Source organism: Xenopus laevis, chromosome 4L (genome assembly GCF_017654675.1).
Source record: "Xenopus laevis strain J_2021 chromosome 4L, Xenopus_laevis_v10.1, whole genome shotgun sequence".
NCBI classification, from domain to species: domain Eukaryota; kingdom Metazoa; phylum Chordata; class Amphibia; order Anura; family Pipidae; genus Xenopus; species Xenopus laevis.
Window position 1 is genome coordinate 13,329,515 of NC_054377.1, and position 108,808 is coordinate 13,438,322.

The 108,808-nt window shown below is 40.5% G+C and overlaps 2 protein-coding genes across 4 annotated transcripts; both read right to left on the minus strand.

Moving 5' to 3' along the window:
• Positions 1-12,377: 12,377 nt before the first annotated feature.
• On the minus strand, positions 12,378-60,540 carry qser1.L (glutamine and serine rich 1 L homeolog). Of its 3 annotated transcripts, none has more exons than XM_018257445.2 (14): positions 60,183-60,540; positions 36,288-36,400; positions 33,511-33,672; positions 32,524-32,613; positions 28,126-31,698; positions 25,253-25,503; positions 23,488-23,604; positions 22,503-22,636; positions 20,630-20,838; positions 18,893-19,033; positions 17,738-17,835; positions 16,732-16,884; positions 15,672-15,767; positions 12,378-13,635 (listed from the first exon to the last, which is right to left on the minus strand). In XM_018257445.2, exons 1-14 carry the CDS (start codon positions 60,281-60,283, stop codon positions 13,495-13,497), a joined length of 5,379 nt encoding a protein of 1,792 aa, XP_018112934.1. In that variant the 5' UTR covers positions 60,284-60,540; the 3' UTR covers positions 12,378-13,494. The 3 variants fall into 3 exon arrangements, with proteins under 3 accessions (XP_018112934.1, XP_018112932.1, XP_018112935.1); XM_018257443.2 differs by having other exon boundaries at positions 25,253-25,506; positions 60,183-60,539; XM_018257446.2 differs by lacking the exon at positions 32,524-32,613 and having other exon boundaries at positions 25,253-25,506; positions 60,183-60,538.
• Positions 60,541-74,559: 14,019 nt separating this feature from the next.
• On the minus strand, positions 74,560-96,277 carry prrg4.L (proline rich and Gla domain 4 L homeolog). The gene is made up of 6 exons (XM_041589911.1): positions 95,971-96,277; positions 90,015-90,121; positions 89,001-89,164; positions 80,372-80,414; positions 78,395-78,521; positions 74,560-75,220 (listed from the first exon to the last, which is right to left on the minus strand). Exons 1-6 carry the CDS (start codon positions 95,985-95,987, stop codon positions 74,998-75,000), a joined length of 681 nt encoding a protein of 226 aa, XP_041445845.1. The 5' UTR covers positions 95,988-96,277; the 3' UTR covers positions 74,560-74,997.
• Between the last annotated feature and the right edge of the window lie 12,531 nt (positions 96,278-108,808).

The following is a 108,808-nucleotide window of genomic DNA, read 5'->3' on the forward strand; positions in this document are numbered from 1 at the left end:
GTGGGCCGTGGCCCTCTTGGGCCCACGCCGGCTCAGTCCGGGTCTTAAATTGGCCCCTGAACGGAAATAAAAGTTGATCGGTGCTGTTTAATCGCCATTGGCACATGCGCTCGTTGGGCCTGACGTTCCCGCAGGCGCACTAGTTTTTGCGCATGCGCATGGTGGCCCCGAGATTCACAACCCGGTGGGCCCCGACTGCACCAGTCCGACCCTGAGCACTAACAATGGCCGATGTTTGGGTTCCTTCAAAGGCACCCGATCAAAATTTTCCATCCAGCCCATTCGACGAGCCGACCGATATCCAAGTCTTCTGCCGATATCAGTCGGCTCATTTCCCACCATACACGCACCAAATATTCGTACAATATTATCTGTGCGTCTGTGGGCACCTTTAATCACCAACTCCTTGGATGTTGCTCCCAGTGGCCTCAAAGCAGGCGCTTATTTTTGAATTCCTGGCTTGGAGGCAAGTTTTGGCTGCATAAAAATCAGGTGTACTGCCAAACAGAGTCTCCTGTAGGCTACCAGTCCACATAGGGTCCTTCAATCATGGCCCACAGGTAAAAAGGTTGGTGACCCCTGCACTAAGTATTAATGTGTATGCAGACTCGTCTTGTTTAGACCATCTTCTTCTGGCTACTGACTCACAGGCCAGGGCTACTTGAAGCACACTTCCATAACTTTATGCAGGCCCAACGTCTTTACCTCTTCTCTACGCATTGTGTTTCATTATTTGCAGTCTACCTTAGTGTAGGAACTCTCAATGTATAATGGGAAGGGACAGTCAGTGATACTATAACTACATAAGAACTCCACTTAGGCCCTGGACACACATGAAAATTTGTGCATCGTTTTCCTCGCAATCCGTGCCGCGTTTTTTTAAGAAAAGCCGACCGCTGCTAGTGGTTTCAACCTTTGGCATTGGCACGATATGCTAGCGTATTTACGCAGTGGTCGGCTGAAAACGATGCACATATTCGCATGTGTGTCCAGGGCCGTAGTAGCTGTAAAGCTGCCAACACGGGGAGGCCCATTTATCAAAGTACAAATTTATTGAATTATTTTATGAAAACTACTCAGACCAAATCCGTACGGGTTTTTTCCCTTTATTTATCAATACATTTTCCTGAAAAATTCCAATTTGGAGAATAAACTCCAATATTTAGGGATTTTTGCCCAAAAACGATGAAATCTTCGGATTTTTTGAATGAATATCTTCAGGACTTCTCCCACTGACTTATTTACAACCTGGACCGGTCTAAAATGATGGATTTTCGAATTAAGACTTTTTCCATCCTCGGGGTTTTTTTTTTCACTAAAAGTTCGGATTTTATTGTAAAAACAAAAATACTCTAATTTTTGGAGTTTTTGCCATCTGTACTTTAATAAATAACCCCCTTGGAGTTGAAGTTTGCCCTATTGGTTCACTCAAAGGTGTCTACCAGTTGGGATATCATCTGATCAGCAGCTTCTCAGGTTTGTCCAAACTGCACCTTATCCAACAAGTTAACGTATACAGTTTATTATTTGAGTCAAACTGTACAAACACAATCACTGACAGTGACAATTATACATTCCACATACATTCCTCAGTGCTAGAGAATGTTCGACACACCCCGTCAGATCTGTATGTGCCCTGGGCAATTATTTTAAACCAATACAAGAATTTTTACTCCACCTACTTTTTTATTTTTGAGCTTTTCACAGCACCAGTGAATTCCTATCCTGTAATAAGGCCTTGACTGTTTAATCCTAATTCCATGTATCTGAACCTGGTGATTTATGGGAAAGGTAAGAAGGTGATGATAAACTATGTGGATTCCGGTGTTCCGTCTAATGTCTCATACAGCTGGTTGTTAGCCAATTATTTCTTTATTTATAGGCATTTGTATCTTTGGGGGAGCAGGGTGATAAATGTTCATGTATGTACAATGCATAGACTCAGTATACACCTTGTAGGGCAATATTGGGCAGATATACAAAGACTTTAGAGATGTGATTTGTACTTTGTGCCAAGAAGACCTCATGGTCTAACCCCTTTCTCTCTCTCTCCAAGGGATACACTGTCCTGGAGAGACTTATATCTCCAGCCATTCTGAGTTGAAAATAGTGTTGCTCAGTAATGGGCTGTTGTGCTCCAGCTCAAGGTCTACTGGTAGGCAAGACTCTACCCTTTGGTCAACCTTGATATAGTGAGGCCTTAGGTCACGTTTGGTCCACTTGTTGCCCTCCATTTGTTTTAAAGCCACAACGCTTACCTGAGGGCTACAGGTTACCCCTGTAGTAAGTTATAAATCATACACAGACTTCAGTGAGAAGAAGGAGAGATGCAGAGTGTAAAATGCCTAGATCCATATTTTGTAGGTGTGGCAGGTTAAGCTGGACCTAATAAACACAGAGGAAGGCATTAAGTCCTTTGAGTTCAACCTCTTCTTTAGCCATTCGTTCATCAAGAGAAAGGCAAAGGAGCCATCCTATAGTAAACCAAACCCCCATGAAAATATTTCCTTTATTGTGTCACATGGTTTACTGAATCCCCAGGCATTATAAGAAATAAGGTACGACTAGGACTCTCCTTGGAGTTCCATGACCATTATATTCTTCTAAACAATGCTTAGGGATGTCATCAAACTCAAGGTGGGCATATCAGGGAGAGATCCGCTCGTTCGGCGCCGAACGAGTAGATCTCTCTGTGTATGGCCACCTTAAAGTGGACCTGTCACCCAGACACAAAAAGCTGTATAATAAAAGTCCTTTTCAAATTAAACATGAAATCCAATTTCTATTTTTTATCAAAGCCTTCGTAGCTGTTGTAAGGTCATTTAAACATCTCAGCTGTCAATCAAATATTGTCTGCCCCTTCCATTCAGCACTTCCTAGATGTCACTCCTCTCCCTACATTCCCCCAGTTCTCTTTACCATTTAATTGTGTAGCCAGGGCATGGGGATGGACATCAGGTCCCCCATTCTGGTGCACAAACAAGATTCTGAGATGATACAAGGCTTGTCTTAATAACAGTGTCCACAAAATGGCTCCTGCCTGCTTGTTATAATTATGAATTCCCAGACTGAAGGAAACAAGATTCAAATAATTTATATAGTGTAATTAAAGGTCATTTTGCTTGACTGATGTGATAAAATAGGATTTTGAATAATTTTTTTGGGTGACGGGTCCCCTTTAAAGGGCATGTAAAGGCAAAAAAAATAAAATCCCATTTTTACTTTCTTTAATGAAAAATAAACCTATCTCCAAAAAATGTGCAGTTTTTATAAGAAACCTGATTGTATGCAGTGAAATTCTTCCTTCATTTAATGCTGTGAATAGGAATTGTCAGACAGTCCCTAACTGCTCTGCAGGGAAACAATCATACCTTTGAACAGCAGGGGGAGCCCCCGCCTTACTTCCCAGCCACGTAGAACTCAAGCAGCTTTGTTTGTTTCCCTGTTTTGATAATATATAACAATCCCTAAGCAGACCACACTGAGCATGTGTACAGTCTTGGTCTTGCAAAGATGTTTCACAAAGTTACAAGATGGTGACCCCCTGCGGCCAACTTTGAAAGCATAAACCATTTATTTGATAAGGCTTGTGGTGCAGTAAGTTCATGTTTATGTTTAGTATACAAAATACAGCATTTCTAGCCTTATTCTATTTTAGACTTTACTTTCCCTTTAAGTCTACTAGAAATCCTTATTGGAATGCTTCCAATAAAGATTAATTATATCTCAGTTGGGATCAAGTACGAGCTACTGTTCAATTATTACAGAGAAAAATGAAATCATTTCTAAAATTTGGATTATTTGATTACAATGGAGTCTATGGGAGATGGCCTTTCCGTAATTCAGAGCTTTCTGGATAACGGGTTTCCAGATAACAGATCCCATACGGGTTTAGCATTTATTTTGGATTTTTATGACCTGTAGAACTATATAAAACCAATTGGTCTTCAACCACATACCTGTTTGTCTCGGAAATCCTTACCTTTGGAACCTCTAATCTTCTAACATCCTTCTATGTTACAATAATGGGCACATTATCTACTATAACATTTTTATATTACCCTTTCAGTTCATGTGGGCCCCTTAGTCTGATGGAACATGGGCACATTCTTCATCAGTGTGTTTGACTGGAATAGGAAGCGCAAAACATCCATGGTACCAATGAGAGGCCAACCCATGTTTCTCCATGCAGGGTTTCAATGATACTGGTGGATAGAATGGTTGTGGTTGAAGAACTAATTGGTAGTGGGTATTGGTGGTGTTTGAGGGCAACATAGAGTGGGCACTCAAGTTTTGTACTGGGGTTTATTGGCACCTAGTTATGCCATTGATTCTTAGCAGCAGGTTAAACAAAGGTCGAGATGGGGAAATATAATTTTAATTAAAAAAAAAATGAGCTTGTCTCATAACAATCAAGATTTTGGGTATTTCTCAAGCTTTTCCAATGCTTGAGAAAAAATAAATTTGAGCTGAAACTTTCATTTAAACCAATGGATATACCGGCCCATTTCAATAGATGTCTTTCCTTCTTCTCACGTACTCGATAATGTAAGCTTTATGGAGTATTTTCAAGTTTCTTAAAATCTACGGGAACCTCCAACAATTCAGCAAAATTTCAGATTTTTTATAAATGACGATACATTTGATGGGGCAAAACACAAATTCATTGATCGAGAATCCCTCTTTTATGTCTCATGAGTGATATTCAGAGAGGAAAAATAAAAAGAAGAATTTAAATAAATTTACCGATTAAGAGAATGGAACCGACTCAGACACAAGGCGGCATGTAGAGAGACAGATTGTAAAGAAGAGCAGTAGAGCAGAGTAGCTTGTTTATTTCAGCAGCAGGACCTAATTCGCAATTGATGGTATTTAGAAAGTCTCTTCTTCTTTCTGTGGGATAAAGCTTAAGGTATCTGTTATCCGGAAACCCGTTAACCAGAAAGCTCCGAATTACGGAAAGGGTGTCTCCCATAGACTACATTTTATCCAAATTTTTAAAAATGATTTACCTTTTCTCTGTATAATCCAAATTTTTAAAAAGTATTTCCTTTTTCTCTGTTATAATAAAACAGTAGCTGGTACTTGATCCCAACTAAGATATAATTAATCCTTATTGGAGGCAAAACCAGCCTATTGGGTTTATTTAATGTTTACATGATTTTTTAGTAGACAAATCACGGGAAAATCTGTTATCAGTTTTATGATAGTTCTGCCTAATAAATGAACAGTGCTTTCCATGTATTTGTTTACGAATGAATCCAAGATCTACTGGCACCATAAAGGGTAGATAGTGGTATTTTCTGTATATTTAAAAACGGGCAACCTTCTTACCCGCAATTATGCGAATCACCGGTGGAATAACAAACATGTCTCTTTTGCTTTCCGATGTAGCCTCACGAGACAACCTCACATTACAGTGGATGAGAAGGAATCTGGGAATGTTTGCGGGCCATTGCCCGTATAGTATCTTCTATGGAGCCGCAGCAAGCAACATGGAAGCTCCTACCTATAAAGACAGATATGCAGAGCAGTAATGTTCTTTTAGAAAACATATGTTTCTGTCTCCTTTGAATGTTTCCCTTTTACAAACTGAAACTTTAAGGACATTGTTCATATAACGTTTCCATTCAATAACGATTTCCAGCCAGAAATAGCCATAGATATACGTAGCAGGGTAACTGAGTCACAAACAGAGGCCCCTGGGCTGAAATATTTATTTTGCGTAATCCAGCTTCTTCAGAGTTGTTTTCTCGTCGCTGCTTTTTCCAGTTCACCCTGGGACTTGGTAACCATTTCTAACAAGACTATTTTTAGCATCTGTTTTTTTCCAGAAACGGCTGCCGCCTGTACCGCGTGTCGGAAGCCAAGCTGTGACTTCAAACAGACATTCATCAATTTTCCAGAGTCTCCGGGAACAATGGAGTTAAAGAAGAAATCTGAACATGTTCTGCTTAGAAATGGTTAAGGAAAAAGTTTTAGAAAATTTTTGTTTTTGGCAATAATTCACATTTTTTTTCCAGTCAAAAGTGTTTCCATTTTAATGTGTTTAGTAACCGCAAATTATGATACAAAACCGCCTTATTTACATTTGCATACATTTTGATGGGGGCAGAGAATGGAAAAGAAATGAAATAAAGGGGCAGCTGCAACTTCTGATACGAGAAGGCAAACGCCTGGGAACATGAACAATAGCCATGGATAAATACGAAGGATGCACTGAATCCACTATTTTGGATTCGGACGAACCCCCAAATTCTTAGCGAAATATTTGGCCGAATACTGAACTGAATCCGAATTTGCATATGCAAATTAGGGATGGGAAGTGGAAACATTTTTTACTTCCTTGTTTTGTGACAAAAAGCCACGTGATTTCCCTCCCCAATCCCCATCCCTAATTTGCATATGAAAATTAGGATTCGGTTCAGCCGGCAGAAGGATTCGGCCACATCCTGCTGAAAAAGGCTGAATCCTGGGCAAATCCTGAACTGGATTCGGTGCATCCCAAATAAATACATTCTATTATGGATTTCGGGGGAAAAAAACAAATATTGGAGAGGAGCCTTTAACATAGATATTGACACTGAACACACTCCAAACCCCCAATTGCTCACATCATTGTTAATAAGAAAAAAAAAATAATTGTTAAACTTTTAGGGGTACCACCCCCAAATTTCGGGGTACAAACTTATCAAATTAGGGGCTTTTGACATGGTGTAGCCCACCTGTAACTGTAGAGTTGAGTCCTTTCGCTCCCTTTCATCTCTACCTATCCTTTCAAGATAACCGACGACGACACAAAGTGGCATGTAGAGAGACATATTGTCACGAAGGCGGATAGGGCAGAGTAACTTGATTATGTCAGCAACGTGAACATATTTTTAATTGTTTCTTCTCTCCATGAGACAAAGCTTTTAACTAAATTTAAATTGTTTAGCGATTGTTCCTCCTAATAAATGAACAATGCTTTCCTCGTCCATTTGGGAATGATGCCATACAAGGTCTACTGGTGATATAAAGTGTATATATAGTGATACTTTCTGTATATTGCAGTCATGCTGCTAAATATTGGCAACCTGGACAGTAGTTGTAGTTAATGGTTTGGCCGCACCGTCACTGCATTAAGGAATAGTACATTAAAAAGCCAAGGGGGTATCTGTATTATAATACACACTTATAATATTCTGCTATATTAAAGTGGGGAGGCTGTGTGATTGGCTAGGAGCTGCCTCAGACCCCAAAAGCTTGCTGTAGATGCTTATAAACTCAGTAAGGAGCAATAAGACCCCATTTTAATCAGCCTCCAGCCAATAGGGGGTAGTAAGCTAGGAGACAGGCAGTCACGTCTCCTAGGTATATTTAAAGGGGAAAATTTAAATTTAATAATCTTCATCCTAAATACAATCAGTTCAAAATTCTGTAATGTTTCTGAAATAAGTTTATATTCCCTCTCTCATGATCGGTTTCTCTTTATTCTCTCTTTATATGCAGCAGTTGGATGTCATTGACAGTTAGATCCAATTTATCTTATAGGGGGGGGGCCCTTTTGTCTAGAAAATGTATTAGAGCTCACTCTATTAAAGGAGAAGGAAACCCTTTCGGGCGCTAAACCCCCTCCCACCGTAGGCCCCCCTCCATCCTCCCCCATGGCCTACCTCCCCCCCCGGCAAATGCCCCTAAGTTTGCAGTGCAATGTCGCAAAGTTTTCAGATTTCTTTTTTCAGCAACTTCGTGACTTTCTGCACATGCGCAGTAGATTCCAACCGGTAAATGCTCCGCCAAACGCCGGGGAATCCAAGAAGACCGCATGGGAGAAGATGGCCCCATGGGAGAGGCCCTGCGCCGAGGGGTAAGTAGCAACTTAGAGGCATTTGCCCGGGGCGGGAGGGGTTTTGTGCGCCGAAAGGGTTTCCTTCTTTAAAAATCACCAGAAATCCTGTCCCTCTACATGCAGAATTTGTGCAAAAGTCAGTTATTTTTAGATTTTGTTTGTACTGGAATCAGTTATTTGAATGAGCTCTAATACATCTGCTAGGAAAGGAAGCCCCACTATAAGATATATTGGATCATTGATCTGACACCCAACTGCTGCATGAAGACAGAATGAAGAGAAACAGATGCTGAGAGAGGAATAGTGAAGATAAATTTGATTATTTCAGAAACAATGCAGAATATTTAATTGACTGTATATACAAAGTTTCTAATATCAGTATGCTGAAGCTTATATTAAATTTTCATTTTCGCAATAGTTCCCCTTTAAATATATATAAGTCTCTTGAATACACCTAGGTTCGGTTCTAGAAAAAGAATCCCAGGGTGAACCAGCTCAGTTACAATCACTGGCTGCATAATAGCCCTTGCACGTGCTAAAGAGCAACATGATGCCCCTCGGACAGAGGCCCGACTCAATGGTCGCCATTGTTTTCTAACGAGGAGCCGCTTTGCAGTAAATTTGGCAGCTCTTTATGTGGCGGGAGTAAATGGCTTTGGATAAACACATCATTGTGTTGGAGCATATTATAAAGAAAGGCATTGTCGTCTTTACCCTTCACCAGGGACCGTGGCACTGAGTGGGCTAGAGGAGGCTGGCATCTGTATAACAAGGGAGGGCAGTCAAGACGGAGCACAAAGACTGTATTGATGTCTACCTACACTAAAACCAGCATAAAAACAGGTTATTTTCCCCCTACTAAAGGAAAAACATGTAAGGGTCAGCATAAATAGACTGAAAATGGGCCAAAAGCATAGAATATATTGGGCCTAATGCAGATGGCAGCTTTAAAGGTAAACTATACCCTATAACTAGTGTTCATCTTCCTTTGATATATGCATAGAACAACTCTGCAAATTGGAATTGATACAGGTGGGAGGTGCCAGCACTAATATCTTATCAGCAGCTTAACCGTACCACTCTGTATTGGAGACGAGCAATATGGCAGCCCTCAGTCATATGTATAGATGCAGATATCTAAAGGAAGAACATTCTATACTGTTTAAAGGAGACCTATAGACACCCACAAAACCAAAAGTTACTCCAGGTTCCCTACTGAGCACTTTTGTCATTTTATTTTATTTTTTAAAGTACTTCCAAATGAACGAATGTGTAGCCTGAGCGCCCCCTGCTGTTCTATCCTGACAAAGTGCACAAACATGAAATTATTGATGCAGAGAACAGAGTAGAAAAGTGGCAGGGGATGCTTTCTACATCAGCAATATCATTTTTTTTTTTTTTGCAGTGCTGTCCGACCCCGAGCAGAGCAGCATTCATGCAACACGATCATTCATCCATGATGGCCAATACCAGGGAAATAAGAATAAAACATGGAAATGGCAAGACTATGGGTCTAACGCCATCTGCTTTAAAAGAAGTCACATTATTCCTTGAAGAAAAGGTGAATTTACACAATGTATGTATATATTTAAATATATTTATGGATTTTCTATAGCATTATTTAACAGGCTTGCCATTGTGATGCTGCCGACTGATACCCTGGCCCGTCAGCACATACTCTGTATTTTGCAGGGATAATTAAATAATAATATTATACAGGAAATACCATTTGATTTCTCTATAGGTATCCCTAAAGGCATGTTACAGCCTATGCCTTGCTGGTTGGTTTAATAGAGTGGCTATATTGCTAACCTGGGCAGAGGCTTTGCCCAATTACTACAAAACACACAGCACAGAGATGATACCGGTTGTTGCCAATGACATGGTGATACCCACGAATATCTGTAAATCTAAAAATGCTTAAATGTACTATGCAAACAATCCCCATATTTAGAGATAAATAATATTTACAATTAAAGTTACCAGCAAGTGTATTTAGTTGTAATATTGGTGTGTAGGTGCATCTCAGCTCATTTTGCCTGGTCATGTGCTTTCAGAAAGAGCCAGCACTTTAGGATGGAACTGCTTTCTGGCAGGCTGTTGTATCTCTTACTCAATGTAACTGAATGGCTTTCAGTGGGACTTGGATTTTTACTATTGAGTGCTGTTCTTATATCGACCAGGCTGCTGTTATCTTGTGTGGCTGCTGGGGGAAGGGGTGATATCACCAACTTGCAGTGCAGCAGTGAAGAGTGACTGAAGTTTATCAGAGCACAAGTCACATGACTGGGGGCAGCTGTGAAACTGACAACATGTCTAGCCCCATGTCAGATTTCAAAATTAAATACAAAAATAAATCAATCTGTTTGCTCTTTTAAGAAACGTATTTTAGTGCAGAATTCTGCTGGAGCAGCATTATTAACTGATGACAGTATCCCTTTAAGGAGGAACCTCCAGATTAGAGATGGGCATTTGGCATCAGAGGTTGAGCTTCTGTGCATACTGCGAGCGTCCAGGCCTGGGCATGGCAGATGGTGCGAACTGGGATACTAACTGGCACAGAAAATATGGGTTACCTGATGAGCCATGGATGATACCAGAGAAGCCAGCCAGGGGCCAAAATTCTCAACCTTTCAAGCTTAAAGTCACCTTAAAATGGTCTACATGGGCACAGATAGCAGTCTGGATGTTACAGGCCTTGCAGGGCTCCCCCAAGATATAAAGATGATGCCGAATATATATGTATATATGTCAAGCATTGTATGTAAATTATTTCACATAGTAAAACATTCCAAAACAACGCAGAACATTCCAAAAAGAGACAGCATCCACACTACGGAAGGAACATAGGGACAATTCTCTTCTGGCTGTCTGCTTGCAGAAAAACAATGAAAATAAAAAACAAAAACACACAAAAACCAAATGGGTCGGATACAATGGCTTCTTTCAGAACCTCCTCAATTAGGCTTTTCTGAACTTTTGAATCTCTCTAGATCACAGAAAAAAGATAACTAGCTAAAGTGAACAGGGATTGTGGAGCAAGTCAAGATTATAGTGGCACAGCTTTGGTTACTTTGTGAATATATAGTGGGGCCACAATTCAAATCTCGGGAACCAAGTCAAGAGAGACAGTGGAGCCACAACAGACTCACAAAGTATCTACAGAGCTGAGCAAGTCAAGAAAGGTGGAGGAAGCACAATATACACACTAAGTATCACCATAGAGGTGTGATGGCACAATACAATCACAAAGGAGTTTTGAAGCTACGCCAACCTCTTGCTTAGTGCCAGGGATACTTCGCTAATGTGTTGTGCTTCCAGTGTCTCAAGTATGTCCAGAAATGTGGTAGCACAACACACTCGCCAAATATCTTTACAGCTAAGCCAGGCATGAGACATTGTGGCAGCCCAAGTATTTCCAGAACTCGGCAAGTGAAGTAAGATTGTAGTGGAAGAACACACGTCAAGTATTTGTGGAGCTGTCAGCAAGTGGCTTGTGCCTCTATTACAGGGGTGTCCAAACTTTTTTCAACGAGGGCCAGATTTGGTGAGGTGAAATTGACCATTCAGCCTGATATTCTTTGAACCATTAACATCATTTAACTCATTTAAACAAGGAATCGCTTAGCGGTAGCAGTAATATTTGGGCACATTAGTGAAATGATCTGCCCCTTGGTCTATACTGCTGCCTGTGTTACTGCTATGTCTACGCGATTCCTGATCCCACTGTGCTGGAGGGCCGCATTATTATTAACTTTATGGCGGAGGCTGCGGGTCGGTGTAAATTTGAAAACGGGCCGCAATTGGCCCGGGGCTGGACTTTGGACATGCCTGCACTATTAGGTATCGCTGGAGCTCAGAAAGTCCAGAGAGATTGTGATATCCACAACACACTCACTGAGTATCAATAGGGCTGAGCAAGTGGACAGAGATGGTGGTGGCACAAACAGATCAAGTATCTCTGGAGCTAAGCAAGCCCAGTGTATTGTGCCTCTAACATCGCTCTGTCCTTGATGCCACAGCAACTTTGTGAATGTGTTGTACCACCACAACCTCTCGGACGTGCTAAGTGTGTTGTGGTGCCATCATCTCTGTACACTTGCTCAACTCTGGAGATACTTAGTAAGTGTGTTGGGTCTCCTCAATTTCTCAAGTATCTCTGGAGCGAAGTATACTCAAGAAATAGTGCAGCACCACAACACACTCACTAAATATCTCTGCATTTTAGCAAATTAGAGAGATTGTGGTATCTACAGAGCTTAGCAAGTGTGGTGCCACAGTCTCTGTTCACTTGTTCAGCTCTGGAGATACTAAGCACGGTGTTGTGCCTCTTCTATCTATCAAGTATCCCTGGAGCCAAGCAAGTGCCATTGTAGTGGCACAACACACTTACTAAGCAGATCCAGAGTTGAGCACCACACCATGAAGTATCTCTACAGCTTAACAAGATTGTGGTAGCAGAAGTTGCACATACCTGCCATGCAGCGGAGGAGCCGAGAGACGGTGGAGCGATTCTTTGGCTAAACAACACTTCATTGATCAAGTGCAAGTTTAGTAAGGAATTTATTTTTCAAGGATCAGAAAATGGTTGCAGTGTCTATGATCTACATGTAAATGTAAATTAACCCGCTATACAGTTGCTGGTTAACACTGTATCTAACATCTAGGGGTGGAGGGGAGGAAGCCTAGCTAGAGATTTATTGCATAAATGCAAAATCAACATAGAAATGAATAGGGATTGGCTGAAAACAATGGGAAGTGTATTACAAAGATCCATGAAACATAATTTTAACCACAATATTTTCTCTTGTGAAAAATACAACTATTAGTGAGATAAAATGTACAATTGATTTTTTAAAGGAAAAACACAGTATAAAGGAAAATAGTTTTCTTCAAAACAAGGAAAATAGTTAAGGTATTTTTTTTTTTGTTTGTTTTTTTTCTTTTATCCATTATAATATAATTTGACACCAAAAAAAAAAAAAAGCATAGAATTGCACCAACTCCGCGTTCAGTCTCCTGAACAATAATCATTCGTAAAAGGAGTCCGTAAAGCGTAATGATTTATACGATTCTTTAATCATGGTGGTTATGTCAGGGGAGGGGGAGGTCGCGCAGAACTCTTTGTTTTACAAAATGTACAGTATTTCTTAGTAGGCTAAATGCAGTGATCCGGGAATTATAAAGGCAAATATTGTTCTTGTACCTCGGTCTTACTCTTTCATGGGGAGGGGGATACAGAGATTCTCTTTTTACAGAGGCAGGAAAAAACCCAAAAGAATGTAGTAAAGCATTTAAGTGTTATCGCTATAGGTAATAAAGAAAGTAACTCTATATTTAGTGCATGCTGTATCATTTTGCAGAAAAAAAAAATTTCCTTTAAAATAAAAATAAAGCATTACCCAATAGTTTACAAAATGGAAAAAAAAAAAAAATTGAGGAAAAAAACAAAAACAAAATGGCCAGGATAAAACGTGCTGTCTTCCCAGTCTTTCCTGGGGGATTAGGCTCTCGCCAGAGCAGATTCCTCCGACGCACGGAGCGCATTAGCAGCGTCTCGTTTGGAGTCTGTAGCCGTCTCTTTCAGTATGTTAGTGCTGTTGGGGGGGAGGGGAGGGGTATACTGTAAGAAGAGCGGAGGGCTGGGGACATAAAGCTTGGGCCTAAGAACATGTTTGCTGCACACGACTCAAAAGTTCACCAAACTTCTCAAAGAGCTCCTCCACCCACTTTATCTTTTTCAGACAGTGGTTGACCAGCTCCTCTTGCTTCAGGTCTCGATTTGCCTTCTGAACGGAGGAAACCTGCAACACAGAACGAAAAGCATAAGGCAAGAGCAACGGGATTAACTTCCATTCAACGGAGAGAAATGAAAAGATTGAATCAATCGGTGAATGGTTTGGAACCCAACAAATAAGTAAATGAAAGTATGTGATAATGACATCATGCTGCCATCTAGTGTGCGGTTACCAATTATTGCACATGGCTCTACCCAACTGATTTTAAAGGGATACTGTCGTGGGAAAACATGTTTTTCTCAAAACGCATCAGTTAATAGTGCTGCTCCAGCAGACTTCTGCACTGAAATCTGTTGTTCAAATAAGCAACTGATTTTTTTATATTTTAATTTGAAATCTGACATGGGGCTAGACATATTGTCAATTTCCAATCTGCCCCCAGTCATGTGACCTGTGCTCTGATAAACTTAAGCCAATCTTTAGGGCAGGGTCACACAGACAGATTCGGAGAGATTTAGTCGACCTCTTCTGCGGGGCGACAATCTCCCCGAACTGCCTTCCCTCTGCTATAATGAGAAAACACCAGCGCAATGGCACTCGCGGGGCTTCAATTTCCGAAATGGCCACACAAGGAAACTTCGGGTGACTTCGTAAATCGAAGCGCCGCAAGTGCATTGGGGCAGGCAATTTTTAATTTTACCGGGCAGAATGCAGGGGGAAGGCAGTTCAGGGAGATGTCGTCCCGAAGAAGAGGCGATTAGTCGGCAGATGACTACATCTCCCCGAATCTGCCCGTGTGCCCCTGCCCTTACTGCCTGTTTAAGTGATATCACCCCCTCCCTCCCCCCAGCAGTCTAACAACAGAACAATGGGAAAGTAACCAGATAGCAGCTCCCTAATACACAATAACAGCTGCCTGGTAGATCTAAGAACAGCACTCAATAGTAAAAATCTAGGTCCCGCTGCAACTCCTTCAGTTACATTGAGTAGGAGAAACAACAGCCTGCCAGAAAGCAGTTCCATCTCCAGTTCCAAAAAAGCACAAGACCAGGCAAAATGACCTGAGATGCACCTACACACCAATTGTTACAGCTAATAAAAATACACTTGCTGGTTCAGAAATTACATTTTGTATTGTAGAGTGAATTATTTGCAGTGTAAACGGTGTAATTTAAAAATAAAAACTACACCATAAAAATCATGAACAATCATGAACCCTTTAACACCTCGAACTAGAGATTTAAACTAAAGGTGACCATACACAGGTCAATCTGTTTGCCGATCCCTGGGCCAGTGCATGGATCATCCACTGGGGTCTATGGAGACCCATTAACGCTCTTCATCCAATAGGATGGTCAAACTTGCCCAATTGATATATTGCAGAATTATAGTCAGTCAGATACTGGTTGGACAGGTCCATCGGTGGGTAGACAAACTGCTGACACTGTCTGGTGCCAAAATTAGCATCTTAAATCTTCCCTTGTTCCCCCTGCCTTTAAATTAACTTTTAGTATGATGTAGGTAGTGATATTCTGAGACAATTTGCATTTGGTTTTCATTTTTTATTATTTGTGGTTGTTTAGTTATTTAGAGCTTTATTCAGCAGCTTTCCAGTTTGAGAAATCTGGTTGTTAAGGTCTAAATTACCCTAGCAACCATACATTGATTTAAATAAGAGACTGGAATATGACTAGGAGATGACCTGAATAGAAAAATGTATAATAAAAAGTAGTAATAAATAGAAGCTACAAACGTGGTATAAGGATGTCATGGCTATGGTAAACTGATTACAACGCTGTAATAATGTCTGTGTTACATGAATACACTGAGTAAACTTGTATCTCATCCATGTTAATGTACTGTATTGAACTAAATAAAGAAACTTTTGTTAAAAAAAAGTAGCCTTATAGGGATTTTTTTTGGAAGGAAGGAGTTAGAAGAAGGTGGTAAATAATCCAAAAACTATTAAAAAAGGCCAAATGAAAATTGGCTTAGAATTAGACATTCTATAACAAAAAGTTAACTGAAAAGTGAACCAGTCCTTGAAGACGTTAAAAAAGGGAGGGGGGGGGGGAACAGCCAGATCAAGAAATGATGCATACCTCTTCTTTGCATATGAGATATATATGGTACTTGTAATGGTGGAGTGCATGATACAGTGAGCACAGCTGTGATTTTTCTGGTTGTACAGGGAACTCCTATAATAAAAAAGGATAAATAGTTATTAGTGCACATATATAATAGCAGGTATGAAAAAATATTTTAAATTAACAGTAAGTAGAAAAAAATATTGGATGGCAACTCTGTGCTCCGCTAAGAAATATTTTTTTTAATGAAAACCCAGCGGTGCTTATACAGAAAAAGGAAGCAAATGTCCCCTCTAGTGACATTGCAAAACCACAACAAATATGGAACACTATGGAATGATTGTAAAATACTGGCAAGTTCAGGGAGAGTTAAAATAAAAAATACATAATTTTTGATAGTACTGCAGAACTCAAGCAGTTTGTTTGTTGCCCTGTAGAGCAGTCGGCGACTGTGTAGAGATTTGTATCGGATTTTATGTTGCCTTTACATCCCCTTTACTGTTTCCAGCTGCAGGGACAAAGATCATGGAGCCAGATTTAAACAGATAAACTGGGATTCTATTTGAAGGATTATTTTGCTGCAGCCACTGGTTCTGCAGAGTTGGAGACAGTCTGTATTAAACAATACAAAAACTATAAAATCCACATTAGATTACATGACAACACAGGACCCAGTGCAGTCTGTATATTCTGATTATTAATCAGTCTTGCTGTATCGGCTTCTGGCAGATATTATTTGCTTTGTGCTGTTTTGATAATTTATGATGATCCCTAAGCAGCCGAGACCACACTGAGCATGTGCACAGTCTTGCAAAGATGTATAACAAAGTTACAAGATGGTGACCCCCTGTGGCCAACTTTGAAAGCATAAATCATTTATTTGATTAGGCTTGTGGTGCAGTAAACTCATGTTTATATTTAGTATACAAAATACAGCATTTCTAGCCTTATTCTATTTTAGACTTTACTTCCCCTTTAAACATGGCCTGCAACAAGCATAACTTCAACATCTTTATTTGGGGGATGAGTGTTTCCTGTCCATTTACCCATATAAAATATATATGTGAGGACGCACCTGTGATTGCTTTGATGGGTTCTTGGCAGGCCGCAGGGTTTTCTTGTTATACCACTTGCCATTGACTTTTATTTTGCAAGCCGCGGCTCCTCCAGATTTGCCTTTTGTCTCTCGGGAAATGATTGCAAAATCCGGGTAATTTTCCAGAGCATTCTTGGAAGAATGGGGAAGAGTGGAACAAAAAAGGTGTTAAAATACCTTTTTATACATATACATTTATACATGAAATAAAAATATCATGTATAAATGAGAAACAACACTCCCAGAGTATCCAGACAATAATTCATTCATTGTTGCTACACTGAACTATGGGAGGTGCATGAATTATTTAAAAAAAAAAAAGCCACAATACTGCATCAGATCTAGTAGTTTATAGCAACAAATGAGATGCTTGCTTTTAAACACATGACTAGTAATTATTTTCTGTTATGGCTTAATAGACCTGCCCCAAATATCTATTGTATAACCCCTATTTAATGGAGAAAAGCCATATTCACTCAATAAACATTTCCTTGATATGAAAAATCCCACGTTATGGCATGAACACGTTGGGGCTCATTTATAAACACTGGGCAAATTTGCACCTGGGCATTAACCTATGGCAACCAATCAAATGTTTGCTTTCATCGTTTAATCTGCAGTTGGCTGCAAAAAGCAAGTAACTGATTGGTTGCTATTAGGGATGCACCGAATCGACTTTTTTGGATTCGGCCGAACCCCCGAATCCTTCGCGAAAGACCAAAGGTTGCTATAGGTTATAAAGTTACTCAGTGTTTATAAATGAGCTCCAGAGTCCCATAGAGACACCTACGACTAAGTGCCAGAGGGTACGAAACGCGTAAGGTGGGGTCAGTATGTATAAAAAACTTTTTAAATTGTTTATACTAATAAATAAATTTATTTTTTACTGAAAACAAGCCTTGGGGCATATATCTTTTGATATAAAATTGTTGTGTCCCATAGAAATACGCCCTCAGTTATGGAAACGCCCCAAACTGATGTGTACCTTGAGTGGCTGTTCTAGCTGCAATTTTGTAAGCAGCCTTCGCCTGTTCTCGTTTAACATGCCTTCGATTTTTCTCATGTGTGGCAGGAGAACGTCATCTGGAAAATAGGAGAGTCAAGCATTAATACCAGAGTGGTACGATATAAGCCAGATCCAAAATATAAAACATACAATTGTATTTGACCAATGGACCACTAAGTCAAGGAAAATAGATGATGGAGGGAGGGAGGGTGCTCGTTACAAGATGGGAGACACTTCACACAAATTCAGGGTTAGAAGACTTCCATAATTTGTAACTGCTCAGAAAATGCAAAGCAAAACGTGGCATTTTGATTGTGTCATCTTAGATCAGCCATTGAAAATGGGTCAGTGTATCAGGTGACCACTAATTGCAGCTCATGGCTGACCACAGGTACTTCCCTTACAAGTGATGGGACCTTTCCTCGGCTAATATACAAAATGCATCAGTTAATAGTGCTGCTCCAGCAGACTTCTGCACTGAAATCCGTTTTTCAAAAGAAAAATTTGAAATCTGACATAGGGCTAGAAATGTTGTCAGTTTCCCATCTGCCCCCAGTCATGTGACTTATGCTCTGATAAACTTCAGTCACTCTTTTCCCTCCCAGCAGCCTAACAACAGAACATTGGGAAGGTAACCAGATAGCAGCTCCCTAACACAAGATAACAGCTGTCTGGTAGATCTAAGAACAACACTCAATAGTAAAATCCAGGTCTCACTGAGACACATTCAGTTACACTGGGTAGGAGAAACAACAGCCTGCCAGAAAGCAGTTCCATCCTAAAGTGCTGGCTCTTTCTGAAAGCACATGACCAGGCAAAATCACCTGAGATGCATATACACACTAATATTATAAATAAAAAAATTATACAGTTGCTGGATCAGGAATTCAATTTTATATTGTAGAGTGAATTATTTGCAGTGTAAACAGTGTAATTTAGAAATAAAAACGACAATCATGACAGAATCCCTTTAAAGCCAACACAAGTAGTAATGATCAATGTTTGGATGAGAACAAATCTGTCAGACAGAAAGACAAAGGACTCAGTAAAACCAAACTGAACATAAGTCCAGGTTGGAATAAGGAATAATACACAGAAATTACAATGTGAATTGAGAGAGAAGCAGAAAGATACCATTTTCTTTTTCCAGATTTTGCATCATATTCCCATCCAATGTGAGGCCCACAAGAAGCTCAATATATCCTTTAAAGGTCTCTTTCATCGCTCTCGTGTTTAGAAATCGTGTGACAATGGGTGGAGGCGGAGGCTCAAATTCTAAAAATAAGCAAAATATATATATTTGTACTTTCATAAACAAAAAACATTGGTTGTCTTAATTGCCTACAGCAGTGCTGTCCCAACTGTGGAGCAGAGGGCTGGAATTTGTCTGGCCTATATGGTGCCGATAATGGAAGTCAGTGTTGGCCGCTCCCTGTTTTTAAACTACAAGCATTTTAAATCACACCCACGTTACCATCAGAACTTTTAAGACCATGTCCACATTAATGGTGGTAACACACCAATAAACCAAATGGTTGGTGCTCACTGCAGGGATATCGCTCATATGTGAAAAATGCAAGTCATATTAAAACATACCCTTTAAAGAAATTATTCAGAGTAAAAATAAAAATTGGGTTCTAATATAGTTAGTAGCCAAAAATGTAATGTATAAAGACTGGAGTGATGGATGTGTAACATAAAAGCCAGAACACTACTTACTGATTTGCAGCTCTCTTGGTTTCCACTGATTGGTTACCGGGCAGTAACCAGTCAGTGACTTGAAGGGGGGGGTCACATGGGTCATAACTGTTTGCTTTTGAATCTGAGCTGAATGCGGAGAATCAATTGCAAACTCATTGACCAGTTTTGTCCCATGTGTCCCCCCACTGACTAACTCAGAGTTAGAGAGCTGAAATGATAAGCAGGAAGTAGTGTTCTGGCTATTATGTTACACATCCAGTCACTCCAGCCTTTATACAATACATTTTTAACTAACTAACTAACTACATTAGATAGATTTTTTATTTACCCAGTTTTTATTTTTACACTGAACTGTTCCTTTAAGTCCATATGCCTCCTTCTCCCCTGTGGATAACACAACACTCCCCCCCTCCCAGCATATGATCAAACACCTTAGGGGCCCCTACTAATAAATTCCAAATGCTATCAAACCCCCAGAACACACAGGTGGTATACAGTATACACAATACACTGTCTCTGACTCACAGGGACCATTCCCAATTCACCCTTAGACATTTATTACCCAATTTACTCAAGCAAACAGGCAGGGTTGTTTATGATAAGGATAATAGAAAAAGAAGAAATAAAAAGTAATAACATTGTAGCTTCACAGAGCAATAGTTTTTTGGCTGCCAGAGTGACCCATATTTATTATTTGGTAAAGGGCAGAAAAGGTAAGAAAATAATCCAAAAACCGAAGACCAGTTGAAAAGATGCTAAACACTGGACAATTTGCTACTAAGTAGGGATGCACCGAATCCAGGATTCGGTTCGGGATTCGACCTTTTTCAGCAGGATTCGGCCGAATCCTTCTGCCCGGGCTAACCGAATCCAAATTTGCATATGCAAATATTGGGGCAGAAGAGAAAAAGTAAAAAATATTTTCCCCTTCCCACCCCTAATTTGCATATGCAAATTTGGATTTTGTTGGGTATTTGGTCAAATCTTTCGCGAAGGATTCAGGTGTTCAGTTGAATCCAAAATAGAGGATTCGGTGCATCCCTACTACTAAGTCTCTACTAATGTGATCTCCCCCGTTAAAGGTGAAAGACTGAAGATTGTCACTCACAAAAAAAATCAAATTGAGTAATTTTACAATAGGATTGTAAAAAACAGAACCATGAAGCGTACCTTCCTCATCACTTTGCATGTCTGGCGAGGAGTCAGACTGGGAAGACGAAAACTCTTCTTTCCACTGCTTCCTTTTCTTTGGTGGGGGCTCAGCCTTGGTCTTCTGCTGTTTGGCTTTGGGTTTCGCAGACACTACTTTTGGTGGTGCGCTCTTAGGGGGAGGAGTCTCAGACACTTTGCTGCCCCCACTCGCCTTCGTGTGAGTAGTTCTGTAGACAAAAGAATATAGATTAGTTGACGGATAGCTTTTTTTTGGGGGGGGGGGGGCTACCAGTCACCACCCAGTTTCACTATGACCATAAGAAAATAAGACTGAACTCGGGTCTCTTGGAGATAGCAAGTAACAACTTGCATCACACCTTTCAATAACGTTTTGACAAAAAGCCAACCACACTTCAAACGATTAGCTTTTTAAAGCCAACTGCAAGTAGAACAATGAATGCAACAATCTGATTGGTTGTCATGGGTTACTGCCCAAATTTGCCCAGTGTTGGTAGAGGGAAAAGGCTGCTAGGGTGGGAAAATGAGCAGATCTGCTCACTGCCGACTGGTTTTGCTGCCGTAAACAATGCATCATGGCAAAGCCCCCATACTCTTAGTGCAATAAAAGGGGGTCTGAACCGATGCTTAACCAAGTAAGGGTGGGATGCTAGAAGTTGCATCCAAAAACCAAAATTATCAGATTCCAGCACATGCACTTAAATATAGATGTATCAGGAATGGCGCTATTGGACAAGTCCTCTATATGGCTTACACCATATTACGAATACTCCTTGTATTCTGAAATAAAACAGGAAGGAAGTTTTATTTAAGAATACAGGAAGAAGCAGAGGACAACATCACTCTGAGTGACAAGTACCAAGTAGTTAGGATTTATTTGGCTACCGAAGCAATTTATTGCCAATAGATTAGCCACAATAGTGTAAGATAGAACACTATATTTATTCTGCAGTATGCTTTACCATACCTGAGTAAACAGCTCTAGTTTAGTGTGACATTACTTCCTGCTTGAGTCTCTCCCTGCTCACTCCTAAGCTCTGAGCTCAGATTACAGCAGGGAGGGGGAGAGGGAGAGAGAAGCAAACTGAGCATGCTCAAGCCCTAGCCCTGGAGGTTTAAGCTGAAAACAGGAAGTCTGATACAGAAGCCCATGTGTAAACAATAAAAGGAAAGAAATGCTGTGTTTCATTTGACAAAGGACTTCAGAGCAGCATTATTTTCTGATAAAGCTTAGCCTTTCCTTCTCCTTTAATGCTTAAATATTTTACGGCCATATGAAGGTGGGAGAGAAAGAGAAAATATAAAAAATGACATTTGCTTCTCATGAGAAACACCCGCAATCATTGTCAAGAGTACCGGGAACTACCGTAATGGTGCCAATAAAGGGGATCCATAACCCAATAAAAATATTCCAAATCCTATTTTATCACATTAGTCAAGCAATAACTTTAATTTGTGGACACTGTTATTAAGGCAAGCCTTGCATCATCTCAGAATCTTGTTTGTGCACCAGAATGGGGGACCTGATGTCCATTCCCATGCAATGGCTGCACAATTAAATGGTTTAGAGAATGGGGGGGGGGGGGATGTGGGGAGTGCAGTGACATCTAGGAATCTGAATAGAAAGTGAAAGTAACTACCTGCCCTGCCTCTATGCCTAAGGCATAGAGGCGGGGCAGACAATATTTGATTGACAGTTGAGATTTTTAAATGTGTTTATGCTTTAATAAAAAATAGAATTTGGATTTCATGTTTAATTTGAAAAGGACTTTTATTATACAGTTTTTTATGGCTGGGTGAGAGGTCCACTAATGTGCGAGTAAATCATACCTGTGTGTAGAGTGACAATGCTTAATTATATATAGAAAAGTACCTTGCGGGTGGTAATACTTTGCTCTTGGGTTTCCGAGAGCAAACACGCACGTATTCCTTCTTGTTCGCATTTTCAACAAACTTCACATACACTCTCTTGTACTTTGTTTTCGCATCTCCAAAGTAACCCAGGTACTGCAAAAGAATTAAAAAAAATGTTTTTTAAATGATCACCCTGTCCAAGAGCAGTTGCATCGAGAATGTCAGCTGTAATCAATTTAGTCTGAAAGGAAAAAAAAATTTAAAATACAAGATACAAGCAACCAATTTTTATTTTAATGTAACTTAGGAGCTGTCACGTGATTGAAACACAGGCCTACTTAGTGACTTAAAGGAAAACTATACCCCCAAAATGAATACTTAAGCAACAGATAGTTTATATCAAAGTGAATGACATTAAAGAATCTTACCAAACTGGAATATATATTTACATAAATATTGCCCTTTTACATCTCTTGCCTTGAACCACCATTTCGTGACTCTATCTGTGCTGCCTCAGAGATCACCTGACCAGAAATACTACAACACTAACTGTAACAGGAAGAAGTGAGGAAGCAAAAGACAGAACTCTGTCTGTTAATTGGCTCATGTGACCTTACATGTGGTTTGTATGTGTGCACAGTGAATCGTATAATCTCAGGGGGCGGCCCTTATTTTTTAAAATGGCAATTTTCTATTTATGATTACCCAATGGCACATACTACTAAAAAAGTATATTATTATGATAATGGTTCATTTACATGAAGCAGGGTTTTACACATGAGCGGTTTTGCTCAGTATCTTTTAATAGAGACCTACATTGTTTGGGGGGTATAGTTTTCCTTTAATATTGAGTCATTCTGACTTACTCATAATGAATAATAAAGAATGACAGTTAAACAGCTGCAGAAATGTTTATAAAATGAAATAAAACACACACCATAGGTGGCAGATGTTAAAAAACACAATTCTGCGTTGCGCTACAAGCCTCTCTGGGAACAACTTACACTGTTTGTAGCAGCGAACGATCTTTGTCCATCTCTTATTTCAGGGATGAATTTCTGCAGCAAGGCCTTTTGGACTTTCCAAATAGCCGGAGGCTCCTTTCCGGTACGTAATGCTTCCTGCAATAAGCAAAATTAGAGGCAGATGTATTAGTTCAACATTCTCAAACTGCAACCTGCGTTTTTAGGTTATAGAAAGTTTAGTACTTGTAAACGCACGAGGAATATGCACGAATGTTACACATGGGTTCAATAATTCTTGTGTTCCGCAGTGAGAAACTTTATAAACAAAAATATTAGTCCTAGTCCTTCCTGTGAAGAATCAAATGAATTTAGTGATTTCTACCAGTGGGATGTCTATTTAGGGATGCCCTCACTTAATAGAGAACTAAATCCTAAAAACCAATATGGTTAAAAATACCATATTTTATATAATGAATTTATTGCACGAGGCTAAAGTTTCAGCTTGTCAATAGCAGCAATGATCCAGGACTTCAAACTTGTCACAGGGGTCACCATCTTGGAAAGTGTCTGTGACACTCACATGCTCAGTGAGCTCTGAGCAGCTGTTGAGAAGCTAAGCTTAGGGCTCGGCACTAATTATCCAGCAGAAAATGAGCTTCCCCTGTAATATAAGATGATGCTACAGGGCTGATTAATTAAATTCTGATGCTAATTGCACTGGTTTCTGTGCTGCCATGTAGTAATTATCTGTATTAATTATTAATCAGCCTTATATTGTGACATTTCTATTCTATGTGTACTGTATATTGTGAGTGGGTCCCTAAGCTCAGTAAGTGACAGCAGCACAGAGCATGTGCAGTGAATCAGCAGAAAAGAAGGAAGAATGAGCTACTGGGGCATCTTTGGAGACACAGATCTTTACTGCTAAAGGGCTGTGGTTGCCTTGGGCTGGCACAAAAACACAAACCATAATGTACAACATTTCTAGCTACTTCTTTAGTTACTCCTGACAGGCATGGCAGGAGTAAGAGAGCTGAGGGAGTGCAGGTAAATATGCTCCAGGTAGCAGAATGTCTTGGATGGCCACTTGTTAAGACAGGTACCTAAAAAGCTGCTCTAAAGAGTAGCCTGTTCATGGGCAAACGGTAAAAAAAAAGTGGCTTGCTCACTTTCCCCCAGCAACATGGAGTGGAATACACTCAGAAAATGGCTAGGAGAAGTAAGTCAATTTTCTGAGGAATTTCCTCTTGGACCTTGGCATTTGCTTGGAAGTTTGATTTGCGTTTAGAAAGAGCTGGGGAGCCAAGGTCAAAGACATAAGGGAAAAGGCACTGGGTTTAAAACTAGTTTTTTGCCCATTTAATGTCACATTGACATCCTGGGAGTTCTGCAGCAGACGTCTGTTTAACTGAAAAGAACCAGAAGAACTTGTATACTGTGATTATTTAATAGAAAATGCAAAGAGAGTAGCCAATTTTTTATTAAATACATACAGTAAAAAAAAAAACCATACTGGTTCAGCTCCTCCTTAAAGGGATACTGTCATGGGAAAACATGTTTTCAAAACACATCAGTTAATAGTGCTGCTCCAGCAGACTTCTGCACTGAAATCTGTTATTAGAAAGAGCAAACATTTTTTTTTATATTTAATTTTATTATATATATACATATATATTTTATATTGTAGAGTGAATTATTTGCAGTGTAATTTAGAAATAAAAACTACACCATAAAAATCATGACAGAATCCCTTTAAAAAAAAAAAAAAAAAGGTATGGGTGATTTATGCAAATGAAACCATTACCGTGAGCATTTCTATGTCTTCAATTTTCACCACAAATTCGTCTCGTTCCCGGTACATCCCCTCGCCTCCGCTTTCTGTGTTTTCCTCATCGGTGAAACCCTCAATTGCAATGGTCTCCTGTAACTTGGCGAGCTGTTCTGGCTGGGTAGGCTCAGGCTGGCTGGGTTTGACAGATTCTTGAGCTTTAGTCTTGTCTTGGCCATTTCTTGGGGTAGAAGGTTCTTGCTTGGTGGAAAGGGTTGCCTTGTCTCCTTCTTGGAGGAAAAAGAGGGAAGAGAAATCTTGTTACCACAGGTTTTAAGTGTTACATTGTTGATTAATATCATGCAAGTTTTTACCTATACCCTGAGCTAAATGGGGCTGATTGTTTGGCCCCAGAGCTAACGGCCTGTTCATAACAGGAGGCACTGCAAGCCCATTGGGTGGGGACCGCAACATGGTCCCTGTCCAGCAGGATTTTCAAACATGCCTGATGGATTTCTGGCCAATTTTTGCCAGGTGATCCGACAGCTCATCCCGATAGATCACTTTTGCCAGGTGAGTTAATAGGTCACCTGTCAAAAGTACAGAGTCAAATCGTCACCCAGATCAGGTCCAACTGTTTAAAGGGATACGGTCATGGGAAAAAAACGTTGAATGTTTTTCAATAGTGCTGCTCAAGCAGAATTCTGCACCGAAATCCATTTCTCAAAAGAGCAAAGAGATTTTATTTATATTTAATTTTGAAATCTGACGTAGGGCTTGACATATTGTCAATTTCCCAGCTGCCCCAAGTCATGTGACTTGTGCTCTGATAAGCTTCAGTCCCTCTTTACTGCTGTACTGCAATTTGAAGTGATATCACCCCACTCCCTTTCCCCCTCAGCAGCCTAACAACAGAACACTGGGAAGGTAACCAGATAGCAGCTCCCAGAGACACACGTGGAGATTCGGGGAGATTAGTCGCCCTGTGACAAATCGCATCGCATATATATATAAATAAACAAATATATATATATATATATATATATATATATATATATATATATATATATATATATATATATATATATATATATATATATATATATATATATATATATATATATATATATATATATATATATAATATATATATATATATATATATATATATATATATATATATATATATATATATATATATATATATATATATATATATATATATATATATATATATATATATATATATATATATTATATATATATTATATATATATATATATTATATATATTATATATATTATATATATATATATATATATATATATATATATATATATATATATATATATTATATATATTATATATATATATATATATATATATATATTATATATATTATATATATTATATATATATATATATATATATATATATATATATATATATATATATATATATATATATATATATATATATAAATAAAAAAGAGGTTGACTTGGTCTGGATGAACCAACAGCTTTTGCATGACCACCTTTACACTAAGCTTGGAAACTGGGTTTTCTACTTGTCTATTTCTAACCGGCTCAATTTTGTCCCAATGAAATTCACCCTATTCTATACACTTGCCACTGGAACCCATGATCAGATCGGCCTGATTTGGCCCAGAACATGGGCAGCGAAATTGGGGTCAGATTCGCTTGTTTCATGACTTCCCCAAAGTACAAAACTACCCGTGGGTGGCCACCTTATGTCTTGGACCAGTTTTGGAGCCAATGTATGACAGTTGGGTAACCTAAAACATATGTGCAGTGGGTATAACATTTGAATGAAGATGTACAAATTTGGATAAATATTGCCCAAACGGTCAATAACAACCGTTTAATTCCAGTTCTCAAAGGAGAAATAAATACAAATATAAAAATTTGCAGAATGAAAGCAAATTCGATTACAAGCATCATACATCAGTTAAAAGTCTTTTTAAGATTTTAAAGTTATTTATACAGTATATGCAATCACTACTGAAAGCAGTAATTCTCTCCACTATTGTTGGTTCTGACTACAACATTGCCTGAATCAACGAAGCAGAAGCCAGTTATCCTTAAACCAAGAATTCAGTACCCACATTACTGTGATTCTTTTTTCAGGGCTGTTAATCGCTGAGCATTTTGGGAACTGGAATCTTGGCTGAAGGAGAGTTGACTTTTGCTAAACTTTTTAAACGGTGCCTGCAGTCAGAACCAACAGTTCAAGGAACAGGAAGAAACTTACGGCTTTCAATAGCAATAACATTTACAGGTAAATTTAGTTGGTTTTGATGTATTTGGGAATGCAGCTTAGAATTTGACTTTCACTGGGCAAAATTAGATTTTTGGGGTCACATCCCACTAAAATCATTTAGCAACTTAAATCAGATCCTTAATGTACTGCTTTGGCAATGTGCAAAACAACATTATGGGGCACAGTTATCAAGGGTCAAATTTTGAATTCATGTGAGTTTTTGTTAACTAACCATGAATTCGATTATACAATTTACTAATAAAATCGAATATGTAAAACTCGGAAGAATTTTACAGAATCAAATTCGGCTCGATTAGAATTTTTTCTCTGGAAAAAACAAAAAAAAAACTAAACTAAATGTGAGGAAGGCTACAAACAAGCCCAAATTGATCACTGCACCTCTACCATTGACTTGTACAGTAATTCGGCAGGTTTTAGTTGTCGAATTCATTTTTTTTTAAAAAAACATTTGAATCCAGTTTGGATAATTCCCTAGTTGAATTTGACAGTTTTGACCATAAAAAAAATGTGAAAATTCCAATTTTAAATTCGACCCATAATAAATCTGCCCCTTAATGGTCAAATCCTAAATCCCACTTACACAACAAAACAAAGTATGTAACTTTTACCAGTTTTGAGCCTTTTTTCAGAGTTCTCATCCAAAGCAGAGAGTGCCGTGGATATGCTCTTCTGGAGGTCATTATTGCCCACATTGGCATCATCTTCATCAGAAGAAAAGGAAGGCAGTGTCTCCAGGTTCTTCTTCAAATCCTCCTCTGCCTTTTTAGGAGAGCTTGTGTTGCCACTGTCGGGCACCGGAGCACCTGCTGCAGATTGCTGAGGAAGAGGGCCAGGGCATGGTGGCCTTATTACTGGGGTGCATGGCCTTCGAACGCGACCGGGCACACGAACTGCAGGAGCAGAAAACTGCTGCTTTGGTCCAGTTTTTAAAAAGTCTAAGAACGACGCAATAAATCCAGACTTTACTTCAGGCTGTTTCTCCTCGACTTCCTTAATTTTTTGCCTCATCCTCTCCTGGTGCTGGTATGAATCGTAATAACCCTCGGAAACGTGAGAGGAATATTGCACACCTGGCACATCTGGGCCCTTGCTGACGGGCCTCTTTAAGGGCATGTTTCGCTTTATTTGCTTGAGATTTGCATTTTCATCTTCCGTGAATTGTTTTATTGGCATTTTGTCTTTTCCCTTTTGAAGGCCATCTTGGGAGAGATCTGGGCAGTCTTCTTCCATTTGGCTAGTGGAACTGCCCCCTGCCTGAGGATCTATTTTGGATAAATGCTGACTTGGAACTTGGCCAAGAGCCGTGTTTTCATCACCGCCCATAATGAAATCCCCTTCAGGTGTCGTATTCTCCTCACTAAGGGTTTTGTTATTGGAAAGAAACTGTGCATCCCTGACCTCCTCTGGTATATTCCCCCCTTCCTTTGGTTCCTGATTAACGCTTGACTGCGTCTTGATTTTCTCTGAATTCTTTTCATGATCTTCCTGGTTCGCCCCGGGTACCGGTGAAACCATTCCGCTCTGCAGGTCTTGTTCCATTGGCTGAATACGTGTTTGATCAAGACTTACATTTTTGGTCTGAGCGGTAGAAACGGTTGAGAGGTTTATTGCGGTTTGGCTACCATTTAAGGAAAGGCTATTCATGTTTTGTGGCTTTGGGGGTGCAAAGGTCGGGGACATGTGTCTAACATTTAGAGACTGAAATCGAGATTTAGCGTCTTGGTTTTTGACTGACAGATTTTCTTCATTAGAAGACTTGGCAAATTCTTGAGCAGCCGTAGCTGCTAATATATCATCAACGTGAGACAAAAAGTTCCTTTCATCGCTGAGCAGCATGGACTCGGAGAAACACATTGGATTTAGAGAGTCAAACTGATTCTTGGAGTCCAGTCGGCCTCTCTGACTGAAATGATCTTTTGTGTGCAAGTGCTGCTGCAAATGTTTGCCATCAGATGTGTCCATTTTTATTACTTCTGAACCTTGGGCGTGAAGAGACTGCTGAGCCTGGGCTCCATTGCTCTGAATTATTTGCCCGTCCATTTGAAGAAACGCATGTGCTACTTGGGGTGGGCTCTGAATTTGCTGCATTTGCGTAGAGGGCTTTGTTTGCCCCATGTTTGACTGCAAAATAGACTGTTGAAACATCTGCAAATCGCATCCTGAATCCAGAAGCTGAAGATGCTGAGAATGCCTCATGGCAGCCTGTAGTTGTGGGGACGTGCTTGGCTGCTCCTGCATCTTTGTGTCTAGAACTTTTTGCAGCATATTATGCTGACTCAGGTCTTTAGCACTTACTTGTGTGGATTGTATTAAGTCTGTATTCTTTTTCCCATCATGACTAACAGAATTATTTAGATGGCTAACATGCTGGGACATATGGCCAACAGGACTTATCAAGCATTCCTCTTTTTTAGTTCCTTGCAGGCTGAGAACCTGCTCCTCCATCCTAGAATTGCTTTTGATAACACTCTGAGAATATCGGTCATCAGCCTTTGAAACACTGTAGGCCGTTTCATGGGTATTTAGCTCACCTTCGCCAAGACCAGGGGTAGCAGTTTCTAAAGTAGTCTGCTGTAAAGCCTGCAAGTCCTGTATTTGGAATTTCTCTTCTTGTTTTGCAGAAGCATACAGGTTGGTGTCGGATTTCCGTTTTACATAGGATTTGGAGTCAGCTGTAGTTCTACTATTCTGCATGGCTTGCGAGTGTGGAGGAGATGCAAAGGATGAGGGCTGAACGCTTGGCAAAAACTTTTGAGACTGCGGAGAGGTTGGATCTTGCGTATTTGGCGTTGGATGCATAGAAATGAAATTTTGGGTTGGACTTGAAGCGGACAAGTTCTGTCCACGTGAGGAAGCAGAAAATGGAAGGGAAGGTGATGCCAGTGTTAGGTTTTGTCCTGAAGTATAGCTGTTGGAGGGGCTTACTGGGGACATCACCTGTGACTGAGATGAATAGATAACTTGCGACTGACTAACTGAAGTTAAACCCTGAGAGTTATTGGAAGAATAACTTTGTGACTGATTAGCTGAAGACAAATCTCTTGTTTGATCAGAATATGTCTCACTTGACACTGAAGAAATGGAAAGTGACTGATCGGATGGGTAACTTAGTGTCTGGCTGCCAGAGGTTATGGTTTGCGATTGGCTAGAAAATGCAATCAGTGGTTTATACAATGGAGGCAGCTTTTCCGTTTTGATTGTAGAAAAGACTTGTGATTGACTGGCAGATGGCAAATTTGGTGACTGTGTTGAAACATAAATGGGAGATTGGCTTACAGAAAGAAGACTGGGTAGCTGTGCTGTGGAGAAAGCTTGTGCTTGGCTTGAATTGACAGAACTCTGGTTCTGTGAAGACTTGGTGTAGCTTTGCGTCTGCTCAGGAGACACTACACTCTGGGATTTAGGAGGTTTTGAGGACCTTGGGGGTGCCTTTGTAGGGCAGTTTTTTGATTTTGTAGAAGATGGAGGGTAGCCAGGAGATGGTATGACTGATGGATATGACTGGGATAATTCCAATGAAACTTGAGAGGTCTTCTGTACCGGCCCACCATTGCTCACCTGAGTAAGACCTAGTGGAGTGCACAAAAGTGATGCCTGTCTGGATGCGTCCTGCAATGACACTCCACTTAGGCTCGTTAAATAATTAGGTAAGGAATGCTGAGCACCAGATAGCTGTGCCTGAACTGACTGTGTACTGGAAGGCCTCTGATGGTGTTTAATAACACTACATTCCCTCTGAAGTGCTCTTTCAATGGAGGCGGTAGAACCTGTAAAGACTGATGTGCTGTATGGCTGTGCAGGCTGCTGAGTCCCTCCAAGAGCTGTAGGCAACAAGCTAAACTGAGGCTGCAAGAGATGGGGAGCAGACTCCTGGGCTGAGCGATATGTTGAAGATTGCGGAATGCTGGTACTTAAAACAGCACCGCCAATACGTTCAAAAGTCAAAGCAGTTGGTGTTTGTGATGTTTTAATCTGCAGCAGGGGATCATGGGGGGAAAGCAGGCCGTTTGTAGCAGCACTGAAAGTTCCATCTTGAAGGGCAAGGGATGGGGTGGTAGCAAAGTTTCTCGAGCTAAATGTGTTCGGGTGCTGATACGCTGTAAGGGCAGATGTAGGAAATGTTCCAGACGTTTGCAAAGCTCCAGTGACAAACAGTTCGGTTGCTGTCGAGGAATGCATGCCTGGAAAGAGTAAGAGCAAAGTCAGAATCTTTTTATGGTCAAATAAGATGCATCATTGTGAAGAAAATAGTACAAGAATACATAACACATATACTGCATCACATATGTCTATATATGCAATCCAAAGAAAAACTTTCCAGGTGCTCCAGTACAAAATCCAACATATGTATAAGTAAAGCAGGTAGCTTATTGCTTGTATTGTATATAGAAATAGTGAGTATATGTGAGGCGAAATGTTAAAATGTGATATAATTAATGAGTGGATGTGAGGGGGAAATGTTTAATGTGATATACCTTCACTAGAAGAATAATAAAAGGGGTGGTTCACCATTAAGTAAACTTTTAGTATGGTCTATTCTAAGCAACTTTTTAATTGGTCCTTCCTTCTTTCAAATGGGGGTCACTGACCCCATCTAATAAACAAATGCTTTGTAAGTATACAAATGTATTGTTATTGCTACGTTTTAATACTTGTCTTTCTATTCAGGCCTCTCCAATTCACATTCCAGTCCCTTATTCAAATAAATGCATGGTTGCTAGGGGAATTTGCAATTTCAGCCATCTGGTTGCTAAGGTGCTGAATAAAAAGCTTAAAATCTCAAAACCACAAATAAAAAATGAAAACCATCACTCTCTACATCATACTAAACCCCTTTAAAAAAAAACTGTGATTATTTGAATTAATAATAAAAGTAGTGGCATGCATGATATGAAATACTGGTCTTTTCTCAGACGGTGGTTTTATAGCAGTTGTGGAAATGCTGTGTTGCACCCATAGCAACGAAAAGAAAGAATAGGGCCTAGTAAAAGGAAAGAATGCTTTACCCTGATAATCAGCAGTGGCTGCAACCTGATCATAGAATGTATAGCTCTGAAATGCTGGCACCTCCTTGTCGCTGTTGTTCAGTCTAAAACCTATGGCATTTCAGGGATTAAAGGGATTTAAAATTACGGAACTACAAGGGCTGTCCACATAATACAATTTAAAGGAGAATTAAAGCTTAACTAAAGAAGTAGCTAGAAATGTTGTACATTATGTTTTGTGCTTCTGTATCAGCCCAAGTCAACCACAGCCCTTTAGCAGTAAAGATTTATATCTCCAAAGATGCCCCAGTAGCTCCCCATCTTCTTTTCTGCTGATTCACTGCACATGCTCTGTGCTGCTGTCACTTACTGATCTTAGGGACCCACTCAATATACAGTAAAAAAAGAATATAAATGCTACAATATAAGGCGGATTATTAAATTCTGATGCTAGTTGCACTGGTTTCTGTGCTGCCATGTAGTAATTATCATTATTATTTATTATTATCAGCCCTGTAGCATCAGCTTATATTACAGGGGAAGCTCATTTTCTGCTGGATAATTAGTGACGAGCCCTAAGCTTAGCTTCTCAACAGCTGCTCAGAGCCCACTGAGCATGTGAGTGTCACAGACCCTTTCCAAGATGGTGACCCCCTGTGACAAGTTTGAAGTCCTGGATCATTGCTGCTATTGACAAGCTGAAACTTTAGGCTGGTGCAATAAGTTCACTATATAAAATATGCCATTTTTAGCCACTTTCACTTGCAGGGTTTAGTTTAAGGAGCTCTGAACACTTTTAATTACCCTAAGGCAGATAAGCTGCCGATTCTGTCTAAAGGACCCGAATTGTCAGCTTAATTAAATCTGCCCGTGTAAGACCATCTTTAGAATGATGGGTTTTTAGGTTTAAAAGGACTACTATATTGTGTTTTTTTGGGAAAGTCAATTGCTCTGACATTATTTATATGAAAGAGCACAAACACAGTGATCACGTCATACGTTTCATACCAGTTTGCCAAGATGGAGCCCTAAACTGTGGCAGGAGGGTTGTCCCTGATGAAGCTGCCTGGGCTGTCCGGGACTCGATTGCCGAGAGGAAATTCATCACCGATGTTTCTGTAGTGTTACTGCCAGCCATGTGGAGGCTCGTGTCAAAGATCCCAGACAGACCTAAAGCCAAACAAAAAATATTTATTCTTGCAAAAAAACAAAAAAAAACAAATTGGAATGCACACAATACAAAACTGAAGCATAGCAATATGAAAAAGGCTTACACTGAGGGACTGATTTATCAAGGGTCGAATTTTCACGTTTTGTTATGGTCAAAACGGTCAAATTTGACTAGGGAGTTTTTTTTTGTTTAAAAATTGCAATTGATTTTCGATATTTATCATACTCTGGCCCTTTAAGAACTCAAATTCAACTATTCACCACCTAAAACCTGCCAAATTTGCTGTCCGAGTCAATGGGAGAGGTCCAGGTATCAATTTGGAGTGGTTTGCAGCCTGACATTCAAGTTTTTTTTCAGAGAAAAACTCGAGTTTTTTAAATTTGAATCAAATTCGATTTGAGTTTCGGGTTGATTCCATTCATCAGAGTTTTGAAAATTCCTTTTTTTAAAAATGACTACTCACCGTTTTAACTGAGGACATCTCTAGTCACTGTTTATAAGGATATTATTTACAGGATACTTATGGCTTTTGTGTATTATATTATTAAAATATACCCACTGTTCTGATGTATACAGTGAATGTAGCGATATATTGCATCTGAAGTTCTTAAAGGGATACTGTCATGGGAAAAATTTTTTTCCAAAATGAATCAGTTAATAGCGCTGCTCCAGCAGAATTCTGCACTGAAATCCATTTCTCAAAAGAGCAAACAGATTTTTTTATATTCAATTTTGAAATCTGACATGGGGCTAGACATATTGTCAATTTCCCAGCTACCCCAAGTCATGTGACTTGTGCTCTGATAAACTTCAATCACTCTTTACTGCTGTACTGCAAGTTGGAGTGATATCACCCCCCTCCCTTCACCCCCCCAGCTCCCTAACACAAGATAACAGCTGCCTGGTAGATCTAAGAACAACACTCAATAGTAAAAAACCCATGTCTCACTGAGACACATTCAGTTACATTGAGAAGGAAAAACAGCAGCCTGCCAGAAAGCATCTCTCTCCTAAAGTGCAGGCACAAGTCACATGACCAGGGGCAGCTGGGAAATTGACAAAATGTCTAGCCCCATGTCAGATTTCAAAATTGAATATAAAAAAATCTGTTTGCTCTTTTGAGAAATGGATTTCAGTGCAGAGTTCTGCTGGAGTAGCACTATTAACGGATGCGTTTTGAAAAAAACATGTTTTACAATGACAGGATCCCTTTAATGCTATATTTTCGTGAATAACTATCAAGTGAAAGAGTAAAACCCACGCATTTCCTTAACATGCCACTCACCTGCTCCACATGCAAACAGATATTTATCACTTCAAAGGGGTTGAAAACAAAATGAATAAAGCAGCGCCACAGATTTTTTATTATAAAGCAAGTGCCTAGTTTTTCTGCTTCCGCAATAGAGCTACAATATTCTGCATCTGAAGATGCAAAACAGCCGTTTATGAAAAAGTGTTTGCATGGCTAATGCCTATGAATTATTCATATACACAAATTTGAAAAAAAATAAATAGGTCTAGTACTGAATTAGTGTTCTTTTAAAGGGGTTGTTCACCTACCAACACTTTTTTCAGTTCAGTTGATTTCAGATAGTTCACCAGACTTTTCCCAATTACTTGCTATTTTCTATGTGTGATTGATTTTCTAATATTGAAGCGTAAACTGCTACAGCCCTGCAAAATATGTTGGTGCTATATAAATACATGTTAATAATAATTAAAAAAAAAGTGTAATTTGTCACCTTCTAAAAGCAGCTCTGGGGGGGGGGGGTCGCTGCACATGTGATTTCAATAAGGAACAGAATATCAGAGTGCAATGCATTGTGGGTTATGTAGTTCCTGCATGCGTGGAACCAATTTCTAAGACCTGGACCCAACTCGAACCTGCAGCCTAAACCGCAACCCACATATTTTCCCACTTAGATCCGCTACCCGACCTGGACTCACAACTGCCTTATCCGCAACCAGGCCCGCAACCCGCAATATTACATGAAATTAGAAAATGGAATTTAGACGAGACCCACAACCTGACCCGCGGCTAAACCTGCACCTGAAAATCCTCCCCTCATTCTGCAGGGTGCCCGCTTTTTTTTGCGGGTAACCCGCGGGTACCTGACCCGTTGCAGGACTCTAACCAGAATTATTGAGCTGCCAGACTCAAACACCAGAGGCACCAAATACACCTTTAATGAAAAAAAAAAAAAAAAGGAACAGCAGCTTTATTTTCTTATTACAAAAGTACCGATGGATTGCTTGGTTTTTATCCAAACAAATCTTTCCGTAATTTGGATCTTCATACCTTAACTACTAGAAAATGATGTAAACAATAAACCCAATAGGCTGGTTTTGCTTCCAATAAGGATTAATTAGTTGGGATCAAGTACAAGCTGCTGCTGTATTATAATACAGAAAAAAGGGAATCAATTGGAAACATTTGGATTATTTGATTATAATGGAGTCTATGGGAGACAGCCTTTCCGTAATTCGGAGCTTTCTGGATAACGGGTTTCCGGATATTGAATCCCATACCTGTACATCCACCAGGCATACCAAGAAGAAACACTGCTTAAAACAAAAGTTTCTGGAATAAACACCTTTAATCACATAGACGTACCTGTGGGATGGTGTGTGGTTGCGTATCCAGGGAGCTGATGGGCGGCTGCGTAGGTCTGTCTGTGCAGAAGCTCCGTTTCTGAATGGGTAGGATGTCCCGCTCCATAACTCAAGCTAAAGAAACAAAAATAAAGTAAATATTTGTTAAACGTACTACTTAACATTTTAAAGCCTCAGAGGACTTCTGCAGTCCCATATTTGATCATTATCGTCATTCTGCTATTGCCTTCAAACTTAAAGAAAACTTGTGTACAGAACACAGTGCTATACCTACTGGGTTCTACCATTGGCAGTTTTGTGGGTGGCAGTTCAGTTTACGAATGCTTTTGCTCCCCACCAGAGATCTTTGTTTTAGATCAAGAACAGGCAAGTTGCCTTTTTTATGAAACGGATGTCAAGGGAATTTAAGAGTCAGGGCACACGGGCAGATTCGGGGAGATTAGTCGCCCGGCGACAAATCTCCTCTTCTTAGGGGCGACTAATCTCCCCGAACTGCCTCCCGCCAGTTAGAATGTAAATCGCCAGCAGGATGAGCGATTCATTTTCCGAAGTCGTCCGAAGTGTCCTTTTGAGGCAACTTCGGAAAACAAAGCACTCCAAGTGCCATTCCTGCCGGCGAATTAGATTGTAGCCGGCGGGGAGGCAGTTTTGGGAGATTAGTCGCCCTGAAGAAGGAGATTTGTTGCTGGGCGACCAATCTCCTCGAATCTGGCCGTGTGCCCTGACCCTAAACTGTAAGGTCTGCTAAGCCAGGGGCGACGTGAAAGGAAAACAATTGTGTGGTGCTACAGAAATAAAGGGTAAGCAAACAACGCACATAACAAACTATTACGAAAGACAGGCAAGGTAAACAAACAGGTAATTTAGCCTGCAGCTGTAATCGTATAAGTAGCTTCTAAGGGAGGCCAATCCATTTCCAGCCCTACATGTGAAGTCGGAAGGTTCTCATTATCGTTATTTAGAGCTGGTGTCACCCCATAAATAACTGCAACTTGCCCCTCTCTCCATATGGAGAGTGAGATTAAAGGGGTGGTTCATCTTAAAGTAAACTTTAACGCAATTTATCAAGGGTCGAATTTCGAATTTTCTAGGTTTTTATTTATGGCCAAAACAGTCATTCAACTAGGTAATTGTTAAAATTTGATCAGTGTTCTTTTAAAAATTCGAATTCAATTTTGAGATTTATCATACTATAGCCTTTTAAGAACTTGAAACTGACTATTCGCCACGAAAACGGGACTCGTCCTGGGATCAATTTGGAGTTGTTTGTAGCCTTCTTGAAAGTTTTTTTTCGGAGAAAAACATGAATCGAGTTTTATATAGTTACAGAAAAGCTCTCTGGAAAGGATTGTGGAGGGCCATAAAGTCATGAGAGAGTCATGAATAAAAGGAATGAACGTCACTGCTTTGCTATGGAAATATCATTAGGCCAAGATGCTTCACAGGTAAATAAGGTGGGACCTATTACGCCTCAAGGGAACATTCAAACAAACGTAACCAGCTTGTCATTTATATATTAGTGGTGGCTTATAATGACACCTTTAGTAAATATACATCTATAAGCAGAGCAAGGAAAATGCTGGCTGCTCTAGCTATCGGCTTTCTCTTCCAGCATTTCACATTTTGAGGTTTCTTTCTATTCTCAATGTACGCACACGTATGGGATCCCTTATCCGGAAACCATTTATCTAAAAAGCTCCAAATTACATAACGGTCATCTCCCATAGACTACATTTTATTGAAATAATTTTGAAATGTTTAAACAATTTCCCTTTTCTCTGTAATAATAAAACAGTAACTTGTACTTGATCCCAACTAAGATCTAATTAATCCTTATTGGAGGCAAAACCAGCCTATTGGGTTTATTTCATGTTTAAATGAATTTCTAGTAGACTTAAAGGGGTGGTTCTTACTTTTAGTATGTTGTAGAATTGCCAATTCTAAGCAAATTTTCAATTGGTCTTCATTATTTTTTTTATAATTTTTTGATTATCTGCCATTTTCTTCCGATTCTTTCCAGTTTTCAAATGGGGGTCACTGACCCCATCTAAAAACAAATGCTCTGTAAAGCTACAAATGTTCTATTATTGATCTTTTTTTATTACTCCTTTCTATTCAGGTATTCCCATATTCATATTGCAGTCTCTTATTAAAATCAGTGAATGGTTACTAGGATACCTAGCAACCAGATGGCTGAAACTGCAAACTGGAGAACTGCTGAATAAAAAGCTAAATAATTCAAAAACCACAAATAATGAAAACCACAGCATATTATCTCAGAATAGCACTCTCTACATCATACTAAATGTTAACTCAAAGGTGAACAAATCCTTTAAGTTATGAAGATCCAAATTATGGAAAGATCAGTTAATCAGCAAACGCCAGGTCCCAAGCATTCTGGATAACAGGTCCCATCATGTATGTGTGTATATATGTGTGTATATATGTGTGTATATATGTGTGTATATATGTGTGTATGTATGTGTGTGTGTATGTGTGTATGTATGTGTGTGTGTGTGTGTGTGTGTGTGTGTGTGTGTGTGTGTGTGTGTGTGTGTGTGTGTGTGTGTGTGTGTGTGTGTGTGTGTGTGTGTGTGTGTGTGTGTGTGTGTGTGTGTAGCACACAGTTTGCACGCAAATGTAAACCATTTCTCATTCAGAGAGACAAATCCAGTTAAATTACATTTTAATTGGGGCAACAGTTCTTCCAAATCCAACCACAGATGATCATAAAGGTTACTGAGAATCTGCTTCTTATATCCCGGCCTAGAAGTAGAGAAGTTCAAGGTTTCCATTGGCACTGGCAGGCCTCGCTAGCTGCTCATTCTAATTATATTGCCACGTTCTGAGACGAGAATAGAATTAATGAGATGTTTCTGAAAATGCAAATGAATTGCAGTGGTGGCGAGACGGAGCTTCCGGTGCAGTCTGATAGCACATGCCAGAGATGAATACATGTACACACCTCCAACCTGATGCAGTCCACATTTTGCTGAACTACAAATCCCAGAGGAAGGGGGAGGGACTTAATACACAGCAGAGATACTGAAAAAAATAAACGGTTGCGGTTGGTTGCAAAAAAACTTAGAGATATTGTCATGGGAAAAAACGTTTTTTTCAAAACGCATCAGTTAATAGTGCTATTCCAGAAGAATTCTGCAATGAAATAAAGGAGGCCATACACGGAGAGATCCGCTCGTTTGACGATGTTGCCAAACGAGTGGATCTCTCCCCGATATGCCCACCTTGAGGTGGGCAATATCGGGCTGATCCGATCATGGGCCCTAGGGCCCAACAATCGGATCCTAACGGTGGCTTTACGGGAGGTCGGATCACGGGACCGCATCAACGAACAGATGCGTCCGCGATCCGAGGGGATTTTTAGTCCAATCCGATCGAGATCTGTCCGACTTTCGGCCAGATCTCGATCGGGGAAGCCCGTCGGGGGCCCCATACACAGACTGTCTGTCGGCAGCTTTTATCGGCCCATGTATGGCCACCTTTAGTTTCTCAAAATGGCAAATCAATTTCTTTATATTTTGAAATCTGACATGGGGCTAGACATATTGTAAGTTTCCTAGCTGCCCCCAGTCATGTGACTTAGCACTTAAAAGGACCAGTAACAATGTTTTTAAAAAAAATTCATAAGTATAGAACGAAAGAAAAAAAAACACAAAGACAAATGAAGCTTTTAAATCACTAAGTGCTTTTAAAAAGAGCCAGCACTTTAGGATGGAACTCCTTTCTGGCAGTTTATTGTTTTTCCTACTCAATGTAAATGAAGAAGCCACAGTGGGACCTGGATTTTACTATTAAAGGAACAGTAACATCAAATTTATTTTTTTTTAATTCGTTGGTATAGAACGAAAAAAAACAAAAAACACAAAGACAAATTAAACTTTTAGATCGAAAAGTCTTTATTAAGAAATAACTTACCGAAACTCTGCTTGCGCTCTTCTTCAGAAAATGCGACACAGCAATGATCCATCATGCAGTGCTCGATTTCTCCTCCCTGGCTATCTCCTATAAGGAAGGCTGGGAGGAGAAATCGAGCGTTGCAAAATGGATCACCGGTAAATTATTTCTTAATAAAGACTTAGCGATTAAAAAGTAAATTTTTTAAAAATTGATGTTACTGGTCCTTTAATAGTAAAATCCAGGTCCCACTGCGACACATTCAGTTACATTGAGTAGGAGAAACAACAGGCTGCCAGAAAGCAGTTCCATCCTAAAGTGCTGGCTCTTTCTGAAAGCACATGACCAGGCAAAATGACCTGAGATGCACCTACACACCAATATTACAACTAAATACACTTGTTGGTTCAGGAATTAAATTTAATATGGTAGAGTGAATTATTTGCAGTGTTAACAGTGTCATTTAGAAATAAAAACGTCATCATAAAAATCATGACAGAATATTCTCTTGAGATGAGGGAGAGACTAGCTTGAATTTCTCAATTATCTCACCCAAATCAATGTGCGGAATTTGCAAGCCTTGGGCAGTTCTCACAGTGCAGTTGCTCTGCCAGTATTGAGTTGTGATTCAGCAGTGAAATCACCCAAATTACAATGGAAAACTGTGCAGTTCTTTACAAATATAATACAGGGGAATATTAGCTGGTATAAGAATAAAATCGATTATATGGTCTCATAATACCATTGTCTGGAACACATTAAAAGTCAATTGAACTTTAGAGTTTAAATGCAAGTACTAATGTTTTATCAATACCAGTGTGTCTGGGGCCTGCAACAAAGAAAATGTACAATCCATAAGCAAAATGCACCCACTGCGGTTGGGGGAATGACTTTTAAAGTTTTAACGATTTTAAAATCAACTTTAAGTATGACTGATTGCAATTTGTCTTCATTTTTTTTTATAGTCTAGGAATTATTTAGCTTTTTTTCAGCAGCTCTCTAGTTTGGAGGTTCAGGAACTATATGGTTGCTATGATATAACATACCCTAGCGACCAGTCAGTGGCGTAAGTGACTTTTTGAACACTGCCTCCTTTTTACAGGACAAGTCAACCCCCAAAAAAAAAAAAAAAAAAAAACAGAATTCTAAGCAACTTTGCAATATACATTCAACCAGGAGTTAAACAAATGCTGCTTTAAAGGAAAACAATACCCCCCAAACAATGTAGGTTTCGATAAAAAGATATTGCATACAACAGCTTGTATGTTTTATTGAGATCTTCACATAATGTTTCGGAGGTACAACCTCCTTCTACTTGAACACTTGAGAAAGGAGGTTGTACCTCTAAAACGTTGTGTGAAGATCTCAATAAATGATAAGGATTTAGCACAATTGCTACAGTCTATGCCATCGGATTTGGTTCTATAATACATGGATTGCTGAAACTTTTTTGTGCAGCAGTTTCCAGATTGAGTATCACAATATATTGCGCACTCACAATCTCGGACTTTTATTGCGTTTCTCTGCAGGCTGTGAATCTGCTGCCCGATTGTGCTTCTGCTCCCAATTTTCCTGCACCAAGAAGCATTGTTTCACTCGGGTGCAGGCAGATGCAGCAGATTTCGGCACGAAACCAAACATTTTGCATTTCGCACCGAAACCCGCCCACAGTTAGAAAACCATGGGGAGCAGCAGGACAGCGGATTCTCTACCTGTGGAGAACCCCCTTAGGGTGGTGGCACACGGGGAAAAGAGTAGTCAAATGATAAATCTTCGCTACTGCGAGTGACTAATCTCCCCGAAATGTGTTGCTTCGGTTTTCTGAAGTTGCATCAAGAGAAAACTTCAGGCGATTTCGGAAAACCAAAGCAACATGCATGCCATCCGGCAATTCGCTTTTTTCAGGGAGATTAGTCGCCCGCAGTAGCAAAGATTTATCGACTAATCTGCCCGTGTGCCACCAGCCTTGGGTGAGGATCCTCTGACTCTAGTCTAAAGGTGGCCATAGACGCACAGATAATATCGTACGAAACAAATTCGCATACGTTATTCGAGGTGTGTATGGTGGGAAAAGAGCTGACCGATATCAGCAGAAGACTTGGATATCGGTCGGCTCGTCGATCGGGCTGGATGGAAAATTTTGATCGGTGTGTTTGAAGGGACCCAAACATCAGCCACTGTTAGTGCTAAATCGCCAGATACAGGTAGAATTCTATTGATTCTCTCTATATATCTGACGATTCAGCTCTACACGTGTGTATTGAAACGAGCAATCTTTCTTGGAAAAATTGTTTCCAAGGAAGATCATAATGGTTATGTCTATGCCCACCTTAAAATATTTTATATAACACACAGCGCTAAAAGTTAACTTGACTGATGGTGGTTCACCTTTAGGGTCAGGGCACACGCTCAGTTCGGGGAGATTAGTCGCCCAGCGGGATGGCAGCCGGAGTGCTTTGTTTTCCAAAGACACCCGAAGTTGCCTCACGAGGAAACCTCGGGCGACTTTGGAAAACTATGCGCCATCTCGCTGGGGATTTACGGAGATTAGTCACCCCGAAGAAGAGATTTGTCACCAGGCGACTAATCTCTCAGAATCGGAGCGTGTGCCATGACACTTTTAGTATGTTATAGAATGGCCAGTTCCAAGCAACTTTCCAATTGGGTTTCATTATTTATTTTCTATAGTTTTTTTATTTATTTGCCTTCTTCTTCTGACTCTTTTCAGCTTTCAAATAGGGGGTCACTGACCCCATATAAAAACTAATGGACCATAAGGCTACACATTTATTGTTATTGCTACTTTTTATTAGTCATCTTTCTTTTCAGTATTCATAGGGGATTGCCTATGACTAAGTGCTGGGTAAGCATGAAATGCATTAAGCTCATGTGGGGTTTTTGTGATTTTAATATGATGTAAAAAAAATTTAACTAAAAATCATGGATATTGAGAATGTTTGAATTTGCATCTTTCTATTCAGGCCCTTTCCAATTCATATTCAAATCAATGTATGGTTGCTAGGTCAATTCCGACTCTAGCAACCAGCTTGCAGAAACTGCAGAGCTGCTGGATAAAATGCTAAATAACTCAAAAACCACAAATAATAAAAATAAAAAAAAAAAAACAATGTACTAAAGGTGAACAAACTCCTTTAAAGATTAGGCTTGCTCTTTGTCCTTTCCCATAGCTGGAACGTGGCCGGGGAAAAAGATAATAAAGACTTCAAAAGCTACTGTTGTAAATAAGAGAAGTGATCGCATACAGTGGTGTGAAAAACTATTTGCCCCTTCCTGATTTCTTATTCTTTTGCATGTTTGTCACACTTAAATGTTTCTGCTCATCAAAAACCGTTAACTATTAGTCAAAGATAACATAATTGAACACAAAATGCAGTTTTTAAATGAAGGTTTACGTTATTAAGGGAGAAAAAAAACTCCAAATCTACATGGGCCTGTGTGAAAAAGTGATTGTCCCCCTTGTTAAAAAATAACTTAACTGTGGTTTATCACACCTGAGTTCAATTTCAAAGGTTATAAAGCCATTTCTAAAGCTTTGGGACTCCAGCTAACCACAGTGAGAGCCATTATCCACAAATGGCAAAAACATGGAACAGTGGTGAACCTTCCCAGGAGTGGCCGGCCGACCAAAATGACCCCAAGAGCGCAGAGACAACTCATCCGAGAGGCCACAAAAGACCCCAGGACAACATCTAAAGAACTGCAGGCCTCACTTGCCTCAATTAAGGTCAGTGTTCACGACTCCACCATAAGAAAGAGACTGGGCAAAAACGGCCTGCATGGCACATTTCCAAGGCGCAAACCACTTTTAAGCAAAAAGAACATTAAGGCTCGTCTCAATTTTGCTAAAAAACATCTCAATGATTGCCAAGACTTTTGGGAAAATACCTTGTGGACCGACGAGACAAAAGTTGAACTTTTTGGAAGGTGCGCGTCCCGTTACATCTGGCGTAAAAGTAACACAGCATTTCAGAAAAAGAACATCATACCAACAGTAAAATATGGTGGTGGTAGTGTGATGGTCTGGGGTTGTTTTGCTGCTTCAGGACCTGGAAGACTTGCTGTGATAGATGGAACCATGAATTCTACGGTCTACCAAAAAATCCTGAAGGAGAATGTCCGACCATCTGTTCGTCAACTCAAGCTGAAGCGATCTTGGGTGCTGCAGCAGGACAATGACCCAAAACACACCAGCAAATCCACCTCTGAATGGCTGAAGAAAAACAAAATGAAGACTTTGGAGTGGCCTAGTCAAAGTCCTGACCTGAATCCTATTGAGATGTTGTGGCATGACCTTAAAAAGGCGGTTCATGCTAGAAAACCCTCAAATAAAGCTGAATTACAACAATTCTGCAAAGATGAGTGGGCCAAAATTCCTCCAGAGCGCTGTAAAAGACTCGTTGCAAGTTATCGCAAACGCTTGATTGCAGTTATTGCTGCTAAGGGTGGCCCAACCAGTTATTAGGTTCAGGGGGCAATTACTTTTTCACACAGGTTTGGATTTCTTTTCTCCCTAAATAATAAAAACCCTCATTTAAAAACTGCATTTTGTTTTTACTTGTGTTATCTTTGACTAATAGTTAAATGTGTTTGATGATCAGAAACATTTTGTGAGACAAACATGCAAAAGAATAAGAAATCAGGAAGGGGGCAAATAGTTTTTCACACCACTGTACATATTCACTACAGATCAGTGCCCATTCCACATTTACATTATTTGCAGAAACACAAAGATGTGAAGGTGTTTTGGAAAAAGTGCTGTATGAAACGTGGGGCTTTTGCACACGTCCCCAAGCACAAACGCACAACGCTATCACCACACATCTGAAATGCAGAATAGTTTGTCCTTTTGTTTGTTCTACCTAAACATCCTCCTAATGTCTGCAGGCAATTTACAGTAATGCTTCTGCTTTACTTCTGTCTTCCAACACTGGTAATTAAAGCTGAATAAATCATTAAACTCGCCGTAGATCTTGCAAAAAGCCATAATAAAATATAAATCTCTTACAAAGTAAAAAAAAAAAAAATGTAACAAACCAAATGTATCTGTTATGTGGACAGGCAAAGGGGATGTGCAAATACATAAATAAACCTAACAGCCGAAACCCATTAAAGGACCCAGAGAAGATAATAAATACTCACGAAGACCTAATGAACATTGGGCATTTTGATTGGTGCAGTATCTTATTACATCCTTATCAGTCTGTCTTCACTTCCCATAAAGTTCTCTAATGTCCCACACTTATATTATACAGGGTGTTCTTTATCTGGCTAAAAAGTACCCAAATTTTCTCTTTCTGCGTGCTTTTGACTTGCATGAATAATGTGTTCCAGTTCCTTCTAGATTTACTTGAGATACAGTAACATTGTATTATTATTTTTTTTTAAATAGCTTCCTTCCCATTCCAGGCTGCAGCTCAAAATACTACCTGGTTGCCGGCGGGTCAGTGACCCCAACAACTAAAATACATAAAAAAAATAAAAAGATTGATAGCTAGGCAACAATTTTATTAATGATAATAAAAATCTTAAAGTTTCTTCTTTTACGGCACTCTGCTATGCATCTTCCATATTGATTACAAAGGGATACCTGGTTGTTAGGGTAAATACCCCCCCCCCCAAACAACCAGATACCAGCTTACATTCCAAGCCAGAGAGATACTGAAAAAAAAATCTAAATCACTGAAAAGTCCCAAAAAAAAAGTTACTATCACGCCCTTTCCGTAATTTGAAGCTTTCTGGATAACGGGTTTCTGGATAACGGATCCCATACCTGTATCTATAAATTCTAGTAGAAATGGGTATATCTGAGCAAGGAAAATATAAAACACAGGACATTCATTCGCACAAATAAAAGGAAAACTGCAATAATTCTGGCTTAAACACAAAAGAATACCGGTAGGTAGATTTAAAAGTGGGTATGATTCACTTGCCATCCACCTAATTTCAATGCCTGGGTGAACTATGTAACCCTGAGCTGCTCTGTAGCAGAAAACCTTTTTGTTTATGATAAAAGTAAAACAAAGTTGTAAAGATTGTTGTAAAATCAGAAACATTCTCCAGGCACCCCAATTGCTACAGTCCTGTTCTGCTACTGATTGCTACACACACACACTAGAGTCCTGCGCGGGTCCATTTTTTGGGACCCGAACCCGACCCGTACCCGCAACCCGGACCCGCATTCTTACCCGCTTGGACCCGATACCCGACCCTACCCGCAAGTACCTTATCCCAAACCCGGACCCGTGACCCGCTGACCATCAAGAATCAGGAAGTGCTGTCATTGTAAACTGGAAGTGACATCATCGGAAGTAGACGTGATCAGAAAAAAAGGAGTAAAACAGGAAGCGCGGTCACTGTAAACCGGAAGTGACGTCATCGGAAGTAGATGTGACCAGAAGAAAGGAGTGAATATCGATATTGAGAAGACCCGCGGCCCGACCCGCAACCCGCAGAACCGCAGGTATACCCGCACCTGGAACTTCTAAACGCAACCCGCAGGGTACCGCAGGTTTTTGCGGGTAACCCGCGGGTACCCGACCTGCTGCAGGACTCTAAACACACACACAAAATCTCAAGAACAAGCTGGAGATTTTAAAAATATGCCTGAACAATTAGCCTTTATGTATAGAACATCCCTGGTCCTCGAGGGGTGATGATCTCTTTGTAGCCATGAAGTATCAAATAGCCCAGCAAAGAGTAAATAAAGAGTTTATACAGAAGCAGCGAGGAAGCGTGGGAAGAGATTTACAATGCATGAAGTGAGCCTGCACAGAGGGACAGTCATTAAGTATATTACAGGGAAGACTGTGTGTTTGTTTTCATTTATCGAGTCCAGACAGTTGGTGCTAAAACTGTTCATAAAATCCTATAAGTCCTCTAATTGCTGCTCTTGGCATTCTGACAGTGGCAGACAAAGTCACACACACACACACATTACTATCAGCTCATTCTGCCGACAGACATACGGCTCTTCACTTCCATCACACAAATCTCTTTTCCATGCTCTTCCCTCCTGTGCCAGTCGCTGGCTCCACCCGCTCTGATCTTAACTTTTTTGGAACCATATCAGCTATTCGGGCAGATTCCAATGACAACAAGATGAAGAGGTGCCAGGTGGGCATAAGGATGGAGTAATAGCAGTGTGTATAGAATGAACATTAAAGGAGAAGGAAAGGTTAATACAAAGTAAGCTTTATCAGGAAGGTATATATAAATACACCAGTAAACCCTCAAAGTAATGCTGCTCTGAGGCCTCTGTCAAAAGAAACACAGCATTTCTTTCCTTCTATTGTGTACTCATGGGCTTCTGTATCAGACTTCCTGTTTCAGCTTAAACCTCCAGGGCTAGGGCTTGAGCATGCTCAGTTTACTCCTCTCTCCCTCTGTTGTAATCTGAGCCCAGAGCTATAAGTGAGCAGGGAGAAACTCAGGCAGGAAGTGATGTCACACCAAGCTAATATGGCAGCTGCTAGCCTAAACAAACGGAGTGAGAGAGCGCTTCTATAGCTGTTTACTCAGGTATGGCATAGCATACTGCAGAATAAATATAGTGTTCTAGCTTGCACTATTGTTGGCAATAAATGGTCTCTGTGGCTTTCCTTCTTCTTTAAGTCCTCTCACAGACCTTATACTTTTGCCTTCAACGATGTTCTCTCTCTGATCTCCAGTTATAGAGACAAGTAGCAGGCAGGACGCCTATGTACTGCCCAAAAGCACCGATGAGCGAAGAGGAGGGAAGTACTGCTAAAATCTGCCAGCAAATCCTGTCAGTAGCAAGGGCCACCTATGCTTCGAAGCACACTTGGTTACCACTAGTGATGTGCAGGTCCGGAACAAACAACCTGCGTCCAACCATAACCCCCAAAACCTTAACCCACACTTTGACCCTGAAGCTGCCCATAGACACAAAGATATCATTGTACAAAACAAAGATTGTATGATTTTCAGACCGTGTGGGGAGTGTCCCGGAATTTTTTCTACCATGGTGGAATATAAAAGATTTATATTATCTACCGATCAGATCTCTGCATGTATTGCCTCTGATATCTGATGATATCAATGGGAGACTGACACTACTATTTGTCGGACAAAACTTTGCGGTCTGTCAATTAATGGCCCGCATATTGTGTTATTTGTTCTCATTACTACTTTGTTAGTTGCAGGTTGGAATATTGATACAGACGATCCTTCGTCCGACACAGGCTATAATTGCACATCTTTGGCCAACTTAAAGGAAACATCAAAAAATTGAAGTGTTTTAAAGGAGAATTCAACCCCCTAGGCGCAAAAATCCCTCACCCCTTCCCTGCATAGGCCCCCTCCTCCCCCCCGGGCAAATGCCCCTAACCTGTTACTAGCCCCTCCTTCTAGGTCCTCTCCAGCGGATTTCACGGCTGCCATCTTCTCCAAAGCACTCTTCCTGTAGTGATCGGCATTTGGTGGCGCATGCGCAGTAGGAGGCATTTGCCGGTTCGTATCTACTGTGCATGCACTGAAAGTCACAAAGTTTCCGAAAAAGAAATCTGAAACTTTTTGGACTCTGGCACATGCGCAGTTGGGGACATTTGCTGGTACGGAGCTACTGTGGATGCGCCCAAAAGTCACGAAGTTTCCGAATTCTGTTTGATGAACCTGATACAGTGAGAATGTAAATAAAGTTTTTACCTGCACCTTATTTATCAATTAATGAAAAAAAACCTACTCCCCCTACCCTACATAGGCCCCCCTCCCCATGCGAAGCGGCGTATGCGCAGTAGGAGCAATTTTCTGTTTCGCAACAACTGCCCATGCGCCAAAACTCACTAAAAAAAATTGCCAAAGTGCCGGTGTCATTCCGAAGATGACTGAAGCAGCTGAAGATGGTGTCCGAGAACTCCGCTGGACAGAATCTGCACCGAGGGGTAAGTAAAGAGCATTTGCCCGGGGGGGGAGGAGGGTCTATGTAGGGTAGGTTTTTTTGTTTTTTATGAAGGCTTTGTTTCTACTTTAACCCACATAATGTTGCCATTGTAGGTCCTGCACCCAACCCACTTCTACCCATTCCTTGTACTACTTCTGAACACACTCTGCTTACTCTGGTCTACTTCACTAAACGGAACCCCGCAAAGGTTGCTCAATTTCAACCCAAACCACCGGGTAAACCTACAGGTTTTGGATCAACCCGCACATCACTAGCAACCATCCTAACCGGCATAAAAGTCAGGAGAGGGTGAAAAGCTCTATCCTAGTATGACTTATGAGTAAATAAGGAAGAAAGGCACACGAGCATTTGTCTGCGGCTCAGTTTGCAAACAGGCAACCACAATGACATGTATTGCTTCCCGGGAGGGCTATTAACTGACATTCTCAGAGATCGAGCACATTATCTGCTGCCGCCATACTGGTCTCCGTCGTGACACTGCTTGATCACACGTGCAAACAATACTACATATAATGTAATGTATGCTGGAATTCGCTGGAAATGTACTAACTGCACACAAAAATCTAAATACCAAGGGGCAGATTTATCAAGGGCCGAATAGTAAATTTGAATTTTCAAATGTCAAAATTCACACATTCAGATTTTAATCCCCCTATTCAAATGTAAATGTGAGATGTATTACACCTTCAATCATGGAAACAGTCCTAATTAGGATATTCCCCACCTACCAAGCTCATGTACAAATCAATGGCAGAGGTCCGTTGAGCCATTTGGAGATGTTAAAGGGGTTGTTCACCTTCTAAACACTTTTTTCCAGTTCAGCTGTTTTCAGATTATTATCCAGAAATAAAGATTTTTTTTCAATTACCTTCCATTATTTATTTTTTATTGTTTTTCCAAAATCTAAGTTAAAAGTTGAATGTTCGTGTCTCTGGTGTTTGAGTCTGGCAGCTCAGTAATTTGCAGACTCTGAACTGTTACAATTTTACAAAATTGAGTTGATACATTTCTCAGCAGCATCTCTGGAGTATCAGCAACTATTGTATCAATTATAACTACTGCCTGTAATGAAACCCAGAGATTCTGCTCAGCAGGGACAAAGATAAATGTATCAACTAAAATTATCAATTTACAACAGTTTACAGGGTCGGCGACCCCACATCCCAGGGCTGCTTCAGAAGGTGAAAAATCACACTTTACACTTCAATATTAGAAAACCGGTCACACATAGAAAATGGAAATTAATTGTAAAAAGTCATTATTTCTGGTGATCTATCTGAAAACAACTAGTTGTTTGAAGGTGAACCACCCCTTTAATAGCCTTCCTGACATTCGAGTTTTTTTCAGGAGAAAAACTAGATTTGTACGAATTGAATAGACTTTTCGGGTCGGACCTGTTCGATCGAATATCATACATTCAAATTCTTCTTAAATAACCTGCCATTTGAATTGTGAGTATATTCGAATTAGAAAAAAAAATTCACATGAATTCGAAATTCAACTTTTGATAAATGGGCCCCCGCGTTTAGCCTGTTTTATTCATGTCTATGATGGGAGCAACAGACTTACTCAGGTCAGATCTGTGGCACCAATATAAATGCCTAAAGGTGGCCATACACTGGCAAATTAAAGCTGCCGATATCAGTCCTTTAGTCCAATTCAGCAGCTTATCTGCCTATGTATGGGGGCTTCTGATGGGGCTTCTCGATCAATATCTGGCTACGAGATCGATCTGGAAGGTTTAATTTTTCCAGTGATCAACCTGTTGGAGCCCATTGCTCCTCGTTGTAATCCGATTGTTCAGCTATGGGGCCGAATCCAATATATTGCTGCCATTGGTGGGCTTATCAGGGAAAGATCCGCTTGTTTGGCTACGTCGCCAAACGAGCGGATCTTATAGTATGCGGCCATCTTAATGGTTTGTGATTTTCATGTGTGTGCAGTTCCTTTTATTTCCATTTGACATTAAATGAATACTCCAATTAAAATCAGTGAAGGGTTAGCAGAACAAGTCAGGTGATTAGAGATGGGAAGTCTGGGCCCAAAAACTGGTAAAGAGGGGCAGGAGCAGGTAAGCCTGACCTACCTCTGTATATATTTGAGATCATTTATGCACTGTGTTTGGGCTCCCCCCTTTATACTTCTTTTTGATCATATAGTTTTGCCCAAAGTCAGGGGGCAGTTCAGACACAATCCTGCTTCCCCATAAGCAGCTTTGGAAACAGAAACTTAATTTTTGGATCTCAAAGTGAAGAGAATTCATCAAAAAGTCGATAATTATAGAAAAAAAACTTTTTATTGAACAAAAAAAGGCTAATAAAATAAGGGATGCACCAAATGGCAACCATCATCTTTATATACAGGTATGGGATCAGTTACTCGGAAACCTGTTATCCAGAAAGCTCCGAATTACAAAATGGCCATTTCCTATACACTCTATTTTATCCAAATTTTTAAAAATGATTTCCTTTTTCTCTGTAATAATAAAACAGTAGCTTGTACTTGAACCCAACTAAGATATAATTAATCATTGTTGGAAGCAAAACCAGCCTATTGGGTTTATTTAGTGTTTAAATAATTTTCTAGTAGACTTATGGTATGAAGATCCAAATTAAGGAAAGATCCATTATACGGAAAACCCCAGGTCCTCAGAATTATGGATAACAGGTCCCATACTTGTACAAATCGAAGGAAAAAAAAAAGTCAAAACTGAATAATTTTTAAAAAATTACTTGCAGTCTTGTCTCTGTGAATCCCTAAATGGCACACAATGCTAATAATAAAGACTGTACTACAGGATCAGTGTGCACAGTTACTAATTTCCCAAAGGTGAAACAAAAAGGTAAAAATGCTGCTCATCTTGGGACTGTCAAACATAATAATAAAAAGCACAAATCAGAGTTGGGTCCAGGCCAGTTCGGACAAGGACTATCCATTCCTATTAGGGCTGAAGGTTTCTCTATAAGTATAAGCGTGTATCTTTCAGTGTAAGCAGTTTTTAAGCAATAACAATATTCCGCATAAAAGCATTAACTGTGTACACTGAATAAGGTGGAAGTAAATGACTTGCACCGCCAATTTGATGAATCTGAAATATGCGACAAACGATAAGAGCCTGGAGACATTCAGATTGATCAGTAACAAAACAGACCCATTAGTTTCCCTTGTCTAAGATCTTCTATTATATAAAGCATATCAAAATTCCAGGAAGTGACTTAAAGGAAAACAATATATTGCATAAAACAGCTCATATGTAAAACCCTGCTTCATGTTAATAAACCATATTCATAATAATATACTTTTTTTAGTAACCCTAAGTAGCCAACTTAAAAAAAATAAGGGCCATCCCCTGGGATCCTAAGATTCACGGTGCACACAAACAAAGCAAACATGTATGGTCACATGAGCCAATTAACAGACAGAGTTCTGTCTTTTGCTTTCACACTTCTTCTTCTTGTTATAGTTAAGAGTTGTAGTATTGCTGGTCAGGTGATCTCTGAGGCATCACACAGGCCATCAGAAAATAGGGGTTCAAGGCAAAATGTATATGTGTGTATATGTATGTATATATATATATATATATATATATATATATATATATATATATATATATATATATATATATATATATATATATACACACTGTATGTGTAGGTATGGGATCCGTTATCTGGAAACCCCTTATCCAGAAAGTTCAGAATCACGGAAAGGCCATCTCCCATAGACTCCATTAGAATCAAATTATCCAAATTTTTAAAAATGATTTCCTTTTTCTGTGTTATAATAAAACAGTCGCTTGTACTTGATCCAAACTAAGATATAATTAATCCTTATTGGAAGGAAAACCAGCCTATTGGGTTTATTTAACATTTACATGATTTTCTAGCAGACTTAAGGTATGAAGATCCAAATTACGGAAAGACCTGTTATCCGGAAAGCCGAACATACAGGATAATAGGTCCCGTACCTGTATATATACACATACACCAGTTTGGTAAGATTCTCTAATATTTCACTTAAAGGGCATTTAAACCCTTCACCCAAAAATGTAATCACTGAAGAGCCTCTTTGAAATCTCTAAATAACTGCCACTCTGTAATCACTTAGAATTCCTTCTGCTCCTCTAACCCACTCTGTCCCCTGCGTCTGGAAATCGCTTCGGCTGTTGGCTCACAAGCATGCTCAGTTATTTTCAACTCAGATTATTAAACACACCGGGCAGTCTAGCAGCCAATGAAGAGATGGCATTGCTGGTTCGCAACTAGCCGCCTGCTCTTATTTTTAAATCCCAACCCCCTCTCCTGAGCTCAGAATAACCATTACAGTGCTCAATCCAAGCAGGACTTGTCGTCATAGTAAATTCTGCCTGTGTTAGCCTTCATTATTTAATCTGTTTGCAGATGTCAGTGTTACTGATGATGTGTCAAAGGGAAAACGGCCCCGGGTGAAAGCTAACAACTTTTGGCCAGATATCAATCGGGGAAACCCATCAGAGGGCCCCCATACACTGGGCAATAAATAAGCTGCTGACAATCTGTAGGCAGCTTATATCTGCCTTTACCCGTGTTTGAAAGGAAAGGGCAAGTAACACCAGAAAAATAAAATGATAAAAGGTGGCCATAAACAGGCAGATTTAAGATGCTATTTCAGCCACTTCAGAGAGAGTCTACATATCTCCCCGTGTATAGCCTGTCCAGGTAAGGTTACAAGATCCCTTGGAAAATCAATGAATATTTTAAATAAAAGAAAATTACTAGGCAGCAGTGACTATAATGTGATTGCATTTAAAATAAATCAAAACAGCCCTCAAAGCTCAACTTTTTAGATGTGCCTTGTTTTAATGCAATTGTTGATCGGTAACAATCCTTGAGGGGTGCCATGACATTTTGCACCCCCGCCGCCCCATTGATTGGACCTTTCCATTTCCAATAAAGCACAGTTATACAGAATATAGAATAGTCACACTCCCAATGAATACATTTTTCCATGCTGAGCTTTGCACTGGAATTATTTTAACAAATACGGGTTATATTCTTGAAGGTAACATGTATTTATACATAAACATAATTTCACAATCCAAGCAAGCAGACTAAAGGCAGCCCATACCCATGTATTATCCAGATACCAGTGTTTATCTCATATTCAGGGCACCGGAATCAATCCTGCCTCCACAATGGGAAGGAAACAGATTCAGCTTTCTCAACTCCTGTGGGACAAGCCTGAACGATTGAACTGTAGGGCAGCCCAGCCAAAACGCTGCTATTTTTAGAGCCACCGACTACAAAATTAAAAGATTGTCTGCTGTTTGTTACGAGACGACAGCCCAATTTAGCGCGTTATACACCACGGAGGAATTTTGACCCTTCACACACGCTCAGATGCATTTATGGAAAGCCAAGCACGGGGAGCTTTTATGATATTTAATCAAGCCATGGTTGTAACAACACTATAAAAAGGCTGTGCCATTATCTTCCATAAAGGAGGATTGCTTTACTGCTATTTTATTACAACCTATAAATTACCATGTGCTGCATATGGTACAAAGGGGGGGGGGGAGGGCAAAATCTTAGGATAAAAGATAAATTATAAAAGTACAAGGGGGGGTTCCGTATAATGGATCTTCCATAATTTGGAACTTCATACCTTATGGGCAGATTTATCTAATTTAGAATTTTCGAGTTTTTTATGGCCGAAACAATCAAATTTGACTAGGGAATTGTTCAAATTCGATTCAAGTTTTTTTTAAAAAAAAAATCTGAATTAGATTTGAGATTTATAATACACTGGCCCTTTAAGAACTCAAATTCAACTATTCGTCACCTAAAACCGGCCAAATTACTGTTTTAGTCAATGGGGAAAAATTGAATGTCCGGAAGGCTGCAAACAACTCAAAATTGATCCCAGTACGCTTTTTTTAAAACTCAAATTGAATTTGATTCAAGTTTCCGGGTCGATCCCACTCCCTCGAGTTTAGGAAATTTGATTATATAAAATAAATTTAGATCCGTCAAATTTAGAGACTCATATGAATTTGAAATTCGACCTTTGATAAACGTGCCTCTAAGTCTGCTAGAAAATCATGTAAACATTAACTAAATACAATAGGCTGGTTTTGCCTCCAATAAGGATAAATTATATCTTAGTTGGGGTAAAGTATAAGCTACTGCTTTATTATTACAGAGAAAAAGGAAATCATTTAAATATTTGGATTATTTGGATAAAATTATTATTTCTAAATAACGGGTTTTCGGAAAACAGATCCTATACCTGTATTCCAAAATGGGTAGTAGATAGGTTTTCCTTCCTGCGTCAAACATACACAGATTTGGAGTAAAGTTGTATGATGCAAAGTGATGGATTTAACGTTAACAGTGATTGTGATCTCAGATCAAAACCAAACATGAAAATGATCTTCTTTAACTATCTAGCCCCTGAGTCAACCATCAGATCAGAAGTGAAATAGCATCATAGCACTCATACAGAGTTTTTTCGGCCAGGCCTAATGAAAATTTGCATATTTCACTAGTAATACTGAACATCAGAACCTGAAATTAGGACCCCATGATCCTCGCGCAGTAAGATTTCTTTCTACAAAAGTCAATAGTAATAAAATTAGAGCTAAACTATATGGGAGATTTTGTAGGAGGGTATCTGATCGTCATGGGTAAAGATATAATGGGACTGATAGAAAAATCTGATGAGTAAACTACATTGAAGCTTTGCAATTCAGCAGGACAGGGAGGGAATTCTGCATCTACAGCCAATGAGATCAAATCAGATTGTGCCTGACAAAACTTTTACTTCTCACTGGAAAACACAGACTGTCGGATGTAGATGCATGAACAAAACACACCATCCGACTTACATATAAATTATTAGGATCTTACAAAATATTCTGCTGTTGGATGATAACTTTTATCTGAACCACAAAATCTGATCAAAATATTTTATGTAGTTTAGCCCTTATGCTCAAACTCGGGACCCATGTGTCAATAGTCTGACAAACCTTCCAAACTTTTTTTTTTTTTTTTTCCCAGTTTCACTAGAAATTGACTTTTTTTCTCCAATGAATTCCCATGTTTTAATTTTGACTGTTATTCCAAAAGTGAAGTTTAAAGGGGTGTTTTTTTATTTGTTATAGAATGGCCAATTTTAAACAACTTTTCAATTGGTCTTCATTATTTATGTTTTATAGTTTTTGAAATATTTGCCATCTTCTGATTGTTTCCAGCTTTCAAATAGGAGTCACTGACCCCATCTATATTTTTATGGTCAAAACTGTCAAAGGTGACTAGGGAGTTATTCAAATTCGATTAAAGTCTTTTTAAGAAATTCAAATTCGATTCTCGAGATGTATCATACTCCGGCTGTTTTAAGAACTCAAATGAAAACCTGGCAATTACTGTTTAAGTCAATGGGAGATGTCCAGGTATCAATTCGGCGTTGTTTGCAGCCTTCCTGACATGCAGGAAGAATCTCAAACAGAGTTTTTAAAATTCAATTCAAATTTGATTTGAGTTTTTAAGGGCGATTACATTCATCCTAGTGTAAAAATAAAATGTGGTCGAATTTCAAGTTCATGGAAGTTTAGGGGAATTTTTAAAAACCTCACATGAATTCAAAATTCGACCTTTGATAAGTGTGTGTGTGTGTGTAGTAAGTACAGAATAATCCTGGCACCTGTGATAGTTATCCGGGATACTGCAAGATGTGCTTAAAGGACCAAGGCTATCTCCTTGTTTAGGAGATAGCCAGGGAAGAGAAATCGAGCACCGCACGATGGATCATCGCCCTGTCGCCTTTTCTGAAGAGGAGCACAAGCGGAGTATTGGTAAGTTAATTCTTAAAGGACCAGTAACAAAATTTTTTTTTTTTTTTTTTAAAAAATTAGTTTCTTTGTTACGAACATCGGCTGATCTGTTCTTTTACTCCTTTTCTGATCTGAATAGTTAGTGGCAGGTCGGGAGATGGGGAAGTTCGATCCTCGAACGATCGGATCTTTGCATCTATGGCCAGCTTTACTGCCGGCACTGCGGTCACAATGATTACATTGCACAAAATTTAGAGCTCCATGCAACTTTGTCACGGCAGAAAAACATCAATAGGTGTATATGCAATTACTGCAGTGCTGCAAAGATTTGCCCACGGCTCTGGTCCAGCTGAAGGCCATGTCCGTATATTATCAGTCACGTCTACACTCTCAACTTCCACATACTTCTTAGAGAGAAATGGCATTATATTTTTGGGAATGATGCATAAAAGCACTGCGTATCTTGACAGCGCTATATAAATAAATGATGATGAAAATGATGAAAGTTGAAGAGTGCTGCAACCTGTTGCCAGATACTTTCAGTTGGATCAGTAGAAATAAAAATGAATATTCACACTCAGATTCACAGAGTGGGCCCTGGTTGAAATCAAACCTAACACCCCTGTGCTACTAACAATTCTAACCATCAGTTCTAATGTATCCAACAAACAAACAGGGACACAATTCCAAGTAACCTAAAAACAGTGTGTATGAACCCATGTGATTCCCATATAATGTGCTAGCAAACAAGGAAATAATAAACAGATACATAATCTTGGAAACAATGAGAACACACAGATGTCCTTAAGTTTCAGACACTGATGTACAGGACTGACTGACTCCTTATGAACAAATAGCAACATTTTTTTTGAGCTTGAAGTGGGCGTTTGGTTGTAGTTGAATTATACATTGTAGCATTTCCCCCAGATATTTCAATTGTCAAATGCTACTATATCGCAAACTCACAAATAGTAAAGAATTGCACTGGAAGCCTCAGCATCCTTAACAGCCACAAACTGGGAGTTACCAGGCAAGAAGTTGGAAAGAACCAGTGACACCATAACACTTCTATACTGCAATACAGTCACAAGTTTGTTCTTATTACTTCACAAGATTAAGCAGGACCATGAACACCACCCCCTCCACCCTGGCTGAGTGTTGTAGTTTATCAATCACAGGAATATAAGACACACGCACTGAGAATATTACTGCCTGTATGCTGGTTACATTATCAATAATAATTCAAAGAAGAGAAGCACACCAACAGTTGATAGAAAAGTTTATTTCAATGTTTCTTCAGGAATTCCTGAAGACAGACAATATCTAAATAAGTCATGTTGGTGCGGTTCTCTTCTTTGAAAAAAAAAAAAAAAAAAATTATATATATATCTGCCCCAGGACATTCATATGCATTAGATAAATCCTCCTTAGGGCAGAGACACGCTCAGATTCGGGGAGATTCCGAAGTCGCCTGAAGTTGCCTCAAGAGGAACCTTCGGGCGACTTCAGAAAAAGTGCTCCGACTGCCATCCTGCCAACAATTTATGTTCTAGCTGGCCGGAAGGCAGTTCAGGGAGATTAGTCGCCCGAAGAGGCGATTAATCGCTGGGCGACAATCTCCCCAAAATCTGAGTGTGTGTCTCTGCACTTAGGTGACATACATATTACACACCCACCCTCCATATAACTAATATGCTCCCACAGGACATACACATATCATATGTATCACATACAAGAGCCCTGAGTAGCCTGTAAACACTACCGTTCTAAACGGTGCTTACTCAGTGATGTCATCAGCTCTAATCTGTCCTCAGTGATGTCATTTCCGGCCGCATCACTCTCTGAAATGTTTGTATTATGCATTATAATAAATAATGTAGTCTGGTAGCAAAAATGGGGATATGAGAAGTCACCTCGTTGTTTCATGAGCTGTGGTTGGCCTAGTGCTTTTATACGGCTGTAAAACTCCTCTGTGACTTAGAATATCCTTATGTTTTACAATAAGGGGGTACATTATTCACTACAGTACCCCCTATAGTAAAATATAAAGATATTATAAGTCACCGAGGCGTTCCATGACCATATAGAAGCATGAGGCCAGGTCATGGAACTCCGAGGTTACTTCTAATATCCTCGTATTTTACAACAAGGGGTACTTTATTTATTATAATTCACAAGTTTCAGGGAGTCATGTGACCAAATGACATCAGAACTCACGGTTTATACAGTGAATAAAGTACCCCCTCTTGTAAAATATAAGGATATTATAAGTTACCGAGTAGTTTCATGACCATATAAAAACACGAGGCCGAAGGCCAAGTGTTTTTATACAGGTCATGGAACTCCGAGGTAACTTCTAATATCCTCATATTTTACAACTGGGGGTACTTTATTAATTATAATACACAAATTTTAGTGAGTCATGTGACAGAAATTACATCACTACTCACCGTTTATAACTGATGACATCACTACTCACTGTTTATAAGGATATAATTTACAAGATATTCATGGCTTTTGTGTATTATAAAGATATTATAAGTTACCGAGCCGTTCCATGACCGTATAAAAACACCGAAGAGGCCGAAGGTCATGGAACTCCGAGGTAATTTCTAATATCCTCATATTTTGCAACTGGGGTACTTTATTTATTATAATACACAAGTTTCAGTGAGTCATGTGACAGAAATGACATCAGAACTCACCGTTTATAACTGATGACATCAGAACTCACCGTTTATAAGGATATAATTTACAGGATATTCATGGCTTTTGTGTATTATATGTTTATTAACCACACACACACATATACACATCACAACACACACACATATACTATAGCCACTGAGCACAAACATTATGTATAAATATATATACACACACACACACATATATAAGAATGACAAGGCACAGAGCAGGCAGCAAACAATCTCTGGTCTGTGTCAGAACTCTGACAACATATGTTAATAGAGGGCCAACCTGTAGGCTTCCAGCTGTACTTCAGTAACTAGAGCCTCACTTTCAGGGAAGTCTGTGCAACAATAGCAGGAGGGTCACACACGGCCGGATCGGGTGACAGGGAAAGCCTGGAGGGGATCTTGGGCCTGCACGGGAGGGATTATCCCCGGCCTGTAGTGATTATTGCTGCTGCCAGCCGCTCCCTGCTCTGTGAGCTTGTTACGAAAGCAAAGGCCCCAGTCGTAGGACTTTCTCGCGCGCCCCGCTCTTACCTGGGTTTGATCCCGGCGGCGCTCCGTTCGTAGGCCCAGGCCGCGGGGGATGCTGAAGCCAGCGGGTCGGTAAAGGTGGGGGTCGGGTAGTTTCTGTCCATCCTCCCGGACACTAGGGGCCTGCAATTTCCTCGTTTTCTCGCCTCCTGCCAGCCCCTCACATCGTCCCCGGGAGGAGGCGGTGACGCGGAGGGAGGGACGGACGGACAGCTAGGAGGGAGGGTTACCTCAGACTTAAACACTCCGTGGGATCATGGAAGTGCATGCTGAGCCTCAAGCTGCTGCCCCATGTTGCTTTATTTCCCAGGATGCATCGCTCATGGCGGCGCCTCCTCCCCTCTCTCCCCCTTGTGTGAGGAACTGAGGCCCAAAGCACCGTGAGCTTTGCTAGGCCTGTAATGTACTAATAGCCTCTCTGAGGCAACAACATCCCGCCTCACTTCATCTTCTCCTCTCTCAGCAGCCCCCACAATTATTTATAGATATATATATACAGATTCACAGTCCTGGCCACATGTATACATATAATACACAAAAGCCATGAATATCTTGTAAATTATATAATTATAAACAGTGAGTTCTGATGTCATTTCGGTCACATGACTCCCTAAAACTTGTGTATTATAATAAATAAAGTACCCCCTGTTGCAAAATATGAGGATATTAGAAGTTACCTTGGAGTTCCATGACCTGTATAAAAACACTCAGCCTTGATATCGTCATGAAACTCCTCGGTAACTTATAATATCCTTATATTTTACAAGAGGGGGTACTTTATTCACTATATATAGTTTTTTCTTATTGGCTTTTTTTTTCATCTGACTCTGTGTTTAGATACGGGATTGAGTCACTGACCCCATCTTAAAAACCAAAAACTCTCTAAAGCTACAAATATATTGTCATTGCTGTTTTTTATTACGCATCTTTCTATTCAGGCCCTTTCCTATTCCAGTCTCTTATTGAAATGAGTGCATGGTTGCTAGGGTAATTTGGATCCTAGCAACCAGATGGTAGAAATGGCAAACCGGAGAGCTGCTGAATAAAAAGCGAAATACAATAGAATTTTACGTTTTTCAGGGGACCAAGAAAAAATGATGTAAAGGAAAATGTAAAATCAGGGAAATGTATTATGCAGAATATATAGGCATGACCACAAAACAACAATGTTAAATGAGGGAAAACTTAAAATCAGGGGATGTAAACTGGGGGTTCTTCTGTAACTCAAAATCCACAAATGATAAAAAATGAAAACCAAATTGTCTTATAATATCCCTCTCGACATCATACTAAAAGTCAACTCCAACTCAAAGGTGACCAACCCCATTAAAGACCTGTGAATGTCGTCACTTCTGCTGCATATAGATATAGTGAATAAAGTACCCCCTCTTGTAAAATATAAGGATATTAGAAGTTACCAAGGAATTTCATGACCATATAAAGGCAGAGTGTTTTTATACAGGTCATGGAACTCCGAGGTAACTTCCAATATCCTTATGTTTTGCAACTGGGGGTACTTTATTTATTATAATATACATGTTTCAGTGAGTCATGTGATAGAAATGACATCAGAACTCACCATTTATAACTGATGACATCAGAACTCACTGTTTATAAGGATATAATGTACAAGATATTCATGGCTTTTGTGTATTATATAGTGAATAAAGTACCCCCTCTTGAAAAATATAAGGATATTATAAGTTACAGAGGAGTTTCATGACCATATAAAAACACGAGGCTGAAGGCTGAGTGTTTTTATACAGGTCATGGAACTCCGAGGTAACTTCTAATATCCTCATATTTTTCAACTGGGGGTACTTTATTTATTATTATACACAAATTTCAGTGAGTCATGTGACAGAAATGACATCAGAGCTCACCGTTTATAACTGATGACATCGGAACTCACCGTTTATAAGGATATAATTTACAAGATATTCATGGCTTTTGTGTATTATATATATTTATATATTTGTACAGTAGAAGTGACACCATTCAGAGATATATCTTTTCTTTTTCAAGACATATGGGAGGAGATCATTGAATCATTAAAAGGCTGTGCAGTGTTAAGAAAGATGAGATTGCTTTTTTGTTTTATATTGTGCATATCAAGACCACATAGATTCCAATGTGCAGTGATCACTGCCCCTCGAAAGTAAATGCACCCTAAATTTTCAGATTTTTTTCGACAGGTTTCTGCAAAAGAAAAACCCATGCGCAACAGCTCCAGGTTTACACAGCAATTACATTTTAAGGCAGCACCTCTGAGATGGGAGTGTCCCTTGTTTTACTCACCAGTAAATGGGATTGTTGTCAAAATTTGTAACTGATGTGGGTACCTGCCAAGGACAATATTTATGCAAACTGCCTTAACTGAAGCCACGGAGCAGCTGGCACATATATGCAAATATGCAGAGTGGGAATGGTATACAGCAATGCTTAGTGCTTGGTAATGTCAGCAAGTGAGATGACAAGATGATTGACTGTGATGATCTTTACTGCACCTGTTAACCCTTCTGGATTTTTCGGTAGTCCGGCATATGTATACCCTTTGCAAGGGTGAGCGCAAGGAGCATATTTGGGGTCAGTGTTGAACTGGGGGGGGGGGTCCGGGCCCACCAGGGCTGCAGCATCGGGAACACCCCCTGCCCCCCTCCACCACCCAGCATGGCCCCCCTCCTCCAGCCTGCCATGGCTAGGGTTGCCACCTTTTCTAGAAAAAAATACAGACCTTCCTATATATCTATCTTTTTCCCTATTAATAACATTGGGATCAACCATAATTTTTATCGGCCAGGCCGGTAAAATACCAGCCAGGTGGCAACCCTAGCCACGGCCACCATCCGCAACAGCCCTCCTCCGCTTTACACAATCAGAACAGGGGTGAGGTCAGGGAGTGGGAATGTGGCCTTGTGGAGCGGATCTGGGCCCATGAAGCCCACTGGCTTTTTCCCTGTCCTGCTGTCCTGCTGGCCCAGTCCAACCCTGTTTGAAGTGTAGTTGATGTGTCCCATGGGCATTGTCAAAAATTACCTCAATTTGGTTCCCACTGATGTCATTGTCATTAGGGATGCACCGAATCCACTCTTTTGGATTCGGCCGAACCCCTGGGCAAATACCGAACCAAATCCTTATTTGCAAATGCAAATTAGGGCCGAGAAGTGGAAAACATTTTTAATTCCTTGTTTTGTGACAAAAAGTCACGCGACTTCCCTTCCGCCCCTAATTTGTATATGCAAGAAGGATTTGCCTGAATCCGGATCCTGTAGAAAAAGGCAGAATCCTGTCCAAATCTCGAACCGAATCCTGGATTCCTAACTGTCATATAAAGCTGTATGAGTAATTAAGGGGCAGATTTTTTATCAAATGTTACATTAAGGGGCAGATTTATTAAAGGTTGAATAGGAAATTTGAATTTTCTAATTTCTTTTGGTAAAAATTCACAAATTCTAATTGGGAATAATGCAAACTCAATTCGAATTTGAAATTCAAGATTTATCAAACCTTTACCCTAGGAATAATTCATATCTGACTATTCGCCACCTAAAACGTCCAGTGACCCATTTGAAGATGTTGATTGCCTTCCTGACATTCAAGTTTTTTCCGGAGAAAAAACCTCAATCGAGTTTGGTCCTTTTCGAATCGAATTTGATTTGCGTTTTCGAGTCGGTAAAATTAGTTCGAGCTGTTCAACGTTCAATCTCTTTCTTAAATAACCTCCCACTCGAATTTCAAATATATTAGAATTTATTAGAGTAAAAAAAAACTCACATGAATTTGAAATTCGACCTTTGATAAATGAGCCTCCCCATTTAATCTACCGATGCATGTCAGCCAGTGGTGCATTGGAAGATCAGGAATTGAAGAGGAGCTACAGCTAGGAACAGATAAAAAGGTAGCCCCCATCAGTGTCGGACTGGGACACCAGGGGCCCACCAAAAAACCTTAGACCAGGGGCCCACTCTATATTCTTCCTCTCCTCACTCAACCTCTAGTGTCTTAGGGGCAAATTTACTAACCTCTAAAAATTCGCCAGCGACGGCTTCGCTCACATCGCCAGGCGTAGATCTGTCAGGACAACGCTTATTCACTAAAATCCGAAATTGCATCCAGGGCACCGAACGCTGGTGAAGTAGCACTAGCGTTACTGCGGCAAGCGAAGCGAAGTTGCACTAGTGCTGCCTAATTTGCATATGGCGGGAAGTTAAAGGACCAGTAACGTTAAAAAAAATTTGTTCAAAATTCGTTAGTATAGAACGAAAAATCAACACCAAGGCAAATAAAACTTTTAAATTGCAAAGCCTTTATTAAGATATAACTTACCAAAACTCCACTTCCTGTCCTCTTCTAAAACGGCGAAAGGGCGACCATCCTTGCAGCGGTGTTCAACTTCTCCTCCCTGGCTATTCTCTCTGCAGCGCTTCCCCTATTCCCAGCAGTCAGACTTTGAATCCAGCCTTTCCTTGTCCGGCGAAGAAGAAGAAGAGGAGGAGGGCAGCCTCTGCCTCTCGAGCGGCAAGTGTTGTCTGCAGGCGCACTGATCTGCTGAAGAATATCCCCAAGCGCATGGATCAGTGCGATGTGGAGGAGCTGCGCAAACACAAGGCTTTCCACGCGGCCAAGTACACAGCTCCTGCAAACCGTGGCATTCCGCTCCTCCTTTGAGCCGGGAGTGCTACCGGCTCGTAGCCCGCAATCGTAGCGCATCGATGGATAGCAAGTGGTTCGGCGCTACTGGAATCTAAAATCGCCGCCTTCTCCTGCAGCAGCAGGGACTGCCTGCCCCAGGCACACTCAGGTGGGAACATCACGGGAACAAGGGGTTTGTCCATGCGCTTGTGCACTATAGTTCTGGGGATATTCTTCAGCAGATCGGTGCGCCTGCAGACAACACTTGCCGCTGGAGAGGCAGAGGCTGCCCTCCTCCTCTTCTTCTTTTTCGCCGGACGAGGAAAGGCTGGAGTCAAAGTCCGACTGCTGGGAATAGGGGAAGCGCTGCAGAGCGGACCTCTGCCTCCTTCACATACTGTCACTTGAATAGCCAGGGAGGAGAAGTTGAACACCGCTGCATGGATGGTCGCCGTTTTAGAAGAGGACAGGAAGTGGAGTTTTGGTAAGTTATATCTTAATAAAGGCTTTGCAATTTAAAAGTTTAATTTGCCTTGATGTTTATTTTTTCGTTCTATACTAACGAATTTTGAAAAAAATTTTTTTAATGTTACTGGTCCTTTAAAGTACAATGGACGTATATGTTGCAGCAAATACATTACACTACACAAGCCCAGGGAACCTTAATAAAATAAATTAAAGTTGTTATATTGCCCTACACATGAGCCCACTGTATAGTTTATATGCCATATGTTAGGAAATGTAGGGGGGAAGCCGGGTACCCCAGATAAAATGTACGATCTTTTGCAGCCTATCACCCTGAAAAATTAAAAATCGCCAGCGTTTTTTGAGACTTTTATAACTATTTTTTGAGGAAGTCCTATCTACTCTATTGCACTTCGCCTGGTCCGAGGTGGCGACAGCAAGTCTGGCGCAAGAGGTAACATTCAGTGAAATCTGTATCTTAGTGAATTTGCATAGTAACATCCATTCGCCAGAGCGCAACTTCACTAGAGTGAAATTCCGCAGCTCTCAATTCATTTCTATGGGATTTTGAAAGGTGTATTTATCAATTGGTGAAAGTGAAAGTTCACCCTTTGATAAATACGCCTATAAAAATCCCATAGAAATGAATGGAGAGTGGCGGAATTTTACTCTAGTGGCGGAACTTCACTATTAACTTCACTCTTTGATAAATATACCCCTATCACTTTCGCTAGCGAAGATACTCCAGCGACCGTTAGTAAATCGTAACTAACTAATAGTAACTAAATGACGTCACGCTGGCGAATTTTCCCCCTAGTTTTTTTTATTTAGCCTCTTTGTTCTCATAGAATCAGGGAATGAAATAGGCCAATAGTGAGCAGCATGAGGGACCACCGGAACCTGGGCCCACTGGGAGTTTTTTTGGTATCCCAATGGGCCTGTTGACACTGGCCCCCATTATTTCAGCTTGAGGACTAGTTATTTGGAGAGCATAGTGGTTAGTTTGCCCTGTATAGTCAAGTTTAATTTAGACGTATGTCTTATCTGGGCGGTCTAGAGACTACAGAGAATGCCAACACTGTTGCTCTAAAAACCTGATAAGTATTAGCCATGCTTCTGTTCCAACCAAACCACATCTGATCCACCCACAGACACACTAAATCCCACCCGGGCCATGCCCTGACCATGCTTTCTGCCTTTCCTGTTTTGAAAGATTTAGGGTTAAAATGGCAGCCGTTAGGTAAACTTAGGGTGAAAAATCTGACAGCTGGCTGTTATTGTTGGTGACAGGGTGGGAGAGGAAAAGTCATAAAAATGAGGGTGACATGTTTGTGACTCATGACATGACTTTCTAGTACAGGTATGGGACCTATTATCCAGAATTCTTGGGACCTGGGGTTTTTATAGATAACGGATCTATCTGTAATTTGGATCTTCATACCTCAAGTCTACTAGAAAATCATGTAAACATGAAACAAAACCAATAGGCTGGTTTTGCTTCCAGTAAGGATTAATTATATCTTAGTTGGGATCAAGTACAAACTGCTGTTTTATTATTACAGAGAAAAAAGAAAATTGTTTTTAAAGATTTGGATTATTTGTTTATAATAGAGTTTATGGGAGACTGCCTTTTCGTAATTCGAAACTTTCTGGATAACGGGTTTCCGGATAAATGGTATACTTAAGGTATCTGTATCTGTTCTCCGGAAAACCCCAGGTCCTGAGCATTCTGGATAACAGGTCCCATACCTGTTTTAGTTATTCTTTCGTGTATTTGCAGAAGGAAAGACGAGGTGCATTCAATCACTGTAGCTGTTATGGAACTCGGCTCCCATCAGCCTCATTGGACCCAGACAGTGAGTAGAAACGCTAAATATAATAAATCAATAGAAAACGGAATTACATTTCGTCTGTTTGCCTTCCAAGGGTGTGATGTGTATAGCAGTAATATTTCTACAGTTTCCCTCATTAGCGCTCACACTTTCCTTTGCACTCGACAAGAAATGATGGAAAAGCCAAACTGCCGTGGGAAAATTTCTCATTGAAAAGTGAAGGTGTTTCATTTCTTCAATGTCTGTCTGTGTGAAGCTCCATGACGCGCAGAGGCAACACACAACATTCTTTTAGCCCCAACGTTTAAAATGGAAAGTAGAAGAGTGAGGAATAAGATAACATTGCGGCTGAATAGAGGCAAACACATCCTTGTGTTAAACCATATACGCCCCAGGGTGGGTATTCCGATGAAAATAAACAGCAGCCCATCCCTTCCTATCTCTCAAACCTGCAAAATAATATTTTTGTCTATTTGTTGGGAGCCAATACCATTGTTGTTGTTTACACAATTGCGGCGCTGACTTTTTACAAGGGCAAATGGCTGCAGTTAGAAGATATTCTACCAAACGATTGGAGATTATTTTTTGCATGACTTCATCATCATTTCATCATCATTTATTTATATAGCGCTGTCAAGATACGCAGTGCTTTGACTTTAATTGAAATGCACATTGTATTTTTTTTAAGTGGCCGGTGTTCTGTTAGGGAGCAAAAATAAGAGTGAGGCCTTTGGATGATTACACACGAGAAAAGTTGTGGTTGTTGTTTGCCTTTAAATTAACTTTAAAGGGAAAGTAAAGTCTAAAATAGAATAAGGCTAGAAATTTTGTATTTTGTATACTAAACATAAACATGAACTTACTGCACCACAAGCCTAATCAAACAAATGATTTCTGCTTTCAAAGGGGGGTCACCATCTTGTAACTTTGTGAAACATCTTTGCAAGACCAAGACTACGCATATGCCCAGTGTGGTCTGGGCTGCTTAGGGATCGTCATAAATGATCAAAACAGGGAAACAAACAAAGCTGCTTGAGTTCTGCATGGCTGGGAAGTAAGACGGGGGCTCCCCCTGCTGTTCATAAGTATGATTGTTTCCCTGCTCAGCAGTTAGGGACCATCTGACAATTCCTATCCACAGCAGTAAATGAAGGAAGAATTTCACTGCATACAGTCAGGTTTCTTATTAAAACGGTGCACATTTTTTAATTAAAGAATATTGAAGATAGGTTTCTTTTTCATTAAAGAAAGTAAAAATGGGATTTTTATTTTTTGGCTTTACATGCCCTTTAAGGGGCAGATTTATCAAGGGTCGAATTTCGAATTTGAAAAACGTCGAAATTCGAATTCAAAAAGACCAACCAAAATTAAATCTAAGGTTTTTTTTTTTGGCCAAATAGGTCTGTTTTTGATCGAATTCAAATCGTACGAAGTGATAGCGCATTTGAATCATACGATTCAAGGTTTTTCCCCCAAAAAAACTAAAATTTTTCAAAGACCACCAATTGACTCCAAATAGGTTCTAGGAGGTCCCCATAGGCTAAAACAGCAATTCGGCAGGTTTTAGATGGCGAATGGTCGAACTCGAATAAGTACATGATAAATTTCTATATTCAAATTTTTTGATTTTGTTTTCAAATGCGAATCAAATTTGGACTATTCCATAGTCAAAGTACACAAAAATTAGCTTGAAATTCTAATTTTCACTTTGACTTTTTATAAATCTGCCCTAAGTATGATGTAGAAATGGGATATTCTGAGACAATTTGCAATTGGTTTTTAGTTTTTATTATTTGTGGTTTTTGAGTTTTTTAGCTTTTTATCCAGCAGCTCTCCAGTTTTCCGTTTCAGCCATCTGGTTGCTATGGTTCAATTTACCCCAGCAACCATGCACTGATTTGAATAACAGACAGGAATATGAATAGGAGAGGGACTGAATTCAAAAAATGAATAATAAAAAGTAGCAATAACAATACATTTGTAGCCTTTACAGAGCATTTGTTTTTTAGACTGGCGTCAGTGACCCCCATTTGAAAGCTGGAAAGAGTCAGAAGAAGAAGGCAAATAATTCAAAAACTATAAAAAAAATAAACAATGAAGACCAATTAGAATTGGCCATTCTATAACATACTAAAAATGAACTTAAACGTGAACCAAGTGACCAGATGTAAGGGGTAAGAAGATATAATATGGGAATCTACACTATGGGAGTTATTTATCAAAGTCCGAATTTATCTCAATATCTCCGATCAAATCCGCTCAGTTTTTTTGCGCTTATTTTCACGAAATTAGTTTTCTCGTTTCGAGTTTGGATAATTCACAATTCGAATTTGAGAGTTCTGATCAAAAAATTAAAAAAATTTTGAATTTGAATTATCACTCCGACCCTTAATCAAGCTGCCCTTTAGTGCAACTGATATACTGTATTTAATCAGCAAATTAATATGACCATATGCTGGTAAAGAAAACACGACACCCTTCCTCGCCCTGAAAATGCTAATGCAAAGGATCGTAGCTCACATAAATAGTAAATTGCCAAAGGGAAGAAATAAAGACTTAATTGCCGTACATTTACAAAGAAAACTCAGGTTATCTCACTGGGATAACAATACTTCCTAAACCAGCAGATTATGCTGAAAAGTCTTTTTTCTGAACTGCGGAGCTCTTTGTACTGCAAGTCTGTGCATGCCATTTGTTTGTGGACAAAAACATTCCAGGTAATTAAGTTGTTCCGGCACAGGAGGAAGCTTGACAAACACTGAGCTGTTTTCATTACTTTGTGAGGCATATTTGTAGAGCAAAATGTGAATGAGTTTGATTAAGGGTAAGGCCACACTGGGCGTTTTGGGGAGATTTGTTCACCTGGCGACTAATCACCTCGTCTTTGCGGCTACCAATCTCCCCAAACGCCATCCCGAAGTTGCCTCCTCTTTAGGCGACTTCGGGAAACGAATCACCGCGTGTGATTAGCGACGGCGTTTTTTCATTTAAGTCGGCGCAGAGTGAGGGAAGGCGTTTGGGGAGATTATTTGCCAGACGACCAAATCTCCCCAAAACGCCCAGTGTGGCCTTACCCTAAAGCAATGGAATACATGCATCGTAAGGCTAGGGCCACACCTAGTGGGTTATTTATCAAAGTCTGATTTTATCTAAACATTTTCTGCTGCAAACTCTGATCAAATCCGCTCTGGGCTTTTACGTTTATTTATTAAATTTTTCCGAAAATTTGCTTTGCAGGAAAAAGTCAAATTTTTTGCGTTTATTTTGGATTTTTCACCTGAAAACTCAGAATTTTTCAGATTTTTCACCGAAAACTCAGATTTCTTATGTTTTTTTGCCCGTATTGCATGAAACCCAGTGCACATCAAAAAATCATTGGGACTTCTCCCATTGACTTATATGCAACCTCGACAGGACTGAGATGCAGGATTTTCTGATTCGAACTTTCCCATCCTTGGGGTTTAATAAATTCTGAAAAATTCTTGAATTTTTCATGATTTTTGCATTCAGGGTTTATTAAATAACCCCCCTAGGGTTGCCACATTTTTTGGAAAAAATACTATATATTTATCTTTTTTTCCCTATTAAAGGGGTTGTTCACCTTCCAAATACTTTTTTCAATTCAGTTGTTTTTAGATTTTTCCCCAGAAATAAAGACTTTTTTTCAATTACCTTCCATTATTTATTTTTAACTGTTTTTCCAAAATCTAAGTTTAAAGTTGAATGTCCCTGTCTCTGGTGTTTGAGTCTGGCAGCTCAGTAATTCAGGTGCAGATTCTGAACGGTTACAATTTTGCAACATTTAGTTGATACATTTCTCAGCAGCATCTCTGGAGTATTAGCAACTATTGTATCAATTCTAACAGCTGCCTGTAATGAAACTCAGGGATTCTGCTCAGCAGGGACAAAGATAAGAAATGTATCCATTTAGAACAGTTTACAGGGTCAGCGACCCCCCCTCCCAGGGCTGCTTCAGAAGGTCAAAAATGACACTTTACACTTCAATATTAGAAAATCGTCACATATAGAAAAAAGAAAGTCATTAGAAAAAGTCGTTATTTCTGGTGATCCATCTGAAAACAATTAGTTGTTTGAAGGAGAACCACCACATTAATAACATTGGGATCAGCCATCATTTTTACCGGCCAGGCCAGTAAGATACCAGCCAGATGGCAAACCTAGCCACACCATACGGATTTCAGTCTGCATAGAAGTGCAGGCCAATAATCCATTCCCACTCTGCTGCTCTGCCTGCACCCAGAAACATAATTGTCGTCAGAAATTACGGGGCCTGTACGAGAAAATTGTCTGGGTCCCCTGGGCCCCACCAACCACCGAGGGCCCCAGACCCCACACCACAGTAAAAAATCTACACATACATGGGCACTAAAACATAAACACTAAAAACCCATTGGCGGTCAGGGTCTCCCTACAGTTAAAAAAAACCCTTTAGTGGCCACGTTCCCTCCTACAAATTAAAAAAATACAATTGGTGGTCAGGGGCCCCATAAAAGTTACTGCAACTGCAGTTCTTCGGCTTTGGGTCTTCAGCGATATCCACGCTCTTAGGGCAGAGACACACGCTCAGATTCGCAGAGATTAGTCACCCAGCGACAAATCTCCTCTGCTTGCGGGCAACTAATCTCCCCGAACTGCCTCCCGCCGGCTAGAATGTAAATCGCCGACGGGATGGCAATCGGTGCACTTCATTTTCCAAGTCGCCCGAAGTTACCTCACAAGGAAACTTTGGGCATCTTCGGAATGAAGCACTCCGAGTGTCATTCTGCCGGCGATTTACATTCTAGCTGGTGGGAGGCAGTTCGGGGAGATTAGTAGCTCCGAAGAATAGACGATTTATCGCCAATCTCCCCGAATCTGAGCGTGTGTCTCTGCCCTTAAGGGAGGCCCAGGTAATCCGGAAAGTGCAGCCCAACCCCTTTTAACCTAAATTCTGCCGGGACAATTGGGGGGTTATTTATCAAAGTCTGAATTTATCTCAATATTGGGATATATATTGGGACTTTTCCCATTGACTTATATGCAACCTCCACAGGCTTTTCTGATTTTAACTTTTTCATCCTCGGGGTTTATTAAATTCGAAAAATTCGTGATTTTTTTAAAAGTCTGATTTTATTAAAAAAAATCACGAATTTTACATGATTTTTGCATTCGGAGTTTAGTAAATAACCCCCTAAGGGATACTACATAAAGGAATCCATGTAGAAACTAGGGATCATTTACTGATACCCTGGATGCAAGTGCAAGGATTGCAATAGTGCCTCCAGTGCCGTAACTAGAGGGGGACGGGCCCTGGTGCGTGACGTGCAGCCAGGCCCCACCCCCCTCCGTACACGCCGGATTTCACCCCCTGCTCCCCCGGTAGTTCAGCCACTGAGTGCCTCCTTAGTGTTCATTTAAAAAGCACTTGTGTCTGGGGTCTGGCTACCTCACTGCCATAATACAGAGAGTAATTGCAGGGCTCTGTTGCACCCTAAACCCACCCTGTATCTGACAAGCAAGTGAAGGGGTTTAAGAGGAGACACATATATACCTCTACCCTCCCTTCAAAAGCATATAACGCTGACAAATGCAGGCATTCATTGGGTGAACGCAAGTCTCTGTGCCGAGACCTGCAACATTTGGGGAGCTCTATAATTCATACAGGAGCTCTATATTTCACTCACAATATAGGGGACATTTGATGACGGTACAACGTGACAACAGAATATCAGGCACATTTTTGATAAGCAAGACTGTACTCTGAGAAGAGATAAACCATTGATGGTCAACAGCAATAAGCTTCAATGATTTTTATCTTTTGCATTATTTATACTGATGACACCTCTAATGGCTACTGCAAAATGTTTTTTATTTTTTTTCCTTTGTAGAAAGCAATATATCAAATAGTTATGGCATGAATGATAACAACATCGCTATGTCAATATTTCAATAATAACAGCTCCATGGAAACCCATTAATCCCCCCCCCCCGTTTTCTTCCCAAAAATGTAACTTTCATATTTACATAAGTGCTGACGTTAACTGTAAACTCCCAAAACAAATGTCTGTTTATAATATAAATAATACGACTTACAGCTCAGTCCTGTCACATGAGTCACAAGCTTAAGATAACAAAAAAGCCACTATGCAATCGGTTTGTTTGTTTTAATTGGTTCCTGGTATTTCTAAAATGTATTATTCACAGTATCTCACCATGTTATATTGTTAAATTTCATTTTTAGGGACAGTTCCTCAAGGTAGAATCCTGCGCGGAACCAATTTGTTAAACCCGAGACGCTACCTAGACCTGCATACTTACCCGCTTGGACCCGCTACCCGACCTTCGATAACCTTATCTGCAACCCGCTGATCAATAAGAAACAGGAAGTGCTCTCATTGTAAACCGGAAGTGACATCATTAGAAGTTGGCGTGATCAGGGGAAAAAGGAGTAAAACAGGAAGTGCTGTCGTTATAAACCGGAAGTGGCATCATTGGAAGTAGGCGTGATCATTAAAAAGGGAGTAAAACTCACTATTGAGAAGACCGCGAACCGCCGACCCGCGTCTATACCCACTCCCAAAACTTCTATCTGCAACCCACAGGGTTCCGTAGATTTTTGCGGGTGACCCGCAGGTACCCGCCCCGCTGCAGGACTCTACCTTAAGGGAAACTACTGCATCTGCAATGGAAGCAGCCCTTTCCTTTCATTAGAAGCAGCACATTGGACAATATGGTAGAACGCAAATCAGGTATGAATTTCGATTATGGTCACATATTTAAGGTGCTGATTACCCATCATTTATATAACATTAATGGTGTTAGGGCACAGAAAGGTGCAGCAGTGATCACGTGTCACTGTAGATACCCCAAACACTAGGGGGTAAATTTACTAAGCAGAGAAAATTCACCAGCGACACCTTCGCAGCCATCACAACACTTCGCCAGGTTAAGATTCGCTCAGCGAATGCTAATTTACTAAAATGCAAAGTTGTGTCCAGGGCGCCAAACGCTGGCGAATTTTCACTAGCGTTACTTCGGCAATGCGAGCCAATCAAAGCGAAGATGCGCTAGCGTTCGATTCTGCCTAGCGCAACTTCATTAGAGGTCTTCACTCAGGAAATTTAAAGTTGAATGGACGTATATCTTGCAGCAAATACATTACGTTACACAAGTCCAGGGAACCTTAATAAAGACAATAGAGTTGTTATAATGCCCTACACATGAGCCCAGTGTATAGTTAATGTTCCCTATATTAGAAAATGTATGGGGGAACCCGGTTACCCAAAAAGGACTTTTGCAGGGTATCACTCTGAAAAAAAGGAAAAGTCGCCAGCGTTTTTTTGGATCTTAGAAACTTTTTCCACTAAAAAATATGTAAGTAACAGAAGATTGAGGAAGATCTATGCACTCCAGTGTACTTCACCTGGTCTGAGCTGGTGAAAGAGGTAACGTTCATTAAAATCCGCATCATGAATTTGCGGCGTAACGTCCATTCACCAGAGCGAAAATTTGCCTGGCAATAGAGTGTGAATCACCGATAGTGTCTATCTACTTAGGTAGTGATGCCTGCGCCCGTTAGCAAAGTCCCTGAAAACAGTAACGCTGACGAAGATTCGCCAGCGTTAGTCACTTCGCCCCTTTAGTAAATCTGCCCCTATGTCATTTTAAGTCACTTGTTCTTAATCAGGATAATGTATTCTTATAGTGAACAGCATGATGGTATAACTGAAGACCCATTGGTCCAGATGTAACCCCACCATGGGATTTATTTGGGCCCCCATCCTGCTCACCGCATCCACCATCATTATAATAGAATCCCACCCTCTGACAAGTGGTAAAAGCAATAGCAGATCATTGACCCATGGTAGGCAAAATGTTGGACGGTGCTGCTATAGCGGATACTTTTGATGTGCAGGAATTGATAACGATTTTTTAAAGGACTTTTTCTGTGTCCCTGGGTAAGGAGGTGGGGGCTCGTCATTTCTTGCATCCAATACAACTTCGTCATACGGAGGGGGCGGCAGCTGGAGTGGGGCTGTAGGTTGTAAAGGGAGTTCCTCTGAGCTCCTGGAGTTGTTTGATATATGTCTGTCTTCAATGCTTCCATCTTGGCTTGAAATAAAGGAAAAGAAAGATCAATTAAAGGGGATCCGTAACCCAAACAAATTATTTGAAATCCTATGTGATCACATTAGTCAAGCAAAATGATCTTAAATTACACTGTATAAATTATTTGAATCTTGTTTCCATCAGTCTGGGAATTCATAATTATAACAAGCAGGCAGGAGCCATTTTGTGGACACTGTTATTAAGGCAAGTCTTGCCTCATCTCAGAGTCTTGTTTGTGCACCAGAATGGGGGACCTGATGTCCATCCCCATGCCCTGGCTACACAATTAAATGGTTAAGAGAACTGGGGGAATGTGGGGAGAGCAGTAACATCTAGGAAGTGCTGAATGGAAAGTGAAAGTAATAACTTGGCCCCCCTCTATGCCTAAGGCAATATTTGATTGACAGCTGAGATTTTTAAATGAGTTAACAACAGCTTAAATAAAAAACACTTAATGAACACTTAAATAAAAAAAAAGAATTTGGATTTCATGTTTAATTTGAAAAGGACTTTTATTATACAGCTTTTTATGTCTGGGTGATAGGTCCCCTTTAATAGATTATTATACATCCATCACTATTACTCTTTCTAGATATAGCAGTAAAGGTCATGTCTAGGGGCGTAACTACAGAGGAAGCAGACCCTGCGGCTGCAGGGGGGCCCAGGAGGTATAGGGGCCCCTTGAGGTCCTAATTCACATACAATTTCAATAAGAATTGGTAAAAAAACGGTCAATCTCTAGTAAGGATTCACTGAACCCACTATTTTGGATACGGCCGAACCCCTGAATCCTTCACAAAAGATTCGGCCGCTTACCGAACCGAATCTGAATTCTAATTTGCATATGCAAATAAGGGGTGGGAAGGGGAAAATTATTTATTTCCTTGTTTTGTGACAAAAGGTCATGTGATTTCCCTCCCCGCCATATGCAAATTAGGATTCAGATTTGGTTTGGTTCCTGCTGAAAAAGGCCGAATCCTGAACCGAATCCTGGATTCGGTGCATCCCTAATTTGCTGTGGGGCCCAGTAATATCGAGTTCACTTGCACGTGTGAATAGTGTGCAAATTAGGGGGCAGGAGGGGGAGCCTATGTGCCTTCCCTTATCTACCCCTTATAAATACAGCACTGAATTCATGGGTAGGGTTGCCACCTTTTCTGGAAAAAAATACCGACCTTCCTATATATTTATAATTTTTCCCTATTAATAACATTGGGATCAGCCATAATTTTTACCGGCCAGGCCGGTAAAATACCAGCCAGGTCGGTAAAATACCAGCCAGGTGGAAACCCTATTCATGGGGAAAACACTGTGCTCCAACTGACCCAATCTTCCACCTGTCACCTTTCATAGGGTTAGCTATGGGTGAGGCCTGAGTATAATAACATAAGTGCTTCCTTGATATTTATTCTGGAATATCTTTATTTCTTTGAATCTATAAAACCAAAGTGTCAGGGAACATGTAGGTAATGCTCCATGGATTGTCAACACGTCAGCTAAACTAAAGCCCCCGGCTGGGGGTGATGAATAAGACGGAAGTTCCCAGATATGACTGAGGTTAGACTTGGGCTATGTAATTAAATAGGGATAATTGCATACTTGTGCCAGACAGGCCATAATTATAAAGCCGTGAACAGTCTCATTACACCATCTGTAAGAGACCAGATCTTTTTCTGACAATCTGAACGGGAATATTTATCAACCCTAGAACGGAAACGGGATACTCAATTCAGTTGTTAAATAAAGTTCTCATGTCTTTATAATACACTGTACAATATCAAGTGCATAGTGATGTCATAAGGTAATAATTGATGCTTAGTGATGTCACTTACAATCTTGAAAACAATAATCTGGCCCCTGCTTTATAATTTATTGTTCTCTTTATAGTGAACTGAAATGCTGTGTTAGTTTGGCAGAAAACTCTTTCCCAAAGTTCTGGCTCAGCATCGTATTGGGGTCAGTTTTAATCCTAATGTGGCTGCCATCTTTGTAAAGTTTCTGCACTCTTTCTAAACTATAGTGCATGCACGAAAAGTCTTTACAGTTGACTCAGAGAGTGGATTTTTGAACACCTGAATTTCCAGACCACTTATGTTGTATTCTAATAGTTATATCAGATTTTAAAGGGGAACTATCCCAAAAATTTAAATTTGATATAAGCTTCAGCATACTGAAATAAGACATCTTCTAAATACAATCAATTAAAAAATTCTGCATTGTTTCTGAAATAATCAAGTTTATTTTCACTATCCCTCTCTCAGCATCTGTTTCTCTTCATTCTGTCTTCATTCAGGAGTTGGGTGTCAGATATTCACTGACAGTTAGATGCAATATATCTTATAGGGGAACTCCCTTTCGTAGCAGATTAATTAAAGCTCACAGGACTGGACTGGGATTCAAAATAGGCCCTGGCATTCCTAGTACACAGAAGCCAAAACAACCCCCACCAGCCCAACCTAATAGTCACATTCTATGGCTTCTTACAACAGCCCCTCTGGCATTTGCCAGAACCCACAGATTGCCAGTCCAAGCCTTTGTCAGATATTCAGTAACAGTTAGATCCAATATATCTTATAGGGAGGCTCTTTTTGCCTAGAAGATGTATTAGAGCTCACTCTATTAAAATCACCAGACATCATGTCTCTCTACATGCAGAATTTGTGCAAAAGACAGTTATTTCGTTAGATTTTGTTTGTACTGGAATCAGTTATTTGAGTGAGCTCTAATACATCTGCTAGGAAAGGAAGCCCCCCTATAAGATATATTGGATATACTGTCAATGAATATCTGACACCCAACTGCTGCATGGAGAGAGAATGAAGAGAAACAGATGCTGAGAGAGGGATAGTGAACATAAACTTGATTATTTCAGAAATGATGCAGAATATATAATTGATTGTATTTCAGTATGATTAAACTTATATTACATTTTAATTTTCACAATAGTTCTCCATTAAATAAAGAAGCAAGTCACTGAACACTGAGGTTCCTATTGGTGCTGGTAATCGCAAGGGCAGGAAGCATCGGGTAGTGTGCTCCTACACCAGATGGCATGTGAGTTCCATCAAGTTCCCAGGGGAATAGTATGTTAAAATGGCAACAATTTCATTTATCACCCTTCATTCAGCAAATCTAGCTCAAGATCTTTAGTAAAGAGTGCAATATTTTAATACTTACACATTACGGTGCCTTCGTGGAGCACAGTAGACCATATACCAGTAGTATCCAAGAAGGCCCAAGATTACTAGCAACGTCCCGCCAGAAATGATGCCAGTGAGTAAGCCGACAACATCAAGCTTTACAACTGCCACGAAAAAGAGAAAACCAAATAAGAGAACACACAACTGTATTAAGTGAAGTCCTAGATACATGAAGTTAGAAGAAAGTTATTTTATTGCATGACAAGGCACAAAAGGCAATTCCAAGCATTGTAGGTGGGGGACCAATGACTTCTAAATGTGGGTGTCATGCCGAGGTCAGAATCCTATGCCAAATGTTTGCAGACACAGGGACGCCATCAGGGGGGGGACATGGGGGAGAGTTGTAGGGGGCCCCGAGGGTAAGGGGGGCCTGGCCACGCCACACTTACTTGATTATCCGGGCCCCCCATCTTTCTGAGAGCTGCTGACTTTGGGAAGGCATGGACGTTTAAGGGGCTCTGGCCACCAATTTTCTTATAATGTGGGTGGGGGGGCCTTGGCCACCAATTTTTTTTTCTCATGTGGGGTCCCAGCCACCAATATTTTTCAATGGGGGGCCCTGGCCACAAATGTTTTTAAATGGGGGGCACTGACCACCAATCTCTTTTTATTAACATGTGGGAACCCTAGCCACCAATATTCTTTTTGTTTTTTAGTGTATGGTGGGGGGCGGACCTGTGGGGTGGGGGAGGGCGGACCTGTGGGTGGGGCTTGCAATGGGCGTAGCCCAGGGGGCCCAGGAAATTTTGTCGTATGGGGCCCTGTGATTTCTGATGGCGGTCCTGTGCAGACTTACTCAGTTTATACCTCATTTTTCAGGTAAAGGGGACTCTACGCGTGCCTTATAGTAAGGTCAATGTAATAAATAAATAGAAAGATAGTACAAGAATATATATACACTCAGAACTGGAACAGAAAAAGAGGAGGAAAGCGAAAATAAATAGCTGGGGAGAAGCAGAGGAATGGAGAAGAGGAGGAAGGGAAGAGAAGAGAGATAACGAGTAGATAAAAAAAAGGAAAACGTGAGAAGTGTGTGTGTGTGTGTGTGTGTGTGTGTGTGTGTGTGTGTGTGTGTGTGTGTGTGTGTGTGTGTGTGTGTGGTGTGTGTGTGTGTGTGTGTGTGTGTGTGTGTGTGTGTGTGTGTGTGTGTGTGTGTGTGTGTGTGTGTGTGTGTGTGTGTGTGTGTGTTGGGTCATAAGTTGGTCCAGTAGATCACTTTACTTTGAGGAAATTACTGTTATGTTTCAGGTTTGGCACCAGGATGGTTTGTGGGTTACATTTGCTGGAGATGGGTTAGGTAGCGGGATGAGCTGGTAAAGGAAGTGTTTTTATACAATGTCAAAGGGCTACTATTTATTGTGCTTATAGGGGGTTGCTTTGTGTACTCAAAAAGCCAAGGCCATGTTTGAATCTCAGTACGGACCAGGTCCAGGTGTACGTCCTAGGTTGAACGAGAGTCCATCTAATTCAATCGTTGCAATTCTATAAGTGCAAGGCAGGGTGAAAGTGCATAGTGAAATCCGCCATCTTTTTTCACTTTGCACCCAGCCTTGCATGCTGCATAAATTGGAGCAGGTCTCTGCACTCCGAAATGGAGGGGGTAAACAGGCACATTTGCAGCAGACCCTTATTTCATCTTACCAGCATTAGTACACTGGGTACATTGGTGCAAAGAATTTCACTGCACAGTATTCATCATGAGCTGAGACTAGGGTTGCACCTGGCTGGTAAAAATGATGGTTGATCCCAATGTTAATAATAGGGAAAAAAGATAAATATATAGGAAGGCCGGTATTTTTTTGCAGAAAAGGTGGCAACCCTAACTGAGACAGGGGCTATATTTAATGCTCACTATATGAATCCACAAATCTAGCCGCAGCTACTACGTACCATAACAACTCCTTCATGCCATGTAATCCCCCCCCCCTGTTTTGTGCAGCAAATTCACACTTACCGTCTTTGGAATCTTTGCTGGTGTATTTTTGCCAAAATGCCATCTAAAAAAGAAAAAAGTCAAATTTCATTCATTTGCAATTTGCCAAAAATTATTGTAACAAACACTGAATGCACAGATATTTCTGCCACCACTTTATTATAGCTGAGGGCATTAAAGGAGAACGAAACCCTAAAATTGAATATGGTTAAAAATGCGATATTTTATATAGTGAACTTATTTCACGAGGCTAAAGTTTGAGCTTGTCAATAGCAGCAATGATCCAGGACTTCAAACTTGTCACAGGGGGTCACCATCTTGGAAAGTGTCTGTGACACTCACATGCTCAGTGGGCTCTGATTGGCTGTTGAGAAGCTAAGCTTAGGGCTCGTCACTAATTATCCAGCAGAAAATGAGCTTCCCCTGTAATATAAGCTGATGCTACAGGTTTGCTGATTATTAAATTCTGATGCTAATTGCACTGGTTTCTGTGCTCCCATGTAGTAATTATCTGTATTAATTACTAATCAGACTTATATTGTGACATTTCTATTCTATGTGTACTGTATATTGTGAGTGGGTCCCTAAGCTCAGTAAGTGACAGCAGCACAGAGCATGTGCAGTGAATCAGCAGAAAAGAAGATGGGGAGCTACTGGGGCATCTTTGGAGACACAGATCTTTACTGCTAAAGGGCTGTGGTTGCCTTGGGCTGGTACAGAAGCACAAAACATAATTTCTAGCTACTTCTTTAGTTTCGCTTTAGTTCTCCTTTAATTACTAGAAATATTTTAACTTTGTTGGAGTTTCCAATCACAGCCTTTGCAGCACTGGGCTAGAGAGTAATGGCAGTTTTCAGTCAACCAACCTTTCTGCGTGGTGGAAGGTCTGTCTACTCATCCCTTTAATCACGAAAACATCTTTCTGCACAATCATTTTTATAATGTGTCTGTAATTTAAGCGATGAGATAGCAACCCCGCTGGGTGGCATTTTGGATGCTATGAGTAACTATTAGTTGACCACACAGTCTGCATAGAGAAGCCAACACAAATTACATTGTTTCTTAGAACGCTAGGATGTCAGGTACATTCCTATCTGTAGGTCATTCCCTTTAATATGACTTGTTAGAAAAAGGTGTAATTAAAAGCCCTCTACTTAAGTAGGGTTGTCTTTTAGTGATTAGGAAAAGAAGATTGTGTACTTTGTTAACTCACTGTAATAGCTTTGGCTATAGATCAGGAAGACACTTACACACACAATATATATAGGGAAAGAAAAATATGGGCACCCCTCCATTGTAGTAGGAGAATTGCTTCATTTTGAGCTCTGCCTTTTAATTTTGGAAGCAGCTTTGATCAGAGAGAACTGAGGGATAAAGCTAACTTTTTGGGTAAAGCTATAAGCATTTTGTTGATCACAAGGGGTCAGAGTGGTCCACCTTGGATTTCCACCCTATTGGATAAAGGCTTATAGGCCATTGGCATAACTAGAAGCTACCCACCTCACCCTCCACTAGGAATGGCATTTATGGGCATAATATTTATGACTCCTGCATTCAGGGCAGGATTTAAAATTACTGCACCCCTAGGCCACTTTCCTGTTCTCCCCCGATCCATCGCCCATGATCGGAAACCCCTGCTTGCGGACTATCTGACCCGCCACCAGCTTACACCCAACCTCCACACCCAACCTCCTTCCTGCTCACACCCACCCCTGCCGATCACAATTGTCTTACCTCTGATGCTCCTGGCCCAGCGCAATAGCTTCCTTTGGGGACTGGGTGGGCGGTAGATTTAAACCGGTGTTACAGATTACCACTCTGTCCCCTGTGGAGATGCGACCAGCGGGCGGCATGCCGCCCCTTAGTGTTTGCCGCCCTAGGCCCGGGCCTATGTGGCCTGCCCACAAATCCGGGCCTGCCTGCATTGGGTCAGATACCCAAGGGCACTGCACCAACGAGACAAGTTGGAAAACTTGCCTCAGGCAGCAGCACCGGAGAAAGTTACTAGGGGTGGCAAAAAGCAGCTCCTGGTAACTTTAAGAGTAAAATTTCTGGTTTTCAAACCAGAAATTCGGCTCTTCGAGCACAGAAAGCAATTACACTTTCTGCACTAGAGACTTGGGGGGAAATTCATTAACGGGCGAAAAATCACCAGCGACGGCTTTGCGCCTTCGCCAGGCGCAACTTTGCATAGACAACACTAATTCACTAAGTTGCGAAGTTTCATCGCCGGCGTCGAATGCTTGCGAAGTTGCGCTAGCGTTAGATAATTTGCATACGGCATGAAGTTAAATTTCAATGGACGTATATGTTACAGCAAAAACATTACACTGCACAAGCCCAGGAACCTTAATAAAATAAAATAAAGTTGTTATATTGCCCTACACATGAGCCCAGTGTATAGTTTATGTGCCATATGTTAGAAAATGTAGGGGGGAAGGAGGGTACCCAAAAAAAAAAGTACAATCTTTTTCAGCCTTTCACCCTGTAAAAAGGAAAAGAAGCCAGCGTTTTTTGGGATTTAGAAAAAATTTCAACTTTTTTTGGAGCAACTCCTATCTACTCTATTGCACTTCAACTGGTCTGAGGTGGCGAAGGCAAGTCTGGTGATAGAGGTAACGTTCAGTAAAAACAAAAATTTTGTGAATTTGCGTAGTAGCGCTCTTTCACCAGAGCGAAAATACGCCTGGTGTTAAGAGTGCGAAGTTGCGCTAGAGTCTATCTCCTTCGCTAGTGGAATTACGCCAGCTTAGGCATTTCGCCCTTTAGTAAATTTCCCCCTTGCACTCCACAGTGGTCTTGCCTACTGGTTGATGGGGCAGTATAAACAGCTTCCCATAATCCCCTTGGGTTAGACCACAGCTCTGTAATTTGGGAAGTATAGGGGGAAAGGCGAGGAGCTGGTTTTCAACTGGACAAACACAAATTGATTGGCCCAGGTTACATCCCATTAAAATAGGGACTTTCTGACACTGCCTGAAAATATGCTTCTACCTAGAAAACCTTTTGTAGAGATTTGTAAAGACCCATATGTTTCCATTTTGCTCAGGTGTTAACACTTAGAGGGTTATTTATTAAAGGCCTACTGTTAGTAGACCTACTGTTAGTTGAGAAAGTGCTCTATCTATCCCGCCTTTGTTTTTGTTTGACTAATTAAAGGACCAGTAACATCAAAAACATTTTTAAAAAAATTCATTAGTATACATCAAAAAATAAACACCAAGACAAATAAAACTTTAAAAATCTTTTGGCCTTTGGACTGAGGGTCTGTTTGGGATACACTACTTTTTGATTTTTTAATGAAATAAGGAACTTTTTGAAATTGACATTTATTTTTTTTAGACAATGTGCCAGCAGTAGAGACACACACCACAGTATATTCATTTATTTGGTTATATATCAAAGTCCAAATGCCAAAAACGCAAAAATTTTTTAGCTTTTTTAACTATACAATCCAAATTTTTAGTGGGAAAAAAACTAGAATTTTTTGTGATTTATTTTCCCCAGAGGCTGCTAAAAGTCCAAACTGTCGGGGTCCTGTAGAAGTCAATGGCAAAAGTCCCATTTCAAATTTGAAGAGATCATGGTCTGCGCTGAGTTTTGGCCAAAAATGTAAAAAATTTGGGGGTTTCCATTGATTTCTCGAAAAATTCAAGCATTTCAGGCATAAAACTCTTTTTTTCCCACAAAAACCCAAATTTTTCGAGTTTTTTCTACTGAAACGATTTTATCGAGTTTTTTTCAATGATGAAAAATGTCAAATTGTGGGTTTCTAGTGATTGCACGAAAAATTCAATAGTTTCGTCATAAAAGTAAAAAAATTGGTTTTTTTTTCAAAAATGCACACTTTTCGAGTTTTTTTCCCAAATAGATTTTATCGAGTTTTTTCAATGATAAATAAAGTCAAATCGTGGATTCTAGTTTGGTCTGACTTTTTTTGCTTACAAAAATCAGATTTTTATCCGACATCAACATTAATTCATTACCTCCCTATATCAGTCACAATGTGATCTTCACTACATAGTACTACCTACTGTCTGTATTAAGTTTTATGTGCTCCAAGTATCTCACCGGGTTTGTTGGTTCTGTCAAACGAGCTTAACCAGTTCCGTTAATCATTATTGGCGTGTCAGCTATTATTTCGCAAGAATCGTGTGCCTTTCAAAAAGCAGTGAACAAGCAAGGGATAGGACTCGTGGCAGCAGCACTGGAAATGACTTGTTAACTGGAGTTGGATTAGGAAGGGAATAGGGATTACTAGCAGTGCCTTATGGTTTGGGTTCTAGGAGCAAGAGCGGTACACTTACTAATGGAGGCCCATTTATCAAAGTCCGAATTTATCTCATTATTTTCTCAAAACTACTCCGACTTAATCCGCACAGGTTTTTGCCCCTTATTTATCAATAAATTTTTCCTAAAATTTCCGGTGCGGGGAAAAAACTCCCAACAATTTGTGATAAATTCGGATCGCACAAATTTATCGGACTTTCCACATGCAAACTCCGACTTTTTCGGATTTTTGCCCGAAAACCACAAAATCAGTGGTTGCTGGGGTAATTTGGACCCTAGCAACCAGATGGTTGAAATTGCGAACTGGAGAGCTGCTGAATAAAAAGCTAAATAACCTTAAATAATAAAAAATAAAAAACAATTGCAAATTAAATTATTTTAGATTTCCACCCGCGTAGAAACATATTGTAACAAATTGTAGCCTCACAGAGTAATTCTTTTTTTGGCTGCTGGGGTCAGTGAGCTCCCCATGTTAAAACAAGAAAGAGGCAGAAGAGGAAGGTAAATAATTCAGAAATTACAATGCGGGGTCTTTAAAGCAAATATCAATGTTTCTGTATGATAAAAAGTTGGCCAGGTCTTGTAACCCATAGCTACAGTTTACTTGCAAACAGCTGACCAGTACAAAGTTGCTGGTGGGTTGCTAAGGGTTACTAGACCCGTATAAAACTTTGCACTTTTTATTGATCTAACCCTGCTGACATTATTTTGACCCCATAAATGCTGATGCCGCCTGGAATAATGCAAAGTTCAAGGTAGCAGGGAGTCCAGGGTTCTGATTCCTGTCCAGTCAGAGCACCTTCACAGAATCTTTGGGAAAACAAACAGCAGCATTCCAAACTCCTTCACCCAGATCCCAGGTCCCAACCCTCTCAGCAGTAGCTCAATCGTAAGGCCCCTGTACACAAACAGGTATAAACTGCCGACAGATTTTGGGTGGTCATACACAGCTGCTGATATCAGTCCTTTAGATCAGTGCTGTCCAACTTCTGTGTTACCAAGGGCCAAAATGTTTATGGTCTACATGGTGGAGGGCAGATAATGGAAGCCAGTGTTGACCACTCCCGGTTTTTAAACCACACCCACTTTAAACCACACCCATGTTACCACAAGATCATGTCCATATTAATGGTGGAAGCACACCAAAAAACCAAATGGTTGGTGCTCACTGCAGGGATATCACTTATATGTGAAAAAAGTTGTCATATTAAGACATACCCTTAAATCCACATGCCTCCTCTTCCCCTTGGATAACACAGCATCCCAAGCACATGATTAAACACCTTAGGGGCTCCTAACAATAATTTATTTTCAAATGCTAACAAACCCCCAGTTCCACAGGCAGAGAAGGGCACACACAGGCAGAGTATGTCACACAAAGCACAGCAGGGCACACACAGGCAGAGTACGTCACACACAGGCAGAACAGGGCACACACAGACAAAGTATGTCACACACAGGCAGAGTATGTCACACACAAGCAGAGTATGTCACACACAGGCAGAGCAGGGCACACACAGGCAGATCAGGGCACACACAGAGTATGTCACACACAGTCAGAGCAGGGCACGCACACACAGGCAGAGTATGTCACACACAGGCAGAGCAGGGCACACACACAGGCAGAGTATGTCACACACAGGCAGAGCAGGGCACACACACAGGCAGAGTATGTCACACACAGGCAGATCAGGGCACACCGAGTATGTCAAACACAGTCAGAGCAGGGCAAACACACAGGCAGAGTAGGACACACACAGGCAGATTATTCGACAGAGGTTTCGGCAGCTAATCTGCCCATGTAGGGGGTGTTCTGACAGGTCTCCCTGATCTATATCAGGCCAAATATTGGGCAGATATCGATCAGGCAGGTTTGATTTTTTTTGGCGACTTTTCAAGGATTGCTGTACATATGGGAGTAAACGACCCATTGATTTACTGAACTTAATTAAAATGATGAGATCGAGCATGGAAATGTTTCAGACATATGATAGCAGATGTAAAATGGAACAGCTCTACATCTGGGATGGCTGGGGGGATACCAGGCGCGTTGAATCACCCATTCCTGCATGTTCTTAATTTACAGTTGATCAGTAAGCTCATTATTTGCAAAATAATGAAACAATGTAGTCTTACTGCAGGGATTCAAGTGTTCCTTAAGGCCAGAGACACACATGGAGATTCTGACAGATTAGTCACCCGGCGACAAATCGACTCTTCTTCGGGCGTCTAATCTCCCAGAACTGCCTTCCAGACGGCTAGAATCTAAATCGCCGGCGGGATGGCACTCGGATCACTTGGGCACTCGGGTGACTAATCTCCCCCAAATATCATTGTGTGCCTAATGGAAGCCCCTTCTTTTCCCTGCTCTTGTGTTTCATCCCATGCCTTGTAATTACACATTAATGCCAAATCAGTAAAGGTGCCACACTTACACTGAATCGCCTTTTGAAGCGTCGGGTGCACAGCTGTGTTCCTCTCTGCCAAGGAATACATCCACAGTAAAACAATAAATCCAGCAGCACTCCGATATGTGATTCAATTGTTTATTCGTGCCATTAGCAAAGCTTCAAATGCCAAAGACTAAGACTTCTCAACCTGATATACTGATAAATGAATGTACACAAGAGATCTCCAAAGTCACCTCTCAATCCTAAAGGGGTGTTGTATCATTGAGCGAACGCTCACACACATGGCTCATATTAAACACACACACACACACTGCATATTAAGGTTTTGTGTTCAGATGTTTGTAGATATACATGTGGTTTTTGTTTAATATCTCATGCATTTTTATGCAGTATGTTTTATAAAGACATACTTTAATAGAACTAAAAGATCGAGCTTAAATACTACATTGAAGTAAGTAGATACTATAACAATTGTTCCTATTGCTCTTGTGATAATGATGATAGATAGATAGATAGATAGATAGATGATAGATAGATGATAGATAGATAGATAGATAGATAGCTAGATAGATAGATATATGATGGATGGATGGATAAATAGATGGATGGATAGACAGGCTATTAATATAACATTGGTCCTCCCTTTGCCGCTATATCAACCTCTACTCATCTCAGAAAGCTTAGATGTTGGAGCAATGTTGGTGAGATATTCTGCCGTGAAAGCTGAGGTTACTGAGGTTAGATGCTGATGTTTGGGATCAGGCTTGGCTTGCATATGCAATTCAATTCATCCCATAGATTTTAAGTTGGGTTTTGGTTAGGGTCTGTACAGGCCAGGGAAGTTCTTCCACTCCCATCCCAGAATATCTGTTCTGTACAGACCTTGCCATGTACACGGGGACATTATTTTGCTGAAACAGGAAAAGGCCCCAAAATAGGAATGGTTGACACTATAGTCTTAAATATCACTTTCAGAAGAAGCAGGGGCCCTTGGCCAAACTCCAGACAACTCCAGGGCATTATTCCTCCACTACCAAACTTTACTGTTGACATAATGCATTTAAACAGGCAGTGTTCTTCTGGCATCTGCCAGACCCATAACCTCAGCCTCCCTGATGGTAAAATATAATTTATCATTAAAGAGGACTCGGCTCCACTGATCTAGAGTTCAATAGCGAGATCTTTATGCCACGCCAGCTAACACTTAGCCATAACCCCACCTTCCATGCTCCCTACAAATACTTGTGCTGACATTGTTCCTGGAGACAGTTTGGATATTATCAATGAGTGTTCATGTCTTTTTAAATATTCTAGAAAGCATGGCATGTGCCCCTTGCAGGGTAAACTCCCAAAGCACAAACAGTATAAGATTGCATATATTAATACAATTCAGTTGGTGCAAACTGGAGGTCCTATCGATGCAACATGCAAAGGGAACCCCGAAATTTCCACGTGCTCACGGCTAGTGTTAAAGGAGATGTGCCCCCCTAAGAAATAACTCCAAATCCTTTTCCAGCATGTCAGTTGTGCAAAATAAACTTTACTTATAGAGCGTGAGGAGGGAAAACAGGAATGTGGGGAGAGCAGTGACATCTAGAAAGTGCAGAATGGAAAGTGAAAGTAATTGACTCAGGCATAGAGGTGGGGCAGGCAATATATGATTGACAGATTAAACATTAAAACACCTTTATAACAGGTATGGATGTTTTAATGAAAAAAGAATTTGGGTTCCATGTTTAATTTGCAAAGGATTTTTATGTGTGGGTGACAGGTCTGCTTAAACACAGGGTACCCTTGAATCAAAATGAGCTGCACCTTGCGACCTACTTGGGGTTATTTTATACTTTCCTCTGTATCTGAACAGGAAATGGATAGTCAAACATTAACCCACATTTATATTATATATATAAGTATCTAAGCTTTCATTACTGGCATAGGATAGATATTACCGCTGTATCTGGATCCTCAAAGACTTCCCGAGCCTCCTCGTAGTTGCAGATCTCCTCGTAACATTCCCTCTCCAAATTGCCAGGGACGATCATTTCAAAGTCAAACTGGTTGTAGAGCAAATGTCGCCTAATGTATTGGCTGGCATCTTCCCTGTTAGTGAACACTGAAAACAGAAGCACAAGATCACGATGGCTGATCATACGGTTCCTTCTTCTCCAAGGACTACTAATAGCTTTTCTGCAATAGCTGTTGGACCACAATATTTCATGGTGCCAGGCCGTGTTCCGTGTCATGCCAGGAGTTGCAGCTCCCAAACACAATTCCAATACTCCTGAAACCCCTTTCAGGGATGTTCGGGTACATTGGCATCACATCTGCCAGCCATGACATGAAGATGCCAACCCAGCTCAATGCCTGTTTTGCCTATTTAACAGTTTATAAAACAGCAGGCCCAGTGCTTTGGGCTTTTGCTTCATTGATGGCCTTAAAGGAGAAGGAAAGCTACCGAAGCAGTATGTTGCCAATAGATTAGCCACAATAGTGCAAGCTATAACACTATATTTATTCTGCAGAATGCTTCACCATTCCTGAGTAAATAGCTCTAGAAGCTCTCTGTTTGTTTTGGATAGCAGCTGTCATATTAGCTTGCTATGACATCACTTCCTGCCCGAGTTTCTCCCTGCTCACTCATAGCTCTGAGCTCAGATTACAGCAGGGAGGGGAAGAAGGAGAAAGGAACAAACTGAGCATGCTCAAGCCAAGCCCTGGAGGTTTAAGCTGAAAACAGGAAGTCTGATACAGAAGCCCATGAGTACACAATAGAAGGAAAGAAATGCTGTGTTTCTTTTGACAGAGGACTCAGAGCAGCATTACTTTGAGGATTTACTGGTGTATTTATATAGACCTTTCTGATAAAGGTTACTTAATTTTAGCCTTTCCTTCTCCTTTAAATACTTGCAGCGAGAACCAGGGATTACATTGTAGCTCTATATCAATAATAATAAGTATAATACCTTTTTCTTTGCCCATGGGAGTGGATTCTTCGGCCCAGTGAGGAAACCCATATACCAAGAAAGGTAACTGGCAGACCAACACCAGATTCACTACAGATGTTTGGTACCTAAAACCAATAGAAGCATGTTAGCTGGAACACATGTTGTTTAACCATGCCTTACCTAAATGATGCCCGAACTACAATGCACAGAAGTCGCCAACCTATTGCTCAGGGCTGTAGTCCAGTAAAATCAGGACTGGATTCTTAAAGCTACACTGCTCCCTACATTTTAGTTCTGAAATTGGACAAAGTAGTTAATGTCCTGGTCCGACCAGCCATATCCAGTTATGCCCCTGAGCCTCCCCAAACCCTTAAGCTAAGGCCAGACGATGTTGGAGCCACTGCCCCACTGCTCTTCCGCTCCTGCTCTTCCTGCACCCAGAAGCATTGTTTCCGCTGGGGTGAAGGCAGACATGGCAGATTTTGGTGGCGAAACGCAACATTTTGCACAGAAATCCGCCCACAGTTAGAAAGACAAGGGAAGCAGCAGGGCAGCGGATTCTCTGCCTGATGAGAATCCGCATTCATAAGGATCGTCTGGTCCTAGCCTGAACCTTCTCATTTCTGCCGTTGAGGACTGTCCTATGAAAAAATGGCACCATTAGGAGGTATGGTGCTGGTGGTCCGAAGCCTACTTTTTGCAGCTTGGCAGAGTTTTATGGCAAGGTTTCTGCCCCTTCAAAAGTTCTGCTACTTTAAAGGGGTGGTTCACCTTTAAGTTCACTTTTAGAATGTTATAGAATGGCCAGTTCCAATCAACTTTTCAATTGGCCTTCATTATTTATTTATTTTTTATAGTTTTTTATTTATTTGCGTTCTCCTTCTGACTCTTTCCAGCTTTCAAATAGGGTGTCACTGACCCCATCTAAAAATGAATGGCCTGTAAGGCTACAAATTTATTGTTATTGCTACTTTTTATTACTCTTTTTATTCAGGCCTCTCCTATTCATATTCCAGTCTCTTATTCAAGTCAATGCATGGTTGCTAGGGTCATTTGGACCCTAGCAACCAAATTACAACCTGGAGCTTTTTAACTCTAAAGCTAAATAACTCAAAAAACACAAATAATAAAAAGTGAAAACCAATTGCAAATTGTCAAAGAATATCACTCTCTACATCATACTAAAAATGTTCTAAAGGTAAACAACCCCTTTAAAAGAATGGAGCGAGTCATGAATTCATTCTGGCTGAGAATATGCAACCGCAATATCCTACATTATCCAACATGTAATCCAACTTGTAAGAATATGTGCACCGCTTGCCTTCAGGGAGTTAATGTAGCAATACTACTCATAAGCCGGATATTTATATCATTCACCATACACACCTAGCCCAAATGCATTATGGGAAGGATAGAGACTATAAAACAATTTCTGAGACAATGGAACTGAACCAGTTACTGATCTAAACCCAAGCACTGGTGAGTAGTGACTGACTAGTTTTTGTGGTTGGGAAGTGACCAGGGGCGTAACTACAGAGGAAGCAGACCCTGTGCTTGCAGGGGGGCCAGTAGAATAGGGGGCCCAGTGAGGCCACCTAATCAATATTTTGGGGCCCTAAATTGAATTTGCTGTGGGGCCCAGTGACATATAGTTACGCCACTGGAAGTGACCCTTATATCGTGAAAAAACCCGGTGGACCCCTGCCCACCCAGACACCCTCCCCCAATCTGGGGTTTGGGTCGGGTTGTGCGTTAGTGGGCCCGGGTTGGGCATGGGGGTCCAGCTGGATCAGTGCAGGACTCTATCTTGTGTTAAGGGCTCAGGGCAAAAGTCCCCTCTGCTCTTGTGTATAATGGATAAATAATTTCACTGGTTCTCACTGAACTGCCAGGAAAATCCTGGTCTTAGTTTGAGTAATATGTCCATGATGATACTGTATTATCAGTGTGCTGGGCAGTTCCTTAGTCTTAAAAGATATGAAGAAGAAGCAGGGCCGACTGGCACTCCAACGGATCCACAAGACCAGAGAAAAATAGTTAAAAAATGTTTTTATTTGTACAAAGTTAAAAATGTATATTTGCATCTCCATCCGCCCTACGCGTTTCGTACCCACTTAGGGCACTTTATCATTGTTGACAATGATAGGCACTGATTAAACAGTCACTAGTGAAGGGCAAATTTCTCCTGTTTCTATTTGCTGAAAAATTCGCTGCAACATTTGCTGCTCCCCCATCACTTTTTGGGGGCGATGTTGAGCAACTTCAAGCAACTTCAAGCACTCTTGTTTTTCTGATAATCCCTACTAGCACTATATTAGTTACGTTCTCCTTGTGTAACATATTGAGATAATTGTGCAATTTATCACGGTAATGAAACTCTAGAAGGGTGGATACGGTGCTGTTAGGTTTTCAGGGACTTCCGGAGAAAACTTTATGAAACCAGGAATAGAGAGTCAAAGAAAATGCGTCATAACACTGCTCACTTCAAGAAGATTACCGAAAAGAAGAAAATGGAGGCCTGTGTGCTCCGCTGCGCTCACTCTGCATGTGCGGTCACTATTTCAAGAGGGGACAGAATTCTGGGGTAAGCAGGGAGGGGGTCCAGTGGGGACTTAATATCGCATGGGGGTTTAGTTCTCCTTTAAGCTTATCTGATCATTCAGCCCATGGTCTTAATCAGGGGTGTAACTACTAAGGAAGCAGACCCTGCAGGAGGGCCCAGGAGGTATAGGGGCCCCATGAGGCCAAAATAAAGAGCAATTTTTATATATATTGGTAAAACACGATAACCTCTGGTTATCTTGGTGCCCGAAAATTAATTTGCTGTGGGGCCCAGTAACGCCAATTTGGCCACCCTCAGCCACAGGATCTACTCGCCCGCCCGCCGTTACAAGTGCTCTTCCCTCCCCCGAGCTCAAGCGTTGATGCGCCAGTACTCGGTGCTCCTTAGAATGTGGCTGATCGGCTTGTCACACTTTGTGCCTTGCCACAAATTCAAGCCTGGGCCCAGTAACATCTAATTACGCCACTGGTCTCCCTGGAGGAATATCATACGATTGAGCCATCAGACAAAGTGAATTCAATTGGAAGAGAGGTGGAGCTACAGTTCTACTCATTACCTTGTCTGTTCATTTCTGTTTGCAACACCCCTATATTTGCCCACCCGCTTGTGTCTCCCCTTCCAAATTCCAGTGCAGTTTCCACATTGGAGACTGGGTTGGTAGAGGATTTGCCAGCAGTTTAAACATCCCACCCAGTCCCACCCAGTGCAGCTACTAACTATATGCTACAGACAGCCGAGAAAATTGATACCCTAGGCCCAGGGCTTCGTGGTCGGTCTACAAACCCAGGCCTAAAGAAGGTGCAAGTTTCATACCTTTTGGAAATAAAAAAAGGGGAAAAAGAAACAAAATTGGATTTTTGTGACCACACTCCCTAATTACCATGTTCATTTTACAAAATTTGGCAGGTTATAAAAGTTTGAACATATTTCTGTGTTTTTTTTTCCGTTATTAGTTTTGCTAATGAAGGTGTATTGCCCTTTAAGATGTTAATCTAACTTCGCCCAAGGGACCCGTTATCTTATATTGTTACACTTACTTATTTGCTTATCTAAAAATTGTTACAAATGTATCTTATCAGCTGCTGTGACTGTTCTGGGCTCTCTGCCAAAAGCCAATTAAGTTAGAAACATTGCTTCTTTTTCTGGCTGTTCAGTGCAGAGAAAAATGGGATGTTCCAGTACAAACGAGGGAGTGCGGGTTGAGCTGTCAAAAGAGGGACTGTCCCTCTAAAAACAGGACAGTTGGGAGGTATGAAGTTTCAGCTTGGACAGATTCACCAAAGTCTTACTAAACTATTTCCCTATTGTGAAGAGGAGGAATAGGAAGAGGACCCAAACAGCCAGGTAGTATGGTCATTATCTTTCCAGCAAGCAACCAAAAACGTTATATGATTGTCGGGTCACCGACCCTGGTAACCGAAAAAAAAATTTGATTGTACTGCGAGACTTGAACTTTATTGTTTTTATTACCTACTATTCTTTTTTCTGTTCTAAATAGCAGAATGTGGAGCGCTCCAATTGCAGCAGTAACAACAAGTAATCTATTAAGTTTTAAAAACAGTTACATTGTCACAGAAGAGCACACGTGTGACTTAAATTGAAATCACCCGTTGCCTCAACACGTTTCACGCTACAAAGTTGCTTCCTCAGGAGGTCACGGGGCACGGGGCACTACACTTCTATTCAATTAAACATTCCATTAACCTTTTCTATAATAAATTGAGCAATTTACATAAAACAATTAATTCCTTGTCATTTTAAACATATGAAAAATGCATCATCTTTTTCTGTTCTTACATCCAAGCTGCTGCATGGTTGCTAGGATAATTAAACTGTAGCAACAAGAAAGCAAAGGAAATTCCTTGCCTGATCACAGTACTACACAAATGTCAAGAACTCTTGCAAAAAGTTTAAAAATAAAAGACCAATTGCAAATATTCTTAGAATAACACGGTCTGACTGATTTTTTAAAAGAACCGCAACGTCAATAAATAAAAGTGGTTTAAAGTAATTAAAATAAAGAGTACTGTTGCTAGGCACTGGTGCTTGCTTTTGAAAGACAACTATAGTTTATGTAAATAAGCTGCTGTGTAGCCATGGGGGCAGCCATTTAAACCTCAGATTATATAGCAGATAACAGATACGTTCTGTAAGATAATACAATGTGATTCAACAGGTTATCTACTGTGTATCCTGTGATTGAATGGCTGCCCCCATGGCTACACAGCAGCTTGTTTATATAAACTATAGTAGTATTTATCTGTTATCTACTGTGTATCCTGTGATTGAATGGCTGCCCCCATGGCTACACAGCAGCTTGTTTATATAAACTATAGTATCCTGTGCTTGAATGGCTGCCCCCATGGCTACACAGCAGCTTGTTTATATAAACTATAGTAGTACTTATCTGTTATCTACTGTGTATCCTGTGCTTGAATGGCTGCCCCCATGGCTACACAGCAGCTTGTTTATATAAACTATAGTAGTACTTATCTGTTATCTACTGTGTATCCTGTAGTTGAATGGCTGCCCCCATGGCTACACAGCAGCTTGTTTATATAAACTATAGTAGTACTTATCTGTTATCTACTGTGTATCCTGTGCTTGAATGGCTGCCCAATGGCTACACAGCAGCTTGTTTATATAAACTATAGTAGTACTTATCTGTTATCTACTATGTATCCTCTGCTTGAATGGCTGCCCCCATGGTTACACAGCAGCTTGTTTATATAAACTATAGTAGTACTTATCTGTTATCTACTGTGTATCCTGTGCTTGAATGGCTGCCCCCATGGCTACCCAGCAGCTTGTTTATATAAACTATAGTAGTACTTATCTGTTATCTACTGTGTATCCTGTGCTTGACTGGCTGTCCCATGGCTACACAGCAGCTTATTTATATAAACTATAGTAGCATTTCTAAAGCAAATACACCAGTTGTATCAGTGCAGGGAAACAGTACATTACATTTAAATCATTTAATGTTTTGGTGTTAACATTGTTGGAGGTTGCTCAATCTCCACACCTACCAAAATGCCACCATGTTTGTTATGTTTGCCATACCGGAACGCTCTTCTCTCCGCTCCTGACTATACCCCCCTTCCCTGAGACAAAAAGTTCTCCACCCCTATATAAAGTGACTTAATCAGTGGGTGTATTCTGATTTGGGACTTCAGACTCCCCATACCAGCCTATTAAGCAGTGACGTAACTAGATATTACTTGGCCTACAGCAAATAATTTTTTAGGCCCCAAAATGTCTAGAGATTGACCTGTTTTATCAATATTTATTGAAACTGTATATGAATAAGGGTCCCTATACCTCCTGGGCCCCCCGGCAGCCGCAGGGTCTGTTTCCTCTATAGTTACACTAGACATAAAAGTAATTGTCGTAATATAAATGAGGACTTACCTTAAAACAGGAGCCATCGGGTTCCTTCTGACAGATTCATTGATGCCACAGGGCCAGCGCTTATCTCACTGATTGTTGACAAACCTTGGAATCAGGTGACCAGAAACTGACAAAGCAGAGAGTGAAGCCCTGTGGGCGACTATAACTGCCGGCACTTACTGTATCCCAGTCTTATAATATCACCAGCTGTCACCTATCTCCCGGTGTTCAACTGTCAGTCTGGCAATCGCCTTCAGGAACTCTGTACTGAAACGAAAACTATTTCCCTCCCGAAGAGAAATAGCAGGAACCACCCACCTGAACAGGGTTGGGCAATGCCGGTGACGTAGCGAAACACCTGCTTTGTCTTCCAGCAGAACGCCTAATTATTTTAAAGAAACACTCACCTTAAAGGAGAACTAAACCCTTAAAATGAATATGGCTAAAAATGCCATATTTTATATACTGTACTTATTGCACGAGGCTAAAGTTTCAGCTTGTCAATAGCAGCAATGATCCAGGACTTCAAACTTGTCACAGGGGGTCACCATCTTGGAAAGTGTCTGTGACACTCACATGCTCAGTGGGCTCTGATTGGCTGTTGAGAAGCTAAGCTTAGGGCTTGTCACTAATTATCCAGCAGAAAATGAGCTTCCCCTGTAATATAAGCTGATGCTACAGGTTTGCTGATTATTAAATTCTGATGCTAATTGCACTGGTTTCTGTGCTGCCATGTAGTAATTATCTGTATTAATTACTAATCAGCCTTATATTGTGACATTTCTATTCTATGTGTACTGTATATTGTGAGTGGGTCCCTAAGCTCAGTAAGTGACAGCAGCACAGAGCATGTGCAGTGAATCAGCAGAAAAGAAGATGGGGAGCTACTGGGGCATCTTTGGAGACACAGATCTTTACTGCTAAAGGGCTGTGGTTCTTTGGGCTGGTACAGACGCACAAAACATATTGTACAACATTTCTAGCTACTTCTTTAGTTAGGCTTTAGTTCTCCTTTAAAGGTATAACTCCACCCATAGTGTTACAAAATGTAATTCTAAACGACTTTTCAATATACATTATGTAATGAATGTGTTCTGACTCCAGAAACAATGTAGCAGAAGCCGCTGATTAACAGAACTGGGGGAGAACCGACTTCTGTTACTTTGTTTTGAGAGTAAGAACCATAGAACATAAAGGGATAAACAAACACCGTTTTCAATAGCAATTACATTTACATACAGGCATGCAGTGGCATAACTACCGGGGGAGCAGGGGGTGCGATTGGGCCAGGGCCCACACCCCCTCGGGGCCCCCGGCAGCTCGCGCCACTGTTCTAATGCGGCCGTTTCTGGCCGTACGGAGGGGGCGGGGCCCGGCTGCACGTCCCGCGCCAGGGCCCGCCCCCTCTAGTTACGGCTCTGCAGGCATGGGACCTGTTATCCAGAATGCTCAGGACTTGGGGTTTTCCGGCTAATGGATCTTTCCGTAATTTGGATCTTCATACCTTAAGTCTACTAGAAAATCATATAAACATGAAATAAACCCAATAGGCTGGTTTTGCTTCCAATAAGGATTAATTATATCTTAGTTGGGATCAAGTACAAGTTACTGTTTTATTATTACACAGAAATAGGAAATCATTTTTAGAAATTTGGATTATTTGGATAAAATGGAGTCTAAGGTGATCTGGCAATTTTACGTGCGAGCGCCGCACAATGGATCGTCGCCGTATCACCTTTCCTGAAGAGGAGCGCAGGCGGAGTTTCAGTAAGTTATTTCTTAATAAAGGCTGTGCGATTTTAAAGTTGAATATGTCTTGGTGTTTTTTTTTTTAGTGGTATATTAACCAATTGTTTTAAAAAATGTTTTGATGTTACTGGTCCTTTAATAACAGTGTCCACAAAACGGCTCCTCCCTGCTTGCTGTAATTATAAATTCCCAGACTGATGGAAACAAAATTTAAAAAATTTATATAGTGTAATTAATTTTGATTGCTTAACAGGATAAAATAGGATTTTAAATATTTTTTTGGGGTGATGGGTCCCCTTTAAAGTAATACAAATATAATGTAGTGTTGCACTGCACTGGTAAAACTGCTGTGTTTGCTTTAGAAACACTACTATAGTTTATATAAACAAGCTGCTGTGTAGCCATGGGGGCAGCCATTCAAGCACAGGATACACAGTAGATAACAGATAAGTACTACTATAGTTTATATAAACAAGCTGCTGTGTAGCCATGGGGGCAGCCATTCAAGCACAGGATACACAGTAGATAACAGATAAGTACTACTATAATTTATATAAACAAGCTGCTGTGTAGCCATGGGGGCAGCCATTCAAGCACAGGATACACAGTAGATAACAGATAAGTACTACTATAGTTTATATAAACAAGCTGCTGTGTAGCCACGGGGGCAGCCATTCAAGCACAGGATACACAGTAGATAACAGATAAGTACTACTATAGTTTATATAAACAAGCTGATGTGTAGCCATGGGGGCAGCCATTCAAGCACAGGATACACAGTAGATAACAGATAAGTACTACTATAGTTTATATAAACAAGCTGATGTGTAGCCATGGGGGCAGCCATTCAAGCACAGGATACACAGTAGAGAACAGATAAGTACTACTATAGTTTATATAAACAAGCTGCTGGGTAGCCATGGGGACAGCCATTCAAGCACAGGATACACAGTAGATAACAGATAAGTACTACTATAGTTTATATAAACAAGCTGCTGTCTAGCCACGGGGGCAGCCATTCAAGCACAGGATACACAGTAGATAACAGATAAGTACTACTATAGTTTATATAAACAAGCTGATGTGTAGCCATGGGGGCAGCCATTCAAGCACAGGATACACAGTAGATAACAGATAAGTACTACTATAGTTTATATAAACAAGCTGATGTGTAGCCATGGGGGCAGCCATTTAAGCACAGGATACACAGTAGAGAACAGATAAGTACTACTATAGTTTATATAAACAAGCTGATGTGTAGCCATGGGGGCAGCCATTCAAGCAAAGGATACACAGTAGATAACAGATAAGTACTACTATAGTTCATATAAATAAGCTGCTGTGTAGCAATGGGGGCAGCCATTCAAAGGAGAAAAGGCTCAGGTTACACAGCAGATAGCAGATGTAGAACATAATGGTGTTATCTATTATCCATTATTTATCCTGTGCCATATAGCCTTTTTTCAATTTCCGCCATTGCTCAACAGCAGCTTATTTATATAAACTATAGTAGTGATTCTGAAGCAAAAACAGTTTTACCAGTGCAGGGCAACACTACATGATATTTTCATTACTTTAAAACACTTTAATTCTTTGGTGTTACTATTCTTTTAATTCACACAAATGTTGCATTACCCTAATTGTCCTGGATTATAGCTCCCAGCATAGTTCAACATTGCATGCTGGGAAGTGTAGTCTTCCAACGGCAGAGTTGGATTCTTAAAGGGGTGGTTCACCTAGTGGGCCAAAATAATGGCCTTCCTGATATATGATGAAGGATAGAAAACATATAAATTGAGACGTTTGTGAGACTATTAAGCAGGGACTTGTCATCATGAAATAACTACCTGTAGACTTGTTCCCCTCTTTCTCTTATTACCTTTATCCCATCGATTGCTATTGCCCAACTACAGCTCCTACACTGCTCTTACTTGTTAGGATGCAGAGAGATGTAGTGCAGGAGCATTAGGCATAGGCTAAAAGAAAATACAGGTGGGAACTACATTTCTTATCCCCAAAGAATATGCATGAAGTTTGTGAGAGTAGTTGTGAGAGTGCCAATTGGAAAAAGAAGGATAAGTGAAACATCATTTCTAATTAGTGATGGGCGAATTTGTTTCTGCAAAATTCGCGAATAATTCGCTAAATGCATTGAAGTCAATGGGCGTCAAAATTACATAAATTTCAACGCCTGCAACAATTGTTATACACGCGTCTATTTTGCCCAAATTAAGTCAATGGGCGTCCGAATAATTTTGATGCGAGACAATGTTTATGTGTGCGACTATTCTGACACCTGCCCAATTTTTTTCAAAGCAGCGGACTTTTCACCGGCGAATTTTCGCAGCAGTTTTGCTAATTTATTCACCGGCGGCGAAACATGGAAATTCTCCATGAATTTGCGCCGAATTTATTCGCCCATCACTATTTCTAATGAAACGATTTTGATTTAAGGTGTATCATAGGATGCTTTACCAGAATTGGCCACAAGATGTCACTTGCTGCACATCCAGAAATGGGATGTGGGAGAACTTGGTGAAAGCGGCAGAACAAGTTCTCTTTGAAAATCATGAGTAAGAACCTACAGTACAGGCTACGACAGGCATTGTGGGGCTCTTTCTGTAAGGATCAAAGAGACTTTCAAATGAAAAAAAGTTATATTTTAATAGTTACATAGTTAAATCAGGTTGAAAAAAGACAAAGGCCATCAAGTTCAACCCCTCCAAATGAAAACCCAGCATCCATACACACACCCCTCCCTACTTTCACATAAATTCTATATACCCATACCTATACTAACTATAGAGTTTAGTAACACAATAGCCTTTGTATTATGTCTGTCCAAGAAATCATCCAAGTCCCTCTTATAGTCATTAACTGAATCAGCATCACAACATCACCCGGCAGTGCATTCCACAACCTCACTGTCCTGACTGTGAAGAACCCCCTACGTTACTTCAAATGAAAGTTCTTTTCTTCTAGTCTAAAGGGGAGGCCTCTGGTACGGTGATCCACTTTATGGGTAAAAAGGTCCCCTGCTATTTGTCTATAATGTCCTCTAATGTACTTGTAAAGTGTAATCATGTCCCCTCGCAAGCACCTTTTTTACAGAGAAAACAACCCCAACCTTGACAGTCTCCCCTCATAATTTAACTCTTCCCTCCCTCTAACCAGTTTAGTTGCACTTAGTGGGACATTCACTAAGATTCGTAGTTGCACTTCGCCGCACTTTGCCAGGCGTAGTTTCGCCAGCGCTACGCAAATTCACTAAGATCCGAAGTTGCGCTCAGGGGTAGTGTAAGGTTGCCAAGTTGCACATATCGTTGATTTGCTAAGCAAAGCGAAGTTACGCTAGCGATGGTTAATTTGCATACGGCACCAAATTCAAATTTCAATGGAAGTATTCGTAGCAGAACAACACAAGCCTGGGAAACCTTCAAAACATCAAATAACATTTTTATTTTGCCCTACACATGTGCCCACTGTATAGTTAAGTTGCCATGAGTTAGGAAATGTAGAGGGGATAGGGGGGAGCCCCAAAAAATTTTCGGTCTTTTTCAGCCTATCACCCATAATAAAAAAAAAACGCCAGCGTTTTTTGGGAGTTAGAAAAATTTTCAAAATTTTTTTGAAGCAATCCCTATCTACTCTATTGCGCTTCGCCTGGTCTGAGGTGGCGAAGGAAGTCTGGCTTAAAAGGTAGCGTTCAGAACACTGCGCGCGTTAGTGAATTTGCGTAGTTACGTCCGTTGCGCAACTTCGCCAGGCGTAAGGGTGCGAAGTAACACTAGCGAAGTTACGCCAGCGTCCGTTAGTGAATCGGCGAAGTAACGAAAATGTACAACGCTAGTGAATTCACGTTAGCGTTAGGCGCTTCGGCGCTTAGTGAATTTGCCCCATAGTCTCTGCACTCTCTCCAGCTCATTTATATCCCTCTTAAAGGGGAAGGAAACCTAGTTGGCGCAAAAACCCTCCCCCCCTCCCTTGTATTGCCCACCCTCCCTCCTCCCCCCTGGCCTACCCGTCCCGCTGGGCAAATGCCCCTAACTTGTTACTTACCCTTCTGCGCAGGTCCAGTCCAGGGAGATCACAGACGACATCTTCTTCCACGCGATCTTCTTCCTGCTTTGAACAGCGTTTTGGCTCATGCGCAGTAGGAGCATTTCACCGGTATGGATCTACTGCACATGCGCCAAAAGTCACGATGTACTTTTGGCGCATGTGCAGTAGATCGTACCGGCGAAATGCTCCTACTGCGCATGCGCTGGTCAAAGCAGGAAGAAGATCGCGTGGAAGAAGATGTCGTCGGTGAACTCCGTGGACTGGACCTGCGCAGAAGGGTAAGTAACAAGTTAGGGACATTTGCCCAGCGGGACGGGTAGGCCAGGGGGGAGGAGGGAGGGTGGGCAACAAACAGGTGGGCAAAACTGCACTGCATACTCCAGATGAGTAGTGAGGGGCGAATAAATTCGCCTGGTCACGAATTTGCGGCAAATCTCCACGTTTCGCCGCCGGCTAATAAATTCACGAATCTCCCGCGAAAATTCGCAGGTGAAAATTGCCTGCGTCAATTTCCAATTTTCTTGTGAAAACGTTCGAATTGCTCGATTTTTCTGTGAAAACGTTCGAATTGCTTGATTTTTTTTGTGAAAACATTCGAATTACTCGTTTTCTTATAAGTGAAAATGTTCGAATTGCTTGATTTTTAAGTGAAAATGTTCAAACTGCTCATTTTTGGTGAAAACGTTCGAATTGCTTGATTTTCCTATGAAAATGTTCGAATTACATGATTTTTTGTGAAACCGTTAGAATTTCACGTTTTTTTCATGAACTTTCTGATTTCACAATTTTTCGCAATTTTTTTTTCTCGTTTCGCAAATTTTGCGAGAGAAATTCGCCCATCACTACAGATGAGGCCTTACCAGGGACCTATAAAGAGGCATAATTATGTTTTCATCCCTTGAGTTAATGCCCTTTTTTATGCAAGACTGAAATGTATTTGCTTTAGTAGCCACAGAATGACACTGCCCAGAATTAGACAACTTGTTATCTACAAAGACCCCAAGATCCTTCTCATTTAAGGAAACTCCCAACACACTGCCATTTAGTGTATAACTTGCATTTATATTATTTTTGCCAAAGTGCATAACCTGCATTTATCAACATTGAACCAGCAGAAAACTGCACCACGGAGTGATCCTTGTCCGTCTTCTGATTTCTTTGCACGGCTGCACATGCGCAGTAGAACAAAAAGCCGAACTTTAACTAAAAAGTCGCTATTTCGTTTGACTGCGCATGCGTCTGCCCGGGAAATTTGAAGAAAGAAGAAGCCAAAGAGAAGCGCTCCGTGGTGCTCACTGGTATAACTCCGGGCCGGTACAGTTTTCTGCTGATAGGAGCACCGGCCCGGGGTTTCAGGTAAATACAGGTAAGTAAATACAATCACTTGGGGTAACTAACCTTTGGGACCCCCAAGTGCAAGACGAATTTCCTTCTCCTTTAAAGGAACATTGTCATTATATTTTTTATGCACTTCTGGATACTGTTTTTTTTTGCATTACTGACAACATGCAGTTTCACACATTTAAAGGTGACATCCACGATCAAAAGTGATGCCAGGGCATCTTAGCTACGCCTGTCACATCCCTGGCCCATCCCCCTGCCATGCTCTGTACTGTTTTGTCCAATGCTTTTGTTGATTTTGAGGGACTTTGTGTGACGATTTTATCTAGCTCAGATCATATGCTAATTGGTCCCACTGAAGCTTAATACACGTCATTTTTGTGCAGGTAATATGCATTTCAAGGAATTGTTCAGTGTAAAAATAAAAACTGGGTAAATAGATAGGCTGTGCACAATTGAAAACATTTCTAATATAGTTAGTTAGCCAAAAATGTAATGTATAAAGGCTGGAGTGACTGGATGTGTAACATAATAGCCAGAACACTACTTCCTGCTTTTCAGCTCTCTTGGTTTCCATTGATTGGTTACCAGGCAGTAACCAATTATTGACTTGAGAGAGGCCACATGGGTCATAACCGTTACTTTTGAATCTGAGCTGAATGCTGAGGATCAATTACAAACTCACTGAACAGTCCCATGTGCCCTCCCTTTAAGTCACTGAAAAGCAGGAAGTAGTGTTCTGGCTATTATGTTACACATCCAGTCACTCCAGCCTTTATACATTACAGTTTTGGCTAACTAACTATATTAGAAACATTTTTTATTTTGCACAGCCTATCTATTTACCCAGTTTTATTTTACACTGAACTGTTCCTATGCTGAGGGTCCAGGGTTGGACTGGCCACTGGGATACTGGAAAAGATCCATGTGGCCCCATATAACTGGGCCTTGGCAGCATTTGGCTGCAGCGGGGGTGGTAGTTGGATAGTGGCCTGCACGGGATTGGGTCAAGGGGCATGTTCCGATGTCTGGAGGACCACCATCAGGGGGCACAGGGGACACAACTATACCGGGGGGGGGGCGGCTGTGCTGCACTTTCCTGATTAGCTGGGCCATGAGTTTCCGAAGTTGGCTAAAGTATCTGGAAGTCACTGAAAGCCATGAAAGAATCCGAAAGTCGCCGTTTGGAGACAAAGGCTGCTCCTCCTCTGTTTTAAATCTCTACCATGACAAAATCATTTTTGTAATTTTCAATGCCCTTCCTACCACTAGTCCTCACTACATCTCTTCACTTGCGCCTCCAGACACACCAGCCTGGTTCCCCCATTTCGTGATCTTTACACTCCACCCACATCCACTGTTGTCTCATCCCCAAGACCCTTCTCTCTTGTTTTTATTTGCCTATGCAGCTCCATCCATGAATACCTTCATAAAGAGTCTTCCCTCGGCTTTGTAACAAACACTCACACTGGTAGTTTAGTGGTGCGGCGGGGACGCCCACCGTGCCATCGGGGGGGACGCCCGCCACGCCGCTCCTCTTCTGCCAAAATGCTGACTTCACGTCTCTGCACCTCTTATAGGCGCATTCACGCTGGCATGTTTGCGTCAGCACGCAATGGTGCGAAATTTCAACAGTATAAAAAGCACATCCAGCCTGCAGGTCCTTGCCCATTATAGGTTTATCTCCTAGTGAGTTCCTGGTGCCTTTGTGCTGTTCAAGCTTTAGTATCCCGTTATCTGATTCCTATTGTGACCCCTGCCTGTGTATTGACTATCCTGACTTCTATGATCCTGCCTGGTAAATCGACTCTTCTGTACCCGTATCCCCTCTGATTGATCTCCTGGTTTGACCCTTGCCTGCCTGACTCAGATTGTACTCCGCCTGCCTCGATCCGGCCTGATTTGACTACGCTTTTCTGTCTACGCCTTGTACCGCGACCTTCTGCCCAAAAGACTTTCTGTTTTATGTTCGTGCCCATTGATTGTCCAGAACATTTTGCTTTACACCTCTCTTATTAAGACCTGAAGGCATCCAATATGCCGATGGCTCTTCCCGAGGTGAAAGGCGGCTGTTAAAGGCAGAAGCAAGAGCCTAGAACAGGGTGCTTAGCATTGGTTCTGGATTTAGGGTGCCGATCGTGACAGCAAACTGAACCCAAATCCTACCTCTTGTATCACAACTCAATATCTAACTGTTATAGGCCTGAAGTTGAATCCCTGTCAATGTCAATGACTGTGCTGTACTTCTCTACAAGTTACGTTCCCAGTTAGATTGTAAGTTCTACAGGTGGGACCTCCTTCCTCCTCTATCTTATATTGTTTGAAATGCACAGAACAGAGTATACAAGTAGCACAAGTAGGGAATTTACATTGGTCATGGTGAGTTAGTCAGTCATTCGACCCCCCCCCCCAAAAAATTAGGCCATAGCCCTTATTCTTGTGATAATAGAGGGATGGGATGACTCCTAATGCCTTTCTTTCAAAGCAAAACTCATAAAGAAACCATTGAAAAAAAGGCTGGAATCTGGCTTAGCAATAAGCTGCACCTGTAGTGATGTATATCTCATCTCCATTCAATTTTGTTGATGCATAATCTTTTCCGGGGACGGCAATGGGTCACTTTACAGCAAGCACAGAGGTTCCATTCTCTGAAGATGAAATAAGATTTGGATGTAGTGGACAGATATTGCTTTCAATTGCAATTACATTTACAAATGGAATTTTTTTTTAGTATTCAGTGGAATTCAGCTTTAAATTTCTGTCACATGACAACACTTGATTGGGGTCAGGCACCCACCAGCCACTAAGGTCGGCTCTCTCACTCAATCATTTCACTTGTAGAGAAGGGGCATACTTAAAGGAACAATAACAATAAAAAATGGTGTCTTTGTTTCAGAAAAACTACTATAGTTTATAACAAACTGCTGCGTAGCCATGGGGACAGCCATCAAAGCACAGGATACACAGTAGATAACAGATAAGTACTACTATAGTTTATATAAACAAGCTGCTGTGTAGCCATGGGGGCAGCCATTCAAGCACAGGATACACAGTAGATAACAGATAAGTACTACTATAGTTTATATAACCAAGCTGCTGTGTAGCCATGGGGGCAGCCATTCAAGCACAGTATACACAGTAGATAACAGATAAGTACTACTATAGTTTATATAAACAAGCTGCTGTGTAACCACGGGGGCAGCCATTCAAGCACAGGATACACAGTAGATAACTGATAAATACTACTACAGTTTATATAAACAAGCTGCTGTGTATCCAAGGGGGCAGCGATTCAAGCACAGGATACACAGTAGATAACAGATAAGTACTACTATAGTTTATATAAACAAGCTGCTGTGTAGCAATGGGGGCAGCCATTCAAGCACAGGATACACAGTAGATAACAGATAAGTACTACTATAGTTTATATAAACAAGCTGCTGTGTAGCCATGGGGGCAGCCATTCAAGCACAGGATACACAGTAGATAACAGATAAGTACTACTATAGTTTATATAAACAGGCCCAGCGACAAATCTCCTCCTCTTCAGGATGACTAATCTCCCCGAACTGCCATCCTGACAGCTACAATGTAAATCGCCGGCAGTATGGCACTCAGAGTGCTTCATTTTCCGAAGTCGCCTGAAGTTTCCTTGCGGCAACTTCAGAAAGTGCTCCGAGTGCCATACTGCCGGTGATTTACATTGTCGCCCAGAAGAAGAGGAGATTTGTCGCCGGGCGACTAATCTCCCTGAATCTGACCGTGTGTCTTTGGCCTTAAGTGTTCTCACATTTTCCTTTACTTTGCTCAATTTCAGACAATTTTGGTGCAAAAATCGGGCCCCCAAAATGTCTAGAGGTTGACCTGTTTTACCAATATTAATTGAAATTGTATTAGGGCCTTATGGGGCCCAGTGTTGGACTGACCCACCGGGATACCAGGAAAACTCCCAGTGGGCCCAGGTGTCAGTGGACCTCTTGCTTCTAACCATTTGGCCACTTTCATGATCATTCCCTATTTCTTTATGGGGATGAAATAATAATGGAAGAATATAGTAAGTAGATATAAAAGACTAGGAGAATATAGAGGTTGAGTGAGGAGAGGAGGAATAATAGTTTCGGAATTGGGCCCATGGTCTAAGGTTTTCTGGTGGGCCGCTGGCATCCCAGTCCGACACTGATGGGGCCCCTATACCTCCTGGGCCCCCCTCCTGCCCCTGATGACAGTCAAATCTGTCTAATTTTGTTTCATGGAAAAAATTGCGAAAATTTGAAAAAGGCATATTGTCACATATATTCATTTATTTTTTAGACTTTTTTTTCACTGCACATATTGTGCTATTTTTGAAGTGCCTCTTCGCTAGTTTTGGGCTGTTTTTGAAAATTAGACCTGGCAACCCTGGTGGCCACATTATTCAGTATAGGATGATGTTGAATATGCAATGTACTCAGGGGTTACCATTATTCACTATAGGATGACGTAAATATACGGGAGACAGTTGGACAGCCCGGATGTAGAATAAACAAGGAGGTTACGTTACTTGATAAAATATTTGCAGGGGGCACCTTTATTCATTATAGAATGATGTAGGGAATGGGGGTATCCACCAGGGTTGCTGTTTTCCAGCCAGATTAGGCTACTAATTTAAAGCCCAGGCAACTAGCCAAGGTATGGATTTGGGCTACTTTTAGGGCCTTTGGTTGGTTTGGAAACCAGCCTAAGTTTTTTCTTGCCCTAATGTGAAAAGCCAGTGTCTCTGAATGCAGGACACAGTTGGACAGCCCTGATGTAGAATATGCAAGGAGGTTACGTTACTTGATAAAATATATGCAGGGGCACCTTTATTCATTATAGAATGATGTAGGGAATGGGGGTGGCCACATTATTCAGTATAGGATGATCAAGGATACGCAATATACTCTATTATTTAATTTATAGAATATGCAGTAAACTCTATTATTTAATCTATACAGTGGTTACCATTATTCACTATAGTATGTTGTATAATATGCAATATACTCTATTATTTAATGTATAGAATATGCAATATACTCTTATTTAATCTATAGAATATGCAATATACTCAATTATTTAATGTATACAGGGGTTACCATTATTCACTATAGGATGTTGTAGAATATGCAATTTACTCTTATTATTTAATCTATAGAATATGCAATATACTCTATTATTTAATCTATAGAATATGCAATATACTCTTATTTAATCTATAGAATATGCAATATACTCAATTATTTAATGTATACAGGGGTTACCATTATTCACTATAGGATGTTGTAGAATTTGCAATTTACTCTATTATTTAATGTATAGAATATGCAATATACTCTATTATTTAATCTATATAATATGCAATATACTCAATTATTTAATCTATAGAATATGCAATATACTCAATTATTTAATCTATACAATATGCAATTTACTCTATTATTTAATCTATACAATATGCAATATACTCAATTATTTAATCTATACAATATGCAATTTACTCTATTATTTAATCTATACAATATGCAATATACTCAATTATTTAATCTATACAATATGCAATTTACTCTATTATTTAATCTATAGAATATGCAATATACTCAATTATTTAATGTATACAGGGGTTACCATTATTCACTATAGGATGTTGTAGAATATGCAATTTACTCTATTATTTAATGTATAGAATATGCAA

Excerpts from the sequence above, each read along its gene's own strand:
- prrg4.L (XM_041589911.1), bottom strand. Across the intron at positions 78,522-80,371 it reads CAGCAAAGATTCCAAAGACG|TTGTAAAGCTTGATGTTGTC; the intron begins GTAAGTGTGAAT and ends TTTTCGTGGCAG. Across the intron at positions 75,221-78,394 it reads CCACGAAGGCACCGTAATGT|CCAAGATGGAAGCATTGAAG; the intron begins GTAAGTATTAAA and ends CTTTATTTCAAG.
- qser1.L (XM_018257443.2), bottom strand. The coding sequence starts at position 60,283 with ATGGACAGAAACTACCCGACCCCCACCTTTACCGACCCGCTGGCTTCA. Across the intron at positions 36,401-60,182 it reads GCCGCCGGGATCAAACCCAG|CTTGAGTTATGGAGCGGGAC; the intron begins GTAAGAGCGGGG and ends TTGTTTCTTTAG. Across the intron at positions 13,636-15,671 it reads ATCTCATATGCAAAGAAGAG|GTTTCCTCCGTTCAGAAGGC; the intron begins GTATGCATCATT and ends TCTGTGTTGCAG.